General features: G+C 35.4%; 1 protein-coding gene and 1 pseudogene across 11 annotated transcripts; one reads left to right on the forward strand and one right to left on the reverse strand.

Annotated features, from left to right (window-relative positions):
• The first annotated feature begins 13,872 nt into the window (after nucleotides 1–13,872).
• Nucleotides 13,873–117,759, forward strand: CSNK1G3 (casein kinase 1 gamma 3). Of its 11 annotated transcripts, XM_033110596.1 has the most exons (15): nucleotides 13,875–15,820; nucleotides 16,515–16,592; nucleotides 49,987–50,412; nucleotides 57,170–57,210; nucleotides 61,751–61,820; nucleotides 71,516–71,664; nucleotides 73,197–73,431; nucleotides 88,365–88,450; nucleotides 88,571–88,655; nucleotides 90,738–90,886; nucleotides 91,937–92,032; nucleotides 95,315–95,410; nucleotides 105,566–105,672; nucleotides 106,174–106,197; nucleotides 115,069–117,583. In XM_033110596.1, exons 3-15 carry the CDS (start codon nucleotides 50,235–50,237, stop codon nucleotides 115,121–115,123), a joined length of 1,371 nt encoding a protein of 456 aa, XP_032966487.1. In that variant the 5' UTR covers nucleotides 13,875–15,820; nucleotides 16,515–16,592; nucleotides 49,987–50,234; the 3' UTR covers nucleotides 115,124–117,583. The 11 variants fall into 11 exon arrangements, with proteins under 11 accessions (XP_032966491.1, XP_032966492.1, XP_032966490.1 ...); XM_033110594.1 differs by lacking the exon at nucleotides 16,515–16,592 and having other exon boundaries at nucleotides 115,069–117,759; XM_033110597.1 differs by lacking the exon at nucleotides 16,515–16,592 and having other exon boundaries at nucleotides 90,741–90,886; nucleotides 115,069–117,759.
• Nucleotides 117,760–138,260: 20,501 nt separating this feature from the next.
• LOC117024422 (heterogeneous nuclear ribonucleoprotein A1-like) lies at nucleotides 138,261–139,216 on the reverse strand (annotated as a pseudogene).
• Between the last annotated feature and the right edge of the window lie 4,963 nt (nucleotides 139,217–144,179).

Below are 144,179 nucleotides of genomic sequence, written 5' to 3' on the forward strand. Positions count from 1 at the left end.
AAGATACCTTATCTTCTGTTGTCTCCGTTAGTGTAGACTGGGAAACAGCTGAAAGGGGATAGATTAAAATATCAATTTGTGCTAACATTCTTTTTTTTTCTACAGAACATAAATACATAGAACTGCTCAGACCACAAATAAACTCACGACTGACAGCATGCCACATGGCTTGGTACGTCAATATGGTTTTTACCACAATGCGGTCATGTGATTTCCATTTGGGCTTAGTTCTGAGGTTCCCATCTTGTTCATCCCTAGTCTGCAGAAACTTATTTGAGGGTTTAAATCTATTCTTGGGTAGGTCTAGGGTGGCAGTAAAGATCCTAAAACAATAATAACAACACTAATAAACTAATGTATAAGAATGCAATGGAGTTAATTCAAACCTGTAAACAGACCAGAAATTACACACCTAAAAGCCCTTCGGTTTCGAAACGGTCTGAGTCAGCCAGAATTTCCCTGGCACTCCCACCTCCAAGAGGCAGTGGAAACTACATCAATTCTCAGAAGCATGTATGCAGTTGGGGTGGTGGGCATGCTGCCAACACAATTTTCTTGGGGATCATCTTGCTATAGCATCAAACATAAGAGAACTGTCAGCCCAGGAAAGACAAAGCAAATGCAAAGGAATGCTTCAGTATCCAAAATGCAGAGATTTAGTAATATTTTTAAAATACATATTACTATTAGCTATTTTGCAGTTGGTATTAATTTTTAGGCATTGTAAGTTCTATTACTATTTTGGCTTTTAATAGTCATTTATTACCTATTAATCTTTCCAAAATGTATTCCATGGCCTTTAAACTCTTTAGAGTTAATTAAATTAAAATTAAATGGTAACCTCAGCATCAGAGAACAATTTCATTAAGGAAAATAAAAGAAGAGCTTTATTTTCAGGATTTTTGCTATCAAAAAGGCTGCTATTACTCAGCCATTAGAAAAGATGAAATATAACCATTTGCGACAACATGGATGGATCTTGAGATTATCATGCTAAGCGAAATAAGTCAGACAAAAAAATTTGAGGACCATACGATTTCACTCACATGTGGATATAAAACTGAAAGCAACAAATGAAAAAGACAAAGAAGCAAAAACTTATAGACACAGACAACAGTGTAGTGGTTATCACAAGGTAAGGGGGTGATGGGACGATAGAATAGGGTAAAGGGGGTCAAATATATGGTGATGGAAGATTTGACTTTGGGTGGTGAGCACACAATGCAATATATAGATGAAATACTATAGAATTGCATACTTGAAACCTATAAAATTTTATTAACCAATGTCACTCCAGTAAATTTAATAAAAAAATACTATGATAGAAAAGAGTATTTTGTGATCTCTAACTTATAAAGAGTAAAGGAATAAAACTAATCTTAGTGAACATCAATATCCAGAATTTTTCTTCCAGAACCTGTATTAACACCAAGAAATATTCTTAGTATGGTAATAAGGCAGATTAAAACGGCAGCGTGCTGGAGAGACAACTGTTAACTAACGAGGAATTTTGTAAGATGGTTGATGTCACATTGGTGGCTTGAGAATGGCCACAGTGGGGATATTTACACCATGAAAATTAGCAAACTCTACAAATCATCGCTCCCTTCTCCTCCCCAGAGAGCCAGTTGTTAAACATTTACCAGCATACCGGTGGGTATGACTCATATTGGTGGAGTTAGTGGCCTCTTACATTTGTGATATTGAGAGGAGGAAGTGAGGAAGGTCCTACCTATCTTAACTAGTTTTCAGTAATTATTAGGCCACTGTTAGAGAATTGTATTCAGAAATTCTGTCTGATGGTGAGCTATGACTTTTAAAAATACAATAAATTGCTTGTCATATACAGTTTACAAAGCTTTCAACATGGTTGGTGTCATTTGATCTTTACAACAATCTTAGGAAGCAGGTTTTACTATTATTTTCATTTTACAGGTATAGTAAAATAAACTTAGGTCTTCTATCTCTAACTCCAGAACACCTTCTATTATGTCATGTTTCAGAAGGGAAAGTGCACTAAGGTGGGCATACAGGCTAAGTTGGTTTGGATTGGGAAATCTGGGTTTGAGAAGAGTGTACCTCATGAACTGCTGCTTCAGCAATGGCTGAAGTTGTCCCAAGTAACCAGGAAACAGTAAGATGGCACCCGGTATGTAAGTAGTAAATTGTTCAGAAGGAGAAACTATAATATCAAAAAAAGGCCAAGCTCCCAATGAAAAACAAAAAAATGGAGTCAATTTTGAATGTCAGTTTAGCCCCAGGGAGTTGCATTCATCCAGCACTGCTTAGGCCTCTACTGGTCAGTACTCAGTCGGGAAAATAGAAACCACTCTAGGCATTTCCACAGGTAATTTAATGAAGACTTTTTTTTTTTTTAAAGAAAGTATTATAAGATCTGGAGAATGAGATAGGGAAGATGATGTCTAGAAATGAGCAATTGCAGGAAGGTGCACCTACTTCTAACCTTGAAGGTATTTAGAGAGCTAACTTTATTCAAGGGTCACCTTAGCAATTCATGTCATTCTAGTTTATTGGGTGGTTTGTGTGGGCATTGGGGTGGGTTGGTTTGGGGAATGGGAAAGGCAAGTAAAGAGATCAGGGAAGAATTATTCTAGGGACTCCGTTGTAATACAGAAAGAGAGACCCACAGTGAGGATGATTTGAACCAAAGAATGATCTTGGAATTAGCTCAGGTTTTAGAGACAGGCTTAAAGTAGAATTAGTTTCAGAACACTTAGCTCTGATTTACCCTCCAAAGACAGAGGTACCTTTGCTTTCTGTGCTTTACTTCCAGTACATTTACCAAATCTAGCACCATACTCCAATCGAAGAGCACATGAGATTCTTCAGTGTCTGCTTCAAAGTGATCTGGGAACCTACAGTTTGCAAAAAGAGATGGAATGGAAGGTGAAAGCGTTCTTTTACTTCACCAGAGATTAACAAAACTTTTCTCTGAAAAGGACCTGGGTCCAGTAGGTTTTTGAAGGTTAATGTGGTTGAATTTGTTTGCTCATATGAGGCGATATAGAGTGAATGTCACCAAAAGTGTGTGTGTGAGTGTGTGTGTGTGTGTGAGTGTGTGTGTGTTTGTGTGTGTGTGTGTGGGTGTGGTGGGGTGGTGGTGGTGAGATAACATACAAAACAACGATACTCCACAATAAAAGAACTACCAATCTTCTATTATATGTTATATACATAGACATATTTGTATTTTATATGCATACATATTATATACACTATATAACACATGTTATGTATACCATATTTTATCTAAAGACGTATTATTTTACACACACTTTTAGAACGTAGATAGCTACAAACTTATAATGACACCCTTTACGACTGCCCCACCCCATTCTGGGTCCTGGTCAGGCAAGCCCAACTCTACAGTGGCAATCTCATGCCACATTAGAGAATCCTAAAACATACAATCTATTTGCAAACAGTAGAGAGACATATGGGGAACTCATATTAGTGAGACCACAATGAAGAGATCATAAAGGGAGAAAACATGACTGAACCAAGAAGAAGAAGGTAAGAATTAGAACTTTGGTGGGACCAGAATGTCCATATCATTATATAAAATGTTTTGAAACAATTTGTTCTTTAGGAGCACGGGCTTGGTAACCCACAGTAAATTTATTTTAGACCCATTCCATAGGCTTGAGACCTGACAAAGATTTAAACTGATTGTCACATTTTTATCTTAGACTTTCCAGGCTGTTAGAATCCCTGCTGCTTTGTTTGCTTTATGTATGAAAACTCTGCATTAAATGGTGGAAGGCATATAGAAGGGGACTAGCTAAGGCATCTGAGGATCCTAATTTACTTCCAAGTTTTGGGCTCCCTAACATCTGTTCCCCGTGCGCTTCAGCACAGTGGCTATGACAATCTGCTCAAAGGAGAACTGACGTGGCATTCACCAAATGGGAACAGAATAAGGAAGGTGGTACTTTTCTCCCACTTTCCCCAAGGCTAAATCATACCCCTTCGTTGGAAGGCAGCAACAAATCCTCAGGAAAAAAAAGTCCTGGTTTCACCCTCAGTATGGACTAGAATGAGAGGGGAACTTCAAATTCTGACCATTTGATATTTGATAGCCTTCATTTAGCCCACTAAAATGCTGTTGGCTTTGAGAAAGAAAAGTGGTATGCCAACACGCGAGCGCGCACACACACACACACACACACACACACACACACACACACATCTATTCTGAATCTAACACCTCTCAGCCCCTCCATTACTACCTCTCTGCTCCTAGCCACCATGTGCACATGCCTATTACCCCCTAACCTGCTGCCCTGGTAGTCTAATCTCTTCATAGCAGCCAGGGAGATCGTCAGATGTACATCAGATTGTGTCAAACTGCTAGTACTTAAATCCTCCGGTGGCTTGCCTTTACACTTCAAATTTGTAAACTGGATTTCAAAAGTACCTACTTACTGGGGTTCTCAAAATTAAATGAGATAAGTACTTGGTATACATTAGGCATTCAATAAATGTTCTTTATTGAATTGCTATTATTATTGTATTTTACTATTATATTATTGTATTGTATATACTCAGTGTGTAATGAGGTGGCAGTTTTTTGGTACTTGTAATTTTTGTTAATTACTAGCACCAGTGCAGTGGATATTGTTTGGGAGAATCATGGTTAATAAATAAATAAAAATAATCATGGCTAAATAAATAAGACCCTGTTTATTACACATGTATTACACATTTTGGAGCAACGTAGATATAAAGAGCCCAGGTGAAACGCAGCTTCGTATACAAATGATTGCCTGCCCCTGCTTCTTTCCAACTTGGGCTTGTATTTGAAAACACAATTTGTTTTCTCTAAGCAAAAGAGCTTAATTTAATAGCACATTTCTCCTGACTGATGATCACATGGGTCTCCTTGTACCTGAAGTTTGGCTGCTTCAGTAAATGAATGCAGTAGATGATTTCTCCTTGAAATGCTCCTCAGGAACCAACCCCTAGGGTGGAATTCAGGAGTGCTACAGTTAGGTCAGATTAACCCACATATACCCTCCACACTTTCACGAAATGTGCTAAGTAAATAGACAAACACAAAAATTTTTTCACATATTTCCTATACTCTATTATCAAAGGAATCAAGCCAATTTATAAAAATACTCATAGCATAACAAATAAAAATAAAAGGGGGGAAATAAGAATCTATAAAACAAGATTTTACCAGTGTCAGTGCACAAAAATGCATGTCATCATGTACATGGACTACCTAGGGATAGGCTACAAAGTTGGCTCTAGGTTTCTTAGAAATCGGCACCGAAGTCAATATAACAGTTAAGTGATTTATGACATCTGTAAAATGAAAACAAGCCAGCTGTTTAAAAGAAGCGTAGCTCCTTTCTGGCATTGGATCTTAAATGTGTTTCCTGGGTCCTTGTACTAGAAAGTATGATGTGATATAATATATATCATCCTTAAAAATATGCCTACAGTAATTACTCTACTAAGTTTCATGGGGCTGTTGCTTACAATTTCTCTCAATGAGAGCAATGTCATAACAGAAAGGAACATTTTGGTAAAACAAGTCTATGAAGGTATATTTTGGGGGGAGGTGAAGAAGATACAAAATAATGCGGGCCAGATATATCTGATTAAATCCAAAGATAAATCTAAGAGTATCTGTAGAAATTTAACTGCATATTTTTTAGAAAATCCTCCAAAATATATTTAAATGAATGTTTGGAAGTATTATATGACAAGGTCGTTTAAAGTTCTATTCTCAAAGAAACACCTCTCATACTAATTAATTAATGGCAGACTTATTAATTAAATTGCGATTCTTTTATCAAAGCTAAGCTTGAACAGAAAGGTTAGAACACATATATCTAATTTCAAACACTGCAACTTCCTACTGAGTCCTCAAGGATAAACTAGTTGAAAAGAGTACCTGGTATACAGAATAGAAAGCAGTTAAAAGCTGGAGAATGTTTACTAAAAACAATGTATATAAATAACTATTAACATACATATGTGGTTGAAAAGACCAATATATAAAACTAAAACAATCATACACAAATAAATATTGGTTCTTTAGTTTAAAGTACCTCTCATTCTTTGGGACTTGACCTTTGGTTTGTTGGGATTTTTTTGTTTGTTTTTTAATTTATTGGGGTGACAATTGTTAGTAAAATTGCATAGATTTCAGGTGTACAATTCTGTATTAAATCATCTATAAATCCCATTGTGTGTTCACCACCCAGAGTCAGTTCTCCTTCCATCACCATATGTTTGATCGGGACTTGACCTTTGGAATAAACCTTAGATCCATTAAAAGTATTTGATTACAGACCATAGTGATCCCCTGATTGGTGCTACTTCCTGTAACTGCTATAATCCTTGAAACTGTGCTTAGAAAAAAGGTTTTAAAGTTTTCTGTCAGCCTGTCCTTCTCCATCTGGCTCCCATATACATACTTCCTTTTGCTCTACTCAGTTTGGTATAAATCACTAATTTAGGATGCCTCTTTTCCCCTTTCATTCTCCTTCTCTTGTTTTTTCCCTCCTCCTTTCTTCCATTGCGTAAGGGGGTTCAATCTGGGGAGTAGCACTGTAGTAGTAAGTAATCCCTCAGTCTGATTGCTTGTGCCAGGGCCTCCTATTCACCTCTTCTGCTACATCATGAAAAGTAGCATAAATACATGGACTCTGAAGTCAAACATATCTGTATTCAAACCCTTGTTCTGCCATTTACTAGCTGAGTGACCTGAACACGTTGTGTGAACTCTCTCCGAGTCTTTCTTTCTTCATCTAAGAAAAGGAAAACAAAACAAAAAAATCATATCTAACTAATTTAAAAAAAGATGTTTTCTAGAAAGTTCTTGACATCCTTTCTTTAGGCATTCAGAAGCTATTAGTTTCACTCTATTCCATTTATTATTATGTAAGGCTTATAGGGAACATTAATGAAATTATTCTCAGAGTGACATTTCTAAGTATTGGGTCTTTATCTCAGCAACTAAGATTAGGCTCTACCCCCTTTTTAAAAAACTCAAACTCTTCTATTTGACTTGGTACCTGCCATAAGCAGAATAATGATCCCCCCAAAGATGTCCACACCCTAATCCTCATAACCTGTGACTATATTATCTTATATAGCAAAAGGGCTTTGAATTAAGATTGAGGATTTTGAGACAGGGAGATTATCCTGGATTATACCCGGTAGACTCAATGCAATCACAGGAGTTCATACAAATGAAAGTGGAAGGCAGGAGGGTGAGAAAGGCAGAGGAAATATGAAAACAGGAGCAGAAATCAGTGTGTGATGCTGGCTTTGAAGGTGGAAAGGGGCCATGAGACAATGCAGGAAGCCTCTGGAATATGGAAAACACAAAGAAATGAATTCTCCCCTAAAGCCTCCAGAAGGAACAGAGTCCTGCCAATGCTGAGATTTTAGCAAAATGAGAACTATTTTGGACTTCTGACTTCCAGACCTGGGAGATAATAAATTTGTGTTGTTTTAAGCCACTACATTTGTAGTAATTTGTTATAGCAGCAATAGCAAACTATTGTGCCATTTTCGGCTGTCTTTCTTCCAAAGACTTTGTTATATGTAAAGTGTGAGGGGTAAAGGTTGCAACTGAATTGAGCTTGTTTCTGGTCCTTTTCAGTAGACCAAGCTAAGAAATATATATATATATATATATATATATATATATATATATATATATATATATATATATATATATATAAAATACCTGTGAGTTCATGATGATATTCCCAATTCAAATTCAAGATTGTAGGTCATTTAGTTGGGTCTTTTTTTTTTCCCCCCACATGTATCAACATCCGGGATGACAGAATGAGAACAAACCAGAATTACTCATTTTGCTTTATCCCACATTATTCATATAACAGTTTCAGAAAAATAACATCAGCACTACCATTAAACGATGATTCCTAAAAAATGAAAAAAATTTTTTTTGCAATTATTTTATCCAGAGGATATATCCCTTCAAGAATATACAAATTACTATATTTTAAAATCACTTAGAATTATGATTTTAAAAAAAAATTTTTTAATTTATTTTGTGTGTTTTTCTAGGACCCATCAGCTCCAAGTCAAGTAGTTATTTCAATCTAGTTGTGGAGGGCGCAGCTGATACTGGCCCATGTGGGGATCGAACCAGCAACCCTGGTGTTACCAGCATCATGCTCTAACCAACTGAGCTAACCAGCTGCCCCTAGAATTACGATCTTTTAAAAAATCACTGTATATGTGCTGCATCATTCTTTCCCCCGATTTATGAATCTTCATCCCCAAATCTGCTAGATAATTATTTTTATACTTTGGACAATGTTTGAGTCTACTGAGTTTAATAATAATACTAATTAATATTTATTATACCAATCGCATACAATTGGGTTTTCTGATATCTGGAAATGAATTCTAAAGCCAGCGTCTATTTTCTTGTTTGCAGCCTTGATCAGGACTCAGCAACCTGTTCATCAGCACTGGTAGATTTCCAGTGAGGTGTTAATGTCTGTTTTAAAGGCAGACAGGAAGTTGAGGACTGCGGCTTTGGTTTGTAACCCAAACACTGCACAACTAGATTCTCTTTAATATTCCCTGACAAGGACTAAATTGCTCAAGCAGCTTGCAAAAACAAGTGGTACCCCATCGCTAAGTACTCAAATAGCTATAGTAACTTTAGAATACAGAATTTATTCCATTGTAAAGGGACCAAGTTGATTTCTGTTTGCTGATATGAGTCATTAAGATCAGAAGAGCACAGGTAATGTATGAAAAGGAAATGAGATACAAGACAATATTGGCTTGTATTATCATGACTATAAATTGATGAACATATACTAATCTGTATCAGAGTAACAGTTCTAGAAAGCAGCAAGTATTGGCAATTGGTTGAGGTTTCTTCTCAGTTAGATCAGGTCACTCAAGCTGGCAGAACACAAAGCATTAAGTCACAGTCCAAAGGGTTAGGTCTGCAACTGGCAGGGTTTCAGCTAGAAGCCGAGGTAGGGCTGCCTGGCGACTGAGAGCAGCTGCATTGAAACACAAAGCTTTGGCAGGGTGTGGCCAGCTTTGTCAATTAGGAGAACAGAAGCCTGAAGCCAGGGAGCCTCACAACAACAGGGAGACAGAGATTATACTACAGTGAAGCCAAATAAGTGAAACTGTACCGAACTACAGCTTGGAATTCAAGTGTTCACGTGGACGCAGAGCCAAGCCACACAAGAAAGGATACAAGCAGGACAGATAGGAGTGAGTTGAACCAAAAGCCAGGAGTGAAAATGATCAGGATTCTTCCGTTGCAAACAATAGAAATTTTCTGTGGGTTAATGCAAGCAAAACAGAGCCTAGCAAAAGGCAATTGGTGGGGGTGGGGGTGGGGTCTCACAGAGCTGGCAGGAAGCTGGAGGTACTGGTTTGGGCAGAATCCAAAATGCTCCATACCCAGAGAAGTAGGATCACTGTAGGTGTCCTGTGGCAGAACTTGTGGTCAGGGTGCTGCTCTTGGGGTGGAAGGCCATTCCTACTGTGTTTAGATTGCATGTCCCTCTGCTCAAGATTCAAATCTAGGAAGCAAGCATCCATTTGGCGTTGTTTTGGCAGTGTGTTCCCCACGACTCCTCCCCTACCTCCTACCACACCTACAGGAAGGCAGAGTCCCTGGTCACAGAATACAGTGAGATGGAGAAAATTCATCAAAAGGGAATCTGGGTGCTATTAGGGAAGAGTAAATAGATGCTACATAGCCAATACACCATGATGTCCAAATATGCATGAAGAAAAACAGAGCCTGGAGCAAATTTAAATATTTTGCCTCAGGACCACAAATCCAGTTCAATAGGTCTTGGACTTTTAAAGCTAAGGAAAAGCTTGGGACCTAATATTTTCAACTTTTGATTATCATTCATGTTGGATCAGAAAATGCAGGTTCCTAGAGGTCACGTGGTAGCTAACAATGAACATATATTTAGTGCTTACTATATGCCAGGCACTGTGGTAAGTACATTAAAGACATATCATTGCATTTAATCTTCCTGACATTGATATGATGAAGGTATCACTGATTCATTTCACAGCCAACTGAGATTCAGACTACTTAAATTGTGCAAGGAAGGAAAACAGTAGGAAACTGAAAAGTGGTATACTCCTAATTATAGGAAAACAAGAATGAGAAGTAAGTGGAAGTAAGAGTTCTATCTAGGGTATCCTCCTGCATCAATTTTAACTTCTGTTGGCCTTGTGATCTTGTTCAGTCCGGTATGACATCAATATCATAAGAGGTACAGGTGGGAGAATGAAGACATACCAGGAATTTAGCAGTACTGGTTGCTGAAGAGAGGGATGAAGTTAAGACCAAGCATGACCAAGTATGACAAAGACTAAAGAAACATAATTAGGCACAGATGATGACCCCAACAAGGCAGTCCTCTGTTCAATGCCCAACGGGCACAATTCAGACGTAGCTTAGACAAGTTTGAGCACCAAGATGGGCCTATCCAGAATATAGTAATCTAGTAAGCCTAGTCAGGAGCCTAGGGTCTAGTCAGAAACTGGGACTCGTGAACAATTTTGTAAACCAAATTTATTACTTTTCCACATTGAATGGGGTTCTGGAAGAGGCTACAGTGTCCGTTAGAAAAGAAAACCAAAGGAGAAGTGCATTGCTGTAGACTGGGAAACCATAGAGATAACAGGGGAGTGGCAAATCTACCATCTAATCCAGAGCTCTTACTTGGCCCTCTTCATCTACAGCCAGAGTACTGCAGGATTCCCATGGGTGGGAGTTGATGAAACATGCAGTCTTGATCCGATTTGGCTCATGAGCTGGGATGGGCTCCTGGGAAATATAACTGTAGGATCAAAAGAAGACCAGGGGAGGGAAAATGGAGTAGGGACCAATCATTATGACCATCTCTAAACTTTAGATCCATTTATTACTCAGAATTCAAGCTGTTCTTGAAACTAGTCCAAAAAAGTATAGCTTTAGTTAACTCTTGCGTTCATCACAAAATAGCATTCTTCAGATAGCCAAACTTGCTTAACAGCTGCCCAAATTCAGGCCTGCTAATGGAAATAAAACAAAAATTAAATTGTCTAGCTAGAGATTTAGCCACTCTTTTTGGCAAGACGACTTTATACTTTTCATGGTGTTTATAGCTTTCCTCCATAGACAATTTTCTTTATGGAAGCTCTATCTCTTAAGAATGTATTCTTTTCCTCTGAGACTTTGATATTATGTTGACCACAGTTGTTTTCCTTATTGACATCCTGTCTAACCTTTACCTTCTCTTTTATTTACAAATGATATACTCTCTACAGAGAAAGTATTCCTTTGAAGAGTGCTATGGACTGAATTGTGTCCCCCAAATTCATATGAGAACATCCTAACCCCTATGTGATGCTATTTAGAGATGAAGCCTTTTGGATATAATTAGGCTTAAATGAGGTCACAACGGTGGGGCCCTCATGATGAAATTAGTGCCCTTTTAAGAAGAGGACGAGGGAGAGAGAGATTGCATGCATTGAGTAAAGGCCATTATGAGCACACAGTGAGAAGGCATCTGGCCATCCAAAAGTCAGGAAGTGAAGTCTCACTAAAACTGACCATAGTTGGCACCCTGATATCAGTCTTCTAGCCTCCAGAACCACGACAAAACAAATATCTGTTGTTTAAGCCAGGCTATGATATGTTGTTATGTTAGCCTGAGCTAAGCCAAGGAGTCTTACAGATGCGATTTTATTCAATATTACTCAAGATTATTAATATTAAATACAATAAAGCTTCTCAGAAAAGTTTTGTGATTCTTGTACTTTCATTTTTTTCCCATCTATAAAATACTTAAAATCATCCTTCCAGAAATGTATAAACCAGTGTCTCAACTCTTTAGCTCTACTCATAACAATGTGAAGGAAAGTTTGCCAAGTGACAGCTTCCCCCCGAAAACCTGACGTGGCTGCATTTTGACTGGTTTTCTCCCAGATTCCTTCCTTTCCCTTCCCTTGACTACTGACTTGGGGAAGAGGTTATTTTCCTGATCTGAGTAAAATACGTTGTTCTGCTCCCTGGCTCTGGATGCTGTCACAATGTCTGTTTGCATTCTTCCTGTTCAACTTCACCATTTACTTTTTCTTAATTACATCTTTGTTCTAGGTAGTTTACTTTAAGGATAATATTGAAAAAGATAAACAGCTTGATAATGCCTCAGGTCTTACCCTGCATCAACCAGTAAATCACCATGCTAGGTTTACCATTAGGGTTAAACACAAAATATTTGGAAGAAGAAAATCTTTACCTTTCCTAATCTCATAAGTTTATATTGTATATTTAACAAGTTATCACTTATCACATCATCTTGGTCAAGTCAATTAACCTCATTGAGACCATCATTCCTTATTCCTAACAAGGGAAAAATAGTAATAGCTGCTATATTACTTCACAGGGTTGTGTTACGATCAGATGGAATAACAGAAACCAGAGTGTATACAAATGTTATTATAGTGTTAGTTGGGAAACATCTATCTGTATTTAATTTAGCTGGATTGGCCACATAATAGATACACTGCACCAAAGTGGAGTGCTAGATTAATCTTTGGTATTTATTTGTATTTGGCGGGTATCTCTTGATCAATTTATGCAAAACAAGGATTTTCATAGTATGTACGAGGGGTAGGGTGAGAAAATGATTATAGCACAAATCTATGTGTTAGCGTTCTCATAATCTTCAATGGTACACTAGAAACTTGCACTTATCCTTTTCCTCTTTCAACAAGATGCTTTCTTTTCATGTCTTGTAAGTGCTTTGTGTGAGAGAGAATGGTAGGTATATTTTGTGGAAAGTAAAGCTGGCCATTTTCCCTTTTCTGTAAGCAGTAAGACTTCAAGTGAGAGACAGAAGGAAATACTTTTCCTATTTACAACTTTAATTGAAGGTCTTAATTCTATGTTCTCTCCACTGTGCGTGCGCGCTTTGCGCGTGCGCACGCATCTTGGGTGGGGGCGAGGTAGCCAAGGTGAGTGTGGAGAGCAGTGAGAGGAAGAGAAATAGTAACAGAAGAATCAAAAGATGTAAGGGAGATATGGGAACACTTACACTACCTCAGATGTGAAATCAAAGGCACCCGGAGATTTTGCTTTCTTTTTCTCCTCTCCTCAAACTCCCACTTAATAAATTCTGTTTTTTCCTAAGAAGTGCATGATAGCCTTAGACCGAAATCATTTTGAAGTAACTGTCCCCCCTCATTTTAATAGAAATATATGGGAAAGTGTGTTCCTCTTTATCTTTTTTTTTTAAATAGTAATTATTATAGTTCTTGCATGCCTAAATGGTAGAACAAATATTTACTTACATCTATAGAGATATAAATTCAACAGAATAAACTTCCGGGTAATAAAAATTATGACACTGCTTTGGAAAACATGACAACTATTAATAGAATATAAATATCTGAAGAGTGCCAGAACTAGGAAACACGGGGTGACACAAAAACTTAACTGTAACTGATAAATAATAAAGCAGATGGAAAATTATGATGTCTGCTTATGTTGAGACATGCTACAACACAAAGAGTTTTGGTTGAGATGACTTATAGTTTGAGTTTTCCTTCAATGATGTATGCTGTTTTGATATTGCCAATTTTTTCTTACAAGTTAATAGAATGGTATGAAAATTTCATTGGCTTCCTACCTAGGTTAATTGCCAGTTTTAATCTATAGGAGCTTCCAGGCCAAATTTTAACCAAAAAACAATCTTTACTAGTCTTTAAAAATGTAAATATTTATTCCAAACCACATCTAGTTTAAAAATGTGATTTCACCATACATTTATATCCGTGTATTTCTTAAAACATGTATCAGAACTTTGAGGGGTGGGTAGGTGTTCTTCACCTAAACAGTTTTTTGAGGCAAACATTATAAAATGGTTTGTTGACTGCTGATGGCAGTATTTCGAGTTTCCTGTTTGCAGACATTTCTCCATTTAGTGACACACGGTTCACTCTGTTGTACAGTATTGGGTCCTGGGATAGATCAAAACTTTGGGATGTCATTTGCTTAGGTAAATTATTCCCAAGGCTGAGGATGCATACATCTTAACTTGCTTTTGAGTCTCTAACAGAATGATGGTGGTGTGATAAACACAGAAGCAGTGCTCCTATTATCTATCACAGCTCTTCTAAGACTGGTGATACCAATCACTTCTTAACCTCCAGTTTGGGAAAGAGTGTGAAGAGAGAGGTAAAAAAGGCAACGTTGCACAACAAAAACAAAAACAGCATCTTTCCACACTAACCACCCCTCTGAAGTTACACATTAACCCCATTAACAGTCTGGTAAGGCAGGGAGGGAAAATGAGATAAATTCTCAATGATTTTAAAGTGTATTTGTTTCTGTTTCATTGGAGACTCTTAAAGTGTGTGTGTGTGTGTGAAAGAGATATCAAGGTTTTTGATTGAGCGTTATCAAAAATATAAAAAAAAGTTTGATAAGTAAATCTTTAAACATAGCACCAGGCTACGGTTTTTCTTCATGCAAATCTTAATGCCTGACTTTTGAACGGATTTTAGACATAATACTAATAACAATTTTTTAAAAATTAAAAGTTTCAGAGTCCTCTACAATGTTTTCATGGTGGATCGATGTCCACAGCGATTTCCAAAGTGACGTACCTTCATCCCAATTAACCAACTGCAAGTGAGAGGAAGAATGCAATCTTCTGCCTTTCCTAGTATGTGATCGGAAAGGATCAGAAAGTGGAGTCAGAAAACATCGGTTCCAATTTGTGTTCTACAACCTGACGACTTGGATGATGTTTGGCCTCTTGGAACGCCAGGAGGTTCATTTGAAAATCTGAGATAATAGCTACCACATTATATAGTTCAGACGTATATCTGAACTCACAAGTGGAACCGCTGAACCCGATACAGCAGTGGGGCTACAAAAAAGTGGGCGAATCCGAGCCAGTGATGTCATTCCCTTAGACCGACCCTGAAATTCTTGGGCACCTGGGCTGTGCTGGGCACACTCGGGAAAGCCTCGGCACAATGGCGCCCTTAGGCTCTTTGCTTACTCAAGCGGCGGAATTTTTAGTAGCTCTTTTGAACCATGTGAGCGTTTTCTTCCAGTCCTCTCCACAGACCTCGCCAAGCCTCTCCTCCCAAGGCCTCACTCGGAGAAACATAACCGTACCCACGTTTACTCCGCGTCCTCCCCCACGCACCACCCGTAAGGAAGTGAGGAGGAAAGAATGGCTTGGTCTTTATAGGCCTTGCCAGCCAATGAGCGTGCTGCCTTTCTTCCGGTCGGCGAGCCGACCAATCCGAGCACGTCGGTGTAATCTTCGGCTTCTCTCGGCTCTCTTCGCTGATGCGGGCAGCGTGGGGGCCGCCGCCGCTACCGAGACGCTTTCCTTTTTTTATTTTTTTTCCATGTGTTCACTTCCGGGTCCAGCGCCGATCCGGATGCCCGAGGCAGTAGGATGTTTGACCTCCGGATAAGCGAGGCACCGCTGTGCATTCATTCCCGGCTGCATCGGTGGCGACAGCAGCGGCCCGGGCGGCGACTCTTCGGCCAGAGGCGGCGATAGGAGCCACCGGCAGCAGTGCAGGGACTGAGTCCGAGCCGAGCTGCGTTACCTCCCTCGCTCGTTCCTTCCCCCTACCTCGCTCGCTCCCTCCCTGCGTGGCTCGCTTTCCTTCTCCGGCCGCCGGCGGGTGTGATGTGCCGCCGCCGCTGCCTCCGCCGCCGCTGACTGACCGACCGGGGGGGGCGCCGCCCGCGTCCGGGACCGACCCAGCTGCTCGCGGCCGCGCCTCTGAGGTAAAGCCCCCTCCGCTTTGGCGGCCGGCCGGCCGGCCCCGACCCGGCGGCAGCCTTGGGGTGGCCGCGGCTCCCTCCTTCCCGGGTGGGGCTGGGTGGGCTGGGGTGGCTGGGGTCCGGGGCTGAGTGGGGTGGGATGCGGCGGGGGCGGCGCCGCGGGCGGGGGCCTCCGGGGAGAGTGGGCGAGGACCCGGGCGGGTGGCGCGGCGGCGCGGGCGGGAGGGGGCCGCGGCCGGGGGCGAGGTTCGCCGAGGGCTCGGTGGGCAGGGAGGGGGCCGCGGGCCGCGGGCCGGGCTGGCTGCAGAAGTTGCCCGAGTGGTGCCGCGCGAGTGGGGACGGGAGGGAGGTGGGCGAGCTGGGCAAAGGCAGGGGCTGCTTTGGGGAGGGGTTTTGAAGTCGGGAGTGCAGTCCCCAGCGCTCCTCGATGGTGTCCAGACAATCACCTTCGGAGTAGGGGTTTGGGGCAGGAGGGAGGACGGCACTGGACTTCTGGAAGAAGGTGTCAGGGGCCAGCATTCATTTCAGGGGTAAACTTCCCGTTGGGGTGTTTGTTTTAAAGCGGGGGGCGGGGATTTACCTATTTGACAGAGCTTCTGACTTAGCTCGAAACTTAACCGAGGCTTTAGTTGAGGGAACAAAATTACTCTCATGGTTACTGTGAGGGTGCTGGTTTGTTTGTTTATCCCACATGCAGGGGAAGTGACATCCAGAAGCGTCGGTTCTCTGGGTCCACAGCCCCCACATTTCTTGGCTGCGCGGTGGTGATGGAAAGGTGTGTGTTCTCGTGGGGTGGGGGTAGTTAGGCCTGTGTTATGATCATTCCAGTTCTCCCGGGGAAGGAGGAAAAGTTAATGGGTGGGAGAGCGTGTCTGCGTGGGAGCTGGCTACTGTTGCTACACTGTGTGAATTAGTTTTGACTCTGTTGTAATGAGTACCAAGGCTGGTCAGTAATTGACCTCATTTTAACCTTTTGTTTCAGAACATCGACTTGAATTGGAAAATTAAAAACCTGATTTTTTAATACGTTAAGAAAATAAGTCAGTATTTCTTTCTTTTACTTTTGCAGTTCTTATGGTATGAATGACATTTGCCCACAGATGGTAAAACTATATCTAAGTTGGAATACTTTTTAAAATTAAAAATAGTGTTTAAAGCCACGTATATATTTTTGAAGAATGTTTGCTTTCCCTATAAATAAGTAAATGGTGGAAGAAAACAATCACAAAAATTATAATAAGGATGATTTAGAATTAAAGAGATGCGAGGCCAGTTTAAGAAAACACTTTCCACCAAAAATCAGATTGGGTTTGTGACATTCTTTATAGCTTTTTTGGGGGGAAAAAGGGTGGAGAGATGTGCTTAGTGTATTTTATCATTATTCCCCAAATTTGCTTCAACTGTATTCTGAGCTAAGATAAATTATCTTCGTATTTTGTCTATATTAGCATTTATAGTTGCACAAAAGATGAAAACTATATGGGCATTGGGAGAAAGATGTTAGCAAATAAATTGTGTGGTTTTGACATAGATTCTTAGCAGAGTGTATAGGCACTTTTGCTTTCAGGGACCTTGCATTTCTGGATATGCATCAGGTATAAGGAGTTCTTATTAGATTGCGGGACAGAAAAGATTAATTTTAATATTGATATGTATGAGATTTTGGGGGGAGATCTTGGAAAATGATTGTCTTTGCTGATGATTTATTGTGCTCATTGACCTATTCTGCATTCATCAACTTAAAAATTAATGCATTATGTAATTATTGACATTTTCATCATTATATTTGCATTGACTATCAACAAAATCTTCAAAACATGAAAGTCATTTATTCCTTCAAATAAAAGGACTAGGATTAGAATCAAGGATAGTTTAATTCCACTCGGATCCTTATAATGTGCAAGAGACCTTTACTTTGTGGTGAGGATGGAAGAGTGGGTAGTGAGACTCAGTAGCTCCCTTCAAGGGAAAAGCAGACTTGCACAGAAACAATTGCAACATAACACTCCTTGTGGGCTTTATTAGAGATGCGTGGAAGCATGTTGTGTTTGTGTGTGTGTGTGTGTGTGTGTGACTAATTTTTGACTGGGGAATTATGAATGAGTTTCGAGCTGGTGACACTCCATTTGGGCCTTAAAATATTTTGATGGGCAAAACGGGCTGTGTGTAGGGGGTTGTGGGGGGTGTGGGGTGGGTAGCTTTCTAGGTGAAGAGAACAACCTCAGCACAGGCATGTGGGTTGGGTATTACGGGGCCTGTTGAAATGGACATAAGGCTGCTGTGCCAGGAGGTCTTAGTGGGACAGGAAGCTATGCAAGTAGGTGGAGATCAGGCTAGGGAAGTCCAGAATGTCTTGTATTTAAAAATGAGTCAGTTTGAGGTATAAAGGTCTAAGTGTATAGATTCCATGCTGATAGGGAATCGGTAGGCAAATAAGGATAGTAAGTTGAAGGAAATACATTAGAATAGTTACCTTGCTAGCATTCGTGCTGATGGAGAAAAGCATAAAGTCTAAGCTCATTCATGGCTTTGTCATGTTTCTTTGCTTGCATTTGAATATGGGTGTGTCTGGTAATCTGGTAATTGGTTTTACATTAAATAAATCCAGACTGTAAAAATGTGACTCAGTAATAAATGGAAGTCTCTCCATGTACTTTTCTGTGTCCCCTCTGTAAACCCTCCCCGTGCTGGGACTAGATCGTTATTCTGGTGTAGTTTATTGGTTCAGAGTTTTTCCAGAATGGAACAGGTGGTTGTTTAGTTTCAAAGGACTTCAAAAGGATGTGTCACACTACATAGAGGGAATGCTGAAATATTAAATAACAAAACAAAATAACAGTTTATTGGATAGTTATATTATTGTTAATATATTCTGAAGGAGAGATTTGCGATGGATAAAGTGAAATGTAAGGAGTCTACACACAAAGAGAGTTGACTATAACAGTGGGATGATAAAAGGAGAAACTTCCACAGTTCCGGATAAGTATGTATAAGACTTTCAGTCGTCTTAAATACTAGATAATCCTAAAATAATTTAACCCCAGACTTATTCATTATCAAAGGCGTGCTAAGAAAAATATCACCCTCACAACACCAGTGTTTAAATCCAGGTAGGATCATGTTACAGGGAAGATTGATGGCTTTTACTATTTCCCTTAGTCTTCATAAAGGACTTACGTTATAACTTAATTTGTGTTATCTTGAACTTCCCAATAACAGCAATACCTGTTACAGTTTATTAAGTGGCTACTATAGGGACCATAAAAGCTACTGTTCAGACAACTCTGTGAATTAGGTGGTATATATAACCCCTCTCTTTTGACCATAGGAAACAGTCTTCGAGAGTTTAAGCAACATGTTTAAGATCTTGGAAGTAGCGCAGTACATACTTAAATCAGGTTTTTTTTTTTTTTTTTTTTTTTTTTAATTTCAAAGTCTGAAACCATTAGTGATCTTTTTTTCCTAATCTTCATCTTTCTTTTTTGTCTTTTCTCAAGCAATTACACACTTAGTGGTATTGATTAGTGTTGTTAGTATGTGTCTAGGTGTTGGGGTTTCAAGATGTAATCTCTTTGGAAATAGCAGTTTTGGGGTATGTGTAGTTCTTTAATTATAGAGATTCTATAGGAGCAAGAGGCAGTGTGGTTCTAGTAACTTAAGCTATTTTAGAGTATCACGTTTGTGCTGATCTGTAGGACAGAACCATACTTGGGATTCTTAATGTGGAGAAATCCAGTGTGTATTATCCATTTATATAAAGAAACTTTGGAGAGCTTCTGAACTACTCAGAAAATGTGGAATGAGCAAGGTATGTGGGCAAAGATAAGTTTTAGAGACATAGTAGAGGCTGCTTGTTAGCCAAGTTTTTTCCAAATCCCTTCTCAAAGCTGAGATTTAGAAACTATAAATGTTTGAGTTTCCTCCTATTGTGGGACCTAAGGAATGTGTGTAGTGATTTGTTCTTAGAACTATTGTTAAGTGATTGGTTATATTCTGTGCTCATCATCTTACTTTTCAGAAAGAATTCTTAACAATGAACTTGAAGTTCATTGTTATGTATTTGGCAGATAAGATGCTATACATTTTGGTTATTTTCTGTACTAATGACACATCACATAATTAATGAAAATCGATAGCTAAGTTATATCCATGTATGGCTAGATCATCTCCACATTTTTCATAGTTTTCACTGGAATTAGGTGAAATCTCATGATATTCTTTTTCTTGAACACAAACTTCTAATGCTTTTTTCTTTAGGGAGGTAATGCCAGCCTTTTAGCTGTATTCAGATTTATTACATTGATATAACTGATTTGTGTTGAACTGCTTTCTTTAGCTCTGAGGGCATTGTTGTGTCTGGTGTTGTAACCATCTCAAGAACAACTCAGCAACACACACACACACACACACACACACACACACACAAAACAATACATGTTTAAAATAATAAAAAAAAAGGAGTTACTATGCGATTATGCCCTTCATCAAGATTGATAAAATTCATAGAAAGTGCCAAGGTGTGATGCCCGGCATACAGTAGGCACTGTGTGAATCATAGAAGCAGTTTCGGAAGTTGCTGATACTATGACTTGTTACAGGGTTGATTGTGGGTAGAATAAACAGACTTTTAGGAATAGCGTTTTACAGATGGATCACTTAACTCACCTCTACTCAACCCACTCAAAAAATTAAAGGATACTCTTCATTCATTTACTGCTTGATGCCCATGCTACATCCCTGAATGACATTCTACTACTCTGTAGTTTGTTCTTGAACTTTTATTCCGACCAGTTACTGTGTACTTATGAAGAATCGTGTGTTTGTATTCAACTAGTTGTTAATGGCAGTTGTACTTGGTGTTGTAATTACGTAGTTTAATGAAACATTATTCGGTGAACTGTGAAGGCAAAAAGACGTTTATATGAGAACCAGTGGCTACTCTGAAAACATGTGAGTAGCTAAAATTAATAATTGAAATAGGAGTAAGTGAAATAACTTTAAATGATTAGGAGAAAAAAACCCTAAAAATCTAAAAAAGATTCTGCAATAAGATTGTTTTTAAGTGAGATGCCTTTCTGTGTTTAAGAAACAGGTATTGGGAATCACAGGTGATGTACTTACTATGGGTGTGGTTTTTAGAAAAAGATAAAATAGAATTACAATCCATAGACCCATACTTAAATGGCCTTGTGTTAAAAAATTGTCTTATGAATGTACATTTTTATGTTTTAGTTACAATAAAATGTTGGTATATATATATTTTTATGATTCCCTTTTTTAACTTATTTGAGCTGTTGGTTAATAGAAATATATTAAAGAGAAATATATTAAAGAGAGTTTCTGCTTCTAAAATATCACCTAGTTTATACTCTCTCTTAGAGATTTATTTAATAGCACCCTCTGTTAAAAAAGAAGTAAATCTTGATATTCCTGACCCTATAGTCATTCATACCTTAGGGTGGATTGTTTAAATATTTAGTGATGTGATCAGTCTATGGTTCTCACATATTTCCTGATATGGTCCCTCATCTGATTTCATATGCTACCTTCCAGCTTTTATATAGCATCAGGGTTGGAGAGGAGACTTTTTATAATTCCAACATCTCCTCAACCTGAGTAGGGACTGCTGGAATAGGAAATGGTCCCTTGAAGAGGAAATGCCATACCCTTGATGTGTACCAGGAGCGCTTGTGCTTGTTGCAAAGCATGCTGGTCTAACAACTTATGGTAGCTACACTCTTTGCCTTACATAGCTCGGCCATGTGGAAAGGAGAACATTTAGCTAGAGGAGAAGGAAACCCAAGTTGGGGAAAGAAAGGTAGGTGGGATTATACTACTTATGAAAATCTGTAGTTAAGTTATATCCAAAGTACAATGCCTGAAATACAGTATCTACTGAAGTGGAACACTGAAATACAGAAGTAGGGCTAGTTTTTCAGAGCGTTGGTCTGCTTCTCTGTGATTTTCTTGGCTCTGCTCTTCTCTCTGTGTTGGATTTATCCTCAGGCTGATAGCAAGATCACATCTAGACATGCACTGGCCAGGAAACCTTTTGCACGAGCCTACCAGCATACTTTTCCCTTCATGTTTTATTGACCAGAATTAGGTCATATGTACTTCCTAATTGGGTATGACAAGGGGAAATGGGTTATCATGGTTGGCTTTTACTAATCAGGTTATATCCCCTGCAATTGGGGATGGCGACACATTTCCCTGACTTACATGGTGGAGGGAGGATATTTAAAAAATAGTGGGAAGGAAGAACATGGGGGAAGTGGAAGTTTGAGAGACAATCAATAGTGACCACTACATCTACTTGTTTTGAGAATTAAAATAAATAATGCATATAAGTGCACTTTGAACTTTAAAAGCATTGTGCAGATGTAACAGATGAAAGATTAGAAAGCTGCTTCTATGTTACTATCTTAAATATGCCCAGGTATGAATATTTTAGGAGCTAAAAACATTGCTAATTTTTGTATTGACTGAGCTTGAATCAATAAAATCTGTTCTTTAAGTTTTAAGATTATATATTTTTTCCATGGAACTCATAAAGCTATTTTAACTTTGAATTAAAAATTTGTATTTATAAATTTATTTAAAATTTTTTCTGAGTTGGTGCTCGCCCACCCTCCTTGCCAAAATCTGATTTTTGATCTCATCAGATTTCTTTATTCGTCACACCTAGAGCTGAATAAGTGCATGAGGAAATGGGAGTTTGTCAATCACAGTAAGGGTTTATTTTGAATCATGGAATCCCAATGAGATAGAAAGGAAAGGAAGGTTTTTACACATCTTGAGAGTAGCAGAATGAATGAATGAATGAATAAAAACTAAAAAATGGTAGGAGAATGGGGAGGCAGGGGAATCACGGAATTTTAGAATTGAAATGAATCGTAGGAAGGTTGGGAGAAATGCTGAAGTGACACGTGGTTGCTAGATCGCTTATATCCTAATTGAGAGTGGTTCTCTTTCTGACCCAGAGGTGGGGAGGCCTTGAAAATGTATCGTTTATTTTGCAGTTTTGCTCAGGATTATGTACTAGTTTTTTTAAATTGCTCAGCCAGATACCTTTAGTACAGAGATCTGTGTTCTCAGGCTATGGCAAATTTTAGCTAGATGGTTTGTTTATTTTTTTAAGTAAAACAAGTAAACAGACAGATCTTTTAATTTTCCCTCAGTCAACAACAACAACACACACACACACAGAGTAACCTCAAACCTGGATTGTTTAAATGAAAATGCAGAAGCAGGGTGAGGGCTTGGGACAATTTATCAGTTTTTATTTTCATGAAAGTTGTTGTCTTAAAGATTTCTCTGCTTTCAGTGTATGTGAAAGAGTAGATATATATTTGTGTGTGCGCATATACACACATATATACGGAGATACATGTACAGAATACGCAGAATTAATTGTTGTAATTCTTGTCATTGTTAATAAACAGAATGAATCCATTTATCCCCTGGAAGGATATTTACGTTAATGACAGATATTTGTAAATAGTGAGATTTGGGATGATTTTTATTTTCACACTTTTTCTACTTCTCTTTATCGTTGAGATTTTCAGCTATGATTATGTATTATTTCTACTATCAGAAAAAATAGTAAATCTGTGTTTTTTGAGGGTGGAAAATGGAATCCTGGGGTGGGTGGGATGTTTTCTACTAACTTAGATTTTAACATATAATTCTGCTTTCATGTGTTTTACCTTGAATAAAGTGTGCCAGTACTTTAGTCTTATTTTTAAAATTGGACTTGGTAAAATTACTTACTTTAAAATTTAAAGTTGAAATTGGCCATAGGATACCTTTTGATACAAGTGTACTTTATAAAAATGGTGGAGTTCTGAATATTTTGTAATTATTATCTATGTTTTAAAACATGTTTGTTTTTGACTTGAGGTAGTATACTTGCCGTGTATTCGAGTATGATATAATAGAGTCACAGTTATAGTCAGAGTTTCCTTTTAGTAAAAGGGGAAGTGAGAATGGTTTTTTCCCTTACACCCAGTCTGTGTCTTGTTTACTTTTTATTTCTGTGAAATACTTATTTTATATTCTAGCAATGAATACTTTCAAGTGGTGGGCAAAAATAGTAGGTAATTAATAAGGAGAGAAGAGAGAAAATTCCCCGTATTCCACTAGTTTTATGCTGTGCAAATACATGGCTACAAGGCCTTTTAATAAAATCCTAATTTGGCATGCAAAAATAGCCTAGTGTTTTGGAGGTGAAACTAGTAGGTATCTGTTGTTGCTGACATGTAAAAATAATGGGTATTTGTAGATGCATATTTTTATAACACATTATTTTTTCTTTTTGTTACAGGGATCTGAAAACAATATGAACAAAAAAGAAAAGTGTAAATCTTAAAGATATGGAGTCTTGTAATACCAATTTTCATTTAAAATGTGGTAGATTATTGAGATCTTTTTCTATCGTATGAGTGTCAGAGCATATTGTGGCTAATTTTTTAATATATTTGAGATTCTGAAAATATTTGTAGTTAACAAAATATCAAAATGTAATCAGCTCTTTAAAATCATTCTTTTGAATATTTTCTGCTGATCTGTTGAAAGTGGATAAATGGACTGTATATTGTATGCTTATTGTATGCTCTGCTTTTTATCTAAATAACCTACTAATGAACACTGTCTTTTGAAGACTAAAAAATAAAATCCTGAGCGTTGGGAATGAAATAATTAAATAAGCTAAAATAAATTTTGCTATATACACTTGTTTAAAATTTTCCAGCTGAAAGTTAGTAACTTTTTTCCTGTGACAGAGTAAATGAGAAGAAAAATGGACAGTTTAAAAGATAGTCCTCATCTCATGGTCATTGCTGTAGGGCTGCGATGCTAGCACCTACCAAAAGTCAGAGAAAAAAGTAAGAGAAAGGGGTTTGTGGAGAAGGCAGCGTCTGCCAGGGTTCTCAGCCCTTACTTCACGTTTCTGGGGGGCTTAAAAAAAAGATGGCTATTGGGACCCTACCCATGCTGATTTATATTTGAATCTGAGGATGGGATCAGGGCACTGATATATTTTAGGATTTTCACAGGCGATTCCACGCTTGAAAATAACTGATTTCTTCTTTATATGCATCTGTTAGCACACTTTTCTTTTATTTTCATGTTCTTTTTAATCAGTGGGGTTGTGAAAATGAGGCAAGACATGCCTAAAAAATATTTGCAAGATCAGGTTAATAAAAGGATTTCTCTTCATAGTTTCATACCCAGAATCCTTAGTGAGGTCACTATATTCATTGCTCATTAGCAATTTTTGATAAGCATAGCACCAAAATTAGAGGATTTTTTTGACGTTTGGAAAATTTATTAAAGGGAAATTTATCAAGAATAAATTAAGGCATCAGTTTGGATGACTCTGGAAATCTTAAGAAATTTAAATGATAAAAATAATCATATTTTTAAAGTTATTAGTAATAAGAAGATAAGAATTATTGCTAATCAAAAATTTTTAGGTTTAGGTAATATTTATCATATTTACAATATCACTGAGGTGTATTTTTCACGGAACATGAGGACAGAAGGGACCCTAATGATTTTTTTCATATAAGTGCACTTCTACCGCTTTATTTTCTTTTATGCCATTGTTGACAAGGAACTCTCTGTTTTCCCCCTCAGTGGAAATAGTTTACTTCAGTTATAGTATATAATGTATATAGTAGTTTGTATGTGTTGTACATAGTAAATGTTGCCATATAAATGCACTATGCTACTACTAGGGTTTTCTAGTTATTGTATCTTGTCATTCATGCAAATCAGGGTCTTTTTTTCTGACTCATAGGATGCTACTTCATAGGTCAGGAGCACCCTTATTTGTTACAGCATTTTTCTTGGGACACAATCAGAGCCAGCCATTTTATGACGAGTTCAATATGTTAAATTTTATTCAATGAACATTTTTTGCATGGTGGCAAAATTGGATTTACCAGTTCTATAAATTTTAAGGGTTAGATTTCTGCAAACTGCCTTGGTCCATTTTGTGGTAGAGAAATTTAAGAGTGGTTAGACTATAGAGGACATGTTATGTATGAACCTATGGAAGACTTTCAGAATTATTTTGCGTTCACCAAAACACCACAGTGAAATCAGCACAGGATAAAGAGGTGACCAGGAACCCTTGGCACGTATATCTAGTAATGGAGTACGGGTACTGTTTCATAGGACCATCCGTCCTTATCAACGATTCTAACGTCGAAATTGCTCTGAAAACTAAACATTTGTCTTTTATGTTTGGCACACGTTAAATTTTTTCAGGAAAGCTGTTGTGAACTGATGTGCTTTATTTTCTGTATTTGTAGGTTTCACTGTAGAAATAGTACATGCTTGATAATAGTGTGTTGTCCCAGACTTCTGTGTGCCATCTCTGCCTTCTTTAGGGGCGTCACAAAATACATGGTGTATGCACATTGTGTCACCTGTCAAAAGCCCCCTAAAATTCTGAATTCCGAACCATGTTTGACGGTAAGAAGTTTGGAAAAGGAACTGTGGAATACATTAATTTGCTTCTACCCCTTGTTTTTTGATGGAAGCTGCTCAGCATCTTACTGCTCCAAGGTGGAGTTTCAGTAAAAGGCTGGTAAATTTATTTTCCTTAGTCCCCCTTGTAAATATATACATACCAAGAGGTACTTTATTTTAATGTGTTTGTTTCTTTAATAGTTGTTGAAAACTTTTCTGGTTTTTGACATGAAGTTCAAATGCTGGTCCTGGGGAGCCCCACTGGGGTCCTAGAAGCTTCATATAATTAGGATACTTGAAATGGAGAATGCTTTGGGTAACTTTGGGATAGCTTCTTTAGTCCTTGGGGTTATATAATTTCACCTCTGTACATGGTAATTTCATGCCAGAGCACCTGCAGGCTGCCCTCTTTTTACATATCTGGCTTCCTTTTTCATAACAGAAAAGAAGCAGGGGTGTGGCTCAGTGCCTCTGTTTCAGCTTCCTTAAACTTCCTTAATTTGTTTTTAAGATTTCACTGCACAATCTTTATACCAACTTCACCCCCTCCATCCTGTTTTTATTTTCTCTTTTTCTTTTTTATTCCCATCCCCCCATCCCAAATAATATTCCTCTACAAGAGAAGTTCATAATTATGGTATTCTGTATTGGAAAAATGTCCTGCTTACTAAAAAGGTGACAAATAAATCTGAATATTCTGGTATTTCCCTTAAGAGAACCTTATGTAGGGGAGTGATTATTGTATGGTTTGTGCAGGGATAGTGTTATGTGTATGTGGTCTCTGCTTTCTTTCCATCTTTAAACACTGAAGGGAAATGGGATGGTGAGCCCCGTGGTGCATGCCTTTAATTAAGCTGCGTTTTTGAGTTCACCAATTACCAGGCACTTTAAGGTATTGATCCTAATGGGAGATTTAGAATTTACATGGTTAGGTTATGTACACTTGCTATGTGCTCTGAAAATGCTGTAATTCTCTTGCAGTCCGTATCACACTCTGTATTATTGTTTGTTATATGATTGTGATTGTTTCGTTTGCCATTTGTAGTTCCTGTGTTTGGCACATAATAGGCCTCGAATGATTACTTCTTTGTTCAATGAGTGAACTAATGATTTTATCTTCTTTTATCAGGGAGAATTTTAACATGTAACAACCTTGATTAAATGCCTCCCGAGGCACCATACTCATCCCAAACCAGTTTAGTTTGCATCATCACAGTTGTATGAGACAAAAACAAATAGGCCCTAATTTAAATAAAATAATAAACACAGCATCTAACAGTTACTTAGGATTAAAATAAAGAAATAGTTATAGAAAGTTTGTTTTGTAAATGGCAGAAGTTGGAATTAAATGCATTTATGGGCTAGGCAGAAACTTTAGTTAAAGGAAATATTCCAGATTTTGAGCATTTCAGTTAATTATGATTTGGTTGTAAGACATTTTTTATATTAAACAGTTCTTTTTCCTGTTTTTAAAGTTTCACAAACTAAAAATCAAGATAGAAAACAATCCCATCACCCCTAAGTAGTCCCTCGTGCTGCCCCTGTATAGTCAACTCCTTCGATTATTCCCCGCTCTTAGCAACCACTGAGCTGTTTATAATTTTGGCTTTTCCAGAATACCATATAAATTGAATCACGTGGTATGTAGCCTTTTGAATCTAGTTTCTGCTTCCCAGAATGCATTTGAGATTTAGCCATGTTATACTGTGTATCAGTTTATTTTTGCTGCTGAGCAGTATTCTATATGGATGTGCCTCAGTATGTTTATCCATTCACCAGTTGAAGTACTTGTTTCTGGTTTTTGGCGATTATGAATAAAGCTGCCACAAACATTTGTGTACAGTTTGTGTGTGTGTGTGTGTGTGTGTGTGTGTATGTGTATGTGTGTGGTGAATCTAAGTGTTTGTTTCTCTTGGGTAAGTTTCTAAGATTGAAATTGTTGGGTCAGATGGCAAGTGTATGTTTAATTTTATAAGAAACTACTAAACTGTTTTCCAAAGCAGCTGTACCATTTTGCATTCCTGCCAGCAATATAGATGAGTTCCAGTAATAAGCAATTCCTAAAATTTAAATTGGCTGTATCGAATGACTTTTTTTTAGTAATTAGTTTTTTAGCTTGATTGCATATCAGAATATCATGACAATGACATTAATTCTGAACATATTTTTATTGCTGGAAATCTGTCACATAGAGAGATTTAGGGGAGCCTCACTTTTCAGTGAATTCAGTCTTCAGAATGCTATATGGAACTGTGCTTTCTTGCTCAGGTAACGCAACCCTGATATGTAAAAAAATAAAGGGGGGGTGGTGGCCTTTAACCCTGGTGTTCATTTTGGGGACTAAAGAATGATTGTCCTGGTTTAGACTGGGCAGAAGGAAATCCTTCCTGTGGAGAAGTGGTTGTACTTTCAGCTTGTTTCTGTGACCTGTTTCATGTTTCATTCTAGAATTTTGTAGACGTTAACTTGGTTATTTATGATTTTACTGTCAGTTACACTGTTAAGTCCTTTCTGTGATGAGAGCGGACAATATTAGCTTCATAATCAAACTTCTCAAATGTTAATACCTCTGAATGAACCTTTTAAATTTGTGACCTTTGCCTACACTAGACTGTTACTTGTAATTATTGATTTTTATAAATTAGGAAGTTAGTACTGTAGTTAAGAAGAAAGAATGTAACTTTTGTATACGAAATCATAGGTGAAACAATGTTGACTTTTCTGAGGTACATTCTCATTTATCTGCATTATCAGGGAGTGACCTGTTAGATAAATTAGAAGATTGAATTCATACTAAAATAGTTTAATTTTTTGTAAATGATAAACTTTATAAGGTAGTATTGTTTTCTTTATTTTCTAAACATACTCAGTTCTTTTCTTGCTGATTTAGGGCTCTCATGTTGAACATAAGTTATAAAGTGTGCTGTTATACAGAGATGTCGTGAATTTATTGAGGTGTATGAGATTTTTCGCTTTCCCTGTTGTGTCATATTTCTACTACTGACCTCAGTTTTTCCATTTTAAGTTTGATTTTTAGTGTAAACTTACTAGAATTATTTTAAAATTAAAGTGGAGTTTAGGGGCTCTTATTGTTTAATGAACAGAATATGCATTTTGTGACCTCCTTTAGTAAATTATTTTCTTCTGGTTCATAGCTATGTTTTGGAGAGTTGAAATTACGGTATTAATGAACTTTGATTTGTGAGGTGTTAGTTATTCTACTTCTTGTATTATGTCTTCAAGCTATAAATTGCTTGCCTGCCCATACTTTTTTCTTTCCTCTTTTACTTGAAAAACAGATGATGATCATATACGTTACCTCTCCTAAACTTCCAAGAGGTAGTTCATTTATTTATTTACTTATTTATTCAGCAAACTTTTAACCAATATTTCTTGTGTGCTGTGGATTATCATAGATAATGGGGAGACAGAGTTGAATAAAATATGATCTCTGCCCTTGACATCAGATAAAAAAAATGGGTTCTCTTGAAGTGAAAGAGTCAAAACATTGTCCCGTGTCTTTCCTGTGAATTGGTAATGAGATGTAGAGGTTCGATCAGATTTAGTTTTAATTTTTTTTCTTCCATTAGGAAGATCAAAGGTGGTTTTTCTTTTTGTGATGTTAGCAGCAATTGATGATCCTTGGGTAGTTCCATTAATTCATTAGGAGTTGCCTAATGATGATACTTGAATTCTATCATTTCTTACGGATTTCTTTAACTGGCATACATTTAAAGAGAAAATTCACTTCATCAATTAGAGTTCACTCTCATTATTCCCAAATTCTGTATTTGCAAATTTGTCTACTTGCTAAAATTTATTTGTCACCCTCCCGATCAGCATTCCTGGTGCTTTCCCACTCCTTCACACACATGAGCATGCGCAGAGCGGAAACAGTTTGAGTAACCTGCTGTGCATGTTCCCCGCTAGAGTCGAATAAGGTGATGCTCTGCTGCTTGTTTTACTTTCGCGCGCCTAGTTAGTGCTACTTTGGGTGATTTTGCTGTTTAAAATGCCCCCAATTATAGTGCTGAAGGGCTGTCTAGTGTTGCTCAGCTCAAAGAGGCTGTGAGTTGCCTGGTGGAGAAAGTGTGTGTTAGATGAGCTTATTCAGGCATGAGTTACAGTACTGTTGATTATGAGTTCAGCGTTAGTGACTTTCATACATACTAAAACAAGGTGTCTTTAAACAGAAACACATATTAGAACAAGGTTATGTATTGATTTTATGAAAATTTTCTGGCCAGAGGCTTGCAGGCACCTAGCGCTTTATTTTTCTAGGAGCAATGGCTCAGTGTTGGCTAATTCAGTGTTTGCGACAATTTATAGAATGTTACTACTGTGAATCAACTGTTTTTGGTTTTGTTGAGGTCAGAAGGATGTCTTTTTATTGATATAAAAAAATCTACACAGAAAATTGGGAATCATGGAAGTAGATAGTCATTCAGAGGCTTGGTGAGACCTTTTTTGTGGCGAGTTTATTGCTATATTCCCAGTGCCTTGGACTGTGCCTGATACAGGGTAAATACTTAATAAATATTTGTTGAATGGAAAGTAAGTGGCCCCAAATGGAACATAACTTTCCTTTACGGCCTGGAGTTTAATATCATTCCTGTGGTTGGGGTTTGTAATGAAGTTGGTATTTATAGTGAGATGACCTGCTTATAGAGATAGATACGGTGAATAGTTCAATAATATAAATTTAATGTGACCTCTGCTTGATTTTTGATTTCCATCATGTTTAAAGGGGCTGGAGATGAGGGTGATCTATGCTTTTTTGGTTATAGTAAATGGTTAGGGGGCTGGACATTTTCAAATTAAACATTTCTTCTTCTTTCAACTATTGAGACTCATTAGTTTTGATATGGGGTATTGTCAATGGGAATATAAATTCACCTGTGAAATTGAAAAGAAGAGGCACAGAAGATATTTTGAGGACCTATGAAATCAAATCCTAATTACTGGACAACAATCAGAACTGGATACTTAGGACATTTATTTAGTTAGACTTTCAGTATTATTTTTGTATATTAGGAAACTTTAGATTTTAATAAAATTTCTCATTTAAAATTGATTTATTACTGATTATGATATATTTTGATACTCCTATGCTATTATATATTGTACAGTAACTTTCAAATGTAGAAATGTTTTTTTAACCACAACTCATAGAAATAAATTTACCAGAACATACAGAAATGTATTTTACTTTGTGACCCAGTGATACATATACATTGATATAATGAACCCAAACAAAATCTCATTAAATAGAATGCACTTATTACATATGTGCATTCCATTTTCTTTTCTATATGATACTATTTCATTAAAAAAAACCCTGCTACTTGAGACCAGTTAAAGTGGTTTAACGACCCCTAATGGGTCATGATCCATAGTTTGGAGAACACTGCTTTAATAGAACTGTTGGTAATTTTTAAAGATTAGAGTATCCCAGTTCTTAATAGGAATATACAAGGGACATCACTCAAATCAGGTTTCAGAAGTGTAGTGTTGTACAAAATATTTGATAGTTACTAAATATTTCTGAGACAAAATAAGTTTCTGTAGTGTGTAATTAGAGAAATTGATTTCCAATTTTGACATTACAGTTAATGATTTAGCTTTTAAAAATAAGTGTTTAGTCTTTTCTTAGACAACTATTGTTGAGCTCATGCCAGAAACCAGTAACTGGGCCACTTGCTGCTAATAGGAGCATGTGATGTAACAGCTAGTTTCACATCACAAATACCCTTACTCATTTTAAGTTTCGGAGAACGCTGGGGACATGTACTGGAATGTAATTTTTATAGAGACTGAATAAGGCATTTGAAACACTGAATGGGTCATTTCATATAATTTGTCATTTAAGATAACAAAACAGTGAGAAATCAACGCTGTGACAAGTACTTGGCATGTGAAGACAATTAATTTTAAAATGTCTATTCCTGGTAATTTTGCCTTTGCAAAGAACATTGAATAACATGCTGAATATGAAAAGATACCTATAGAAACTTTTAATACTTAATGTTACAGGTACATGGAACAATTCTATATTTATTGCAACAACATTTTAGAAGCTAAGGAAAGTATTAATTTTTAAAAAATTAATTTTTAAAATTTAAAAAAAAGTTTAGAACTGCTGCTTAATGTTTACTTGAAAGTTTTAGCTAGCTAGCTCTGGGTGGTGTTTTAAGGGCTAAAACATACTATACTGATACGTTCTCAGACTGCTTACACTGTTTTATCTAGTTGCAACCCAAAGGAGGTCAGTTGGCTCTGTAATATCCTAAATCGTTGGGCCATGCAGATCAGAGAATCTGATTTTCTGTTTTCTATTTTGAAGGTTCATCAGTGATCATCAAATTAGAAGTATGCGAGCGGCCTAGATTTCTACTCATATAATCAGATCATGGCTAATGTTCTTTTGTATTTAGCAGCTCATTTTTATCTTTATTAGGGGATGTTACTACATCAAAATTTTAATTGTTTATGAAAGCAAAGCAATTGATTATTCGTATTTGTTCATCTATTCTTGAGGATAGTTTAAAACTGCACCCTTTTGATAAATTCAGTCTTTTTAACATACACTTCACTAAGTCAGTATGCTGAGAATAATTACAGAATCAAACATAATTTATAAATGTTACCATCTATGCACATTCATGTAGCTTTCTGCACCTTAACTAAATGTATATCCATTCTTTATGGTTGGAGAAGGTTTCAGGTTGCAGTGAATGGGTAATACCTCTTATAAAAATTCAAATGTAAATCATTATTTTAATTGTGTCATAAGAAATTACAAGCCAGGCATATTTCTATGAAGCTTTCTTCTCTCAATAGTTTTTATTTCTATGGATGCCTAAGTTTTAAGTTTTCAAGCTATATTTTTTCCATTCTCTTCCTTGTAATTTTTGAATTTAAAACTTCTGAGAGGAATTTGTAGTTATTACAGTTGACTGTGTCTGTAGTTATAATACAACACTAGGATTGTTTGTGGGTTTTTCAGTGACTGCTGTAATTTTAATGAGCACTGAATCTTTTACCTCCTCATATTTCTGTGTTTGCTTGACTACTAGAAAGCAGAAAAATACATTTGTTCAGTGTGTACTGAACTGCATGTTATCCATTTTGTACTGTAGTATTACATAGTTTTATTTGTAACATTATTTTCCTTCCATTCTGATTTCCTTACTTCAAACTTCTCTCAGTCCTTTTGTAGTGCGTGTTGTAAACTGACCTAAATACTTTTCTTTAACAAAGTTGGCTGTTAAATAAAGTATAGATGCCATTTAGTTCTTAGGATAGATTGTTTCTAAGTATGCATTTATAAAGTAATTCAGTGAGAAAATAACAATATGCTTTTCAGTGGTTCTTAACATTTTTAGGGTCAGATAGTGTTTTGACAATTTGTTGACAGCTGTGGATTTTCTCTTAAGAAAATGCACAGGAGGGAGGTCCATGGATTTCAGGTTCAGAGTTTCACATTGTCTCCAATATTGGTGGACTCTATTTTCTGTTTTTGTTCAAGGCAAAGCAAAACAAACCAAAACAAAAACTGTGATTTGTAGAGGCACTTAATACTTACTATACTACTCAATCATTTTAAATATCCTTATCAAGGTTTCACAGTGTTTTTTAGTTGTTTATTTTAAGATGAAGATTACTGGTTTATAGTAGAATAAATATTTTTATTAAATTAGTGCCTATATATAGCAAAATATTGCAATAATGCAGAAATATGTATAAGTAATAGTCTCTTGCCTCATATCTCCAGTTTTTGAATTTCAATAGATTAAAAACCACTTTATTTTTTTATTGAAAAAAAATTTAAAGCCTGTTATCAGGTCATAAAAAGAGAAAAGAACATTTCTTCAGGATTATTTAATCACGATCCTAGACAGAAGAAAATTTTATGTTTAAAGGATGGATAATTTTGGTATTTTTCGGGAAGGAGTACTCTGAAGCTAAAAAGGACTTGATTAAGTTTTTATAAACTTTAATATTTAAGTTAATAGATTATAAACTCTCCCATATTTAGTTCTAAATTCCTTCTTCTCTTCCAAACTCCATATCTAAACTTTCTCTGAGCCTGAAGATGTTTAAAATCACTTTTAATTATTACAGTATTAATGCTTCATTGGCTACTTTCATAATTTAAAGTAATGTACATATACTTTTATCTGTGATTCCATGTCACATTTGGCATTATGTTTTAACTAATTTTAATTTTTTCTCAGTTTTATTGAGGCATAATTGACAAAATTGTATACCTTTAAAGTGTACAGTCTGATGTTGATATACGTACATTGTGAAATGATCACCACAGTCAAGTTTATTGACACATCAATCACCTCACAGAATTACTTTTTTTAATGGTGAGAACAGTTTAACATCTACTCTCTGACCAAATTTCAAGCATACAATACAGTATGCAGTATAGTCACCATGCCGTACATTAGATCCTGTCTTAGAACTGAAAGTTTGTGTCCGTTGGCCAGCATCTCCCCACTTCTCCCAGCCTTTGGCAATCACCCTTCTACTCTTCATTTGTATGAGTTTGACTTTTTTTGGTTTAGATTCCACAAATAAATAATGCCATACAATGTTTGTTTTTGTCTTGTTTATTTCACTTAGCGTTATGCCCTCTAGGCTCATTCATGTTGTGGCAATGATAGGACTTCCTTTTTCTTTTTCCTCCTTCCGCCTCCCTCGCCCCCACTCCAGTTGAAGCCGTAGTTTCTCAGCCTAGTTGTGTAGGACACAGCTCTGTGGCCCATGCTGGTATATTATGAGTCTTGTGCTCCCCCTGGCTGAGGCAGTCGGTCGCCATCTCATAGCAGCTCACAGCAGCTCTCGCCGCCCACTCTCACGCTGGCCACCGGCCACTCCGGCAGCCCACAGCAGCTCACAGCAGCCCGCGGTAGCCCACAGCAGCTCACGCCGACCCCGGGCTGCTCACGGCAGCCCAGCTCCAGGGAGATCCGTTGTTCACGATCTTAGCTGTAGAGGGCGCAGCTCACTGGCCCACGTGGGAATCGACTGGCGACCTCGGCGTTAGGAGCACGGCGCTCCAACCACCTGAGCCACCAGGCTGGCCCAGGACTTCCTTTTTTATGGCTGAATAATATTACATTGACTGTGCCATGTTTTCTTCATCTGTCAGCACTTAGGTTGTTTCCATATCTTGGCTATTGTGAATAATGCTGCAATGAACATGGGAGTGCAGACATCTCTATGAGATACTTTTTCTATTTCCTTTGGATATATGCCCAGAACTGGGATAGTTGGATCATGGTGGTTCTATTTTTAATTTTTTGAGGAACATCTATACTGTTTTCCATAGCGGCTGTACCAATTTACATTCCCACCAAGAGTACACAGGGTTCCCTTTCCTCCATATGCTTGCCAACATGTTACATCTTGTCTTTTTAATAATAGCCATCCTAAGAGGTATAAAGTGGTACTTCATTGTGGTTTTTACCTGCGTTAACCTGATGACTGGTGATGTTCATTGAGCACCTTTTCCTATACTTGTTAGCATTTCTGTTAATTCTTACGCGTCTTTGGAAAAGTCAGGTCCTTTGACTATTTTTAAACCAGTATTATTTGTTTTGCTATTGAGTTATATGAGTTGCTTATATATTTTAGATGTTAACCCCTTATCAGATACAAGGTTTGTAAATATTTTCTTACATTCAGTAGTTTGCCTTTTAATTTTGTTGATGGTTTCATTTTAGTACAGAAGTCCTACTTGTTTTTACTTTTGTTGTCTATACTTACGGTTTCATATCCAAAAAATCATTGCCAAGACCAATGTCAAGAAGACTTTTTCCTTATGTTTTTCTTAGGAGTTATAGTTTCAGGTGTTACATTTATATCTTTAATCCCACTGTGTGTTAATTTTTGTGTGATGAAGGATAAGGGTCCAGTTCCATTCTTTTACATGTTGATACCTCGTTTTCCCCACACTGTATTGAAGCGACAGTCCTTTCTCTATTGTGTGTTCTTAGTTCTCCATTAGTTTACTACATATGTGTGGATTCATTTCTGGGATCTCTATTCTGTTCCATTGATCTGTGTTTGTTTTTATGGCAATAACATACTGTTTTGATTACTATAGTTATGTAATATAGATAGAAGTCAGGAAGTATGATGCCTCCAGCTATGTTCTTTCTTAAGATTGCTTTAGCTGTTTGGGATACTTTGTGGTTCTATACAAATTTTAGGATTTTTTTTTTCTATTTCTGTGAAAAAAGCCATTGGAATTTTGATAAGGATTCCATTGAATCTGTAGATCACTGTGGGTACTATAGACATTTTAACAATATTCTTCCAATCCAAGAACACGGGATATGTTTGTGCCTTCTTCAGTTTCTTTCATTATAATCTTATAGTTTTCATTGTACAGGTCTTTCACCTTCTTGACTAAATTTATTCCTATTTTATTCTATTTGATACTATTGTACATGGTATTTCTTTTATAATTACTCTTTCAGATAATTAATTATTAGTAATGTCAACCAAAAAAAAGTTTTAGGCTACAATAAAGAATAAAAAGCATTTATTTGAGCCAATAGATGGCAATCCCAGAGATGCAGATTCAGGTAGCAACTCAAACTGCGCTCTGGAGAAAACAAAGAGAAGCAGGTTTTTAAAGGCAAAAACCAGAAAATGAATCCTTTTATGTAATGAAGGAATGCTCGCTCTATTTAACAGGGTTTGGTTAGTTCCAATAGGCAGATGAGGGAGGCGGAAACTACAAGGAAGGAAGTAAAGTCTGTATGTGTCCATGTAGCAGTTGTCCTTCCAGGATGTTTATGGCTGGGCTTTGAGCTGACTTTAGCAACAGGTTTAGCAACTTAATAGCAGTCTGAGAACTGAGGCCACAAGATGTGCATAGGTCTCACTTCCTTAATAGCCTTTTGATTCTAAGTGACTCTTCTAGCAGTGTTTATTACATTTTATTTTCTCCACTATCAGTGTATAGAAATGCAACTAATTTTTATGTGTTCATTTTGTATCTTGTAACTTTATTGAATTTGTTTATTGTATCTAATAGTTTTTTTTGGTAGAGTCTTTGCAAACACATCATACCAAAACTTCTGGAATGCAGCAAAAGCAGCTCTAAGAGGGAAAGTTATAGTGATAAATGCTTACATTAAGAAAAATTAAGATCTCAAACAAACCTAACTTTATACCTCGAGGAATAAGAAAAAGAACAAACTGAGCTCAAATTAAGCAAAAGGAAGGAAATAACAAAGATCAGAGCAGAAATAAATGAAGTAGATACTAGAAAAACAATATTAAAGATTAATGAAACTAAAAACTGTTTTTAAAAGATAAAATTGACAAATTCTTAGCTAGATTAAGAAAAATGGAAGACTCAAAGTCAGAAATGAAAGGGAGATAATTACAACTGATACTACAGAAATACAAAGGATCATAAGAGACTACTATTAGTAGTTATAGCTAACAAATAAAATGATTTGGAAGAAATAAAGTCCTAGAAACATACAGTCTACCAAGACTGCATCAGGAAGAAATAGAAAATCTGAATAGACCTGTAACTACTGAGATTGAATTAGTAATATCTCCAAACAGAGAAAAGCCCAGGATCAGATGGCTTTATTGGTGAATTCTATCAAACATTTAAAGAAGAATTAACACCAGTCCTTCTTAAACTCTTTCAAAAAATTGAAGCGGAGGGAACACTCACAAACTCATTTCACGAGGCCAGCATTACCCTGGTACCAAAGCCAGATAAAGGCACTACAAGAACATAATATTACAGACCAGTATCCCTGAAGAGTATAGATGCAAAAATCCTCAACAGAATACTAACAAACTGAATTTGGGAGAATATTTAAAGTATCATGCACCGTGATCAAGTGGAATTTATCCCTGGGTTGCAAGGATGGTTCAACATACAAAAATAAATCAATCAGTGTGGTACACCGCATTAACAGAATGAAGAATAAAACTTATATGATTATCTTAATAGGTCCAGAAAAAGCATTTGACAAAAATCAACATCCTTTCATGATAAAACTCGCAACAGATTAAGCATAGAAAGCATGTACCTCAACATAATCAAGTCCACATATGACAAGCCCACAGCTAACATCACACTCAATGGCGAAAAGGCTAAAGCTTTTCCTCTAAGATTAGGAAAAAGACAAGGATGCCTACTCTCAAAACTTCTACTCAGCGTAGTACTGAGAGTCCTCGCCAGTTCAATTAGTCAAGAAAAAGAAGGAAAAGGCATTCAAATTGGAAAGGAAGAAGTACAATTGTCTTTGCAGATGGATTGCTTTAATTCTCTACCTGAGTGATGAGATTTTAGCTCACATACTCCCACTTCCCCTTCTGTCTTTCAGTGTTTGAATAGTTATGCTTACTTCATCTATTGCTTACTTTGGTACTTTAAATAATGTCTCTACATGTGGTTTTTTTTTTTCCTACCAAATTTTACATTATCTCTTGACTCTAAGGTGCAGATATTGTTATCACTATCCTTCCTTGCAGCCCTTATACCCTCCCTTAGCAGCTGAGTGTCAGTCGTAGTGCTATTGTAACACTGTCAAAGTTGGAAAAATTTATTTTATCTCCTGTAATATTTACCTTGCATTTTTTTTGGGTAAGATTGATCTTAAATGCTGAAAATCAATGAACCATGCTTACACTGTTAGGACTTGTAGTAGAACCAAGCAGTATGTTAGTGTTACTTTTCTTGGTTTGCACTCTGTGTGACCGTTTTTTCTGTAGCTCAAGGAGTTTTTCTTCGGAAATTTCTTTTTCTAAATTTTCTCTGTTCTCCCTATAAATTTCTATTATTAGTGGAAGTTGGAGGTATTGGATGGCTGCTTTCTTGTCTCTTTTCCTTTATTTTTTATTTCTTTGTATTTTTGTTTTACATGTTAGGATTGTCGCCCCAATTTGTCTTGGGTTATCCTATTTAATGTAGCATTGTTTTCTTATGCTATGTATATATTATCGTTCCTCTCAAAAGCCTCTGAGGATCTAATTGTTTTTATTTTCTCTTGTTTTTATGTTCTCCTGATTTTTGAATGATTTGCTTTCCCCAGATTTTTCTTTTTTTACTTGTTCTGTGTGTGTGTGTGTGTGTGTGTTGCTTTTCTTTGGTATTATTCGCATTCTTCACAAATCTAATGATTCTTGATTGTCAGTTCATATTTGTGAATGATGGATTAGGATAATATTTCTGAGTAAATCATTTGGGTTTTCTTTGCTGTCTTTTTCTTTATCAATCTCTTGGAGCCCTGTGTACATGGACGGGGGGCTTAGTAACTAACTGATTCATATGTTGAGCACCCAGGGAAGGAGTCTTCAGGCAAGGAGTTCTTCAGAATGCCAGGTGGGGACAGGTTTTATTCTGTGATGCTAACGCATGTCCTTCCCTGGTGCCTCCCACCTCTAGTTCTCTGTGTAACTTCCTTTGGTTTCCTTAGAGATTTGTTTTTGTTTTGTTTTATATGGGGGATAGTAACAATAGTAACAGTTATCTCACTCCCCCATTTTCACTCCTGCCTGCTATTTTACCTGATTTCCGTTAGGAAGCCTTTTTAGACTTCTGTCTGGCAGGTCAGTGCCTTACTCAGCTGTGGTCTTCTCTAGCACTTCTTTTGGGCATTAGCTTCCTTCATCTTTTCCTCTGTCAATATATGCTTCTTTTCTTCTTATCTTCCAAAGGTTTGTTAAAATTTCTGTCTCTAAGTCTCTTTATTGATATGGATATACAAAGTTACAGTTGTTAACTTAAAACAGTTTAATATCACCACAGAAGAGTCTGTCATAGTAAGAAAATATATTGCAATTTTGTAGATTTGTATTTTCTGCTCTTTATATATATACATATATGTGGATATATATAACGTGCGTGTGTGTGTGTGTGTGTGTGTGTAGTCTGTTTGTTTATATGTGTCTTTGAGCCCTGTATACATTACTGGGGCTTGTTGACTGGTGGGTCTCCCCACCCCCACCCCAAGTTGGTTTAAATTCGGATGTGGCAGCACTGAGGAGTCACATACGTACAGTATACGCTGCAAGAGGGAGCTGCCCTACATTGCAGATTCAGCTAGAAAGGCACAGTCCGGACTTTGGGGCGTCACAGAGTTAGCAAGAACACGAGAGATAAAGTGGATAAGAATATGAGCTCAGGATCCAACTCTTTGTAATCATATTCTCTCTGTACCACTTACTAACTTTATGATGCTGGTCAAGTGGTGTGATTTCTCTAAATTTTTGTTTCCTTAATGGTAAAAATAGGGATTGTAATAGTACCTTAACAATTGTAAACAGTGAATTAATAAGTTAATCTAGTTAAAGTACTTAGCATAATAAGTGCTCGGCAAATGGCAACTGGAGAGATTTACATAAAAATCCAGGTTTCTGGACTTTCTTAAAAAATTAGAACATCTGTAATCCCTGAATGGCAGCAATTGTTTACAGCTGAGTAGTAGTAGCTGCCCCTTTAAATGGGGTATTTGCTTTCTAGTTTGCCATAGCCCCCAAGACTCATTGTTTTACACTTAACTCGAGTCCCTCATTTCTGTTACCTGCCTCACATATGTGGGCATTTGGGTTTGTGACTCCAGCGCTCCTGGTATCACCTATAGCTAAAAGAACATCGGCGGGTTTCAGAACTGATTTTTCTTTAGTATTAGGATGAATCAGTACAGAAGACAGAAACACACGGCATTAGAAGATTAATTCAGACAAGGAAATAGCAAGGAATAGGCTGTATTCAGCTAGAAAGGCTGACAAGGAATCTCATCCAGGAAATTCTTGGGGATACTTGTAGCACACTGGTTGGCATATGTGAGGTTCAGTGATGTTCTCCAGGTGACGGAAGCAGCTGATGTTAGGGGGGCTGGTGGTACGTAACTGGGAGGGCTCCACACGGGAATCATGTGACTGAAACCTCGAAATGTTTCGAGATGGAAAGAACTCAGTTATCAACCTACCGTATCTATTGATGTCCTAGGTGCCGAGCCGTATGCGTGGTTCAGAGATCACAGTTCCATTTACTGAGAGGCCTTGTCATCCGACGTGACAGGAGTTACAGTCCTGTACATAATTTAAGAATATCCTTAGAAACCTCCCCGTCCAATCCTCCTATTTTACAATTATTAAATAAGCTTAGATTAAGTCTTGACCATTACTTCACTACTATTGGGATTCCAAGACGTTTTTCTTTCTGATCCTACGTTCTTTCTAGTATACAGGCAGGCAGGAAGCATGAAAGAGGGCTGGAAGCAGAGAGTGAAGATCCTAAGACCTGGGAGAACGGATGTATTGGAGCTTAGGTATGAGAGAAGGTTATGTTACCTGCTTGAGACTTAGAAGATTGGAGATAGATTCTTCTTGGGGCTGGAAGAAGGAAGTGGCCATGTTAGAGAAGCCCGTGTAGCAAGGAACTGTCGGGAGCTTCTAGGACCTGCAGGTTCTCTTTAGGACCTGCGTGTGGTGTCCATCTGACAGCCAGCAAAAAGCGGGGCCCCTCAGTTATTCTCTGCAAGGATATGAATTCTGCCCAGAGTCTGAACGAGCTTGGAAGAGGATTCTTTCCCATTTTAGCCTCCAGATGTGAATACAGCCTAGCTGACAGCTTGAATGAAGCCTGTGAAACCCCAGGCAAATGACTCAGCTGAGCCATGCCCCAACCTTTGATCTACAGAAACTAATAAATGTGTATTTCTATAAGCTGCTGTTTTTGATAATTTGTTACACAGCAATAGAAAACTAATACTTTTGGTCGTGTCCAAGTGTATTGTATTCTTTAGTGTCATTGTATAACAGCCACGACGCTTTGCCATCTAATTTGAAACACGTAATTCAGACTTGGTTGTACCTTGAAGGTATGATAGTCACTGCAGTTTGGGGGGTACTGAGAGCAGTGTGACATGGTAAGAGTGCCACATACGGTCTCTCAACTATGCAGCGCCTCTCCTGTAGCACAAAGCCGCCATAACAATACATAAATTAGCATGGCTTCATTCTTATAAAAATTTATTTATGAACATTAAAATTTGAATTTCGTATAATGTTCATGTGTTGCAAAATATTATTTATTTTTTTTCTTCAATTATAAAAGAACGTCAAGTCATAGTTTGCAGCCTGTATACAATGGGCGCAGTCTGGAATCAGCCTGCAGCTGGAGTTTGCTGACCACAGCTGTAGACAGACTTGGAGGCGATTCTAATACCGTTTGATAGGTGCTATGATAAGGAAAGTAGTAGCCCTATTTGAGATTCTTAATAAGAAAATATTTTATTAAAAAATCTAATTTGTTAATATTTAAAAAACTAAAAATCTATTACTACAAGTTAATAAACAGTTTCCAGAATGTGGTGAACTAGATGGAGTAAAATAGGAAACAACTTCTTTTCTCACTGAGCAATACAGTGGACCCCTGAACAGTGTGGGTTAGAACGTATACCTGCATTTTCTTCAATTGACACTTGCAGTTCAATTTCCCTGCAGTCCAAACCCACGTTGTTCAAGGGTGTTCAAGGGTAAACCGGCAGTTGGGAATCCGCATGTGTGTAGGGCTGACTCGTAGTTCTACGTGGATGTTTGGCCCCAACACTGCCTCCGTGGTGTGCAAGGGGCACCTGCATGTACTTTGATTAGTCTCCCTTCTGCACTCAGATGATATCCTAGTCAGTGTCTATTAATTTCTTGTCACTTATTTTAAAGAATAAGTTCAGTTGTGGCAATGGATTTGTTTTTAGGTATTAAAAATACCTGTTCCATTTTTTGAGATTCAATTTTAAATGAATTCATTACTTCCTCTGTCTCCTCACCTCCCAGTTTCAAGCCCGACCCTTGACTCTGAAACTTGTAGTAGGGAAGGAATTTGGGCTGTGTCTTGACTCTCTCTTATGTTGGCCCTTGCTCTTCTGGGTGGATCTATGTGGGGGTGGAAGGGTATGACAGGGCAAGAGCAAAAGTCCTTCTGTGTATGATAGGCTTTCACATGCTGTTTTGTTGTGGAGCACTTTTGGTTCTTCAGAGGCTTCACATGGACCATCTGTAAAACAGATGAGCAAAGCTACAGGAGTTGCTTTCCCTAAGTATATGCATGGCCAGGTGTTACAAAAATGGTCTGCAGCAGACTGACCAAAGTGAAACTCATGGTGACCTCTGAGTAGGGCACGTGGGGTGAAGGACGAGGGTTATGGACATCCCATAACCAAGGGGTAGTTTCACTTTGTTTTATTTGAATTTTTATTACAGGTAGAATGCATTTTGGTTATCTGATTAAACATTGAAAAATAACATGAAAAATTGCAAAAGGAAAATTGCTTCCTTCTAAATAGAAAAAGTAAAGAAGGGCACTTTACTTGTAAAAAAGCTTCTGGAATTCTGATATTCATTAACTGTTTTAAAACAGTGTTTTCAGATAAGTTTTATTATAGTAGGAAAAAAATGCCCTTTGAGATACAGCATTAATTTTTTTTTGGGTGTATGTTATTTCTAAAATTCACGCTTTGAAGTGTTATTTACATAAAACTCAATGCATAGTTTTTAAGTGTAGATTGATGAGTTTATGCAAATGTATACACTTGTGTAATCCTTTCCCAGTCAAGATATAGAGCATTTCCTTCTCCCAGAAAGTTCCCTCATACTACTTTACAGTCAAACTTCCCATCGCCCTAGGCAACAACTAATTTCTATCACCACAGCTTATTTTTGTATCATACCAAAGTTCATATAACTAGAATCATAAAATATGTACTCATTTGTGCCTGACTTCTTTTCGCTCAATCTAATATCTGAGAGATTCACCCATATTGTGGCATGTATCAGCAGTTCTTTCCTTTTTATTGTTGAGTAATAGTCCATTATATGAATATACCAGTTTGTTTCTTTATTCTCCTGTTAATAGGCATTTGGGTTGTTTCCAGTTTTTGGCTATTATAAATAAGGCTGCTCTAAATACTGGTATACAAGTCTTTATGTGAACACATTTTCGTATCTCTTGGGTAAATACCTCCGATTAGTATTGATAGGTCATAGGATACGTATAATTTCTAACTGTCAAACTTTTCCCCAAAGTCATACTATTTTATATTCCCGCCAGCATTGCATGAGAGTTCTAGTCGTTCTTACTTCTTGCCTGAGCTTTTCTTTGTTGGGAGTTTTTGATTCCTGATTCAGTCTCCTTACTTTTGATTAGTCTGTTAAGATTTTCTATTTCTTCATGATTGCCACAGACTCCCTCAGTATCCCTGTGAAGTGAGACCTGAGTGGGCCTCCTGGGAAGCGTCCTGCAATGCTTGATGTCCACCTTGGACTTTCTTTTTCCCTCTGGCAAAACAGTAGGCCCAGGGGAGCCCTCTAGTTGGGGTACTGTGCAGGCCTGGGAGAATGATGATGCAGTCAGTGTAGCCACTCCTCGTACCCTTCTACTGTGGTCCTTCTTGGTCTCTGGGTACCCGGTGCTTTGGCCTCACCCCTGGGTTCTGGAATTGTTTTTTCAATGGTGTCTTGTCTATAGACAGTTGATGGTTGGTTTTTTTGTGAGGGGGACTGAAGTTGGGAACAACCTTTGTTGCCATCTTGATGACATAACCACATTGGATTTTCTGTACACACAATCATGATATCAAACAATAACAATACTTTTGCATTTCCTCTTCAATTTTCATGCCTTTTGTATCTTTTATTTCCTGCCTTATTACATAGGCTGGTTCTTCTGTATAATGTTGAATAGAAGATTGGAGCCTAAACATTTTGTGTTTTTTCCATCTGGGTGGAGAAAACTTCAATATTTCACCATTAAGTATGATATTAGCTGTAGGTGTTTTTTTTTTTTGTAGATTCCTTTTATTGGGTTGAAGAAATTCCATTCTCTTCCTGGATTACTGAGAGATTTTTAATGGTTAAAGGGTTGAATTTTGTCAAGTGCATTTTCTTGTCTGTTGAGATATTTTTGTTTTTGGTTAATATGGTGAATTGACTTCAAATATTAAAATTTACATTTCTAGTATAAAACCCTCTGATTATTAAACTTTTTATATGTTTGCTTATATTTTGTGAAGAATTTTTGTATATGCTCATGAGAAATACTGGTCTAATTTTCTTTGCTTCAAGTGTTTTTGACATGCTTTTATATCAAGGTTGTTCTAGCCTTACGAAGTAAATTGTCAAGTAGTCTCTATTCAATCTGTGTTTATGAAAGAGTTTTTGTAAGAGCAGTATTATTTTTTTCTTTAAATATTTAATTCTGGGGACAGTTTTTTAAGGAAATTACTTTTCTTTAATAGATACAGTGCTGTTGATGTTTCTGTTTCATTTTGTATTTGTGTGTTGAATTTTGCAAGGAATTTGTCCATTTCATCTAAGTTATCAAATTTATTGGCATGGAGTTGCTCATAATAGTTCTTTATCCTTTTAATATTTGTAAGATTTTTAGTGATATCCCCTCTTGCATTCTTGTTATTGGCTGTTTGTGTATTTTCTCTTTTTATTCTTGGATCTTTTTTGCTAGGAGTTACCAATTTTATTGACCCGTTTCAAAGAATCAACTTTTGGATTTATTTTCTCTGTTGATTATTTTCTGTTTTATTGATTTTGCTCCTTGGATAATTTCTTTGGATCTCCTTTCAGGTTAATTGACAGTTTCTTCTGCTTTATCTAGTTTACTTTTAAGTATATCCAGTGACGTTTTTCTTTTCAGATATGATTTTTTTATTCTAGGTTCTCCATTTTTTTTTTGCTTGATATTTTCCCATTTATCTGCTGAGAATTCCTATGTTTTCACCTATTAAGACTGTATTTTCATATAAATCCATGGAATATTAACAATAGCTTTAATAAAGTACTTCCTCAAGTTATGTATAATTTGTTCTTTTCTATTTGTAAAAGACAAAACCTAGATCATTAATTAAACAACTTCTTTTGTAATACAGGCATTTTAGGCTTCTAATTTCCTTCTAAGCATTGCTTTAGTTGTAACCTACCAAACTTAATATGTTACATAGTTCATTATTATTCTGTTAGAATTTTGTTCTTATTTCCTGTGTAATTTATTTCTAAACTCATGAATTATTTAAAAGTGTCTTTACTTTTCAAATATTTGAGGATTTTCCAAATATTATATAGTTAACTGATTACTTAATTCTGTTTGATCAGAGATTATACTCTAATATTTCAGTTATTTGAGACTTAAATTATGGTACAGTATATGATCTTTCCTGGTGAGCATTGAAAGGAAATCTTATTCTGCAGTTTTTGGATGTTATGTTTTATAAAGGTAGATTAGTTTTGGGGTAGTTGATGGTATTATTTAGATCTACTGTATCAGGATTATTACTGATATTTTTGTCTTCTACTCTATCAATTACTTAAAGAACAGTGTTAACATTTTCAATTATCATTGTCTTTTTTCCTTTTATTATTTTAGTTTTTGCTTCATTTTGCTCATACATATTATTTTTAGATCTTTCTGTTAAATTGATAGTTTTGTCATTATTAAATGGACCTCTATATCTTTGGAGAAATTCCTTAGTTTTGACAATTACTTTGATAATATAGCCTCCCCAGGTTTCTTGTACTGTTGTTTGCATAGTATATCTTTTTCTGTATTTCCTTTTAATCTATTTGTGTCTTTGTATTTAAAGTTGTTATAGATAGCATATAGTTGGATCATGGTTTATTGTATAGTGTGACGATTTTTGCCTTTTATGGGGAGAATATGGTCCATTTTCATTATGTGTTTTTAAATCTACCATCTTGCTGTTTATTTTCTTTTTGTCTAATCTATCTTGTTTCACTTCTTTTGTTTGAATCAAATGTTTATTTCAAGCTTTAGCTTTTTAGCTTATTACTAGTGCAATTAATTTAATTTTTAGTGTTTGGTCTAGGAATTACAATATGCACTCAATTTGCCATTGGCTACTTAGAATTAATATTGAACCACATTATTCTTCACAAATATAAGAATCTTAAAATAGTATAATTCCATTTACTACCCCAGTCCGCCTTTTGTGTTGTCATATATTTTACTTCTACATGTTACAAATGACACTAAGAAATTATTTGTGCTTTAAACAGTAATTTATCTTTTAAGGACATGAATACTCATGCATTTCTGATTTTCAGTGCTCTTCATTTGTTCTTGTTTCACATTTCTATCTGGTCTTTTGTAAGATAATTCAGCGTGATGGACTATTTAAAAAGTATTTTTTGTTGTGCAGGTATGCTTTCCTTCATCTGAAAATGACTTTCTTTCACTTTCAGTTTTAAAGAATAACTTTACTGGATGTAGAATTCTGGGCTGAATGTTTTTTTAACTCCTTTCATTGCTTTGAAAATACCCTCCCATTTTCTTTTGGGTGTTGGTTGTTTCAGTAAGAAGTTAGAAGTTCCCGTATATGCCATGTAGTTTTTCTCTGTCTGCTTACAAGATGTTTTTCCTTTATTTTTGGGTTTTAGCACTTTGACCATGTACGAGTATATAGGTTTAGATTTCTTAGTATTTATTCCTTATGGGATTTCAGAGTTTCTTCAATTTGTAGGTTAATGTTTTTCACTGAATTTGGGAAATTTTCAACCATTATTCAAATATTTTTTTCTGCCCCATTCTCTTTCTTCAATCTAGTATGACTTTAGCAACTATTTAATAGTTTTAAAATCCTGTCTCCTAATTTCAGTATCAGGGTCATGGTGGAATCTGTTTCCTTTGACAGCTTTGTTTCCTGGCTATAGGTACATTTAGTGGTTATTTGCATGTCTGGTAATTTTTAACTGCATACTGGATATTATGAATTCAACACTGTAGAGATTCTGGGTTTTTTGTCTTTTTAAGTATATTTGTTCTGAAATGCACTCAATTGGAGCTATTCTTAATCCTTTCTAGGCTTGCTTTTAGGCTTTAGTTGGGCCAGTATAGAGTAGTCCTTACTCGAGGTTATGGTCCTTACTCTTAAGACTTGGTCTTTATGGTGTCTCCACGGAATTCCTGGAATGTTAATGAGCTTCCTCCACCATGACTAGATAGGAACTTGAAGGTCTCCCAGCACTGTGCAGCCTTTAGTATCTCCATTCTTCATTTAATCCTATTAGTAGCTGTTGTCTGCTAGGCATTTCAGAATCTCACCCACGAGGCGCGCCATGTAGCCTCGCCTTCTGCCTTGCCATCTCCGATCCCTAATACTGCAGAACTGCCTCACCTTTGGCGCCATGTCCTGCAAATTCTACTTACTTCCATAGCCCCAAACTCTAATCTGTGATCACTGTGTATGTACTGCCTGAACTCCTTCCTGTGCTGTAGTCAGGAAGTTGCCTGAAGCCAGAGAGCTTGGATAAAGATGAGACCCAGCTCAGGTGTTTCTCTTTTCTCAAAGATCACAGTCTGTCCTGCCTATTATCCGATGCCTGAAAACAGGTACTTCAGATGTTTTGTACAGTTTTATAGTTATTTACAGCAGGAAGGGGAGTTCAGTATCCAAGTAGTCTATCATGGCAAGAAACAGGTTAAACAATATATGTGAAACTCATTCAGTTTTACATATACGAAATAGATGCTTACAGTTGCATCTGCAAAATGAGAGTATGGTAAATATAATAAAAACTTTATAAGTAGATGGAATGTTAAGACTAATTGCATTTTTTGGGGGGTTGCTGAAAATTAATCAGAAAATACTATTTGTTTCAACCCTTGTTATGATTGCATTATACAATCAAAGGGTTTCAGAAATAGGAATGAGAAGTCCTTGATGTTGATCCGAGTTTCTTTATTAGTGACTATCTTTTGAAGTCAAAGCTCTTTAATTGCAAAGAATAGGGATTCACTCAAATTGTTCAAACAAAAATAGAAAGATTATGTAGCTTGCAGATTTACCACTGAATTAAGTTGTATTTGATAGGTGAAATTCCTAGAGAAGATGACTGGGACGTACTCCTAAAAGCTTTGAAAAAACATTTTGAGCTTTAGTGTTTTCATCTGTGTATTAGGAAATTTAAAACCTACCCTTTTCACCTCATAAGGTTGATGCCTGGCAACATTTCTTAACCTTGTGAAATTACATTAAATTTTTAATGCCTAGTACACATGTTATATAAGAATTAATTGTTTTCCTTGATGGGTAGCAAGAATGTTCTTTGTATTATCATTTCTGAGCACCATTCCCATATATAGTTAGTGGATAATAAATATTTGGATAAATGAAGATCAAATGTATATTCGAAAAGACTGACAATTATTTTGTGTATAAACATGTGGAAGATTTTTTTTTTTATTAAGACCGTTTACTAATTTGCAAAGTATTTTCTTTTTCTGCTTTTAAATTGAAAATCTTATTGACCTACTGGGATTTTTGAGGATTTTTTTTTTTAATTGAATTTTTTTTTAAGTTGGAAGTTCTGGGTTAGCGAATGTATATTGGCTTATGAAGCATTCAATACATTTTTATTTCTTTTTAATTTTTAAGAAGTGACTGAATCCCCGGTTTTTGTGTGTGTTGTTTTTGTGATCTATCTGTATTAAAGTACAGGAATAAAATCTAATGGTTAATTTAAGAGCCTGCTGTGGTTTGACTTTCCGTGGGCAGCAAAAAATAGCAATAATCCATTCCGTGAACTTTTGTTACGTTATTATTAACTTTACAAACACATTTTTTAAATTTTCTAAGTTGACTCATTTTCTTTTCTTCATATTCCAGCTCTCTATCAATATCAACGCACATCATTGAAAAGATAATTTTGAAGACATGTTTTGCTGAAAAGACAGCTGAGAAAAATTTTACGAATGGGATGAACACGCACCAGTTAATTGACTACCTACTGCAATTTGAATGTTAACGTTATCCGGCTGGTACAGTTACCTAGTGATGTACCTATTCTCACAATACCCTATTTCAGTGTGCTTGTCTTGATTAAAGAATTCAAAGTGGAGTACCGCAAACTTGATATGGATAATAAAAAGAAAGACAAAGACAAGTTAGATGATAGAATGGCACGACCTAGTGGTCGGTCGGGACACAACACTCGAGGGACTGGGTCTTCATCCTCTGGAGTTTTAATGGTTGGACCTAACTTTAGAGTTGGAAAAAAAATTGGATGTGGCAATTTTGGAGAATTACGATTAGGTAAGACTCTTTTGTTTATTCTTTTATGTTGGAAGCATGTGTTTTAAATGAAAGGTACTTTCTAATGAAAACGGTTTGGTGGTTTAGTTTAATAGTTGTCATCATTGTAAAGCGTATAGATGTTGGACATTTTTTATGTACTTGTATATTCATTTGTGAGGAATTCTCTAGTATAGGAATTACTTTTACTTGAGATTTTTTTTTTTTTTACTTTGAGATGGTTTACTTGAGATTAACCATCCAGAATATGAGAAGGAAGTAAATTTTAAAGTCGCAGAAGGCTGAAATAGGTGCCAGGTAAGCCTTTGCAGTGTATTCTTTAGGAATGATATTTAGGTTGCTTTTTCGGATTTGAAAACATTTAGTAACTGATCAATTTGGGAGGATATGTGTTGCTTAATGTCAAGGTAATATACCGACTGCATAAAAATCAGTAACATTTGCCTTGTTGTAATTTATCCCCTCTCCCACCCCCCCAAGTTATCCAGGGTCAGGCTCAGGAATCTATTTCCTTAATGAGGGACACTAATTACTGATTCACTTTATTCTTAAAAATCAGGTAAGTTTGGGAAACATTGTTTTAATTAAACCTCCTAATTCTGCATTTAGAGAAGTTGAAACTCAGTCAGGGAAGGTACCTGCCAAATGTCACACAGCAATTTAATGACAGACTCGGGACCCAAATCTAGGTATGACTCCTAGTACATTAGAAATGTGACTACGTTCATTGAACAGAAACAAGAAGGAGGGCGGCATGGCATAGTGATATGGGAGTCAGTACTAAGGTACTTTGAGGGTTCTGGTCAATGCACCATCCATAGTGGAAACTTTAGAAGTTAAAAAAAAAAAAAACACAACAAAAAAAACTTGGTTTTACAAATTTTCTTAGATCCAATCCTGTTTGTTAGAAATAAATTCAATTATATGTTTATCTACTCAACTGCTTCTCTTGCATCGTGTAAACACCCTAATTTGTAGTTACTCTTTCATTTCATTAATGTTTTATGTAGTTATATACATTACACCTTTAAATAAAGCAAGCCAATAAAAGGTGATGATATACTTTGTACATAGATGTAAGATGATATGATTGGCAGACTCTGGCATTTTAGTAGGGACTCAAGTATTTGAAGGGGTTAATTTTGACATTTTATCTTTTGAAGGATATTGAATTTGATATTTTGAAATTCTTAAGCTTTCTGATTTTGAAGTTAGAAAAACCAGTTTATTTACTTGCCCAACTTGGAGCCACCATCATTTCTCCATTGAAAATTTATTGCGTGTCTGTCACATCTGAGGCATGGTTATTGCCCCTGCCATTTTGGAACACATAAGTTATTTGACCATTTGGGGCCTCAAATTTCTCAACTTTAAAATGGGATTATTTCCATATTTTAAGGCATTGTAAAGATTAAATTTAGGTAATATGAAAGGACCAGCACTATGCCCACAGATTTCAGGAAAACACTGATTGTTCCACTCATTTAAAAGATATTTATTTTTTTTTAAAATTAAAATTACGGCATGTTTTATGTATATATTTTAAAATTTATCTAAATAAATTAGCTTTATTAGCTATGTATTATGCCATATATATTTATACTATGTTGCTTTCTTTCTATTTGCTTATGTGACTACAGTACTTTAGCCATTTTAATTCGAAGTTGGTTTTATAGAATTTATTTCAAACTATCTACGTTTGAAACATACATATCTATATGTGTGTATGTGTGTGTGTATACATACACATAAAACAAATCTAGTGGATTATTTTGACCAAGGCCATATGAAAACTACATGTACCATATACTCAAACTATATATGCTATATACTGAAAAAGCTGTAGTGTGTGAATAAGCAGTAATAGGAATAAGATGATTTATTAGTCTGTCCTTCCTTCTATCTATCTCTCTCTTCCTCTCTCTCTCTCTCTCTAATCTATAGGTGTTTATTGTACACTTATACATCTATTTAAATATATTATCTATATCTATATATGTATTATATCTGTGTTTTATGTATATTTATAATATACAGTTGACCCTTGATCAACCACTAAATAAAGGGGCATTTTACGTCTTTTTTTTTTTTTAAGGCCCCCAGTGATTTCTCTGTACAGAAAAAGTTATTATAAGCATCATTTTTTCTATACATGGATAAACATGCTAATGATAAAAGCTGGTTTAGATTCTTAAAGTGCTTTCTTTAAAACCCCATTAACAGACAAATCTTGAACATTTGATTCCAGGCACTAAAATTTTTGTGCTTAGTTTTGGGTGAGAAAGAATATAGGGCATACATGTCATAGGTAAGTGGTTTTCAACAAAGGTTCTATTGGCATTTTGGGCTGGACAGCTCTTTTCGTAGGGGACTGTTCCACGCATTGCATGGTGCTTAGGAGGTCAGACCTCTTGGACACTAAATAGGAGCTGCACCTCCACACACACCCTAAATGCCCAAGGAGAACAATATTACTCACTGTTGAAACTACTCTTATGGGTAATTATTTTAAAAAATAAAGTTGAACATAAAAAGTTGGCCTTGAGATTTTTGAAAAATAGGTAAACATTTTAAATAATACTCTGACATTTAAGTAAATGTTTTAAATATCATTTTATGTGTATTTTTATTGTAAAATGATGAGTTAATGTATTTTTGGTTTTATTTTATCTTTATATGTATTAGTGGTTAGGCTTGTGTTCTGCATATTAGTAGATGTATTTCTAGTTTAGACCATTAAAGCATATTATAACACTTATCTGAGAAATATTTTTGACAGTCACTAAATGAGACAAAATATAGCTAGCTAAAATGTAGGGTTGTATTGTATATATATTTCATTTTTTCTGGATATGTTTTATATATTCTGTATATGTTTTATACTTTCTGTATATGTTTTAAGATGTTTTGACATCTTACAAAACCTTTCTGGCTGGGGAGAGATTGCTTTTCCCAGGGCTCAGATGGGAGCCTGCCTTTGATCTGCAGACCGAACAGTCCAGAGCCACATCTCCTCCATCTGGCTTGTACACTCCAGGAGGCAGCCTTCGTTTTCCTCAGTCATCCTGTGGCCAGGTACAAGACAGTCAGAGACCACTTGTATTGCCCAAAGGCCACCAGAATTATTCATGACAAGAATTATTCAAACTAATTGGTCCTAAACTGTTCCTCCTGCCCTGTGGTGCCTTTCCTGCAGAAACTCCAGTGCAGGCCTCGGACTAAGCCCTTTCCTTGCTCCTGCCCTCTGTCACCTGACCAAAACGTGATGCTTCCCGTGACCGCCCTCTTAGGACCTGTGGGCACAACAAACTGTTTTCCTGAGCCTCTTCTGTGTCCCCCCTTGTGGCTACAGCTGACTGACCATCCCATAAAAGAACACAGAATAAGGGTGTTATATATTGCTTTATGAATTACCATATCTGAAATAAATATCACAACTTGATGTAATTAAGTAGACCACAGAGAAGTTTCCGTAACTTCTCTCATTTATGTTTCTTGGTCCTATATTGCTCATAATTCTCATTGTTTATATTTAAAGAGTTGTTGAAAATTCTGTAGGCTTTACACTGTATATCAAATAAACATGCAGATTTGAGTAGATTCTTCATTTTTAATGAAGATTCTTCATTTCTTCATTTTCTACTGTTCCTAACTGAAATATATTATAACACTTATCTGAGAAGTATAATAATAAGGAATAGACTCTGCTGTAGCAGAGAGATCCAGAATGTAGTCCTATTAGCAAAGTAGTTTGTTTTTCTCTCACATAACACAAACCAGAGAGAGAACACCCAGGGCTTTCGAGGTACCTCTGCATCCTCAATATGGGACTTCACCTCTGTCTGTAAGGTCCTTGCTTCCATTGCTGCCATCTCCCAGCCAGCAAGAAGAAAAAGAGCCAGGAGAGCACACATTTATTCGTGGAAGTAGGGAGTAACACACCTCATACCCAGAACTTAATCACGTGGCTGTGCAAGGTAAAAGAGGGGCTGGAAATGTAGTCTCTAGCTAGACAACTATTTTAAAATTTGGGCATTTTATTATTATAGAAGGGGGAGCATGGATATCGGTGGGTAACTAGTACAGTAGTCCCTGCCTATAAACATACGTATCGTTTTTGTATAACATAGTTTCATATAATAATTACCATCCAAATACCACAAAATTAGTAAAACCATCTTTTCAAATTCAATATGGCACCAAATTTTATTGGAAGTGTCTTTTAAAATTGGATTAAAACATCCGTTAGCCTGAATCTATTTAGTGCCTTCTCTTCACTGGATTCCCTCTATGCACACACCCCTTTTCTCTCACTCCTATTGTACACACACTGTCTGTGCATCATGTGTTTGCTACTGCACATAACAAGTATTGATTAGAAGCCAGCTGTGAGGCCTATGCCTATGCGAGGTGACAAAAATGCTTTGGTCGTATCGTTGAATCATTGTTCGTGTTTGTAAATATATCCCTCAAAGTTCAGCAAAATCTCTAACATTCGAAAAAAGATGATAGTTTTAGGATTTAGTGCTTTCTGTTGTGATCTGAAAGTAGACATTTGACCATGTAAATGTCAACAGAAGCAGTGCTTTTAGAAGTTATTTGGTATATTTTGGTTCTATGGAATCTGTATTTAACCTAACTTCTTGTCCTGTGAACATTTACCCCTGGTGTACTTGTGAGTAAATATCATATACAAAATAGTTACGAAAAAATAATGTCTGAGGCAGTACAGATTCCATCTTTGTACTCAAAACAGAATTGTTCCTTTGTTACTCAAAACAAAATTGTTTCTTAAGCTACTCACTGTACCATTGGAATTATTCACTGTACACCTACTAGAGGAAGCTGAAAATTTCATACATAATATATTCTTGAAAATACATATGAGGGCACATCTAAATGCTAAGCTAATTGACTAAAAATATATGTTTTCTAATTTTTTTTTGTATTTATGGGCTCTGAGTACCTGAGTGCAGTTTAACGTTCATCATTTTTGGTATTCTTATGGAATTTCATCTGTATGCCAACTATAATGGGTTTATGAGACATATGCTATTTAGCATTAGTATGAATGCTTATGTTCTTTTTACATTCATTTTTATAAAATAAGACAAAATTCAGAAAAGTATTATAATGTTTGTATGAACAAATACTGCTGTACAATGGAGGCAACATATCTGAGACTGAAATTTTGCCTAGAATTACTGCCATCCATTGAGCTTCTGTATAAAAGGAAGTTAGGTGTGTTATGCTGGAAAATCACATGTGTGAAAGTTGGTGATTGTCTATTCTAATTCCATTGAGCTTCTGTATAAAAGGAAGTTAGGTGTATTATGCTGGAAAATCACATGTGTGAAAGTTGGTGATTGTCCATTCTGTGTTCAGTAGCCACTGTGACCAGAACCAGTTAGTATCATAGTTGAAAAAAACACACAACTATCATTGTTTTATTTTTCTCATAAAAATAATACATGCTTATTGAAAAAATACTAGAAATTCAGAAATCACACACTGTTCTACTTTTTATTTTTATTATACCTATAAAGAACCACATTAATTTATGTATCAAATTGTCTTCATATACTATTTTCTTCCAGAATTCTCCATAATATTTTACTTGTAGATTTTCCTAGATTATTTTCTGTATGCCAATGCAAAGATTAATTCATTTGAATACTTTACATACTAATGATATTAAATCTTTATTCTGGTTTGTCTTTTACCTATTCTTTGTATATGAGAGATATTTTTCAAAATACAGAAGTTTAAAATATTTTATGCAATCAAATCTGTATAAAAACTTCTGACCTTTTACTTTTTTTCATTTTTTTTTAAACTCAGAAAGGCTTCCATATTTTGGAGTGATAAATATTTTTTCTTAGATATGTGCACCCCTGTGTTCATTGCAGCATTATTTACAATAGCTGAGGTATGGAAGCAACCTAAGTTCATTGATAGATGAATAAATAAAGAAAATGTGGTATATGTACACTATGGAATATTACTCAGCCACAAAAAAGAGGGATATTTTGCCATTTGGGACAACATGGATGGATCTAGAGGGTATTATGCTGAGTGAAAGAAATCAGACAGAGAAAAGACAAACACCATATGATTTCACTTCTCTGTATTATTCACAAAATAAAATAAATGAACAAGCAAAACAGAAACAAACTCATAGATACAGAGACAAATTGATGGTTACTAGATGGGAGGGGGTTTAGGGGATGCGTGAAAAAAGGTGAAAGGGATTAACAGGTGCAAATTACCAGTTGTAAAAATAGTCATGGGGATGTAAAGTATAGCATAGGGAATATAGTCAATAACATTTTATTAATAATAACTATAGATGGTGTCAGGTGGGTACTAGACTTACCGGGGTGATGATCACTTCGCAAGGTATGTAAATGTCTAATCATTGGGTTGCACAACAAACTTAATACACTTTGAATGTCAACTGTAATTGAAAAATAAGTTCAAAAATAATAAAAGAAATATTTTTCTTGTTGTATGGCTTATATCTAACTCTTAAACGATCTGGAATTTAATTTGGTTATCAGGTGAGATGCTAATAACCCTTTTTTCCCCTCAAAGTACTTAACTAGTTTATCAGAGCCAGTTTTTGAATAATAGAAGCAAAAACCTATGCTTCATCTAAATGTATTATGTGCTTTTTTCAACCAGAGTACAGTTTTACATAATACATCTTTAAAAATCAATTACTGATAGAATCTGACTTTTTTTTTTCTTTTTCAAGGGAAAAATTTATACACAAATGAATATGTGGCAATTAAACTGGTAAGTTCATGTGTTTTATGTTTCCTTGATTAATTCCTTGTTATTTCTTTAATGACTAACTTACATTTTAATTGCTGTTTGTTTTCATGTAATTTATAACTTGAATGTTTATTGGGAAAGTAATGTGCATAACTGATCTTTTGTATTAAGTCTTAGCATCATCATCAGGCCCTTCAAGTATGTGACGATGTATATAGGATGTCTGTGTTTTTCGGTGTCATGAAAACTCAATCCCTTTACTTTGGCAGCATTAGAGAATAGCAGTTTTGAATTTTGGCACTATTTTTAATTTAAGGAAGCTGGCATATTGGCATTTTTAATTAGGTAAAAATTATAAAACAAGATTTCTCTTTCTGATTTAAGCATTTGGACAAAAGTGTTCTTAGTATTCAGAATTATATTCTTTGAAAATACATTTTCAGGTAGCTTCCAAAATCTGTTTTTCTATTGACATTTTATTTATGGTAAATCTGGGTATTGCTTGACTTTCGGAGTTTCAGAAATGCTTGATGTGGGTGGAGGATAACAGGGAAAGCAAACTCTCAGGAGACGGTTTTTAAGTCCTAAATGTGCCTGGTATGACAACTGTAAGGCATCTTGTTTTGGAGGAGTTGGGATTTGTGAATTTTTATAAGACATAACTTTCTTCTGGCACAACTTTCCTACCTGGCTTGCCAGCCAGGTTTCCGTGAGGTTAAGCATGGCTTGGTTTTTCCAGTCTTCCTGCCATTCTCCATCTTATCCCTGCCAGTGTAAGCACTGTCTTAGGGTAATGTGAGATTGCTATGTGAAGAGAGATGATTAGAGGAAGCGGCAAGTGGGAGAGACAGAAAAACTTTTAGGATGAGCCAGAAAACCGCACCACCTAATTTTGAGTATCTTGGAGTATCGACCAAGTTCCACGGCAACCAAGCTGGTTGTTTTCACTGGGAAATAAGATGCCCAGCAGGGTTGTGGTGCCCTCAGCAGACTGGCGAGCTGATGTGTGGGTTTGGACGGGCATTTACCTAAAGGAGTTCACCTTGGTTTGAATTTTAAGGTCTGGGCCTTGGCTTTATGACAGAAAATATGGTTAGTTCACCTCATTAAGATTGTCACTGTTAGTCAGAGGTAGATTCACAGTCAGTCAGTTCACACAGTCAATGGAGCGAGCTCTCAGAAATACTTAGGAAGAGTTAATTTTTACTGTTCCAGGTCCAGAATGCCCCAATCAGTATAAGTAATGTGCTTTCTTTCTATAGGCTGATCTACATAAAAAGGCAAGGTAAAATTCCAAGCTTCCCTCATGAGCATGAAATCAGGAGAAGGGGAGTCAGTTTGTATGAAGCACAGTAGGGAGTGGGGGTGGTGCACACGAATGGCAGGGTGGCCGCATCTCTATTGAGTGTTACTGATGCAGAAGCCCATAGTGAGCAGCTCTACTCACGGGAGCATGTGAATATTTAACTGAAAGGTTAAGGCGAATAAACTGTTTCAGTCATTAAGTGGTGACCCTTAGGTCCTGTTATTTTTAGATTTGGAACTTTTTTACCCTTGTTGATACCATGCCTTAGTAAACATTTATTATGTCATCTTTCAGCTGCCTTATGTATATACGCATATGTCATCTTTTTAGTTTATTTTCGTGCCATATCACTATCCCCTTATTTATTTTCTTCTTTTTTGGACATTCTTCCTCTGTGTACGTTTTTAAAGCAGTGATCAGCTCTACTTATACTAATTGTTGTTATTCAGTGTTCTTTGGGGAACTGGGAATATTTTTGCATCTGTGTCTAGTATTTTGAGGTTGAACTATGGTATAGAGTCATGTTCACTTCAAATTTATCTAAAAATATATTGGCAGGGCAGAAAAAATTTTCATGTAAACTATTGGTTTGTAGTTTGGTACTTAGTTTACTAAATATATCTATATCTATCTATCTATCTAATGTCCTCATCCTTATGTTTCTTTTGTATATTGCATGTGTTTATAACAGATAACATCATTTTGTTCAGAATCTGCCTTAACAGTAATCATTTGAAAATAATGTCTGTATACCTTCAGTGTTGTCTGATTTTTGTACTTTGGGACAAATAAAGGCATTATTTGATAACAGTGGTGTTCAGAGAGCAAATTTCAGTGACTATTTTCAGCTCGCTATCTCTTGTAGAGGTTTATACATATTTAATATTACTGTAGTTCAGATTGATAGTTTCAGGATAAGTTGTTAATTTCACCTTAGCCACCATCCTCATACCTTGTTTGCACCTATATAGTAACCTGCATTTCATGAATAGTGAAAATGTCATACTGTGGGGAGGTAAATTTTGTTATATAGTGGTATAATAAAATTTTACTGCTAGTAAAGTACTGGAATCAAGTTGAATTGCCTCAACTAAGTTAGATCTGGGTGTTTGTTTTTACCTAGGGAATATTAGTGATTAAATAAGTTATGTATTTAATTTCATCTGTGATTGCTTAAGTGGGCATCTTGTATTACATTTATGTTTAGGTAGTTTTACATAGTTATCTGAAGAGCTATAGTTAATATAGCCCTCACTGTATGATAGGTACTGTTTTAAGTCATATACGTACGCGTATGTGTGTATTTTATATAAGGAGATATATACCTTTTTAGTTTATCTTCGTGCCACATCACTATCCCCTTAATTATTATATATGTATTTATATGTATTATTTAATATGTATTATGTAACATGTAAATGTATATATGAGAAAGATAAAGTTTCATACCTCTTTAATAAATGAGGGAACTGAAAAGTACAGAAAGGTTAAGCAACTTGCCAAAGTCACACAGCTGGTACATATAGTTGAATTAGGACTCAAACCCAGTACATTTGTTTCAGTGTCTGTACTTTTAATTGCTCTATTCTGCCTCTCAAGAACTCAGCTGATTGTTTTCTTTTATACTAATCTTTATAATTGTTCCACTGGGATTTTACTAGTTCCTTATCGGAAGTTTTTGTCATTGGTCATAGTTTCATTATACTATATGCTGGTGTAAATTTCTTTTTAGTTATTTTGTTTGGGATTCATATTCCTCATGGATCTGTGGTTTGTAGTCTTTCATCAGACTATTCATAGCAATTATTTTTTCAGTTATTGGTTCTGCTCACTTTTCTGTCTCCTTTACTCCTGAGACTTATCAAATGCATATTAGACCTTCTTGTTATATTATCCAGTTCTCTTATCTTTTTTTCCTGTATTTTCCTTTTCTCTTCCTTCATAATGCAATCTGTATAACTTATATAGATGAATTCTACTGTGTTTCCCTGAAAATACTACCTAACCGGACCATCAGCTCTAATGCGTCTTTTGGAACAAAAAATTAATATAAGACCTGGTCTTATTTTAATACAGTATAAGACTGGGCATAATATAATATAATATAATATAATATAATACTGGGTCTTATGTTAATTTTTGCTCCAAAAGACGCATTAGAACGAATGGTCCGGCTAGGTCTTATTTTCGGGGAAACACAGTATATAATTTTCTAATTCCATAGACATTTTTCTATCTACCAGTGTCTAAATTCTCTTTTCTGTTGTCTGCTGGCAAATTGAGTTTTAAATATTGGTTATTGTAAAGGTTTTTTTGTTTGTTTTGTTTATTTTTAATTTCTTGAAGTTCTGTTGGTTTTGTTTAAATTTTGTTACCTTGTTATATTTTCCTGTTGGAGCTTGTTCAGATTTCCTGTTACCCTTTTATAGTTTGCTGTTTCATACAGATATTTTCACACATTATTTATTTCTTACATCTAAAATCTATGTTGCTTCTGTTTATGTTGTCTGTGTGTATGTGTGTGTCTATATATGAAACTCAAAACGTTATGTTGAATGAAAAAAGCCAGATACAGGCATATAAAACATATATCGTATAATGTCATTTATATGAAATCCAACAGTAGATAAAACTAATCTAAAGGTGATAGAAATCAAAACGTGATTACCCCTGAGGGAAGGATGCTAAAATGTTCTAAAGGTTTTTGAGGTGGTGGTTGCAGGGTTACATAAAGTTAACAAAGCTCCTGGACCTAATGCTGTGAACTGTGTTTTATTGTAAGCTATATCCCAACTAAAAATTAAAAAAAACAAAAGACGTTGTTACTGTCAAAATTTTTGCTACCTCCATATTTGTTCTTTCTTACTTTTCTATGACTTCACTTTATCCTAGAACCTTTACATGAGAAATACACAGTTCACAGGTAAATTTCTGGGAACAGGAGAAAGAGAGTAAGGGTCAGCTTTCCCCTGGTCATGTTTGGAGTATATTTTTCTTCCGGATCAGAGTCAAACATATAAATTTAGCTAATGCTGATCTAATAGCATTTAATCTTATGTACATTTATGACATTAATTTATTTTACATTGAAAAAAGTAAAGCTGATTTTTACATGGATCTAACCTTAGACAGAGATGCCTAATAAAATATTACATTATATAAGGGTCGACATGGAGATTTATAATATTTGGGGTTGGGGCCTAGTGATCTTTTAATAACTTAAATACTTATTATTGGTCTTTGTTTTTTAATTAGGAGCCTATGAAATCCAGAGCACCACAGCTACATTTGGAATATAGATTCTACAAGCAGTTAGGATCTGGAGGTAAATTTGTAATGAAATGGATTGCCATGATAATAACTTTGGTTTTAAAGAATTGTATTTTAAATTTAGCTAAAGTGAATCACTTCTTAAGACTATACCTCTAGGCATTTCTTATAAGAGTCTTAATGTTCCATTTTTATTTTAAATAGTACATTTTTGGAGCTATTTGTGTTGGTACTAATATGAGTAGAGAACATTGTGGAAAAAAATTAATTTGAGAATATAAGATGCATATAGTTTCCATATTCTTGGCTTCTGTAGTAAAATTATAGTTATTGAAATGACTAATGACATTGTGGTTTGCTGAAAAATGGCCCCATAAAAGATATTCATATCACAATCCCTGGGACCTATAAATGTCATCTTAGAGCAAAAACTTTGCAGGAGTGTTTAAGTTAAGGATCTTTAAGAGAGGAGATTATTCTGGAATATCTGGGTGGCCCCTAAATACAATCACAAATGTCCTCGTAAAAGACAGGCAGAGGGACATTTTACATACACAGAAGAATAGAAGGCAAAGTGACTACAAAGACAGAGATTGGAGTGATACAGCCGTAAGCTGAGGAATGCTGGCAGCCATAAGAACTGGAAAGAGCCTTCTGGATTCTCCCTTAGAACCTCCACAGGAAGATACTAGTAGTAAAAATAAGACATACATCTTTTAGTAGTTGAGTGCCATAGGGTTGCAGTATTGTACAACTCTGGGGACCACCATTTACAGAGTAGTTTATATCTCTATCTCTATTTTTATAGATATAGATAGCTATAGATATATAGAAGTGTGCTCCATGGCATAGCATTTACATAGATTGAAATATGAATTATATTGCCTGAAGGTATGTATTGTGGTGACTCTGAAACCCTGATAAGTGTGGATATCTGAGTATTTCATATGAATGATGTGAATTTTGGTTACTTGTTAGTATTTTTTTATTAGTCATGAATTTTTAAAACATTTTTGCGTACCCATGTAAACTTTGTAGAAAAACAAGACTGTTTAATTGTTTGGGGAGAGACTGATGATTTTAAAATTATTTTAGAATTGATATTTTAAAGGATTATATTTCCAGACTGCTCTTAATCGTAAGTGGGCCATTCATAGTAATTTAACCTGTAACTCTCTTATGGTATTTTAAGTTTCATTTAAGTAGCAACTTGTTTGATAGTGTTCTCTTTAAAAATAGGTGTATTTAATCAATATCCAGAATATATAAAGAACTCCTAAAACTCAACAGCAAAAATACAGACGATCCAGTTGAAAAAAGGACAAACAACTTGAGTAGACATTTCTCCAAAGAAGACAGACACGTGGCCAATAAGCACATGAAAAGTTGCTCAATATCACTAATCATTAGGGGAGTGCCACTCAAAACCCCCAAGACATGCCACTTCACACCCATTAGAATTGTTATTATTAGCTAAACAAAGCAAAAAACAAAGCAGAAACTGGTAATAAATGGGTGTTGGTGTTCAATGTGGAAAAATTGGAATCTTTGCATTGTTGGTGGGAGTGTAAAATGGTGCAGCTGCTGTGGCCAACAGTGTAGCGGTTCCTCAAAAAATTAAACATAGAATTACCATTTGGTCCAGCAACTCCACTTCTGATCATATACAGAAAAAGATTGAAAGCGGGGTCTCAAACAGATATTTGTACACCCATGTTCATAGCAGCGTTATTTCCAATAGCCAAAAGGTAGAAACAAACCAAGGGTCCATTGATGGGTAAATGGATAAACAAACGTGGTATATGCAAACAGTGGAATATTATTCAGCTTTAAAAGGAAGGAAATTCTGATACTACAATATAGGTGAACCTTGGGGATGTTATGCTAAATGAAATAAGCTAGTCAGGCACAGAAGGACAAATACTGTGATTCCACTTATTTCAAGTACCTAGAATAGTCAGATTCATAGAGATAGAAAGCAGAATGGTGGTTGCCAGGGGCTGAGGCGAGAGGTGAATAGGAAATATTGTTTAATGGGTATAGAGTTTCACAGGGACGATGAAAAAGTTCTGGATAGTGGTGGATAGAGATGGATAGTGGTGATGGTTGCACAACAGTGTGAATGTACCCGATGGCACTGAACTGTACACTTAAAAATGGTTAAAATGATAAATTTTATATAATGTGTATTTTACCACAATGAAAACATAAATTAAAAAATAGTTTTATTTTGAATTATTTAATGAAATATTTGTGAAAAAATACACAATTTATCTAGTTCTGTGTATCTGAATTTTGATCCTTCTGTAAGTCAATATGTTTCTCTTTTTCTTTTACTTCCTGACAATATCCCTCTTTTCTCTTACTTTGTTCACTGAAACTGTTACATACATACAGTAGGATTACAACTTTACTACAGTGTGTATGAGGGGCTGACTCTATATTACTTAGCTTTCCATAAGATTACAATATTGTTTTATACCATTATCACTTTCTGGGATAGCAAAAGTTTAATGTTTGAATAGTCCTGTTTTGTCATATCCGCTCAGCATTTATTGAGTAAAACGAAGATCTAGATTTGGGAGTCATCAGCACATAGGTGGTGTTTTGCAGGCTGAGGAAGTGGATGAGATCTCCCAGGGGAGAGTATGGAGAGGAGCAGAAGAGGAGCAGACAAAACTATGCTGACCACTGCATTGGGTAGGAATGAATTTGACTGTCAGTAACAGAAATCGTGACAGCAGGAGCTTAAACATGTAAGGGGATGTTATGTGAGGAAAAATAAACAAGGAGTTCCAAGGTGGGCAATTGTAGGGTTGGTACAGCTTCTCAAAGGCAAGGAATCAGGTTCTCTCTAGATTCCTTCTCCTATTTTTAGTATGTGGCTTTCATCTTTATGATCCTGGAGATGTTGTAACAGGAGGGCCGGAGGAAAGGATGAAATTACTGTCTATATAAAGATAACTTCCAATTATTTCTCTCCTGCCTCCATTCTTTAAATCTAGTTATACATGTACTCGTATGTCCATAGTGGAATCAGAAATTATGCTATACCTAGAATTTTGCTCCCTACCTTCTTTTACCCTTACCTTTTCAGTAATTTTTCTCTCTTCCAAATGGCCTGTTTCCTTTTCTGGATTATCTTGTTCCATTAGTGGCATACTCGTTCAAGCTGAAAATATTAGTCACCTTTGATTGTGGCCTTTAGGAATAATCAGAAAATTCTGTTCATTCTGTCTTTTCCTCCATTGTCTCCATTGTCACTTTCTTTGAATTGGGCCTCCTTTTGTGCACCTCACCTTCTCACCAGTCCTCGTAGAGGGTTATCATTTAGCATAAAGTCCAAATTTCTTTCTCTTTCTACTGACGCACTTTTTAGTTGCACTAAACTTACTATTCCTTGAATAGATCTTATTATTTTCATATGTCTGTTCTTTTTTCTGGAATGTCTTTCTTTCTCAATGAATTCCTTCTTTCTTCTGGCCCCAGCTAAATGTCACCTCTTTTGCAATGCATTTCCTGGCATTTGTTTGTTTCCAGAAAAGTTTCTTCTTTGACCTGAAATTATTTTGAATATATCTTTATTTTTTCTTTTATTATATCGTATTATATTATTATTTGCTTAAGTGTAACTCTTGCACTAAAATTTCAACTCTTTGAGGGCAGTGAAATAATATATTCACCTTTTTATCTTTGAAACTGAGAAGAATGACAATTGTAAATACTTGGTAAATGGTTGAATTTATAAATTCTTAAATGACAATAATAGCCTCTTTTATTGATGTGAAGTTGCAATACAAAAATCTCCAAAATTTCCTATAGCTTTTTAACTTCTGTGACTGTATGTTTAAAGTTTGATATTTTAATATATAAAATTGTTTTATTATTAAATTTTGAGTATTTTATTTCTCACAAAATAAACATAGCCATATAATTTCAAAAAAATTTATTTATTTTGATTTGATTTTTACGTCCTATGATTAGGTAAATTTAATTCCTCATTTTAGAGATCTAGAACTAGAAAAACATCAGTAATGAATATTTTTTAAATTAATGGAAATGTTAAAGCAAGGAGATATGCAGATAAAATGGTAAAGCAAGGGGATAATGCAGATAATTATTTAATTAACTGAACTATACAATTCATTCATCTAAAAAATAATCGCTTTCCAGAGAAGGATAGGTATTAATTATTAGAATTAATCCAGTTTTTTATTATTTACTTGAAAAAAGATTTAGTTGAATTGTTGATACTTTATGAAAATGCATGGAAAATATTTTGAAATTTATGGGGAAATTTTCTTTGAAGATCTGTGATTCTGAGTAATGCTTTTTTATATTGAATTATTTCCTTGATATCAGATGGTTGAAATAGGCAACATTGGGGGAAAACTTTGAAATTATTTATTTCCTGGAATTTCTTTATCAGCTGATATATTTATCATAGAAAGTAAAATAATTTTTTTCTGTCATAAATTATTACTTATCAAAGGCAGTAAAATAATATTTTTTTTTGTCATAAATTACTCTTTATGGCAACCCTCTAACTATAGGAAAAAATATACTGTTTGAGACCATGCATATGTTAAATCACTGTTTCTCAAGTGAGTGGCTTGACTTTTTGATGTTTCCTGATGTAGTGCTAAACAATAATATGTAATTTGATAATAGCAGTGGCTGCTTCTAAAATTATACTTCTGTGTATTATTGCCTTCTAAGAGCTGTTAAAAGAGCTTCTCTTCCTTCTTTATACTGAGCCCTCTGCCTCCTTGGTTTGTGCCTTATTAAAAAGTCAGGATTTATGTGTTTGTTCCCTATGTGTTTTGCTTTGGTTTATAGATGACTCCATTTTCACATTCGTTTCAAGATTATTTCTCTTTGTCTGCTAGCTAAATGAATGTTGGCGATTCCAAAATGTATGGAATTTTTATCATACTATTCACTTTTGATTAAGGTTATGGGTAATAGTATTAGCTTTTTAAATGTGGGTATACACATTCTATAATATCTGAAATTCCTTTTAGTCACTGAGTTGCCAGATTAGAGTTTCTCTGATCATGTTTTAAGAAATTCTGAGAAAAACCGAAAGAAAATATGTAAAAACCATGAGAGTTAAGTGAATAAACTAATTAGAATATTGCCTATTGAATTTGGTTTTAATAAAAATAAGGAAGAATACTATGTGGGTGAGTAAGTGGTTAGTGTAGACTAATCTGAGGCCGGAAAACCAACAGTTTATGTAGCAGCCTCTTAGAGTTCCATTTTCTATCTTAGCTTAATTGCTTTAGGAGACATCTTACGTATATATAGTACTCCTAATTCTTTACAGAGGCCTCTCTGTATGGGAATTTCTTTAAGTTATGCATTGCCAAACTTTCACTAATATGTGAATATATATGTACATTGGTACTAGTACATAGAAGTGTACCAAGCTTTTTTGTTAAAGTTGTGGTTTTTGGAGAATGTGTACATTTAAAGAATGCTATGCCATTTGTTTTATATGGTGAAGGTTTTAGGATAGTTGTATGTTATATAGTAATTATAGTATTTTTAGTGATTAATCACATAAGAATCTTAACCAAAAATCAAACCATACTTTTGACTAGGATATGACTAAATGGTGATAAAGGATTTAATTTTCTAAAGTGCAGTATTCATTATTTTTGTAATTCCCTATTTAGTAATAAAACGATAGAAAGTAAAAAGCCATGAAAAACAATATGATGACTTCATATTTCATTTCATTTTTTATTTAAAGTATCATTATGAGAAAGAAAAGATTTGTAAGCTTGCAGCTTGGGGCTAAAAAAACGATAGAATCCATTTTTTTCTTAATTATTTCGGCTGAAGAGGATAATAACTGAATAATGAATAACATCACATGATATAATAGTCATTGAAAATTCAATATAATAAACAATAACTACTTGTTTATACGTGATGTTATTTTTTAATGTTCTCTGAAATTTAGAGTAATTTCTAAATACGTACGTAGAATTATCACAGAAAGGACTATTGCTTGTGTTTTGCAGTGAGGTGGCTTTATTTCTTTTATTTGGGGTTAATTGGTAGAATTTTACTACTAAATGTGGGTGCTGTGGTATTTCAGTGGAGTGGTGTTACCATCCAGGACTCACTGCACCTCTTTCTTCATATCAGAGATTACTATTCAGCTAGGGCAGCAGGTCTCAAATTTTGGGGTTGCAGGGTCCTTTTACACTCTTAAAACTTTCTGAGGATCCCAGTGGACTTCTCTTGTAGATTATAGCTATTGTTAGTTACCATATGAGAAATTAAGACAAATATAAATATTGCTAAATTAAATCATTTGAAAATGATATTTAAAAATCACAACTAACTGTATTTTCCAAATCAAAAAATGTGAGAAAAGTGGCCTTGTTTTACATGTTTTGTACATTTCTTTAATGTCTGGCTTAATAGAAAACAGCTAGATTCTCAGTATCTTCTGCGTTCAGTCCATTGTCATATCTCATGTCATGTAGCCTCTGGAAAACCTGACCGTTCACTCTTGTGAGAACAGGGTGAAAAAGGTAAATAACATCTTAGTGTTGTTATAAAAATAATTTTGATGTCACTGACCTCCTGAAAAGTCTCATGGACCACCCACCACCCCCAGACCTCAAGCATCTCCAGTCCATATGTTGAGAAACTGCTGAGCTGGCAGTATAAGCATTTGTGCTAAAGGTTAAGAATGCCTTAAAGCACACTTTCTTGAAAAAGAACATAGACTAGGTGATAATTCTGCACTTACTAGTTCTAATTGGATTTTAGGTTTTCTTAACCAAATCTGTAGTGTTTAAATTCCCTAAAAAAAATACTAATTCTTTTGTTCTAATTGCTCCTACATGAATACTACTGGACCAGAAAATGGAAAGAAACAATGATATGCTTAACTTTTGCCCCACTTGTAAGGAACTGAAGTGTTTCACTACCTGGCACAAAGTACTAAGCACTCTTGAAGAGTGTTAGATTTCCTAATGTTGTTTTGTAACTTAAATGAATTAATGTTGCTTTGTCACTTAAATGGAATGCTGAAATTAAAATGTTTAGTAAAATTAATTTTGGGAGAATAAGAATAAGACTATTTTCAGATAATATGTGCATTTTGTGTTCTGCCCATTCTTAAGCTTTTCTTGGGGAAAAATATACTTGTCTTGAAAATTAGAGATGCTAATAAGCATCCCTGAAAATTAATTGATGTTGGAAATTATTAGAACTAACTTTAATGAATTCACAATGGATAGCTTTTTATAGTAGTTTCAAAAATAATTTTAGAACAATTGGAATTGGGTGGAGTAAAAGTTTATGGTTGAAAATTCACTAGATAAAAGAACAAATACAAAAGCATGCTTTTGCCCATGAGTTGGATTGCATCCATGTAATTCAGTAGCCAAATAACTTTGATCAAGAGACACAACTAATAATTTAACACCTTCATTACTCTGCCTTCTAAGCCTTCTTTCTGTGCCTGTCTCTTCTCTTAACCCTCTCACACGTCGCACTTCTGAAACCCTCTTCCTTGTGGTCTTCACTGCTGTATTTATATTGCTGGGGTTGTTGTGTTTTGTTTTTGCTTAGAGTACTCTCTAGCCTCTATTAGTTTCAAATTTTCCTAACTCTTAACAATTTAATTTGCTTGCTTAATCTTTGAAAACTACCCAGACTTGTCCTGGGAAATGAAATTCTACTTTGGATTTTACAGTGCTTGATTTGCATTCTTGATTTTTGAAAAAAAATTATGACTCTTGATTCTATACCTCAATGACATAAAATTTGATTTGAAATACATTACTAACAGTTACCTAAGAAATTTTTGCACTCATTGACTCATAAAATAGTATGTATCTCGAGGTGTCATTTAGTGTTCAATCTTTTTTTTTTTTAACCAAAGCTCTGTTCTGAGTCATATTTTAAGGTAAAATTATGTTGCATGGTAAAGCTGAGGTATTTTCATTCAAATTGGAGACTACTGTTTAATCAATGAAATATCATGCTGTTTATGGAATTGAGCCATCTTGGATAAGAGTGGCTCACTCTAAGTGATTACCAGTGGCAAGGGGAAATGTGTGTGTGTGTGTATGAGACGGGGGTGGGGGTTGTTGACAAATACACATGGGGGTGTATGAGAATCTGTGTTTCTGGGGAGGGTACCAAGTATTCAATTTGGAACTTGTCCCCTTCCCCCCAACTCTACTGTGATTATTTTGTCATACCTCCTTATCCTCCGAGGTTCTGCCGCTTTTCTTGTATTCACATTTGAGGAAAAGCTGGTCTTATCTAAACCACTATGATTGATAAGCAAACTGAAGCCTGCTTTTAAAGTTGAATGGTTAATAGTAGGACAAACTAAGAACCTAGTTGTCCTGGATGCTAGTTCAATGTTCTGTATTCTGCCTCTGCAGTAATTAATATTTAAAGTGATAAGAGTAAACAACAAGAATGAAGTTATGCTCCCCAAACTCTTTTAAAAAGTTTATTTCATTATGTTTTTGAAAGGTTTTTTTTTCCCCTTCTAAAAAAAAACCAAACAAAAAACCACACATACCAAGAAACAACAAAACCACTTGGAAGTAAAACTGAGACATTAAAAATGGAAGAAGTTCATTTTCTCATGAGGAATAAATAGATAAATGTTAAGATAAATTGATCACTGATTTTATGTTTGTTTTTTGGGAGTCTTTTTACTTTTAAAAATAAAATACAGATGATTTCTATTCAATTAGACTTTATCTTTGGAGTTTGTATTATTTTGCATTGTTGAAAAATGAATTATTTAGTAGTTAGTGGCATTGAACAATAGACTTGATTATCTCCCAATTTCCATGGGTCAGGAGTGCAGGCATGGCTTTGCCAGTTCCTCTGCTGGGGGGTCTTGCCAGACTGACATCAAGGTATAAGCCTAGACTGCAATCTTACCTGAGATGCAGTGTCCTCTTCCAACTCACTGGTTATTCTCAGGATTCAGTTCCTGGGACTGCGGGACCTAGGCCCTCAGCTCCTAGAGCCTGCACACCGTTCCCTGACACGTGACCCCCTCCACAACGTGGTGGTTTGCTTCTTTATGGCCAGCAGGAGAGCTTCTCTGCTGCTTTGAATATCACGGACTTCCGGACCATCTTTTTAAAGGGCTTACCTGATTAGGGTAGGCCCACCTGAATAACCTCCCTTTGATTAATTTAAAGTCCACTGGTAGAAGTATTAATTATATCACCTTTGCCATGTACCATAACCTAATCATAAGAGTGAAATCCGGGAATGTTGCCCACGCTTCGGGGGAAGGGATTATATGGGGTGTGTACCCCAGAGCATGGAAATCTTGGAGGGTGATCTTAGCATTATGCCTATCAGTGGGTTATTAAAGAGAACAGTGACTCCTTTGTTCAATAAAAATCAAATCTTTCCCGAATGCCAGGCATTTCTCTAGGTAATGGAAATATAAGGCGAAAATGCCCAGTTTCTGTCTGTGATGAGCTGGTCGAGACCAACAATGCCGCTCTGTAACGGAGTTCAGTCATGCAGCTGCAACAGAGGTGTAACCAGGCTGCCCAGTGACCATCAACGAGAAGCCTGGGTCAGGAGAAGTTTATTGTGTGCATAGAAAAAGTAAAAATACTGCTGCAGTTCTTGAAACTACAAAATTAAAAAATTCATATTTATTGATTTTTCTAGGAAGAAAAGTCTGATATTGAAGATGAGGAAATTATTGAAATCCTTTCTCTTTTCCCCCAGATGGTATACCTCAAGTTTACTATTTTGGCCCTTGTGGTAAATACAACGCTATGGTGCTGGAACTGCTGGGACCTAGTTTGGAAGATTTGTTTGACTTGTGTGACCGCACATTTTCTCTTAAAACAGTTCTCATGATAGCTATCCAACTGGTAAGTAAAGCGGGATGGTTTAAAGTTGTTTGAACAATTGTGTGGTTCTGTGGTCACAAATTTAGATGAAAAGTTTCAAGTTTTGTGATATTATTCTACAGAGCATTTGACCTAATACAAATGTTTCTGCTTTTCATATCATTGTATTTTCAGGATGATACAATTTAAAATAACTGAAGCAAGTGTCTCTTATTTGTATGAAAGAATTAATACTGCTTTCAGATCAGAATGCTCACTTTGAGAATTGTTTCCAGCACTCTTTTATTTAGAAGACCACTTAGAGAACCTTCAGAAACATGGATTCTAAATCTTGGTAATAAATTCTAATGACCAAGAAAAAGAAGAAGCAGACTAATGAGAGAGTCCTGTAAATTATTTAAATTTCAGGGAACATGTGGGGAAACAACTTAGAGGATGATTTTAACGTAAATGCCAATAAGTTTTTGGCATTTTGAAGTAAATGAAGTAAATGCTAATAAGAGTATGCAGCAGAAGTCTTAAAATTGTTTTTCTGCATTGATTCATTAATTCTAGTTCCATAAGTTTATCCTATGGAAGTATTCAGATATATTTAAAGCTTTTTGTGTAAAGATGTTTCTAATAAAGTGGGAAACAACCTAAATGTACAGACATGACAGGGCTGGTTGAATAAATTATTAATAACCATAAAATAATATGCAGCCATTTAAAAGCATGTATTAAAAGAATGTTTCATGACCTGGAAAATGCTCATAATATATCATTATTAAAAGTATAGGTCACAGAATGTTATATGTATATGATCTAAAGTTTGTTAATAAACAGACAAAAATGGCCCGAGTGACTATATGTTTACATTGCATTGTCAACCGAAGCAATTTTATTTTATTTGTTACTTGTAATGTTCTGTTTTGTGACACTTTGTACAGTGAACATTATTTGAGAATGTGTAAATGTGTAAAACAGTTAATAAAAATGTACTGTATTATTATTAGAGTTATATTCCAAAGTTTTCTAGTTTCAAGGTCTTCTAAAATGTTTACTATCTAAGGAAAAAAGTAAACAATTTATAAAAAAGAAAAAGATACACTGAAGGGTGCTGTTAGTTGTTTTTATTTGACAGTGTGGAGTCTGTTTTTAATATAATTATAAAAGTTGCTTGATTGCTGAACTGATAGGAAGAATAAATTGCAACTTTGTGATTATGCCTGTTTACACTTTTGAGTTCAAAATTTTATATTGGTAAAGCTTTTTGATTTTATGAGGCAGCATCTTCCAAAAGTATTGATTGGATAAGGCTTACTGATGAAAAGAATTCATAAAATTCAAACACTTCCTTTTATTAAGTGATCAAAATAGTAAAAGCAAATATTTTTAATCACAATTGGATATGTATTTGAGAAACTCTAGACTGATATGTTACTTTTAAAGTGTTGAGACAATTTCTGAATTTTTTAATGTTTTTATTGTGAAAATTTTGTGTTGATTTTGTCATGCTTTTTTATGCCAGTCAAGACCTAAAATAAAATTTATCTTCTTTTTTTTGAATCAAGATTTCTCGCATGGAATATGTTCATTCGAAGAACTTGATATACAGAGATGTAAAACCTGAGAACTTCTTAATAGGACGACCAGGAAATAAAACCCAGCAAGTTATTCATATTATAGATTTTGGTTTGGCAAAGGAATATATTGATCCAGAGACAAAGAAACACATACCATACAGAGAACACAAGAGCCTTACGGGAACAGCTAGATATATGAGCATAAACACACATTTAGGAAAAGGTATGTGTACCTTCTGTAAGTTTATGGAAGCTTGAATTCAGTAACAATGTTAACAATGTGAATATTTATTATGGTTCAGGTTTTGCAGGTTACAGTTGCTTCTATTGTAATTTCTATTTATCGCCATCAAGCCAGAGTTTACTTTCGTTTATATCTAATAAAACATTTTTAAAACAAGTTGCTCTAGAGTAAATGAATGATTGAGAATGTAAGATAGCCTTATATTCACTGTATCTCTTTTAAATATAACTTGAAATGTTCAACTTTGATGCAGTTAAGGTGACACATTCAATTATTTCTGTTGAAAAATATGAGAGAATACTTTAACTGAATTTACTGTACGTGAAGATTTTTAATTGAGACTATAGTCCTCTGATATAGTTAGCTAAGGGGCTACCAACCGGCCTAATACATTTAATGCTATGAGTACATACCTTACAGGTACTGTTTACTATGTACTAGCTATATGACTTTGGGTTTCTTATTTGTAAAAAGGATAAAATAATATGAACCTCACAGGGTTTCTTACAGCTTTCCTTTTTCTGGTCCAGGATCACACATTTCATTTATTTTTCATACCTCCTGAGTTTCTTCTCGTCTGTAACAGTTCCTTGCCTTTCTTTGTGGTTCATGACCTTAATATTTTTGTGGACACAGGCTATTTCATAGAATACCCTCAATTTGGGTCTGTCTGCTGTTTCTTCCTGATTATATTTGGGTATGCATTTTTAGCACAAATATCACAGAAGTGATGTGTTCTCAGTGCATTTTGTCAGAAGGCACATGATGTCACTTGGTTCCAAGTAGTATCTAAGTTTCCCCACTTAAAAGTTTCTTATTTTCCCTTTGTAATTAAAAAGTAGTTTATAAGTAGATCTTTGAAATGGTGTAAATATGTTGTTCCTCATCAAGTTTTTACCCACTAGATTTAGCATCCATTGATGATTTTCTAACTCCATCATTCCTTATGTATTTATTGGTTGATATTCTAACATAAGCAATTTTCCTTTCCCGCATTTATTGACTTATATCAGTATGGATTCATGGATTCTTATTTATTGAACATATTATATAGCGCATTACCATCACCCCTTCGAGTTCCTTCTTGCTCTTTCTCAGTCAATCCCTCCTTCTCCAGAAGCGACCATTGATCTGCTCTCTACCACCATCGATTAGTTTTGCCAATTTTATTACTTCATATACGTGAAATTATCTGACTTTTTTGCTCAGTATAACAATCTGATGCTCAAATTGTCCCAGATTTGGCCACTGGTTGCTCCATTAAGCTGGTTCCTCTGTACTTTTGGCGTGTTCTCATGATTCTTTGAGAACTTGTTTACTTTCTCATACAGTAAGTTGTTCTTGACTCTTGTAGATTCTTTGCTCTAGCCTAGAAACAGAAATTTCTCCAACAAGCCCTCAGTTCTTTAATTGGGTGATAGTATATAAAGTCCAAGTTTCGGGCACTGGATATGTTTATTTCTACTGGTATGTTACTACTTTTAGGCCCTTTCAGCAGCAGAACTAGGAAATATGTGTGTGTATGTGAATAAGCACATACATATTCATTTGTGTATATACACACACACATATAAACATACAAATATATCTATGCATGAATATATACAGATATTAATACCTATCTATTAAAAACCGAGAGTTTATACTGATACTTCTAATTTCAAGCTAGTAGCACACAGTAGTATCTCTCCTTTCCATACTTATAATCCCCTTCCCTTTTCTGTATTAAATTTTTCTTTGCCAAAAGTGAGAAATCTGGCTGCCACTTAATATATTTAATATATTTACTTGTTGCCATTTAATATATTTACTTGTTTTAGAAGCCTGGGATACTCAGAATATAGTTTCAGAATTAGTAATTGATAACACTTTGTAAAGTAAACCTATTAGAATTGCAATATTTATAATTCTTACTTTAATGGAAGAGTTCTTTTAAAAACTGAAGTAAAACTTAGGTTGAGTAAAGTATACAACATTCAAGTGTATACTTTGTATTGTCAAATGTACACACTTCTGTCACCCACCGCCCTATTAAGGTTTAGAAACCTGCCATCACCCCTTCGAGTTCCTTCTTGCTCTTTCTCAGTCAATCCCTCCTTCTCCAGAAGCGACCATTGGTCTGCTCTCTACCACCATCGATTAGTTTTGCCGATTCTGTTACTTCATATACATGAAATATCTGACCTTTTTGCTCAGTATAATGTGTTTGAAATTCAGCTATGTATTGCAAGTTTAAAGAGTTTGTTCCTTCTTAAAGCTGAGTAGTATTCCATTGCATGAATATACCACAAATTGTTTATCCCATTCTAATGTTGATAAATGGTTTGATTATTAACAGTTTTGTACAATTACAAATAAAACTGCTATGGCATTCTTGTTAATGTTTTAGTGGGCATATGTTTTCAGTTCTTTTGGGTAAATACCTAAGATTGGAATTGTTGGGTCATATGGTAGGTATTGTTTAACTTTCATAAGAAGCTGCCATTTAGTTCCCCAAAGCATTCATACTATTTTCTGTTTCCATCAGCAGTGAATGAGAGTTCTGTTTGTTTCACATTCTTGACAACATTTGGTGTTGTCTTTCTCATTCTAGCCATTCTAGTAGATACATAGTGGTATTTGATGTCCCTGTGGCTAATTATTTTGAGTACTATTTTATGTGCTTATGTTGGTCAATTGTATATCTTTTGTGACAAGTGTGTCATTTTATTACTGATTTGTAGAAATTTTTAATGTATTCTGGATATAAGTCCTTTGCCAAGTATATGTTCTGGGAATATTTTGTTGTTCTATGGCTTGCCTAAGTCATTTTCTTAATGGTGTCAATCGATGAGCAAAAGTTGTAAATATTTATGAAGACTGATTCATCAGTTTTTTTTCCTTTCATGATTACTGCTCTTTGAATCCTGAGAAAACTTTAACCTCCTCAATCCCACCCCCCATGTGATTAGGACATTTCATGCTTTTTTCTATCATCTGGAATTAATTTTTTGTATGGTGTGAAATAGGGTTTGAGATTCTTTTTGTGATATATTCTTTTCCATTGAATTACTTTTGTGACTTTCTAAAAACAGTCAGTTCTGGGTTGTGTTTACAATAGTTTATTCTTAAGCTACAGTCAGATTTCATATCAGAGGAAGTTGAACTTAATTTTCTGCTTTTAGATTCTATCCCTGACATCTCACTCACTAAGGGAGAATAGATAGGAACGTAAACCAATTATTTATCCATCATCACTGTTCAAATGTACCTTACAGTGTATGATCATAATTTGTACATGACCTTATAAGTCATCTAATCCAACCTCCAGCTCCTGGTATTAGCTTGTTTAACTATTCTCCCCAGACTTACCTTCTATATACTGCATGTCCCTGCTTCTGACTCCATGTCAAAACTAAATAACACGGCATCTTCCTTGACAGCTTCCCTGATAGCAGGATCATGGTATTTTTCTTGTCAGATGTCTGAAAATGCATGAATAATGTAAGTTGCCTTTCTTTAAGTAAAGTAAGTTTCAAATATATAAATTTTAAAGCACAAGTCGTGTTCAGGTAGTATTTGGGGGAGTGCCTTTAAATAGCACACTTTCCTGGTAGATTTAAAATACGATTGGGTAGATACACAACTTTCAGGATTGTGTCTTCTGTTAAAACCAGGTACATGTGTGTTTACATGAACAGTGTGTGAGAAATTTTCTTATGGTAGTTGGTAACAGGCTATTTTATAACAACTAACAAAGGTTCAAAAACCATTTTATTGTGAGACATGAAGTCACAACTTCCTATGGCCTAGTGTTCTTTATCTGGACAGTGGTAAATATAACAGCATTCTATTTGTGGAAATGGCAAAGTGAGTCTGATATATCATTTGTCCTTGTTAGGAAAAGCCTTTAGAGCTTGGGAAATGGCATTTAACTATTGCATTAATCTCTTTCTACTCCACTTTCAGGAAAAAACAAAAAGACAAAAAAATTATTTCTTTGGCAAGTATTAGAAAGGACAAAAGCTTTAATCCTAACTTTCTCCCGTTTATAAAAGCCCTGTCTCTCAATTTTGACGTAGAACTTGGGAGTAGAGGGATAATGTTAACAGCAAAATTTGTTTGCTAGATTACACGAGTTCCTGTTTGTTTTTTGATTTTTAAAAAATTGAGAGTAAGCTTAAAGAATGTGAGTTTGAGTGCTGAATAATTGTTCAAGCATTCTTTACGTGTGAGATGGCTGTGAACATAGAATATTTAGTGGTGTTTTGAGTTTAAAACATTTGGCTTTGTGAGGAATCAGGAATAGATAAAAACAAAGAAAAAGGAGCAGTGAAAATGTGACCTTTAAGTGGTAATTTTTATTTGTGTATATATAATTTCTTCCCTCCCTGCTTTGCCTGCACGTTGGTGATTACTTTTAAAGCCTTCTTGCTTGTTCATTCATTCATTCATTCTTGTGCATTCAAGGACTTCTACTCACATGAACTTTTCAAAATGGAAAATTTGGTCAGAAGAACATTTGTAAATATTTTTCCTTTGTGAGGACTAACACTGTATCAGGTGTTAAAAGGAAAAAGTTGTTCCTAACATAACAATAGGGAAGAATAGTGTAAAATCACATTGTGAAATTTATTATTTTTATTCCTATGGTATATATTGATCTCAACTAGGTGATTTTTGTTCAGAAGGCAGATGTAGTGATTCACTTGTACACCTTTTTCATACCTGCTGAAGTCAATGTTCAAGATGAAATCTCAAAAAAGCTATGTATTGACAGATGTAGATTTCCTTGGTCTGCGTTAATGGAAGCTTTCTTCAGTATTGTCATGTTGAATTTTTTTAATTGTGTCTGTCAAGTGTCTTCTTTTCAAAGACGATTTTTGTCAACTGCTTTGAACCTTATTTTTTAATCATCCTTTGAATCACTTTTCCTTCTATATCTTTTTGAAGTGAGTTGAAATTCGGTAAATGCTCTGTAGTAAGTAGTCTTGAAATAAAATTGTCTTTTATTTTTTAACTAACATTAAGTATTCCTGGATAAAAGAGACTAAGATTTTAGGAATATGTTGTCAGTTTCTTTGTAAGTGTTAATAAAATTCTATGTTCCATAGAAGAAAGATATTTCAAGCCTCTACGTGGTTGGTAAGCTCTCTGAAGAAGAGAGAAGGAGTCACAGAATTATGATGTTACAAAAATGCCTTATTTCTCTGCTATCATTCTGTGCTGTGATTGATTTAATATAATATCTAGGTTAATTGTCCAAATTCCTGTGGCCTGCTCTTTAAGCCTCCCAAATAGCTTTTAAACAGTTTGAAAACATGTATTTATGTTTTATAGTTATATTTTAACAGTTTAAAAATGTGTTGCACCATTCCTTGCTTTCTTAAAGTATGATGAACATAATTGGTATTTTCTTGATTTTTCAGAGTCATAATTTTTGTATTACTATTTTATGTAGTGTTATCCTCAAAGTCTTTTGGAGAGTGTTAGGATGTATACCTTTATTTAGATAAGTTTAGAGAAAATTCATTTGCATAGTACTGTATTTTTATAAATAGACATTGTTTTCTAGAGCAGTTTTAGATTTCACAGTGAAATTAGACAGAAGATACAGAGATTTTCCTTACTCTCTGTCCCCACACATGCACTGTACATTATGTACCTATTGTCCACATTCCTCATAAGTGGGGTACATTTGTTATAATTGATATGCCTACATTGACACATCGTCACATATATTTCATAGTTCAGGTTTCAGTGTTGGTGTACATTTTATGGGTTTGTACAAATTTATAATAATGTGAATCACCATTATAGTATCACACACAATAGTTTCACTTCCCTAAGCATCGATCTAATCATCCCTTTCTCCCTCCATCCCCTGTTAACCACTTGTCTTTTTACTGTTTCCATGGTTTTTTCTTTTCTAGATGCCAAATAGTTGGAAACATACAGTAGATAGCCTTTCTTACTGGCTTAGTTTGCTTAGTAATATGCATTTAAGATTCCTCCATGTTTTTTGCATGGCTTGATAATTCATTGCTTTTTAGCGCTGAGGAATATTCCGTTGTCTGGAGGTACCATTGTCTAGAGGTTGGTTATTTATCTGTTCACCTAATGAAGGATGTCTTCATTGCTTCCAAGTTTTGGCATTTATGACAATGGCTGCTATAAACTTGTGTGTGTGTGTTTTTGTGTGGATATGTGTTTTTAGGTCTTTTGGGTAAATATCAAGGGTCTTAATGCTGGATTGTATGGTAAGAGTATATTTAGTTTTGAAAGAAAACCCCCAAACTGTCTTTCAAAGTGACTGACTGGACCATTTTGTATTATCACCACCAACCACCAATGAATGAGAGTTCCTATTGCTCCACATTCTCACCAGCATTTGGTATTGTTAGTGTTTTGAATTTCCACCATTCTAATAGTTGTGTAGTGTTATCTCATTGTTTTAACTTGCATTTTTTAATGAGGAAGCCACTTGGCTTTCTTTTTTGTTTTTGCAAAGTTTATTGGGGTGACAATTGTTAGTCAAGTTACATGTATTTCAGTTTTACAATTCTGTAATACATCATCTATATATCACATTGTGTGTTCACAACCCAGAGTCAGTTCTCTTTCCATCACCATATATTGGATCCCCTTTACTCTCATCTACCACCCTCCTCCCCCCTTTATCCTCTAGTAACCACTAAGCTATTGTCTGTGTCTATGAGTCTTTGTTTCTTCATTTGTTTGTCTTGTTCTTTAGTTGTTTTCAGTTTTATATACCCCATATCAATGAAATCATATGGTTTTCAACTTTTTCTGTTTGAATTATTTCACTCAGCATAATAATCTCAAGATCCATCCATGTTGTCCCAAATAGTACTATTTCATCTTTTCTTATGGCAGAATATTGTGTTTCCTCGAAAATAAGACCTAGCCGGACAGTCAGCTCTAATGCGTCTTTTGGAGCAAAAATTAATATAATACCTGGTCTTACTTTACTATAATATAAGACCGACTGGGTCTTTAATATAATTTGTAATATAATATAATATAATATAATATAATATAATATAATATAATATAATATAATATAATTAATATAATATAATATACCGGGTCTTATATTAATGTTTGCTTCAAAAGATGCATTAGAGCTGATTGTCCAGCTAGGTCTTATTTTTGGGGAAATACGGTAGTATTCCCATTGTGTGTATATACCACAACTTCTTTATCCATTCATCTATTGAAGGATACTTTGGTTGTTCCCATGTGTTGGCCACCGTAAATAAAGCTGCAATGAACATTGGAGCACATATATCTTTACGGATAAATGTTTTCAGATTTTTGGGGTAGATGCCCAGGAGAGGGATTGCTGGGTCATATGGTAATTCTATTCGTAATTTTTTGAGGAACCTCCACACTGCCTTCCATAGCGGCTGCACCAATCTGCATTCCCACCAACAGTGTATGAGGGTTCCTTTTTCTCCACAGCCTCTCCAACACTTGTTACTGTCTGTCTTGTTGATAATAGCCATTCTAACTGGTGTGAGTTGATATCTGATTGTGGTTTTTATTTGCATTTTTCTGATGATTAGTGATGTTGAGCATTTTTTCATATGTCTATTGGCCATTTGCATGTCTTTGGAGAAATGTCTCTTCAGGTCCTCTGCCCATTTTTTAATTGGATTCTTTGTTTTTTTTGTTGTTGTTGAGTTGTATGAGTGTCACTTGCATTTTTTGATGACATGATGTAGGACATCTTTTTATATAATTATTTGTCATCTGTATGTGTTCTCTTGTGAGATGTCTGTTAAGGTCTTTGGCACAATTTTAATCAGATTATTTGTTTTATTTTTACATTTTAAGAGTTCTTTATATATGTTGGATAATAGTTCTTTATGAGATGTGTCTTCTGCATATGTTTTCTCCCAGTCAGTGGCTTATCTTTTTATTCTCTTGCTGGTGTCTTGCAGAGTAGAAGTTTTTAATTTAGTGAAGGTCCAGCTCATCAATTATTTCTTTCATGGATCGTGCCTATGGTATTACATCTAAATAGTCATTGCCAATCCCAAGGTCATCCAGATTCTTTCCAATGTTATTTTCTAGGAATTTTATAATTTTGTGTTTAACATTTAGGTCTGTGGTGCATTTTGTCAATTTTTGTGAATGGTGTAAGGTCTGTGTCTCGATTCATTATTTTTGTGTATGTACATATCCAGTTGTTCCAGAACTATTTGTTGAAAAGACTTATATTGCCTCCATTGTATTGCTTTTGCTGCTTTGTCAAAGATCAATTGAGTGAATTTATGTAGGTCTATTTCTAGGCTATCTATTCTGTTCATTGGTCTATTTGTCTATTCTTTTGCGAATACCATACTCTCTCTTGATTATTGTTGCTTTATAGTATTAAGTCTTGAAGTAGTGTACTTTTTAATAGATTTTTTTTTTTTTGGCCCAACTATATGTTCACTTACTTTTTGCTATTATGTGTAGTACACCTACTGCAGGCAACACTTTCCTTTTCTCTTCTTTCCATTTGCGTCTTCTACCCTGATAGCCAAACTTACTGGAATTATATATAAATTGAGAGAACTAGATTTCAAGAGAGGAATTCTTTAGGAATTAAATGAATCCATATACTGGGTTCCATTGCTCAGACTTTTTTCTTTTTTTGTTTAACTTTCTGAGTTCTTGATATCTCGATTAGTGAGTTGTTGGTGCAGATTGTCTTGCATAGTTGTCCTTTTTCTTTTCCTTTTTAGATTTATGTTCTCATTTTTTAAAAATCCATGTTAATTCTATAATTTTGAAAAATACAAATGAGTTCAATTAATGCTGAAGAGCAACATATTTTTTGGGGGGAGGTGTCAAGCAAAAAAACTTTTAACATTTTCAGAAGGAACTATAAAGTGAGACTTTTACTTGCTTGTAGTAATCTTTGGTTTTATTTTTTTGTTTATATATATATATATATATATATATATATATATATATATATATATATATAAAAGAATGATTTTAAAACTATCATCGGGGAGAATTTTTGTTGTGCTAGAGCTCTCTTGTGAGGCCTGTATTTAGTTTAACTAACTGTATTTTGGCCTCATTGTTTTTCATTTTTGCAGGAGAATGCATGATTATTTTTGCAGATATACATGTGTGTATTAGAAAGTTTCCTGCTTCTAAGTGAGGCATTTGATACATTTGTTTTGACAGAAGTAAATTTGAGTTGATGAAAAAGGGAATATTTTTCTGTTGCTGAAAATTAAAATTCAATTGAAATGGAAATGGTGCTCAACAAGTGAGGAATAAAAAGTGAAAGTTTAAAAAGTGAAAAATAATGTTGAGATAGAAGAGTAGAATTTTCAAATAGAAAAGCATTGCTGAAGGTGTGCAACGAACATTTGATTGATTGGTTCTACCTTGCTTTCTGAAATAAGAAAAGTATAGACACGTGGCTTGAAATTCTGCCTTGCCTTTTTTAGGTACATAGTTTTGGGCTAGTCATTTAACCGTCTGAGCCTTAGTTTCCTAATAATTTGGGATTACTGATACTACTTTAGCTATAATTTTAAAAGATCACGTGTATGTCTGAAGCACTGACCCATACTATGCTCTTAAAGTGTGTTGGTTGTGGCAAAATTTTAATCAACTCTACATGGCTCTTAAATTTATTGAAGAACCTATTTAAATGAATCTTTAATGATACCTGTTTTAATGCAAATTGTCACTTTCTAATTTCTTAGTTACTCATAGCCAAGGTCCCTATGAGGATTCTTGGCTTTGAGGAAAACATCCATTTTCAAACAAGCCTTTGAAGTTAAGTGCTTAAAAAGATGTGAATAGGGCTTAGCAAGGGCCATGTTACCTTTGGGGAATTTATTTTTCATGTAACAGAACTGTTAAAGACCTGTGCTTCAAAGAGAAAGCGTTCCTTATGACTTCCTTTACCTACTACATGGTGAAATTTACTTCCAGATTTGTCAGTTGGTGAAAGACACAAAGAAATGAATTTCGAGGGTAAGGAGTATTTCAGACTGTGTTGCAATAGGTTTATTTTATTAGCTTATATTTATGGCTGTGTAGGTTATGAGACTGATACTTTTATCTGAGACAACCATGTAGGCAAGATCACTTTATGATTAGGGCTTGTTGGCACCGTGTAACTAAAGCCCCCCTGGGATTGAATTCAAAGGGGAATTGCCTTTTATACTGAGTTCTCTCCTTAACAAAGAACCCTACTGTAGTGCTCAGTCTTTATACATCATTTAGTCTTTTAAACTATGTGCTATAATAAAAAGGGTTTTGCATACAAGTATGTATTGATACGTTGATGCCTCCATGTTTCATGTATTTTGATATTGTTATTAATGGTGTTGCTTGTATGGAAATACAATTGATTTTTATATATTGACTTTGTATCCTATAATCTTGCTAGAACGCACTAATTCTAATAGATTTTTTTTTGTAGGTTACTTAGTATTTTCTACAATACAATCATATTGTCTACAAAGAAAAATAGTGTCACTGTTCATTTCCATTTCTGAATACCTTTTAAGTTTTTTCTTGCTCTTTTTGTACTGATAGGAACTTCCAGTACAACACTGAAAAGAAAATGTAAGAGTGAACATCCTTCTTTTGTTCCTGAGCTCAGGGGTGCCTTTCCCCAATGTAAGAATTATGTTAGTTGTAGGTTTTTCGTAGAAGTCCTTTGTCAGAATGAAGAAGTTTCCTCCTATTCCTTATTTGATGAGAGTTTTTATTATAAGTACATGTTAGATTTTGTCAAGTGCTTTTTCTGTGTCTGTTGAGATGATCATCTGATTCATATCTTTTATTCTGTTAATATGGTGAATTACATAGATTGATTTTTGAAAGTTAAACCAACTTTAAATTAATAGGGTAAATCTTACTTAGTCATGGTGTATTATCTTTTTCAGCATTTTGTACCTGTTGATGAGGAATACATAAATCCTGTACTTTTCTGCTTTTAATGCCTTTGTCTGGTTTTGGTAACAGGGTAATCACATGAGTTGAGAAGGGTTCCCATTACTTCTACTTTCTGAAAGAGTTTGTGTAGAATTGGTATTGTTTCATAGGTGCTTAATAGAATACACCAGTGACGCCATCAGGGCCTTGGGTTATATTTTGGGAAGATTTTAAATTATAAATTAAATTTCTTTAATTGGTATAGAGCTATTCACATTGTCTTCTTGAGGCAGTTTTGGTAATTTGTACCTTTCAAGGTATTTTCACATTTCATCTAAGTTGAATTTATTGGCATAATGTTAGTTGTTTATCATCCTTTTAATGTCTGTAGGATCTGTCTTTTGGCCCCTTTGTTGTTCCTGATGTTGGTAATTTGTGTGTGTGTGTGTGTTTTCTTTTACTCTAGTGAGAGGATTACTTTTATTGAACTTTTCAAATGACCAGTTTATTTTGATGGTTTTCTCTATTGATTGTTCATTTTCTTGTTATTGGTGTCTTCATTTATCATTATTTTTCCTTCTACTTATTTTGGGTGGTATTGGCATAGACATAGATATAAGAGTCAGAACACAGAGACCTGACATAGACTCAAACATAGATGCTTAATTGATTTTTGGGAATGGTACAAAAGTAATTCAAGGTGGGAAAGGATAATTATGAAAAGAAACTGTGTGAAAATAACTAGATACTAATGTTGCAAAAAATGAATCTTAAACCCTTACCCCACACCAAAAGCAAAAAATAAAAAAAGTAACTTCAAATGAATCATAGAAGTTCTTGAAGAAAAAATAGGAGAAAAGTCTTCGTGATCTTAAGGTAGTCAAAGATTTTCTAGATAGACATAAAAGCATTTACAACAAAAGAAGAAACCCTGATAAATTTGGCTTCATCAAAATGTAGACTTCTGTTCTTTGAAAGATACTGTAAAGAAAACCAAAAGCCGGCTACAGTGTGGGAGAAAGTATTTGCAAAATTTATATTTGGAAATCACTTGTATCCAGAATTTACAAACAATTCTTACAACTTTATAATGTGACAAAGAATACATCTTAAAAAGTGGGTAAAATACTTGAACAGACACTTCATGAAAAGATGTATCAATGACCAGTAACACTTCAAACACATTAGTCACTAGTGAAATATTCAAATTAAATTACACTTCACAGCCACTAGCATGGCTAAAATTTAACAGACTGACTGCACTAAACGTTGAACAAGCTCTGGAGCAACGGGAACTCTCACACATTGCTGATGGAAATATAAAATGGTACAACCTTTTTGTAGAACAGGGGTTGTTCTTATAAGAACAACTTATAACTTATATGAAGTTTCTTGAAAAGTTAAACCAGGGGTTGGCTCAGTGGTTCAGGCGGTTGGAGCTCCATGCTCCTAACTCAGAAGGCTGCCAGTTCCATTCCTTGAGTCCCGCAAGGGATGGTGCGCAGCGCCCCCTGCAACTAAGATTGAACACGGCACCTTGAGCTGAGCTGCCTCCCAGGTGGCTCAGTTGGTTGGAGCGCGTCCTCTCAACCACAAGGTTGCCGGTTGGACTCCTGCAAGGGATGGTGGGCTGTGCCCCCTGCAACTAGCAACAGCAACTGGACCTGGAGCTGAGCTGCGCCCTCCACAACTGAGACTGAAAGGACAACAACTTGAAGCTGAACGGCACCCTCCACAACTAAGATTGAAAGGACAACAACTTGACTTGGGAAAAAAAAAAATTAAACCTACACTTTCCATATGACACAGTAATCCACTCCTAGATATTTACCCAAGAGAAATGAAAACATGTGTTTACACAAAGACCTGTACAAGAATGTTCATAACAGCTTTATGTACAATAGCCTCAAACTGGAAGTTACTCAGAGGTCCTTCAATAGGAGAATAAATAAATACATTGTGTTATATACTACTCAGCAATAAAAAGTAAAGGACTATCAATGCATACAACAACATAGATGAATCTTGAAAACATGCTGAGCAAAAAGAACACGGATGCAAGTCCGTATTGTATGGTCCCATTTGTGTGAAACTATAAAAAATCAAATTTACTATAGAGCGACTGAAAGCAGGTAAGTGGTTGTTTGAGGCCAGTGGAGGAGGGGAAATGTAACAGGGGGACATAAGGGAACCTTTTGGAGTACTGGAAATACATTTTGTTGTGGTGGTTCTTAGGTGTGTGTGTTGTCAAAGTTCATCAAGCTGTACTCTTCTAATGGGTGTATTTTATTATATGTAAATTATACTTCAATGAAAAGTTTATTTTTTAGTGCTTATTACTTCAGAATTATCTACTAAACTTTTAAAAATGTGTGGTCAGTCTTCTCCGCCACATGATACCCAAGGAATCCATCTCCAGCATTAGGCCTGTTCATTTGAGGTTTTTAAAAGTTTCGGAGGTGATTCTGGTTCTCAGCAGGACTTCAGAAATGATATTTTTTTATTTGCATGACATTTCATTCTTAATATTCCCAGGATGTAATAAAGTGTAATTTTACTTACAAAAGGCATTACTGATTTTTCAAAATGTTATTCACATCCCACTTTCATTAATGACTTTAAAAAGAAATTTAAGTCTATTTTACTTATTTTGAAAGTTTACTATTTTGATAGTGTATGCTTACATTGTTATAATACAAAATATAAGAAAAAAATTTCCCATTATATTACATGTTTTGAGTACATGAAATGAGAAATGGAAATGTCTTCCAGTCTCACGCCTGATTACTAATGATTTGATACATATTCTTGTGGATATTTTCCTGTGCTTTCAGAAAAGGGACATACATCTGATATTACATATTTTCAAACATTCTTTTATGTACTTAAATAGTGTGTGCTGGGTGCCTGCTCTGCGGTGCCTTTAGGATAATAAGCCACAGAGACATTTGCCCTCCTGTTACTTGCTGTCGGTGGGAGGATAGATATTGATTAAATAATAACACAAAAAAAATTTTTAAGCTGTAGTAAGTGTTGCAGAAGACAATCATAAAATGTTATGAGATTACATAGGAAAAATTAAAAGTTTTCTGAACCTTTCACCATGGTTTAGATCCATGATTTGAAAAGTTTGCTTTTTTGAAAGCATTTTTTGAAAGTATGTAGTACTGCTTAGATAGTATGGTGATTATTCATTTATATAAAACATCTTGCACATGAACATCCTTTTATTAAAGTATTTTTTCCTTTTGTGAGCATTTTTGAATTATTTTAAAATACTAAAAAATCTTAAGCATTTAACTTCAGTGACAAAAAGTTGAAAAAAAATTCACTCAGCAAGTATTTATAAATACCTCCCAGAGTCTTAGTCTGTGATTGTCACTCAGTTATGTCTGTACAACATTGTGTTACTAAAACAACAATAGCAACTTAAAAATAACAATTTGTTCTAGCAGCATGTTTTGGAGGGGTTATAAATGTTGGGATCTGTCAAAAGTGAGTATTTAAAAAATATATATATATACAAAATACTAATTTGTTTAAAATTATGAAGAGTGGGTTGGAATGTTTTGTGCTCATTTAGGTTTAGGGGATTCAGGGTTAAATGAAGTTAAGCATTTTTAGCACATAACACTCAGGGTTAACATTTTAGGCAAAACTAGTTTTTTCCGGAACCTTTAATGTGTTACATTCTGCATCTTTTAACCCAGGAACCATTTCTCCTTTGCCTTATATTTCTGTGAATAGATATCTAAGGAGAGAAATAAATCCCCAATAGCATCTAAAAAAAAACGATAATGGCATATTTTAAAGATGTATGAGAATTTTAATATAAAAGCATTATTGTTTAACTACACATAATTTTGTCACGTATAAATACAAGATCTGTGTTTTATACTTCTATACTGAACTTTTGGGAATTAATTGATAACAACAAAAGAACCAGTTCTCTATTCTTGCATTCTTAACTGGGAGACGAAAGTGAAGTTGATGTTTCTCTTCTATTTCAGAACAAAGTAGAAGAGATGACTTAGAAGCCTTAGGTCATATGTTCATGTATTTTTTGAGAGGCAGCCTTCCTTGGCAAGGTTTAAAGGTAATTGTTTTTGTATTTCCTTATTGGACTTCATAAATTCTTAATAGATTCAGATCCTCTCTTCCAAGAATTTAATTTTAAAATTACCACCTTTGCAAGATTTTTTTCTTTCTGTTTTAGGCTGACACATTAAAAGAGAGGTATCAGAAAATTGGAGATACAAAACGAGCTACACCAATAGAAGTGTTATGTGAAAATTTTCCAGGTAATGCATAAAGCCTCATTGATATATGTGCTTATACACAGAAAACTAGAACTGTTAGCATTCATTGCTTAAGTCTGTAAATACCTTTCTTCATGCTTAAAAAAAATGAGCATCATGATTTAAAAGATGTCAGCATTTAATGCATGGACTACAGGGGCAATTTGTGTATTTGCTTTGTAAAATGTGTTAATAGAAGAAAATCCCATCTTTTAATAGTGTGTTGACCAATACCATGTTTCCGAAAATAAGACCTAGCCGGACCATCAGCTCTAATGCGTCTTTTGGAGCAAAAATTAATATAAGACCCAGTCTTATATAAGACCTGGTATTTATATTATATTATGTTATGTTATATTATTATATATTGTATATTATGTATTATATTATTATTATACATTGTATATTATATTATATTATTATATTATACTCAGTCTTATATTAATTTTTGCTCCAAAGGACCCATTAGAGCTGATGGTCCGGCTAGGTCTTATTTTCGGGGAAACACGGTACCAGCTAAAGTAACATTTTCTTCAATGACATACTTTTAATAAGTTAATATATTTGCTAAGAAATACCAACTATAAAGTTTTGGTGTAAAATCTTACTCATTTGATTCTTAATGTCAAACTCAAAGGGGGTGTGCAATGTATTATGTAGTCTAGTTTTTTTCAAAGTACAGTAAAATCTTATTACCCTTACTACTTTTAGGCTAATTTTATATGGGGGGGGCTTTATGAAAATAGTTTCCCTTTCTTGGAGATATAAGGAATAAGAATACTGTGTGGCTACTGTATTAAAATATCTGCTGTGATTTGTGCAATAACATTAAGTAAAAAGAGATCACACTTGAAGATAGATGACTGAATTCATATCTCACTTTGATATTCACAGGTTCTCCTATACAATGCTAGGGCTATTGTTGTAATAATATCAGTAGTATAATACCGGGTAGCTCTTTCTCAAGTTCGCTATGTTATTCACTGGCAGCAAGCTTTAATTATATTTTTCTTTCTTAATTTAGAACTAGAAGATTGAAAAAATATATTGGTTGATAGTACTAGCTGTTTTAGGGGTATGCAGATTGGCTTCATGTTATTAAGAAGTCTGTACAAATTTCTGCATGAAAAATGGGGATTCCAAAGTAAAGGAACCCGATGATTATCTAGAAAGTGGAACAGTGGCAGTCAACATGTGTGGAAGGTCACTGGTTGCCACTTTCATTGCCCTTTGAGTGGTGTGTGCCCCTGTTCTTACTGGCTACTATGCGTTAGTTGGATCAGAAAAGCAGCAAGGTGTAACCTACCCTCTCTTACTACAGTGACCTTTTGTGCCCTTGCGGTGAAACACTGTTTTGCTAATTGCTCACCATTTTGCCTGTTTATTTTTATGGTGTTTTCATTCTGGAAAGTATGATCTTTAAAATATATATATATATTTTACACTTAAGAATTATAATGGCAGGCGAAATTTATATATTACCAAAATGATTGTTAATTATATGACCAGAAATAAAAGAAGAATTAAACTGTGCTCCTGTGTTATATTTCTGAGATCTGTTTTAACTTTATTTTGCTAGGTCAGTTGGTTGGAATACTGCTCATAGCCAATGTTAGGAATTTGAATCCTCTATTGGTTAGTTAGTGTATGTCACTGATTCTAAAGGACGCTAGCAAGCTAGTGCAAATGCTTTTATATATAAATCAGTTCCCACCAATGTTTTGAATAATTTTTAAAATTTATGAGCTGAGTGTGTAATTAAATAATCATGCATTAATTTGTTAATTCACTCTCTAATACTCACCAAGGTTTTTATTTAAAAAATTTGTAAATTAAAAATTTTAGCTTTTCTTAATGAAATGAAGCAAAAATGTTTGTTAAATTAAACCTTTCATTCCTCTTTTGTCCCTATTTTCTTTCTTCCCTTCGTTTCTCTTATTTCATTGTAATTAAACTTATAAAATTTTAAATAGCAGTAGAATTTTGTTACTTTTATGTTTTATAATACTGTGCATAGACTTTAAAAAAATTTGTTAAGGAGTATGTAGAAAAGTATAATCAGAATAATTTTTATTTCCTTTCTAGAAGAAATGGCAACGTATCTTCGTTATGTAAGAAGGCTAGATTTTTTTGAAAAACCAGACTATGACTACCTAAGAAAGCTTTTTACTGACTTGTTTGATCGAAAAGGATATATGTTTGATTATGAATATGATTGGATTGGTAAACAGTTGGTAAGTACTCTTCTTATATAAGAAAAGATTGTTTATAGTGCTTCTTTTCCACAGTAAGATCCTTCAACTGAAAAGAGTTGAGAACAAATAATTTTTTAAAAGGTTTCATTTTGTTTCCCTTTTTAGGGATATTTCACATAACAGTACTGATATTATTCTTTGAATTTTGTAAAAACCCTAAATTTGGGCTCTCTGATTTTTAGAGTGATGAGTTATTGTGAACTTTTCATTCCTGATATAATTCTTAGTGTCATATATACTTTTTTTTGGTATAGCAGTCTAGTGGTTACTTTAAAAGATCAGTTAGTTTTGTTTTTTGTTTACTTCAGCCATCTTTCAAAATATTTGTAATTTAAAAATGCAAGTTTTAATTATTCTAGCTGTTTTAAGTTATCTGTTGGAATAGATTGATACTAACTTGGAGCATGTTAAGGTTTTTAAAACTATACTTAAGTTTTTATAACTTAAAAAAAATTGTCTTTGTTATAACTGTAGGATTGGTGCTCATCACTTAAAGGGATATGCCATTAAATTCTTTCTTTGAAGAGATGACTCCTAAAAGATCAAAGTCATCTGAATATATATGGCATCTATGATGCGAATCTGAATAAACTTTGAATTGTATTTGAAAATAAAAAATTTTTATACGCCTTTTTTGGGTCAAAATATTGACAACAAGCAATTTTATTAGCTTATTTAAAAAATTGTTTCCTTAAATTTCTTAAAATAATTTATCCTGTTTATAAATTAGCTTTGGAAATGAAAGAAATTCACAAATACAGTTTCATTTTTTAATATGAAAAGGCAACCTAAAAGTAATGTCAGCATGAAGGTCTTTTGTGCTTGATTAAAGTATTTAAATATTTTGAAAACAGTTAGTAGCTATGTTCTCCTTGCTTTAACTTGTTAGCTTTAACATATTTTCAGAAGGATGTCTTTTCTTAAGGCCTTATTTTATTTCAGTGTCTTTTGATTTTTTAAAGCAGCTAAATGATTTTTAAAGAACTTCTGAAATAAAATGTATTGATGCTAATTGTTATTGTATTGTAGCCTACGCCAGTGGGGGCAGTTCAGCAAGATCCTGCTCTGTCGTCAAACAGAGAAGCACATCAACACAGAGATAAGATGCAACAATCCAAAAACCAGGTTTGCTGCCCTTTTAGATATGAAATGTCTTAATTTGCTTCTGTGTTACCTTCTAACAGTGTATAAATATATTTGGTGTTTTACCATGCTTAGATGACAGGTGTGTGTGTGTGTGTGTGTGTGTGTGTGTGTGTATGTGTCTATACATACACATGTATATGCATATTGAAGGATTAAAATACACATTTTTTCTCCAATAGATAAAAAACATTATATACACACATTAAGAACTGAAAATACATATTTCCCCTAATGTTCACTATTAGTTTAATTATAAATTCATGATTTAGTGGTATAAATTAGTACAAGTTTTGAGCAATATTTGACATTCTATTAGGTAGAAGTATTTGAATACCTTGTTGGAATGAATTGTAATAGCAGTTGATTTTTCTAACTATAGTTTAGTTCAATAAATTATTTACTTGAGTTTCTAGTATTTGGAAGCTACTACTTTACGTGTTGAAGAAATGCAGAACTAAGAAAAACAATATAACCTATAAGAAATGGTTTTGTAATGAGTGGCTAAAAGCTCAGTCAGTCCCTGGAGTCATTCATACCTGCATTTGGTTTGACCGTGGGCAAATCACTCAATCTCTCAAGGCCTCAGTTTTCTCATCTATACAATATAAGTAATGCATGTTAATTCCTAGCATATAGTAAGCCTTCAGTAAATCTTAAATCTCATAGCTGGTGTTACTGTTATCATGATTATTACAGTAAATTCACAAATAACTACATTATAAAGCGGAATAAGCTGTATCGCATGAAGGATGTTAATATAGTCCCATGGAAGGTCATTGGAAGATATGGGAACTCTATAAAGATTTTATGAAGGGGGTGGTTTTTGAGATGAGCCTGAAGAATCATGAGTGAAGTTTTTAAAGGCAGATGAGGAATAAGGATATTTTGTGGAGTGTGGACAGTATATAATATGAATCAGAAGTTTAAAATGTAGAATGTGAGCAGTTCAGTTTGCAGGGAGGAAAGAGATGGATAGAAGACGGATGGATAGTGAAGAGTTTGTATTTCTTGGACAAGGTACTTGAAGGCTGTTGAAATTTTTGAGCAGTGTTTTCACTTTGTTTTGTAAAAAGAAGCTTTATCGAGGCCATCTTTGACATAAAAATTTTTGTCATCACTCTGAGTTAAATTGTCTTTAGAATTTTCTATTATAACCCTTTTTAGAGAAGGATAGTGCATTATCCTTTTCTACTTTTACATCTTTCATCTTATCAGAGTTCAAGTGAGGGTTAAACAAGAGTTAAAAATCAAAGGAAAGAACACAACTTATTAAAAATCATCGCAAAATAAAATTTTACATTTTTATTTAACACTAGTATGCTTTAAAGTATAGCCAATTTAAAAGATTAATTTTAGAATTGTGCCTTAGAAAAATTGGGATAATATAGGGTGTCATATATGATTACTTCAATTATAAATTACAACTAGTTGATAGCTTGAGTACCCTGACAAGATGATATGTATGGAAAGAAACGGCTCAGGAGTTGATTCGAAATTTGTGTTTTATACTCGTAAATCAGAGTTAATTTCTCAAAAGTGCTTTGGAAGGAGATCAGTAATTCATGTTCTGTGAAGATCTCCACTTGAGCTCTTAGGTATTGTAATAAGTGAAACTTCTTTTATTGTTGAATTAAATTATAATTTAAATATTTTAGAGTTTAACTTTCTACATGTTTTAGACATGCCTTGCTAGCTAGATTGTGAGCTCACTGAGGGTAGGAACCATATTTTATTTGTGTAGTCCTTGTTGCAATAAATGTCGGGAGTCAATTTTTTTTTTCAGGAAATCTTTTAAGATAGCTTATATTTTGAATTTGAAACCTGGATATGCAGACTGTTACCATGATAGAAAAGTTGGATATCTAGAAAAAAAATTCTTAAATATCTGTGAAACAGTCAAGAGTTTTAAGTTGTATGAGAAACCCATAGTTCACAATCACAAAAGAACAAAAACTAATTCTTTAAATGACTAAAACCTTTGTTATATCCCTAGATAAACTATTGGTAACCTAGAGTCAGTGGTTGGAGTTCAGGGGATCTTGATATTTTATAGAGAGTGTTGGGTGCGTGTAAACGTTTATTCTGAGGAGAGGTTGCATAGCTTTTACTGTCTTCTTCAAGAGGTCTGTGACCCCCAAATGTTGCCTATTATCCTAGAGAGGATTAACGACTTTAGAACATACGTATTTGTGCTAAGAAGTTAAGGAGTGTTATTGGAGGAGCAGTAGGCTCTGAGTTTGAACCTCTGCTATACTCATTGCTACCTCTGTGATCTTACGCAGGTGTTTAAAATCTCAGTGTCTTCATCAGTAACATGAAGATCATACTATATATCTCAAAATGAGATAACATATAAAGCAGCTAATGCAGAACCGAACATGTCATAGAAACTTAAATACTGTATTCCTTCCCCTTCTTTTTATTAGTGCTGACCACATTTTCCTGACACATAGAAATTGACCCCTATTAAGCAAGCAACTACTTCTAATTCTGCTAGTAGATTCTTAGTGTGTGGTTATTGCCATGCAAATTTGTCAAGTTATCTGAAAGCATCAAGAATTATCAGCCTATTCCAGGGAAATGGGTTCCTTAATTTGAACCAGAGAAAAAGAGATCTCAGGGAAGCAAAGATTCATACTTGTAGGATTGTTACTTTAAAAAATTGTGATAGCCTCATAATATGTTATATAACACTTCTCACTTTTTAAAGAACTTGACTATTTTCTTTTAGCCTCACAATTAGAAACGATACTAACCAAGAGAGAAAAGTTTTCTAGGATACTATGTACAGCTACTTAAGTACCTTTTCTTTTCTTTTTTTTTTACCTTACTAGAAGTTGTTCCTCATTAGAAAACCAATGGGGACCTCTACTGTAAGAAAATATAGGTAGTGGACGGCTTTTTAGCTCACTCATGATTTATTTGGAGTGTTTTCTTGGGCATGTCATTTTTACCTCCCTAGTTTTTCGTTAACTTCATTGATATAGTTACAGGGTGGAATTTATGATATCTAAAGTCCTTTCACTTCTAAAATTCTATGTTTATATTTTATTTTTATGGTTGATCACTACATACTTGTAACAATTTAACTAAAAACTCTCCACATTCAGTATACAAAAATTATTGCATCTATGATTCAGAATAGGAAGGGTATTTTAAATTTCCTTTTATACATTTGTTTTCTATATTATAAGGATGAGATGTTTAACATATTGGGTTTTTCTTCTTCCATGCATGCCACATGCATTAAATAAATGGCAGTCGGCAGACCACAGGGCAGCTTGGGACTCCCAGCAGGCCAATCCCCACCATTTGAGAGCTCACCTTGCAGCAGACAGACATGGTGGCTCGGTACAGGTATTTTCTGATTTTTGCATGAGTGATTATTTCCCAGATTTATACAACTAACCCTTTTTTTGGAGCTCATGGCATGATTTCATATCCTAATGAAAAACTTGTTGTTGAACTCTCCATAATTCTATTCCTTTGTATTTAACCAAAAAAGCAAAATTAACATGGTCTAGAAAGACCAATAGGGATCCTGAGATTTTTGCCTTTGTTCATTTTTGCAAGTATATGCCACCATATGTAAGTAAGTCGTACAACAGATTAGAAAAACAAACTGTATTGCTTGAAATATGTGTGAAATTTGATTTTCCAATAATAAGCTCAATCTTTTTTAATGCTTTAAATAATAGAACATTTTTATATCTTTTCCCTTTCATTGATTTTGCATCCTTCAGACTTAAGTCAGTTAAGTAGATATCTAACTTTTTTCATCCTGAATATTCAGAATGTACTTTTCTGATTAATTGGTCGAATAAGCATGACCCCAATTTTTATAATGGTATATTTAGTTTGTGCTTGTAGAAAATACCAGGTGGAGAAAATACTTTCAAGGACCAGTATTTATTAAATATTCCCCTCAATTTTTTGGATATTTGAATTTAAAACAATTCCTTATTTTTTTTGATGTGTTGTTTTTTCCCCCCTTTTCCATACATTTAGAGATAGCTACTATGTTTTATCCTCTCAGGCCCCCTAAATTGGAATCTTTTATGTTTATTGTAGAAATAGGGAAAGATTCCTGAGTCTCTTATTTCTTTTAAATGTTGATAATCTAAATGCTGATTTAAAGTAATTGAGATAATAAATGTAATTTCAATCCATTTCAATTTAGAACTTGTAAAACTTTTTGATTTTTTTGTAATCCACATATTTCCACTTGAACAATTTTCCACTATGTTTTACCAAATTTACATTTTTCTGTGTGTGTGTGTGTATGTGTACATATATACATACACATATATGTATATTAAATCTACTGCATCTATTTGCATTTTATCCTTTCTTAATTTGAATTTTAAACATCAATTCTTGATTAAATTTTATAAGTTCTCATGTTTTTCTCACCATTAAATTTTACGGGTAATTTAAATTATATTACCAAGTATTTTTATAGAACTTTGTAGCCTGTGGAACTTTCAATTACGTGTAATACAAGTATTTGACTAGTTCTATAAAACTCTAGAGTGAGGGACTGAGAGGCAAGGGTCCCTGAATTGTAAAATTTTTTATGATCCCGATTTATATCATTGGAAAAGTTAATTGAGCAAGTTATATTTAATTTACATAACACAAGCTGGATTGTGTATGTATCTGTATGCGTTTACATGTTTCTAAGTGTTGTATGTTATCATAGCAAGTTTCTTGCTCACTGTTCATGGAAATCTGCAGCAATTAAGTCACTATTAGAAAGCTTTTGTACCATTTCTGTACTGTTACCACAAAAACTTAGCTGCTTCTTACTTTGTGGGATTCCCAAAGTGGCTCATGGGATTTTTTTGGACTATCAAAGGGTGAATGAGTTTTCTGATTATTGGCTCATCACTCCAGTACTCTATGTTCTTTTTCTTCACATGTTTTCAAAGAGATATTTTAACTCTGCTCACTTCTCATCATCTCTATAAAACTTTTCTGCCTGTAGAAATTACATCTGGCTTCATTCTAGTAGTCAATAGTTGACCAGTTTTACTTACTAGAGTCTAGTAATACATAGGTGAAACAAAAAGTGGCATACTATTTTTACTACTTCCTGAATATAGTTTACAACTTTCACCTGTTGGACATTATGAAGGACATTAAACAAGTTTGATGATCATGAAAAATTTACTAGTAGCCTAAGTAAGATCATGCCTGAATCTTGCCCCACCCCAAAATAATGGATTCATTTATAATTTATATCTTACCCACTTTCAAAATTTGAAACGTTATGGTACTTGTATAATTGGGTTAATAAAACCATAATTTAAAACTAATAATAAAGGGAAATAAAAGTACCTGAAATCTAAGCTAATGTGATTATTATAATAATTGATACTATATTTGATTCTGAATGAAGAAAGGGAAACAATGTGTTCTATCATTCTCATCATTTGATAAAGGGAAGAGATCAAGAGAATAAAAACCTTTTCACTAGTACAAAAGTATGAGAAGAATTTGCCTTAAGGTTCTTTGCCTTGAGGTTCATCAAACCATCTGTTGGACAAAAATTCAAGCGTTGGCTTTGCAGGAGATGCAAAAACTATATGACAGTTAAAAAAAAATTATCCTTAATAAATCTTAAAGACATATTATTATATAGTTTCTCAGGAAAGACATTTCCATCATAAGTAGACAGCTATCTGATCAAATTTAGGATATTGAGAAGCAGCATCAGTAGTAACCTAAAACTGAGCCAATTTGGGCCTATGGCATTCATCCCTTATCTATTATTGTACCCTTTTTTAAATTGAGGAATAATTGACATAACATTGTATTAGTGTCTCATGTAGAACATGATTCAATATTTGTATGTACTGTGAGATGATCACAATAGTTCAAGTTGCCATCTGTCACCATAGCCATCTGTCACCATACCAAAGTTACAGTTGTTTTTCTTGTGATGAGAACTTTTAAGATATATTCACTAAACAACTTTCAGACATGTACTGCAGTGTTACTGACATAGTCACTATGCTGTACAGTACATCTCTATGACTTACTTATTTTTTAACTAGCAGTTTGTACTGTCAGTGCACTCTTTCATGGAACCGAGAATAGCTCTCAAAAGTGGTAGCACTGAGGTGGTTCCAGTTGACATGCAAGATGAAACCTCTTACCGTTTTGACCTAAGAGAAAGATCCTCAGGTATTCATTATTTCAAGTGTGCTTTCGATAGGAACTGAATCATGCAGTCTAAATTTGAACTCCTTGGCTCTCCAGAATTATTATATATATTATAGGTCAGACATACACGAGTAGGTGACCAGGTTGATTTCATTGTGGTTAAGAGCACCAGCTCTGAAGTCAGAGTTGAATTCAAATTCTGTGCTTTAGGTTATTCATCAGGAAAATGGAAGTATTAATAATACTTTGTCTCAGGGTTTTATTGTGAGAAATTAATTTTTTAAAAAAGTAGCATAGAGGCTTAGGCACTGCTAAATAATAGAATAATCTATTGCTTTTGCAAACTAAGAAACTTGACTAGTATTTTTATCCATCTCTGGGAAGTAAAGTGTAGTGGTACAGCCAAAAGAAAGCATTGTCAGATATTCTCTCTTTAGTGAAATCGTGTTAATTCACTAAACAGAATGATACAGCTATACAATTGGTAAACTTTTCCCATTGAAGAGTCTAAGAATAATACTCACATATCTATAGATTTTATTTTGAATCTGTTAATTGGCTTGTATGTGTTTTGGAAAAGCTCTTAGGGGAATCACGTGTGTCCCTCTACTCCTCTTAGAATCACTGGTAATAAATATGGCCGAGAAACTTAGACCTACTACTTTCAGTTTCTTGCTATTTATTATTTGGCAAATATACGAAATATATAAATGTCTCCAAGGTGCTAGGCACTGTGCTGTGTGTGTGAATAAAAGGAAGAGTAACACATATGGTGCCTGTCCCCATAGAGCTTTAAGTCAAAGGGAAAGGCTAATAAACAAGCAGTGTGACAAGTGGAAAAAGCATAGGGAGGAAAGAGACATACTGAGGAACTGAATAAAATTCAGTCAAGGTGGTGTGTTTTGAGAAAGGAGACTGAAAGGGAGGCACTAGGCAAATCATGAAGGACTTAACAGGTCTTGTTATTAAATTTGGACTTTATTCTGAGGATATAAAGTAGCCATAAGGAGAATTAGGTAGGGCGTAACTTGATTACATTAGTGTTTTCTAAAGATCACTGTTGCAGGAGACTAGCTAGAAGGGAGGCGAGTCGAAGGTAGGGCACAGGTATTGAAAGTCTATAGCTGAGGAAAATGATCAGTAGTGGTGATGAAGAGAAAAAGTGATGAAAGTGATTAGAAGGTAGAATTTAGTCAGATATGGGCTCGGGAAAGGAAGGGCGCAGTTACCCCTTTTTGATATGTTTCTACCTGGCAAATCAGGGTCTCCAAAATTAGGTTTTAAAATGTACCACTCACAGCAGATAGTGCTAATCTCTAATTCCACTGTAGCTGTGTCTTTTACGGTAGCACAACTCCATTGAGGTCAATGCTAACTGAAAACCTGACCCTATAAAGTCGAGAGATAATTGCAAGTAGAGGGAAGAAGTCAAATAATAAGGACACTACTGAATGGTGGCACCACTGTGATGTGGTGGGTCTCTCGATTGGTAATCTCTTGTTGTGCAGCATTTGGTTTGCGTTTAAGGAATAATGTGAGCGAGTCCCTGGGGGAAAAAGGGTAGAATGACAAATGGCACCAAGGTGTTAGGCAGCCAGGCACTGTTGAGGAAAATAAAAGAATAAAATTAATGAGCAGTTTGATATTGTAGTTAATATTACTTCAGAAACACAAAGACAGGTGGTGATAACAGAAAAAGAATTAGCAAATGTATCTTGAAATGGTAAGAAAAACACATACAGTTAAAAGTCAGGAGTAATAACAGATGCCATATCTCGATTCTTTATTATGCTAATTGTTAATACTAGCCTTTCTAAAACATTTCAAATAAACATAATATGTTTGTATTCGTAGTCTTCTGGGGTGCTGAAATTTGCAAAATAGAAGTTGTGGAAAAAGAGTATATTAGTCCCCCCTTATCTACAGGGAGACAATCCAAGACCCCCAGGAGATGCCTGAAACCACGGATAGGACCAAACCCTATATATGCTATGTCTTTCCTATATATACACATTGGTGATAAAGTTTTATTTATAAATTAAGTACAGTAAGATTAAAACTAATAATAAAATAGAACAGTTATACTGTAATAAAAGTGCTGTGAATGTAGTCTCTCAAAATATTGTAAGGTGCTCACCTTTTCACTTAAAGGAAGCACTTTACAGCTTCTCTTTGGCACGTCTGAATTGCCAGTATCACTACTATTATGCTTTCGGGCCATTAAGTACAGTAAGTGTTACCTGAACACAAGTATTTCTATAATCAAGACAGCTACTAAGTGACTAACAGGTAGACAGTATATTTAGCGTGGATACGCTGAACACAGGGATGGTTCACGTCCTGAGCAGACTGTGCGGGAGGGAGAGAGATTTTATCACGCTCTTCAGGACAATGAACAATTTAAAACTTATGAATTGTTTATTTCTGGAATTTTCCATTTAATATTTTCGGACTGCGGTTGACCATGGGCAACTGAAACCGCAGAAAGCAAAACCGTGGGTAAGGGGAGACTACTGTAGTTACATGCTTTTATTACATAATTTAGGAAATTCCTTGTCATCATTGGGGTAACTCAGCATTCCAAATTTATTTTGATATTCTTTTACAGTAACATTAACAGTAACATCTTGAAAAACTGGATTACTCAAAGAATATAGTGCTCTGCTTAATACTTCTGTAAGTGCAAGTTAGATGGAAAATCTGTTTTGGTTTATCTTTGTTGGAAGTCAGTGAGAATATCACTATGCGTTCAGGTCATTAGTTGGAATATCAATTGTAGCTTTCGCTATAGTTTTTAGACTATGTAAGGAAATTGGTTTCATGCAGTACATGTGAACCCCAGCACAGCTTTTGTAAACTCTTTGGAAATTACTCTTTTAATTATATCTCATTTATTAGGGTAGTTTCTTATAGATGGCTTTTAGAAAAAAAACTGAGTGTGTAAGTAAAATATGTAATGTTTTAATATTTTTAATATAGTTTTTAGATAGATAGAGATCTGGTTAAATAAGATATTGAGCCTCTACTGAGCACTAGGTAACATGCTTCAAAGGACTCATAGAAATTAGGAAGATTATAGTATAACTAATTTGTATGAATTTATTATATTTGGAAAAGTATATTAGTTGGCCTTTTAAAATCATTGACCACAAAATACCATGTTATCTTTGTACTAAAAAACGTGTGAGAAGGACTTCTTTTGGAATTAGGTAAGGCAGGCAGCCATAAGTGAACTGTCACTTATCTCTCACACTTAGTGGCAGGCTGTCTCTCCCCTCTTGCCCCCCTTAAACTCTGATATACTGATAGTAAAATCAGTCGCCTGGTCTTTTTTTTTTTTAAAAAAAAAACCTCTTAAAACGAGAATTTGTTTTCTATTTTTGTTTCTTATCAGAGTGGGAATATAAGAGAAAAATTATATAAGAACAAGAACAAAAAACTGTTCAGACACCTGAATTACTTTTTGAAATAATAATAATAATAATAATAATAATAATAATTACTATTTTTGAAAACCTCAAAGCATCGTCATTTTTATACAATCCTTCATTAAGGAAATCAGCCTGATGAACACTATTATTTTAGAGACTTTTATGTTCTAGTTTGAGTTATAATTCTAGAAATGTCACCTAAATGGAATCTTTCTTTAGAATTTGGCTTATAAAAATAATTTGTATATATTTGTTTGATTGACTGATTGATTTAGGTTTCCAGGAATATAATGACACATTATTTTTATTGTTGTCGTTTCTTTTTCGTAAAATCCCTTTGCAAAAAGACTGTTAGTTTTCTTAAGTGAAAACAATTTTAATGCCTTGATTCACTCTCATGTCATCAATGTTAAATAGGCCAATTTTACAGAACTCTGTTTGTTACCACATTGATTCTGTTCTGACCCTGGGATATTGGTCTTGACTCAGAAGGTTAGGGAATCTTGGAAGCCCAGGAAAAATTACCTCAAGGAAGATGTTATTTCCTTCTGGTCTGGTTCTAGTCAGCTAGGTAGAATGAGATGAATGGGATTTGAAACATTTCAGTAAAATAAAGTTTAGTAAAGTCTGGTATCATTTTGTATGAAGAGAAGTAAATCAGATTTTATAATTCTAATGCATATATAGCTGCTGTTGCTGGAAATTTAGAATACCTGGTTTTTAAGTTTTCAATTATGCTGTTTAAAGTTAAGGGAAGACACATTAGATCAGCTGCCTGTGACTCAAGATGGGGTCCCTCCAGCTATCTACAGCCATTGAACAAACAGGAGGAAAAGAAAACTGTTGAATATTATTTTGAGTGGAGAGCAATGGAAATTGTTCAGTGAACTGCTTTGGTGATTTATTATATGCAAGGTACTCTGCTAGTGAAAAGTAGGGGAGAATACGAAAGTGTAAGATACGAGTCTTGCTTGCCAGCTCCTTTCCAATTCATTGTAGGGGTTCTGACATTTTAAAAATTAAGAATAAAGAACCAAGTTTTGCTTGAGAATTAGAACAAAAGTTATTTTAAATGTTTTCAGGAAGAAGAGAAAATAAAGGGAAAAAAAATCAACACATAACTCATTAGAATGACAGGTGCCCCAGAAGCAGAGACAGGAGTTTTCCTCTTCTTGGGCTGTCTCTAAAGATCAAAGAAGTTTAGTGTGTTTTCAGCTGTAGGCACAAATGCAGTGTTCATTTCTGAATGCTTGTTCCACATAAGATGTAGGAAACTGAACTTCCATAACCTGAATTAATCCATATACATCAGTTGATTTCAAGTTACTTTCCTTAAAGTTGGGCAGTAGGAGGGAAGAGGGGCCTATTTCTTTACACTAGAAAATTAGGTCCACAAGGGCAGGGGTGTGTGTTTGTCTTGTTTACTATGGTATTCCAAGTTTCTGGAACAGTGCGTGGCATGTTGTAGCATCTCAGGAAGAACTCTTGAATTGAGTTTTAGAAACACAGGGCTCTATAAATAGTACTCTTAAGTCTAGTAGCCAGCTGTCAACTCTGGTGCCCAGGTCTTTGATTTATCTTTTTTCTTTTTTCTCCTAAAGAGATTAGGCAGGGGAAACATCAAAGGTGATTCTTAGATTTTGAGCCTGGAGGTATGGGAAGATGGTAGGGCTTTAAGAGAAATTGGAACTATAGAAAGAGTAACAAATTTAAGAGCGAGTATGATAAATTTGGTTTTAGAAATACTGAAGTTTTATTTTTTTTTCCTAAACTTTTTTTTTTTTAATTGGGTAATATTGGGGAACAGTGTGTTTCTTGAGGACTCATCAGCTCCAAGTCGTTGTCCTTCAATCTAGTTGTGGAGGGCGCAGCTCAGCTCCAAGTCCAGTCACCCTTTTCAATCTTTAGTTGCAGGGAGTGCAGCCCACCATCCCATGCGGGAATTGAACCAGCAACCTTGTTGTTGAGAGCTTGCGCTCTAACCAACTGAGCCATCTGGCTGCTCTGAAAGTACTGCATTTGAGGTGGTAAAATTGGTGTAACTAACCGAATATGTGACTGAATGGCTGAGGGAGTCCTTTACATAGAGGTGATAGTTGAAGTCCTGATTGTAGGTGAAAATGACAGTGATAATGATGGCCACCGTTTATTGAGCTCTTACTATATGCTAGCCTTTGCTTTATATATTGATTTCATTTCATCCTCACATCAACCTTGTTAAATAGATACTATAGTTTCCCATTTCATAGTTGAGAACACTGAGGTTTAACAAGATAGGGTATGTTTTCCAGGGTCACATAACTGGTAAGTGGTAGAATTGAGTTTTGAATCAAGACCTATCTTACTCCAAAGTCATCAGTTGGTGCCAAGTGATAAGAAATGTACAGGAAAATGAAAATTGAGTAAAGACCACTGGATATATTTTCTAGGAATGATTGGTAACCTTCAAGAGAACTCTTAGAGTTCTGATGTAGGGAAGGAATACGTATTGAAAGGAGTTAAGGAATAAATGAATGGAAAATTTTATAAAAAATGGAAATGGTAAGTTAAGACTTATTTTCAAGAAGTTTTGTGGAAAGCAAGAAATAGAACAGTAAGGTGACTTCATAGGACCACGAGAATTTGAGTTTCATTATGGTTTTTATCTTGTTTTAAGATTTCATTCACGCATGCATTCATTTATGTCAACAAATAATGAGTGCCTATTTTGTGCCAGGTATAATAGGGAGACATATCAGAGAACAACACAAGGTTCTTCCTGTCGTGGAGCTTAATTTTAATGGAGGTCAGCGTGGGTATCAAGAAACAAAATTAATCAGAAAAAGATCAACATGGATAAATGCTATACAAAGAGTTAAAACTAGAGTATAACATGAAAGAGTGTGTCTGCATGGAAGTTTTAGATTGTGTAATAGTAAGGCCTGTTTTAGAGACTTCTTAGAGAATCTGAAAGATAAGAAGATGGCCAGGAGGCAGGAAGACAATTCCAGGCGGTGAGAATAGGTAATGCCAAGGCCTGAAAGTGGGAATAAGCGGGACATAGATGGAGGCTAGTGAGCAAAGGGGAAAGTGGTATGAGATCAGAGAGGGAGGCAGGATTTCGATCTTGTGGGACTTTGTATATTGGAGGAAAGTGTATTGATCTTTATTCTAAATGAAGTGGGAAGTCAGACACTTCAAGAGTTTTAAGCATGGAATTATATGCGATCTAATTTATATCTTAAAAGCAGTACCTGGATTGTTGTGTGGACAATATATTAATGGGGGAGGGAATACAAGGAAAAGCTGAAGACCAATTAATAGATTTTGTTCTTATTCACAGAAGAGTTGATAATGCTGGCTTGGACTGAAGTCTTAGTAGTAATAGAGGTGGGGAGAACTGATTAGATTTGGGTTTTGTTTCTGGGGAGGATAGAGCAGGACCTGCTGATGGATTAGATAATGGGTTTTAAATCAAGAGAGGAATCATAATGACTCTTGGATTTGGGGCTTGAACAACTGGGTGAATGAGCAGGAGATCTGAGCATGATTAAATTGAAATGAAGGCTCCATTGAAAGGAGAAATATTGAAGTTTGCAAGGGACATAATTCATGATGAAGTAAGGGTACCGAAAGAGCGAGCACATAAGAGGGAATTGATGAAGATACAAGTGTAGGAATTAGCCTTAGAAACCAGAGGGAATGAGACAGAAGACAGAAATTTCAAGATGAAAAGGAAGTAAGTTGAAAAACAAATATTGGACGACCTCGATCTTTAATAAAATGCTGGACCCATTACTGTGTTCAGTTACGAACAACTGCATATTAATATTTTTATGTTCCTCAGATTAACTTTCTAATTAATTATTTTAACCTTAAGTTTGTCCTTGTGTAACCTATTTATGTATATATCATTTTGTTGTTGTTTTTGTAGGTTGTAAGTTCTACAAATGGAGAGTTAAACACAGATGACCCTACTGCAGGACGTTCAAATGCACCCATCACAGCCCCTACAGAAGTGGAAGTGATGGATGAAACTAAGTATGTATTCATTTTGCTCGTTTTAGTAACTTTTTGTTCTTACACTATGCATGTTTGAGACTTATAGTCATACACAATTATTTCAGGAATTTTTTTCAAGGACTAAGTGCATGGAAAGCAAATGATATGTTTAATATTTTCATCACTGTGTTTAAAACAGTACTATTTCAGTAAATATTTTAATAACACAAAAATTGTTACTTAAGAACTATGTTCAAATTCTTATTTGGAATCAACGGCATATTTTAGGAGTATTGATGCATGAAGTTATTGCTATACTATATCGATGCTCATTTTTTTTTCTGTAAGCATAAGAATAAGTATTAATTTTATAGTATGCTGCATGCATTACTATTAGTTTTAAATTAGTTTTTTGTGAATGTAGATTACAATGCTGCTTGGAAAAACATTAAGCATGAAAAACAATGTGATAATTTCAATGTGGGCTGTTTCTGATGATCTCTCTCTCTTTTTTTCCTTGTATTTTTTTTTTGTGTATAGCTGCCAGAAAGTGTTGAACATGTGGTGAGTTCCGAAGTGTAGGCAGGCAGAAATAGCTCCGTTGACTGTAATTTCTAAGATTCAGCACCATATTGTGTTTTTAAAAAACATGCTTTCCAACATAGAAATTACAATTTGTAAAAGTTGTTCAAAAGTATTTGATGTCATTTACATTAGTTCTGCAAAGCAAGAAATAATTGTTTGAGGAGCTCTTTTGCCTGCTGCAACTTTTTGCTTCAAGTGACATAGATGTGGGGGCACTTTTTAATTGAGTAGATGATACACCAACCCTGCTTGTGCTTGTGTTTTTGTTTTATAACACAGAGGCTTTATTTGCTATTTTAAATAGAAAGACAGGCGTTTTGAGTTAAGCTTTCATTTTTTCCTATTCGTAATTGTTACGTATACATAGTAAAGGCCCAACCTCACCCCAGTAGTATCATTAAAATAGTATTTCATTTACTAATTATACTGGGGGTGCCAAAAAATGACAAAAATGTATACACATTTTAAGAAAGGAAAACTTTGAAAATTGCAATAGTCAATATATGCCAATAACGAAAGATGTGAATACAAGTCACGTTTGACTTCTGCAATTACAAGAGGTGCTCTGAGTGGTTACCATCAGCGTCCAGACACTTCTGATTGTGGCGAACTACTGCTTGAGCAACGTTGACCAAAGTGTCCACTTGTAGACATTTTTTTGGCACCCCTGGTATTGCCATTGAAAACAAATGGTATGCTACACTGATAATTTCCATGATAAACGATAGTGAGAGAGTGTTATGAAAAATCTTCATCTAAACAGTTCCTGCTAATTACAAATATTATGAAAAATAATTTTCCTATTAGTGGAAATAATGTTGAATTTAACTATTTTCTGACATTTGCCATTAGTTATAATGCCTTGTTTAAAATGCTTCTCTCAGTTTCAGGACAATTTTTGGAGTACATAAAAAAATTTCTTAGATTAATAAATTTTGGAACATTCTACATAATCCAAAAGGAACCTTACATAATTTCTAAAATAAGGCTCCTTTGCTGGCTGCAAGATGAGGAGACTTGTGGATATTTCTTTTTAAACAGCGGTAATCAAGTATCCAATTTCATCAGTTTTGACTATGTAATTTATTGACAGTATGACTTAGTATAGTGGATTTCAGGATATAATTAGTCAGCTACATCCTTCTGCATTTTATGTCAAGATATAAAAATAAAAGTTTATGCTTGTCTGTGCAATCCTAAGCAACAGTTAAAGAAGTCTGGGGGTAGTGTAGCAGATTAGGATGCACGTGTCCTTTACAATTAAATATAGGTTGTTGAATCCTAGTTCTGCCACTTTCTTGTTACCTTTCTCAAGCTTGTTTCTATTCTGTTAAATGTGATAAAGCACTGGTATTTTGTTTGGCATATGGCAGGTATTCCATAGCTATTATCACCCCTATTTATTTCCCCACTTCTAGCTGCCAATGGCGTTTCTCCTCTGTGTTCTTTCCAGGCTTGTGCTTCTTTCATCAGGATCCCATAGTTTTACTTCCATACCCACAACTTTTCACTGAAACTGGCTGTTCTTTGTTCACATCCTCCTAGAGACCTGCTTTCAACCAAATCTATTATATTTGTCTATTCATTTAACAATTACACAGCTTGGGTTTCAGAAATACCTGATATCCTGCACTTGCCCTTAAGTAGAATACACACCAGCAGGGAGACTGCAGTTGTGTTAGCATATATCAGTCTGTGATCCATACTATGAAAAAGGTAAAAGTAGCTTGTTAAAGCTTGTAAAGAGAAAGATTACTTACTGACAGGATGATCAGATAATTGCTTTATGGAGAGGGCTTTGAAGAATGGCATAATTTATTTAGTTGAGATGAGTGTGGGTGTGTATATTTATGGGTTCGGGTTTCTATATGTAGGCGTCGGAAGATGAGAAAAAAGGAAGTCAGTGGTGGGAAAGCTATTCCTGAAGAAAAGGTTCTCCATTGCGTGGAGCATCAAGTCCAGATTGCTTGGCATGGTGCCCCTTCACACCTTTTAGAGGCTGACCCCTGCCTATCTTTCCCAGCTCTGTTTTCCATTCTGAAGCCTATATTCTGTTGGTCTCATTCTGCCACTGATATGTCATTCTCTTTATCCGTTTCTTACTACTTGAAACTTCTTGAATTTCTTGAAAACAAGACCATTTTCATCTTTAGATCCCCAGTGCTTAAAACAGTATGCCTCAATAAATTATTACCAAATAATTGACTAAGTAATGTAGTATATATCCATACAATGGACTATCAGTTAACAATATAAAAAAAAAAAAAGAACTTGGAAATGTTATGCTAAGTGAAAGAAGTAGACACAAAGGCCACATATTATATGATTCCATTTATGTGAAATGTCCAGAGTAGGCAAATGTATAAAGATAGGAAGGAGACAGTGATTACCTAGGGCAGTGGAGAAGAGGGTGGGAGTGACTGCTAATAGGCAGAGTGGTGTTTTTTTTTAATGGGGTGATGAAAATGTTTTGAAGTTAGGCAGTGGTGATTATGACTGCAAAACTCTCTGAATACATTAAAAACCACTGATTTGTATACTTTAAAAGGGTGAATTTTATGATACGAGAATTATATCTTCATAAAGTAGTTATTTTAAAAAAGGATAGCACTCCATGGTTTTAATAAAACTTACTTCAGATGGGTTATAGAAATGCTCAGAACTTCCCTAACTCTTCACTAGTGAGAAATTCTCTTTAAACACACAACATTTTGTCTTTCCTTTAATCAAGGTTATTCTAACATTCTTATTAGTTTATATTTTCATTATCATACCCTTTTAGTATGTAATTAAGAAATGTGAGGATGATTTCTTTTTCTAAATTGCATCATATGCCTACTTCTCTTCTCTCTCCCATTTTGTAGGTAGCTAGGAACCTGATTAGACATCTCTTTCAGAATTTGTTTCCAGCTTCCTCTGTTCTTACCTGTGATTGGCAGAGATCCCTCTGACCCCAACCCATTAATTAGAATGTATTTTACAATAGACATTTAGAGTCTCAGGTTTCCTAGAATAGTACCTCATGGATGAATATATGGTTTCTGAATGATGGAAAATACTCTATTTCCCCCAAGTATAAAATGGCTCCTTTATTAGTAATGAGATTTTCCCTTACTTTTTTACTGTAGCTGAGAATTTTTTTTTCAAGGCAGGTGAAACAAATGGTAGCATCCTCATCATTTCTTGAAGGAATTAAACCAAGACTTCCTGTATTTTAGTTATCGACTTTTTAAGTGGTATGAAATCATCTTTCTTTCCTTTATTTCTTTTTCTTTCTCCTTTCTAACGTTAACTGAACATTTATCGTGTATTTGGTAATATGATAATTAAGAAGTCAAGGCCCTTTTGTTCTATTAGAGAAGATAGTAAATATATGATGGCTTTTACATAGTGGTTCTCTACGCTGGCTTCCTGTCACACTTGTCTGGGGAGTTCTAAAAATATGCCAATACTTAGGCTGCACTGTCAGAGTTTCTGATTTAATTGGTCTGTGGTGGGATCTGGTTACCACTATTTTTAAAAAGCTTCTAAGCTGATTCTAAGGAGCAGGCAGGATTGAGACTCATTGGCCTACTGCAAGGTGTTAATAGGGTTAATGCCATGGGATGTTATTGGAGCTCAGAGACAGGAGCAGTCCCTTCTAGCTGGGAAGATCAGAGAAGTCTTCACGGTAAGGATCCATGTGCCCTGGTTGGCACAGAGGGGTACGATTTGTTCAAGGAGCTGGGTAGAAGCAGTCACAAGAGGTTGAGCAACAATGTGGAGCAAGGAAAAAGTGGGGCAAGTCTGAGGAGTCACCCCCTGGGCATCCAGTGTGTGAGTACATTAACGTGATCTGGGGTAGGGCAAGTGTCCAGTCGCGAAGGTCCTTAGTACCAAGGTAAAAAAACAACACTGGACATTATCTTTCTCAGCACAGGAAAGCAAGCTGTGGGTTTAAAGCCAAGAAATGGTATAATCAGATTGAACCTTAGGAAAATTAATTTGGCCACAGTTTTGAGGCTTATGTCACTTCCTGGGGTTCATCAGATTGCAGGAAATCTCCCTCCCTCCCTGTCTCCCTCCCTTCTTCCCTCCCTCCCTCTGTTTAGGCTGCCTGGAAAGGAAGCCTAGTGAAGAATGAAACTGAGAGGAGAGTGGAAATAGGTGGAACCAAATTTTAAGAGCTGTGTTTAGTGACAAAGACAGTGCAGAACCATTGCTGAGATTTAAAAGGAAAAGGGTCGGACTATAGTTATGATGGGGAAAGTTTGGATGGCAGATTGGAGAAGACCTAGACTGGGAAGTCAATTAAAAGCTCTTAGGCAGCGGTGGAAGCAAGAAGTTCCGATCTGAGCCGTTAAGAGGGGATGGAAACACTGAGTCGTTTCAGACTGGAGGGACTAAGTGCATGTGGATAGAGTGGGAGAAATTGAAGATGAGGATGGTTCTGCAGGTTCCTGGTTAGAGTAGTTATGTGGATGGTCTTGCTCTCTAATTCAAACTCTTCTTGCTTAACTAAACAGTTCTTCACTTTTAAAATCAAGAGATCCAGTGATATGAAATTAAATTTTATGGGGAGAAACCCTTTGTCAAAAAATTAAAGATTAGATATCGTAAAAGTATTTTCTTTATACTCATCAACCCAGATGAGCAGAGGCTAGATTCTGGAGTCCTAAGTGCGTACGGTCTGGCAGGTCATCAGCAGTCTCTCAGCTAAAGGATGAGCCAGTGAGTCATTGTAGAAGGGACAGATAAGAGCTTCCGATCCAGACAGAGAAAAATGTTTCAGGTTCTGGGTAGATGTGTGAGAAGGAAGTATATGACGTAGCTCCAGCAAAACAAGCCAAATTCTAGCTGAGGAAAAAGGCAACGCTAAAGAGGAAACGGTGGTGCCATGTCAGTAGCAAAGCCCTGGCCTTTACCTTACTATGTTTTCTGCATAATTTAGGGCTTTGATTTGTTACAGTTTCCTGTTTCCTTACCTCAACAATGTTTAAAGCAACAACCCTAGAGGTCACCAGAAGCAGGACTTACCATTTATTCCCAAAGGATTTGAAAATAGAGATGGGACTTGAAAGCTTTTAGGCTAGCTACCAAATGATTATGTCAGAGGCCTGAAACTAACTTGAGAGAACATACTGGCTTACTGGAACCACATGAGGAATAATGAAAAAATAGTCGAGAAAAAGAGAAGCGTTGACAAGAACATGATTTAAATGTGTGGTAAGATTAATCAGTTTCCCCAAGGTAGTTGTCAGTACTCTAAATCTGAAGAGACCCCAAGTGAGTTATGAATTAATGTAAGAGAAAATGTAGCCACTGAGCAGCAAGGACAGAAAATACTTTTAAAAATATATTTAAAGATGTGAGTAATTTTCTAAGACTAGATAATTGAATTTATTGATTAAAATGCTCACATCGTCTGTGAGAACTTCTGCATATGCTAATTCCTAGAATCTTTGCTATTATATCCAATAACTTTTTTAAATCCACTTTTAACTGTACCAAGTGTTAAAATGACATTGTCTCTCTTTACTCATTTGCTTGCACTCATGTAAATTGGTTGCATGGTGTCCTCCCAGCATCTCCAGTGTTCAGCTCATAGCATCCGGGCCAAGGCCTCATTGGAAATGGAGAAGTAAGAGGTGACCTGACAGTCACACTAGTGAGCAGTGCTTCTCGGAGATTCTGACTCCTTTAAGAATATGGTGCAAACCATGGTTTCCCCCAGAAAAACGTCCACAGGCACTAAAATCTGCATTTCAAGAGAGTTCACTAGGCCTCTTAGTTCAAGAGAGTATGTGGCCCGTGGAAAGAACTCCAGCTTTAGAGACGTGACTAGGTTCTTCTGTAGGAGTTAGTTGCATTTATGGGGCAAATCGTTTATTTATTCAATGACATTGAGTAACAACTTTGTGCCTGTTTGTGAAATGTAGCTGTAAGCAAGGTCTTATGAAGCTTACATTCTATGTGTAGGCAGATAATATGTAAATAAGTAAAATAAATTTAGATTGGTACTAAGTACTGAGAGGAAAATAAAAGTCATGTGACAGTGGTTGTATGAGAACAGCACTGTTTTAGATTGAGTGCTCAGCGACAGGAGACACTTAATGTGATAACTTTTTAATCACAAAGATTATAAATCGTATGTTTTGGATAATGACTTTTAAGAAATCAGCCACAAGGTTAAATACCAGTTTTCTTGAGTTCTGGAAGTATGAAATCTTGAGAGCATGTCTTGTGTTTGGATGCATTCATATCGCATAAAGCAATGCTGCCCTCTGGTGGTAGTCAGTTTAATAGCATGCCAGCTTAATTCGTGCAAATCTGCTTCAAGGGTGTACTCTATGTAGTGGGATTTATTTCTGAAAAACTGATGTGTTCATTAGATTGCTTTTGAATGTACAAGTCCTGTAGAATTACAGTTTATTTTAAAATATTATTTAGTTTGAAATTCTTGGAGTAGTTTTCTATGTTCAGTAATTCGTACACAGTTGAAGAAAAGGTTACCTAAGTAGTGGGAAGAATTCAACTCTCAGAACTGAAAGCAGATTAATGGTATTGGAAAAATAAAGCAAGCAAGGTGAATTGCTAATACAAGTGTGGAAAATCTGGGACTTGAACTTGTTCCTTAAAGCAAGTACTACAGTAAATTACCTATTCCAGAAGGTGTGTGTGTGGGGGGGTGTATGTATGGGTGTGTGTGTGTGTGTATCTTGAAACACTTTTTCATTACATAAGTCTTAAAAGAATGTGTTTTGGAATTTTAAAAGACGAATAACAGTATTTAGGAACAGTGAACATTACTAATAGACTTTATATTAATTAATAAATTTCCATTTAAATATGACCATATTCTTCAGTTTAATATCCTAAATATTTGATCTGTTTTTTCTAAATACCAATATTTAATGTTTTCTTTTTTACACTATGGACACTTTCTGACTCTTTTCTAAGTCTTTAATTGAAAGGTTCTTTTCGGAATAATGGTTTTCATCTTTTAGAGAGTAATTTTACTTGAATAATTTTTTGTTTTACTTTTTATTTTAGGAAGTTTATATAACAGATTTGAGAAGGTATTAAGTAGCTGATGGTTACAAATAAATCTGGGCAGGGAAAATCTGTTGTACCTAGATTCTTTTACAATGATAGCTCTATTCAAGGCCCTTGATTGGGTAATTTATTCTGTTCTTTCTGGTAGTCACCTCAGTAAAAGTAAATTCATAAAGATTGATAACTGCACATATATCTAGTTGAATCTTTACTAGGCGATGCATACAATTTTGAATGATTCACATATCATTGTCTAATCATTACGTACTGTTTGAGTGCACTTAAAAAATTCAGTTGTGTAATTTTGTTTCGAATGTCTCACAGTGGTTTCATAATCATGGCATAAATAACAGTAAATGGTCTCAAAGCATTTTTGACTAAAGGTAATGTGGGTAGAGAGATTTTTGTAATTTAACTGGACAGTGTGGATTTCTATTTACACTTATTTCACTAAAACACATAAAAGATATTTAGCAATTATTTCATCTCCCCTAATCTATTGCTAGGTAGAACATTTGAAGCTATATGGCCTCTACTATGCTTAGCTTGAAAGTGTTGAGTTAATATCCTTTTATGAAAATGGGCTGATAAGAATTACAGTAACATCTTTATAAGGTCACATGTACAAGCTTTGAATTGGCAACATTTTGTTGATGGAATCACCATGTATATATAATTATGCCTTGCTATTATTACAAAATGTGCTTTACACACACACACACACACCGAGGAGTACAGTGGGGAAGCAAATGAAGCCCTTTTGTATGTGGTGCCTGTCATGTTGATATTCTAATAGATAGACTTTCTGTTAAGTGTGGAAGGGGGAAAAAGCCAGACCTTTATTTGAAGGAATTTCAGACTTTTAGGAAAAAAAAACACATATGTATTATTTTGTTGGTTGCTTATCAGTGATTCTCATTCTCATGAGCTTTCAGTTCGTACCAACCTCAGCTTTGGTTTACATGTGTTGCACATGTTTCATCTTCTTACGATGAGGAGAATTTACTGTGAGAAAAACTGGTTCTCTTAGAGATCATCTGTAAATTTTTTTTACCTCGGAATAAAAGTCAGTATATTTTCTTCATAGACTACAAAACTGAATCGGTTTTTAAATACAGAACTGAATCACCTTGATTATGGTATTTTAAATGTTGAGTATAATTTTTATCTAAATTAAAGTAACTTATGGTGAGCTTAAACCTTCTTTAATCCTTCAAGAATTAAAAAGTACCAATCTTGACATTCTTATTCTATTTAAGGTCTTTTCTCTCTTCTAGTTTGTAAATATAATGGAAAATGTTTGCTGAAGGGTATATGTGGGATTTCTCTGTATTTTTGCAATCTAAATTAATTCTTAGTGAAAATAAAATCTTCACTATTAGGATCATTATTGCTTTTCTAACAGTGGCTTCAACAATCCTATATAAATAATCGGAAGGAAACAGAGAGAATGCATAAGATGAACTTTGTAAAAGCAATGCCCACAACCAGAGATTGAGTATCCAAAATAAAATGTGGTGGGCCAGTTAGGATTCAGAACCCCATAGCTTCTCAGTTACTCTTGGTACAAAGTTTAGTGGCTCCTTTTAATGTTGCTTAGAATGTCTTGCTATTTCTAAAAGGCACATGGATGAAACAATAGTTAATAACTCTGCCATAGTTTCACTAATATTTATGCTTCATTGGCACGTTCACTGTTTATCTTGCACTAGCTTGTCGCTTTTTATGACCATTTAAATTAATATGATAGAGTCAGCCTTACTTATTGACACTTAAGTACTTTTATAATAAAATAGGTGTTCCCTCCATCTGCAGGTGCTGCTGTTTTTTCAAACGAAGGAAAAGGAAAACCATACAGCGCCACAAATGACTCCGGACACAGACAGATCGTGGGGAGTTACTTACGTGTTCATCTGCTGTCTTGTGATTAAAATCATCTCTGTAGTGACCACATATTTTCAAGGACTCACTCTTAGAAAGAAAGATGTTATACTTTCACACATTTTGTGGTTGTCTTACATTCATTTTTTTTTTCTAACTTAACTTTTATGGAAGCTTTAAAGTTTTGTCAAAACATGAGTGCTTTGCCCATCAGGGAAGGGAATGGACCAATGAGGTAGTATTGATGAAAACAGTTCTATAGAACATTTTTCAGAAGCTCTCCTCCTGTCGTAGAAAGCAGTACAGTATCTTAAATGTCAGCCAGTTACATACCTAATCTGGTTTTTTATAACCAACGCAAGAGCATACTCAAATAGGAATTTTCTCCCCAATGGATAACGCAACAGAGAAAACAGAGTTGCCCTAGTATTTGAAAGAGGTTATTCGTGAGAAGTTCATTTTTGGCGTGACATCTGAATTGATCAGTATTACTGATGGTACTGCTATTCATGAGTCCTGTTAACATTCTTTCTGTGAAATCATGGTACAGTCACTGCCAGAGGTACTGAGGAAAAAGCTCTATGGGTTCGGCACATGGTAGTGGTAAAATGAATCACAAGTAATGTGGTTAATACAAGCTCTGCTTCTGTTGCACCACTGTGTGAAGTACAGTGTTGGCCGAAGTAGCAAAAGTGCTTATTTTAAAGAATGCAAAATATTTGTCTAATGTAACTTCATGCTTCCAGATAATAATGTGTGTTAGACAGCAAGACACGAATACTTTGAGAAATGAGATATGTTGGAGTTTTTTTGTTTTCTTTTTTTTAAATACACTAAGGAGAAGAAATAAATGTGAAATTCATTGCAGTGTAGAAGGTTGAAGTCTAAGGAGATCCCACTGAAACCCACTGCTGACTGATTACATTCTCCCTTAAGCAGGAAACTTTGGATGTGCCATGCAGTGGTATCTGTTGATTAATTATTTGCTCTTTGATAAAAAAAAAAAAAAGAGAGCCCCAGCAATAAAAACTGGGTCACTTTATTGCCCTCTGTGCACATTAGTCTTCTTGTATTCAACTTTGCTGGTTCTCTGGAATTTTCCTACTTTTTAGCATAATTTTGATGATTGAAAACTATTTTGGAGAGGATGGGTCAGGTGCTTTGCCTCCATAGTCTTTTGAAGTGCCTGCATATGAACAAAGTAATGGTTCTGTAAAAAAGGAAACGCATTCCACTTGTCAAGTATCCTTTGTTTTAAGTCATAAAGACACAGGTGTACTTTTGTCACATTCTTCCAGCCAGAATTTTCAAGAAGAGTTAAAACAAAAAGACTGACTAGAATGAGAATTATGCTGTTCAAATCTCATATTCACCTTTCACTATAAAATTGTTACTTACTCCTTCCACGCAGCCCTTCTTTGTCTCTAAGTGTGTGCCTTCAGGCACGCTTATTTATTTATTTTTTGTCTCAAGGTAACATTTAAAATGTGTAATTAAAGTAAATAAATCTACATTTTTGACTTCATTATTGCATTTACAGGGATTTAATTGTACTTTGTAATTTATTTTTCTTACTAGCTAAAAGTTCAATGCATTGTTTTAAATTAGGCACCCATTTGAATACCGCAAATTGGACATTGTTTATCATTGTTGCTCTGAAACCTATGAATGATCTTTTTAAGTTCTTGATTTTAAAGATCTACGTTTAACCTAGAAAACATTTGCTGTATAATTTGGTCAACAGTTTCCATCCTATCTATTTGTATACTGTCATGATGTTTTAAACTACAGGAGTCACATACTAAGTTGTTGTTCTTGTTTGCTTTGAGCAAGGTAGATGGATGTTTTGGCCATTATAATGTGAAACCACTTCTTTCTTTACAGTATTTGACCAAATTTGTGTGTCTATGATATTTGTAAATACATGCGATATCTGTATTTCTTATAAGCCTATTTAGTTTTATTCTCAGTAGGGTTTTTGGACTGTACAGTGTTTATATGATCTGAACTCCTTATACATAAGAAGGTGTGTATATTAATTCAATTATGGACTTAAAATATTTTAAAAGTATAAATACCCTTATTTGCTGCAAAGACCAGTGTGTAGACATTTGCTTTTTAGCAATATTTTTAAGTGCTCCATTTTAATGCCAAGGAATAAATCTTTTGGCAACACAAACTGGTCAATAATAGGTAATGCAGGTATGTTCAGGTTAAGCCAACAACGTTTTGCATTTTTATGCTTCTTTTCTGTCAACACTAATGAAGTCAACGTTGCCTGAATGTCTGAATAATGAAACACATCCCTGTTTAAAAGTCTGTAACTGAAAAAGAAATAAAAAATAAAGGTAGTTTTTTTAAACTTGCTCTTTCCCCTTTCCTCTAATCATGGGTAAAATAATGCCACACACTAATTTGAGATAGGAATCTTTAAAATTCAGTTCATTTAGTTTATATACGGGAGATGCGGAGCTAAAAGAATATGCTTTTTTGTTTGTTTCTTTTGCTTTGTTGGACCCCCTTGTATAGAGCACATACCAGGAAGTATCTAAACTTTCTTTAATGAAAGTTGAAAAAAATTTTTTTTACACTTCTATGAACTACTTAATGGAGCAGTTAATTAAAATGAATGATAATAAACCAAGGAAAATACACAGAATCATTTTATTCCTTTGTAGAAATGAAGTCATACTATTAAGTTCACAGAAATTGAATTACTAATCCAATTTTAAGTGAATGACTTTATCACTGCAGATGAAGAGCATGTATCTGTCACAGTATTTCAGTTTATTGTTCTGGGTACTTGAAGGGGTTTTGCAAAGTGGTATTAATGGTACCTGTTTACTGAAAGATGCTACAGATAAGATAGGGCAAAGCAACACACATTAAGTACCAGTGGGAAGATCTGGAGGTGAAATGTAAGGGTTAAAAAGCCCTCTCTAGAAAAATCTGATTTGAGACTGGGGTTCAATCTGAATGATTGTATAGTTGCATTAGTCCGTACCCTTTGAATTGCAAATGGTAGAAACCTATATTGGCTGAAGCAGTAGCGGTATACAGTATCACATTTAGCTGAACAGTCCAGTGGTAGAACTGGCTTCAGACATGTTTGATCCTGGTGCAAAGTCAGGAATCTGTTTGTCTCTGTCTCTCTGTTCTGCTTTCTACCCTGCTGTTGTCATCGTCGGAGATTTTTCATGTGTGATGGTAAAGTAGCCACCCAGCAGTTCCAGGCTTCTACCCTCTCACCAACCTCCGCCAAACTAGAGGGCAGTTTCTCTCAACAGTTCCAACAAAATCCTAAGACTGACATGTATTTATTGGTTCACATGCCCACCCCTGAGCCAATTACTATGGCCAAGGGAATGCTGTTCTCCCACCTTCAGAAGACACACGAGATATACGGTAGGAGTGTTACCCAAAAGGAAATGAGGGAGTTGTTATCAGGAGAGTGAATGGATACTGCACAGGGGAAAGCAAGATACCTGCTATCGTGGTGAGAAAAGACGATACTCGTAGTATAGAGGCAAACTTAATTGTTTTAAATTAGAAAACATTATTATTATTGGGACTTTTATTAATCTGAATACGTTATTAGAAATCACAGTGACAGTACATTTGAAAAATGTGTTGGACTCAGGTAAAAATGGAGGTCGTACGTAACTTATTTGACATGTTTTTGGTCAGTTTTTAAGGTTTTTGTGACAATTGGATTAGTAGAGTTAAAAGATAATTTTTGTACTAGAGTACAAGTAAATGGAATTTGAAGCTTTGTTGATATTCGGGATAACTAGTTTCTTGTCTGCCCAGCCCTAATACAGACCCACACGTTATTTTCTTAGGAAATTTACTTCATAAGACTACATGGATCATTACCAAGGAAAGGACTACATACAGAAAAATGATCAGATAACATTGCTGGGATATCAGAATGGTGGTGTTAGAACAGTTGTTTTACAGGGATGTTTACCATTCTGTGATTTTACTAAATGGGAAAACACTCGTGCACTGCTCTAGAATAGGGGTTGGCAAACTCTTCCGGTAAAGTTTACACTCTGAGCCAAGAGGCAAAACTGAGGTTTTTATATACTTGCTAATGAGAAAGAAAACAAATTTCCCTTAATTTTTTAGTGATGAAATTCAAAATCTATATTAACCCTTAAATACAAGTGTTTTTGTGATACAGCTCTGCTAATGATGAGAATTGAATTATTTTGAGGGGATAATATTTCACTTAATTGAAATTCAAAATCGATTGCAAATGTACGTTATGCTGATCTTTGATAGGATTTTATGCATTTCATGGTAAATGTCTTCACGCAGATACTAGTAAATACTGTTATCAATCCTCAAGTGTATGATTTTAATTGAACACAGTCATAATTTGGAAAGTATTGAATAGGATTTCAGTAGATATTTGCCCTTTGGCATATCCTGTACATGAATCACTTCCTGTTGAAGGTTGTTCGGTCGATGCTCCTCGATTGTACAGTTAAATTTTGAAATATAGGTATTTCCTTTGCACTTGCATTGAGATCCAACAGTACAGCTGGAACTGTAGTTGAGTTTGGAAAGTATCCACTGCAAATTTGTGAGGGAAAATGGAAATGTTCCTGCTCGTTTTAACTTGACAGCATGGGAAGTACATAAAGTAGCTTGACGTTACTGGTGACTTAAACAGCATTAGTTGTCGTCATAATGACTTTGTTACTATATTAAGTTTCACATATAAGTGCTGTTTTGCCTTAAAATTTTAAGTTGAATTTATTAAGAAACAGCAAATCTGCAACAGAAGGTAATTTCCAAAGCCATTCAGTTTTCATTAATAATAGCTGAGAGTATTCTCATTTAGAAAAATTTCAGTCTTGTTCCTGAGCGGAAAAAATTATAATAAAACTTTATCACTGCCATCAGACTGCTTTGTTGTTGTGCTAGCCAGGATATTCAGTTTCTAGTTCTGACAAACTTTAATGGAATTCATGATGGTTAAGACCACAAGAGGGAATTAAATTCTCCATCAACTTCACTAGTTCAATAACATGACAGATTCAAGTATCTTGCACAAAACACCTGCTGATGGATAATATACAGTGTAAACATTAACTTTAATCATCTTACATTTTCACAAGTTTTGAAAATTTGCCCACTAAACCTTTTTCTGCTCCACACGTATTTTTACCACCATTAGTTGTAACACACCTTAGCAGAGTCCACTTTAGTTTGTACTGACTGAATCGGTGTTTTCTCAGGTTCTTTAAAAATGCTCTTTCTTGTAGTTCTATGGAGACTATTCACAGAGGCAAATTCTTGAGTCACTTCAAACTCAGCATTGACTTCTCTACTACACAAAAACGGGGCAGTCCTGGTAATGTCCACCTAAAAATAAAAGGCCTTTCAAACAGACGGAACAAGCATTTGTTGAGATCAATAACAATAGCTATTCGAGAATTAACTAATTCATGTGGAAGCCCAAATAACGTTCCAATTAGGAGACAAAGGTAATGGGTACTTATGAGAAAGGGAAGGGGAACAATTACATCGATAGAAGGAAGGCATTTCTATTGGTGCAGAGAACAGTGATGTTCTAAACAATGTTTCCAAATTTCAGTCCAGTAGTCAGAGGAACTACTTTTTTGTTACCTCTGTAGTTTTCTGGGATGGAGGGTAGCTTAGGCCCAGCCCAAAGGTTATTTTGCCATTTTAACATTCCAAAGATTTGAGGCATGAGACATACTGTGTTTCCCCCAAAATACGACCTCGCAGACAATCAGCTCTAATGCGTCTTTTGGAGCAAAAATTAATATACGACCCAGTCTTAGTATCCTATCCTATCCTATCCTATCCTACCCTGCCCTACCCTATCCTATCCCATCCCACCGGGTCTTACATTAATTTTTGCTCCAAAAGATTCATTAGAGCTGATTGTCTGGCTAGGTCTTATTTTCAGGGAAACAGGGTACATGGCAGTCCTTCTGGTATGGCAGCTCCAGCTCCATTTTAAAGTGGCTCTATTTATTTTGTTTACATGTATGTCTATTGACTCATCGAAAGCTGAGGAAAACTACTTGAAATCCTTTGCCTTGTTTTTTTAGTTGACCAACTTTTGGTGTCTTCAAGTGTTTAAGTAACTCTCCTTGCTAAAAAGCTAATAGTCTTAAACAGTTTATTTTCGCTGAATGTACTTTCTGGCTGCTGCAACCAAATACAATTTAATTAACTCACCATCAGTAAATATTTTCTTTGGCTAACAAATGAGCCACTTGGAAACTTTGGTTGCACCCTTGTTCTCATATTTTTGTGTGTGAATAAGTTCTGTGATGAGATACTCTGCTAAATTTTCTAATTATTCTGACTGTTGCTTTCCTATGCTTTGGGAATACTGTGATGACTGCTTAGTCTGGTAATGTCAAAATAAATTGTATTCTTTTAGCACAGCTGTAGTGTCATTGCATAATAAACACGATGCTTTGCCATATAATTTTATAACAAAAAAATCCATATTCCACTTGTGGCTTAAAAGTGCAACACTCAAAGTTCACTTTTATTTTTTTACAAGATTAGTTAGTGTGCATTAGTAATAAAAAATAAGATCTAGATGGCAATACAGATGGCAATACTGAAATGCTGTTGAATTGTGACTGCATCACTGAGATTTGTAGTGTGTTGCACAGCAGTGTGAAGCAGTGAGAGAGCCACATATGGTCTCTCTCACAGCTACTCAGCGCTGCCTTTGTAGCATGAAAGCAGCCATAGATAATATATAAATGAATGAGCATGGCTGTGTTCCAATAACATTTTATGGACAATGAAATTTGAATTTTATATAATTTTTATGTGTCATGAAAGAGTCTTGATTTTTTTTAACCATTTCAAAATGTAAATAGCATTCTTAGCTCGTGAGCCCGATAAAAACAGGAGATGGGCTACATTTGACCTGTAGACCATAGTTTGCCAACCTCTGTTCTAGACCACATTGGAAAGGTTTCGATGTTTGAGGTTATTATTTTTTAATTGAATGACACTACTTCCCAAAAGATAACTTTTCTTCCTTTTATAAAAGGAAGGACCATTTTGAAATAGCATGAAGAATTATGATAATGTTAAAGGAAATGCACCACAGCACATATGGGAGTTAGAAATAAATGAGTCTGGGTCTCAGACGAACTTAGATGTTTAAGGGGTGCATGGTCTTGGAAAGAGCATGAATTTAGGGATCAAATTTATTTAATTCTCAACTTGTGAGAACTATGGCAAGTTGCTTGACTTCTTAGCTTAGTTTCTTCTCGTCACAATGGAGATAATGCCTTCTTTGCAGTGTGGCTCTGAGGATGAGAAATAATATTTATAACTCTTAAGTGCAAGATACCTTCCCCATTACCTTCATGAATAAGTACAGTTTAAAATTGAGCAACACCTCGACTTCTCATGCAGAGTGTGTGCTTTTGCTTTTTGAGACAAAAATAAGGCCTGCTACTTATTAAACTTTGTCTTAAATGGAAACCATTGTTCCTTATTTAAAAATGTTTGCACCCTAATTCTGTCACATTACACAATTAGCTTGCCTTGCCTCACTTAGTGACACTGATAAATTCAAAATCATTAATTCTATACCCCTATTGGTAAAAACGACTAGCAGAGGAGAGCCAGGGCAAACCCCTGTGTGGAGACACTGTAATACTACTATCAGGTCACTACCAATCCACTGGGAGTTTTTTTAGTGAACCCATGCTTACTCCTAAAGATCATCATTTCTGTGTCTAATACTACAAATAGACTTTCAACGAATTCAGTGGAATCTTACTTTGAGTCAACATTATTTACCAATCTGTAGTTGTATAATCTGACTTTTTTTTATAAAGTAGAAATTCCATTTCCTGTCTCTAGTCTCATTACCTTGCTCCATTTATCTTTTGCATGGTCTTTCAGTATGAAATTTGTCCAGGTCTGGAGACTTAGTTGTCCTTTATAAACATCTGTACCTGTGATGGGCTTCATTTCCTTCTTGCCATTTTTCTCCCTTAACTTTCCAGGCTGAAGATTATTCTTGATTTTTAAAATTGCATTCTCTTTGTCATCCCTCAACCCCTTCCTTACATCTGGCATGTGCTTTATAAAATCCTTTCTGTGTTGTTGGCTTTAGCAATTTTGGGGGGAAATTCTCAAGTAATTGGGTATGGGGGGGGCCTTAAAGATTTTACCTTTTCTCATTCATTTCCTATGCACACTGTATTTTAGCTCTTGTGTATATATCCTTTTAAAAGCTGAGCTTGTTATATCTTTTTAAAAGCTGAGCTTGTCAGAAGAGACACTTTTTTTTTTTCCCCCTGCAAGCTTACTCCTTTTTTTCCTTATCAGGATCATTTTGAATTGCAGAACTGTAATCATAGTCTTGAGTTCCCTTCAGTAGATATCACAGATCTTAAGATGACACGTTCACATTCTCTCAAGGTGTCTGACACTTCCACTTTATCAATCAATTGCTTCTTGCTGGTCATTTTTGTGGTCCAGAATAGTCGCTTCGATTTTTGCTATCTCTACTTTCAGGGAGATTAGCTTTTTGGCATACGAGTATAAAGAATTGTCAGATGTTCTGGTTTTAGGGAAGAAAAGAGATGTTTGGACAATTAGAGCTCTCTATCAGTACTGAATTTTAATGTTTCCTGATTTCGTGCTCTTTTAATTAAAGTTTATGTAGTCAGCAACCTGTGCCAGGCCATGAGCTGTGTGCTGAAATCTGTTTTCCTCTCTCTGGCCTGAAATTCTGTACTATCTTTTCATAACAGTATCCCAGTTTTTTCTTTTCTTCTTTGCCCAAATATTTGCCACAGTGCATTTTACTCCGGGTGTCCTGAATTTCGTTGCAGGTGTGTATCATCCAGTATACTCCCCCACAGCTCCCTTCTCATTTGTGTGTATTCCAGTCAGAAATCTCACCTTACCCAGTGTCAGTGACTCCTGTGTCCTATTTGTTATGCCTTGTTTTTATCTAAGTCGTCTTGTTTATAGCTCTTGTCCGTGCATTGTGTGAAGAATGCTGGTATTGTTTTCCAGCTTCCTGCTAAGTTCTCTTGTTGGGTGACTCACTTGGTCACCTCTAACATGGTGTATATGAGCCACTTTCATGGTTTTTTTTTTTTTTTCCTTTGCACATTTGTGTATTGTAGGTGTCTGTTTTTTTGTTTTTTTTCTTTAAAGTTTATTGGGGTGACAATTGTTAGTAAAGTTACATAGATTTCAGGTGTACAATTCTGTAATACATTACTTATATCTCACATTGTGTGTTCACCACCCAGAGTCAGTTCTCTTCCCATCACCATGTATTAGACCCTGTTTACCCTCATCTACCACCTCCCTCCCCCACTTACCCTCTGGTAACCCCTAAACTGTTGTCTGTGTCTATGAGTTTTTGTTATTTCAGTTGTTTTATCTGATCTTTTTATCCTCATCCCCAGTTAAAAATTGCCTTAACAAGTCAAATACGGATGTCAAGATGTCAAGAGGTAACATTATAGCCATCTTAAATTGTGCCTTGGAAATTCAAATCTCATTTTAAAACATCTTATGAAGATGAAAGTCACTCACCTCTTTCTTGTGCTTTACGGGTTGTCCTGCATCCTGCATTGACTTTGTCAGGATGCCCTCAATATTTTGTATTCAGCTTTTTTTCAAATTATAAAAAACTGAACTTATATGGTGTATAAATTTATATAATAAACTATAAAAATTTGGCGATTAGAACTACTTTTTTCTTCACAGTATTTGGTGCTGAAATCACTTAAATGACAACACCAGCTGAAAATCATGCCTCCACATGTAAACATCTGGACAATCCCTTCTGGTCTTTGCTACAGGTTTGACTGAGGAAAGACCAAAAGGAGGGACTAAGAAGTAAAAAAGTACTTAATTTCGTATTAAGACAGGTAAAGACATTTTAGCCAAAGTCCCAAGTTGTGACTAAGTAACCACAGTTAAGGTAACCCAAGATGAATTCATGGCCTCTAAAAATGAATCTGACAGCATCACTCCATGGGCCATGCTTCTGCAGATGAGCTAGTTGGCAGCAGCCTCACTCCTGCCTTCTGAAGGTGAGCAGATCAGCAAGTGCTCACTCCCGTGACCATGGTCCCGCAAATCAGCTGGTCAGCCGCAGCCTTCCTCCAGTGACCACACCGCAGGTACTTTATCAGCCCCTTTTGGATTTCCCTAAACCCTGCTGCACCATTCATTGTAAATAGTCCATTTATTACACTCTTCTCTATTACCTCTCTGTGCCATTTCTTTCCTTCTATGAAACTGATACATCGAAGTTCTAGGAAAAAGTTTGTTTGAATAATGGGTTCTGCTTCTTAAAAAATGTTTGAAAAGTGCTGTACCAAATAATTGCAAAATACTGTGTTTATTCCTTATGCGGTGCTTAAGAAAACACAGTACATAGTATATAGAAAGATTTCCATGCAAATGTGTTAAACAAGTTGTGATACGTGGATTAGGAAAGCTTTCAGGGTCAAGACTACCGTGTTTTCCCGAAAATAAGACCTAGCCGGACCATCATCTCTAATGCGTCTTTTGGAGCAAAAATTAATATTCTAAGACCCGGTCTTATTTTAACATACGACCGGGTCTTATATAATGTAATATAATAATATAATATATACTATAATATCATATCATATACTGGGTCTTATATTAATTTTTGCTCCAAAAGATGCATTAGAGCTGATGATCCGGCTAGGTCTTACTTTCAGGGAAACACGGTATATACACAGGGTGCCAAAAAAATGTATACGTATTTTAAGAAAGTAACACGGTATTAAAATTGTAATACTCAATATATACCAATAGCAAAAGATAAATACGTCACGTGTGACTTCTGCAATTACAAGAGGTGCTCAAAGTGGTTACCATCAGCGTCCAGACACTTCTGATGACGGCAAACTACTGCTTGAGCAAGGCTGACCAAAGTGTCCACTTACATACATTTTTTTTGACACCCCCGGTACTTGTGCTGAGTCCTCACTCCTCAAGAGAACCTGTTTGTTGAGCCTCCTGTACCCACATTTTAAGAGAGAAACAGCTCTCAGATTTAGGGGTCTCATGGAAGAATGGACTATTGTCAGTGGTACTGAGCAGCCTGAGTCTCAACTTCCGGGGATATATGGGACCCCGAAGGCAGGTGGCAGTGAGGAACTGAACACCCGTTAGGATATAGATTGCTGTGGCTGAGGGTTTGGGTTTTGTAGTTGGATAAACCTGTGTTTAAGTCATGGTTTTGACACTTGCTGGCTGTATGACCTTGGGCACCCACTTAACCTCTCTAAGCCTCAGTTTCCTCATTTCAAGAAGGAAATTAATAAAGCTCATGAGTTTTGGTGAGGAAGATGTGATATGTTAATTACAGCAAAAATTTGGCTCACAGTAAGTACTCAATGAATGGTCGCCATTGGCCATTATTTAATCAGTACAGGAAAGTAGAACTGCCTAGGACAAAATGACATGGTGGAAACCCCAATTGCACACTTAGCGTGAAATTGAGGCATTTGTTGGTGGTAATTCAAAAATCTGCAAGTAAGGTTTTTGTGGCAAGTGACTAATGGGGAAATAGAATTCATCTTGGAGAAAAAAAGAAGACTGCTGAAGGGTAGGGTAGTGATTCCACTGACTAAGTAGGAGTCAAGTGTTCCCTCTTTTCTTCTCTTCCACCTCAGCAGTGACAGTGGCCTCAGAGAAAGACAACTGGATTAGGACACCAGAAATGTATTTTATTCAGGGATCAGCCATGAACTAGCTGCGTCTCTCTTTTTGGGCCTCCATTTCATCTCTCTAAGGGAAATGGTATAGACTGAAGGTTTGTGTCACCCCCTGAATTCATGTATTGAAGCCCTAAGCCCCAACACGGTGGTATTAGGCGGTGGGGCCTTTGCGGGGTAACTAGGATGAGATGATGTCATGAGGGCAAGGCCTCCATGATGGGATTAGTCTCCTTGTAGAAAGAAGAAGAGAGATCAGAGCCCTCGGCCGTGTGAGGACACAGCAAGCAGGTAGCCATCTGCAAACCAGGAAAAGGACTCTCACTCACCAGGAACCAACTCTGCCAGCACTTTCATCCTCCACTTCCTCGCCTCCAGGACTGTTGTTTAAGCCGCCCAGGCTATGATATTTTGTTTTGCCAGCTTGAACAGACTACTAGATTTGGGTACCACCTAGAAATGGAATGCTACCGTAACAAGTGCCCAAAAATGTGAGGCGGCTTTAGAACTGGGGAAGAGGTGAAGGTTGGAAGAATTTTGAAGTGCACGATAGGAAAAGCTAGGATGGTCGTGAAGGGACTGTTAAAGGCAATTATAGTGAGGATTCCGGAAGAGACGGGGAGAGCTGTAGAGAAAGCTTCCATCTTCTTAGTGAGTACATAAGTAACCATGAGCAAACGCTGGTAGAAGCATGGATGGTAAAAGCCGTTCTGGTAAGGTCTCAGAATGAAATGAGAAGTATACTATTGGACAAGGGAGAAAAGGTGACGTGTTATAAAGTGGCAAGGAACATGGCTGAACTGTGTGCTTGTGTCTGTGGATGGTAGAACTTGCAAGTGATGAAACTAGATATTTAAGGAGATATCTAAGCAAAGGGTCGAAGGAGCAAGTGTTTTTTTTTTTTCCTAAAAGTTTTTATAGCGTTACCTCTTACTCTTAGGTCTGATCCATTTTTATTTAAATTTAGTGTGTGGTGTGAAGTAGAGATCCAAAATGATTTTTTACATGTGGATCTCTAGTTGTTAAAACCTATTTTTGTCTTCTGGCTGTCTAGCCTTCTTACTAGGGTGGTCAGGCAGGAGGCTTTTTTTTTTTTTTCCTCTCTAGGGAATCCTTACTTATTGTCATGAGAGTGTCTTTTGTCTGAGATTTTTAAATATCTATTGAGAAGATTTCATCTCTCTCATCGAAGGGTATTTGCCTAGTTCTTAGTGTTCTATGTTTGGTGTTGAGAAAGGAGACATCTCTCTCTTATATGAACTTATCAACCATCTCCCGCTTTTTCATCCGTGTCTCACCCATGACCCTTCTTCCTGGTGTCTCCCAGACCCCAGCCTCTTAAAGGTTTCGGCAGGATTAAATGGTTCTCATATTGTCTGTGTCTCTGTCTTTGTTTACTTAAGGCTAAGGATCACTCTGCTAAATCTAATTCTTTCTTTGTTCCTGTTTTACCAGTCTATGCGTGTGTTTTAATTCTAGCTCTAAGACGGAGTGAATCTGCTAGGTGCCTAAATGCTCAGATGACAAGAACCCACTGAGATGGACTTCCCCTAGGATCCTTCCATCAGGGGCCTTGAAGCTGGTCAAAGATGTTGGCATCTCACCGAGCCTAGTAAAGGGCTTTACAAATAATTAGTACTCAATAAATAGTTGTTTGTTATTTGGTTTTATTGTTGGAGCCTAATGGAAACGTTTTTTAATCTATGTAGAGAGTAGATAAAATGAAACTTTGTCAAGGTAAGAGAAGAAGAAAAGCATTGACAGAAGTCTGTTAAACAGGAGATAATGATTTTTGCATTAATAATAAGGTTGAGGTGGGCTACTAAAAATCACCTGGCAATTAGACTCTAATACATTCCATTAATCTGTTCCTCTTGCAGTTATAATGTACTTACATTCTTTGTTGTATAACTAAAAATATATATGATAAACATATTTTAAGTAACATTATATAAATAGCAGACCTAGTACTATTTAGTACTTTTAAAATTTCTGTTGATTTTATAGAATCTAACTCCTAGAAATAAAATCTCTAAATGTATTTCTGAAGCTAGTGACTCTTCTTTCTGTTTTGTAAGGATGGTAAATGAAGCCTGTAGCCCAGTTAGGAAATGACAGGTCATTAACTTGTGAGAAGTTTTCAAGAGACTCTTGATGGATAAACTACATCTAAATTACAGTGATACCCTGCACTCTTCTTTATTTACCTTTCACCAAGTTGAATGTACCATCATTATATGTTTTACAAATGTACCCTTCATGTGAAAAATGTTTTCAGAACAAGAAGGCATGAGTGAATGGGTATGTCATTTTTATACGAACTACACTGTAAGCCTTCATTTCTTTCTAGCTCAAATAAAGTTCATTTGAAATTATGGCTTCAAGTTCACTTTTGGAGTGCTGAAACTTAAGGAGTTATCACCAAGAATATGACAAAGCTCTGCTTACAACTGAGATCTATTTCTGTGAAGCATCTGTAAATTGACTAGGAAAATAAAAATTTCGTATTCCACTGGGTCACAAAAGAATTATTTTGACTGTGATCCTAGTATGTAGGGACCTCAGACATCACCAGATATTTTTCACAGTTTATTCTAATTGTGCCTTGAAATCGAAGCATCTGCCCTCAAGTAAAGGAGACAGGCTTGAAATTGAAGTAAATTCCACAATTTCCTAATTATAAGACAAAACCACGTTTTGTTTTATAGAATATATGTAATGAATATAATTCTATTTTCACAAGTTGGTATTAAGATATTAGGTCAGTGACTCTAGAATTAACTCTAAATAAATGATATATTACAGCAGTGTAATATCTCTCTGACTCTATGTATCTTTTGAGTTTATGTTTTCAATTAATCAAGTATTTTACAACTTGCAGCACCATTGTTTGTAATTTGCACACTAAGTCCATTATTACAGGGATCCCAGAGTGCCAGGAAGTACAGTCCAGCACCTAGCGTGTCTGGCTACCTCTGCTACCTGGAGCTTTTAAATGTCTTTTTATTAATCCAAACAGTAATTTATGCCAATGATAGAAATCCAAATCGTACAGATGGTTGGTTTTACAATGAAAGGAAAGTCTTCTTCTGATGACAGATATGCAATTCATCAGACCTCCTCTCCAGAGGCAATATTTAAATTTCTTGCGTATCATGTCTAGAAATGTTTTATGCATGTGTAAACTTTATCTGTGTGTATTTACACATATATACGTATTATGTATATATACACATACATATCTCTATAAGTACAAACAGACTGGACATACTGTTCTTTTTAATTTAAAAATAGATCTAGAAATTATTCTATTTGGCACAAGTATTGTTAGGAAATATATAAATTGGATATTTTCCTAGAATTGGAATTGCTGGATCAAACAGTATCTGTCTTTATAACTTTTAAAAACTTTTGACCTACTTGAAATTTATTTTGATAGGAGTGAGGTAGGGATCTCGCTTGATCTATTTCCAGATGGCTGCTCGTTTTCCCCAACACTCTTTGTTGGGATAATTTCTTTCCACTGCTTCAGTGTGTGTGTGGTGTTTGTGTGTGTGTGTGTGTGTGTGTGTGTATTTATCATATGCTAAATTCCATATATACCTAAATTCCATATGTTTATATATAATTGGACTGTATCGTGTCCAATCACCTAACCTATTCAGCTTTTTAATTACCATAACTTTGTAATATATTTTAATATTAGATTAGGTTACTCACCTATATTTGTATGTTTACTTTTTTGACCTAATCCTTAAAATTCATGTTGTTTAATGTATAAAAAAGTAATCCTGTAACAGTTTTCTTTCTCTGGGCTTACAATTTATGAATTGATTTATGGAGATTTAAAGTCAGTAAGAGTATTTTTTAAAATTGTTACTTGCTTTTTTAATTTATAGTGGACATTCGATATTTTATATTAGTTTCAGGTGTACAGAATAGTGGTTAGACATTTATATAATTTACAAAGTGAACCATCCACCCAGTAAGAGTCTTCGTATATAATAACAGGGTATGCATATTATTTTAATTTACCTGATTGTATTATTTTTATGTATTGTGTTTTCCTTTATATTATAAAATAAGATTATCTTGATTGCTTGATTTATTAGCTTTAAACAATATCTGCTTTGCAAAATTAGAAAAATCAGTGTGCTTATATTCCTTACACCATATTCTTCCCTTAATTCTTCTTCTCAGTACTTATTAATTAGATTGTTTTCAACATATTCATGACTTACAACATTTCAATTATTTCACCACAATTTCCACACTTTTTATATTGAGTGGAATCAATTTACTTTACCAGTCCTTTAACTATTTTGCAATTATTCTTGAGTCCCCTCATGTTTGATAATTTATGCTATTTGCCTTTATCTTTGAAAAATAGCTTGGCTGGGAATAAAATTTCTACATTACCCTTTTGCTCCTTGAACCCTCTAGACCTACTTCACTACCTATTGACAATAAAAGTTCTCATGGAAAGTGAACTCAGTTCCTTATGCATGCACCCCGTCTCCATAGGTGACTTGTTTGATTTTTTTTTTTTTTTTTTTTGTCTGTGTGCTCATAATGTATTTTAAGTACATCTTTGAAGTTTTGGAGTTGACTGTTTTATATCAATCTTGGAAGACAAATTTTATCTTTTCAATCTTTTAGGAAAGTTTTTTTTTTTTCTATTACTCTCTTTTAGCAAAGTTCTGTCTTATCTGTTTTGTATCCTTTTACAGCAACAGCAGTTATACCTATTTTAGAACTTTTGTCTGTCATATTCTTTTATTTTGTATCTACTAATTGTGAAGTGTTTTTTTTCTTTTGCTCAGTTTTAGCAGTGTAGTTCCTCCTAATCATGACTCGGTTTTCAGTACTGCCAATGCCCTTTTCTGATGCTTCTAATGTTTCATACATTTAAATCACAATATTATTTTTTCTATGTATTTTATTAATTTTATATAAAAGCTCCCCATGACCTTAATCTGCTTTCTTTATATGATTTGTGGCATAGTTTTTCTGGTATAGTATTTGGCTGTCTTTTAAATGTTTTTCTTGATGTATTTTTTCATATTTTGGTGCTTGGGTTTCTTTATCTTGGAGTATCTCTTTACATATTCCATGGTGATTAATTTTTAGTTATTATTCATCTTAGCATTAAGGTTCTTGGAAGAAAGGGGAGGGAAAGCTGAGTGATTTGGCAAAATAAAAGAAGATGGCTCTTGGAAATAAGAGCATTGATTGAGAAGAGGTGAAAAAGGCACAAAGGAAAAATGATAAACAGCAGAAAGAGATAGTGAACTGCAGAGCTCAAAAAGAAATGGTAGAGAAAAATAAAACCCTGAGAGAAATCAAGACAACATTTGATGCTGCAAAGAATAGAATAGCCAGCATGAAAACACAATTAGTGACGAATAGGCTTGGAAAGCCATTTTTTAGTGGGACAGTTATTTGCTTGAAAATGAAGTGGAGTGGAACGTCAAGAGTGAACTGGATTAATTAATTATCATTGTAGAATTTACAGATTAAAGAAAAACCTCATTTGTGAGTTGGAGTCTGCTATTATCTCATAGCCCTTTTTGGGTCACATTGAAAATTCCTGCGTCACAGTATTTCTTGTGAACTGATTTAGTGTTTACTTCTTATGTTACCTAGAACTGGTTACTCTCCTCCATTTCTCTTCTCTCCTTTCACCCCGACAGGTAAATTTTTCTTTCAATATGTCAGTTTTTCCTTACTTAGTTCCATCTCCTTTGCCACCGTTGATTGTCAAATTGCCATAGGGACTCTCAAGTGTCTTTCCATGAACCCAGATCTTGCCTTTGCAAGTAAGGAGTTGTTGATTTCACTCCATCTGGTGACTTCATTACATACTTCTGTGACTGCTCTCAGCTTTCTCTCTCATGAGGCCAGGCCTAATACTCACTGTCCTTGGCAACCTGCTTCTTAAAGTATGGTTCATCACTGAGGCTGTATACACCTATACATTTATATTTCATATTTCCATTTATATTTCATAGGAGGTGTGATAAAAAACTAGGGTGAATGCTGCTGCCAAGAGCCACCCAACGGAAAGGCCATTTAATACGGGTCATTCAGTTGAAGGCTGCTTCAATATGGGCAAGCAGCACGTCAAACCTTGGTAACAGTGTGTGACAAGTTTCAGCTTGTTCAGTGCAGTCAGTCAGGTGTGAGCTACGGTTGAGAGAAGGTGTGTTTTAAAGTGTGCCGTAAATCATCCTCCATCATGACAATGCTCCATGTCACACATCGCTTCTGGTATACGGCAATTTCTGTCAAATAAAAACATTACAGTGTGTCCTTATCTACCTTATTCACCGGATCTGGCACCGTGGGACTTCTGGCTCTTCTCCAAAGTCAAAATGACTATGAAAGGTAAACGTTTTGATTTGATTCAGGACATTGAGGCAGCCACACCAGTGCAAGTAAAACCACTCATGAAAGAGGACTTCCAGAACTGCTTCAGAAAGTGGCAAGAACGATGGGATACGTGTGTTTGAAGTGAGGGGGAATATTTTGAGGGAGATTAATGGCAATGTGTTTTTTACTGTAATAAATTATTTTTAACATTCACCGTATTTTGTGATCATACCTCATATTTCTGATTTTTCTTCACTTTGTAATTCTATGTTTGTTTCAAAGAAGACAGCCTAAGCTCTGCCTTATTTACTAGACACGGCGATCATATGAGAAAGCCATTCCTATGGACTGAGCATTGCTTTCTCAGGGTCAATCAACATTTAGTCTGGAGATACTGAGTTAATGACATGACGACATTTTAAGTCAGGAACACTGGAATCTGGACTTATCACATTCCAAAGGCCATGGAAAAGTGCAAGAGAAGCATGAGTGGAGACGCTGAAGGGGGAGGTATCGCCTTGTTGCTCCCGGCACTGACTCATAGTGATAACTACTGGTATTCTTTTCCTAATGACTCTGCACTTCCTTGGTTACCGAGACAATCTTGAACAAGGTAAAATGGTAACAGTCCCAGATTCATTGGTTGATAAAGACCTGGAATTAGTGCTGCCAGATCAACGGTAAGTCCAAGGTGTTTAGGTGTTTAGGTGGCCAACAAATCACAGAAACACTTTTCTACTACCCAGCTGATATGATATTATTTGACCATACTCATCAAATGCTGGCTCTCCACAAAATAACTGCAGAATGAATGAATGAATGCTTTGATTCCCTTCTAGGACTAGAGTCAGGCTTCAAACCTGAATACTCATTTTGGACCCTGTTATTATTATGCCTCTGTTTTCAGGTGGCCTTCTACTCTGTCTGCCTTCTCTTTTTCTGTCTGTGACAAGGACACCATGCTTAGGTTTAGGGCCCATGCTTAATCAGGATGATGCCATCCTGAGATCCTGAATTCCATCTCCAAAGAACCCTTTTTGCAAGTCAGGTCACATTCACAGGTCTATGTGGACATACATTTGGGGTGCTATTTGACCCAATACGTTTGCAGAATGCATGTTGAAGAACATTTTCATGTATGACAGACAGACACATCTAGCAGTAATAAGGCGATATGCAGGAACCTGTAAGCTGGGATTTATGTGAAATTCTAGGGGAGTTAGCTACAACCCCACCTCTTTCTTGCCCGTTGGTCTCTAACATAACAGTGAATCATTGCAGTGGTGGTTGAAAACCAATGGACTGTTTTAAGCCCACGTAAATGACTGTCTTTGACTAGAGCTAGGATTTTACTTGCTGTTATGCCTCACCCACAAGGTTGGACTCCCCTGCCATTGACACTTGTCCCAACCTCATGTAAAGCTGCTCTGTTCTTTTTTGCATTTTACTTTGTTGATTCTATGTGGGCACAAACTTTAACACTGCCTGGTCCTCTAGAACTTTTCCTACTGCGCTCAGCTATATTGCAGTGATTCTGGACTGATTTCAGTGAACACTGCATTTTCAATGAAAATATTTGCAAATTCTGCAATAGTACCTAGATTCACTGTGCTACAGTTCTATAAGCAAGGAATAATAATAATAGAACAGTGTGCACTCAATATCTTGAATGCAGAACAAGCTGGTGAGGCAACCTGCCTGGGCTCACACAGCAAATAACTGGTAGAACTGTCTCAAATCCAGGTCTTTCTGATTTCAGAGCCCATGCATTTAGGTACTATGCAGTGAGGCTCTATGGAAAGCAGCCACTTACACCAGATAGGCTTATGTTGCCATTGTGTATATGAGTTTAATAGAAACCCAACAATAGCAATCTATGAGGTCATCTGACTCCTCAAATTAATACAGAGAATGAAATAAGTTACTTTATCCAAGGGATTAATTACTCGATTAAAGAATTTTGTAGAACTACTTCATGAATATAATCTTGCTTTCTGGTAACAAAGGCTGCTTTTAAGTTAAATTTTCAATGCTATGCATGTTATATACCTGTAATTCCTATAGGTGTTAGAGCATTAGAAATAACCTTGCTCAGTTAAAAAGGCTTGGGAGAGAAGGCAGGGGAGAACAATGATGAACACCGTAAAATGAGTAACAGTTGAAGGCCTCAACATAAACAGCAAGAAAAGCAGAGAAATTATACTACACAGCCTAAAGACACAAAACATTTCATTTCCCTTTGCATGAAACTAATCTGACCTTCATAGTTCTGAAAATAACAGAAAACATTTCTCTGGTACCTGTACAGCATTTTAGGCTAGTAGTGAAGCAGAATGCTCAGCATGAATGAATACAGTTAAAAATTGTTAGGGCAGGTTTCTATGAGGAGTGCATGTTAAGCAGTGATATAAATGTAAGAGCTTACAGCAAAATGAAATTCATAATATAAAGGTCAAACCTGCCTAAGAGAGACTTTTAGGTAAACTATTGAGTTGAAAAACCGATTCCCATTTTGTTTTAATAGTTAGTAACATATGGCGGCTGAGGTGATGTGTTTCAGTCGAGTGGGTCTTGTAGCATTATGGTGTGCTTGATTCAGCAGAAATGTGTATGACTTCTGCAGGCCTATGAAAAATGGCTGAATTCCTTCTTCCTGAGCCTGAAATTAATAACTAGCAACATGATCAAAAGGTAGGTTGTCAAAAAAAAAATTGTGTACGTACTTTATGTAGAAATGGTTATATTTGCCCTTAGATGAACACTGAGGATTTTACGGGATGGTTTAGGGGACACATGTATGTAATTTTGAATCACAGTATTATCTAAAACCACCTGGTGCTAAGAATCAGAGAGAATCATTTTTTAAATCTCCTGCTGGATTCCTGGCTTTGACGTCAACTAGGCTTGTTCCAAAGTGAGAAGACTGGCTGGGACCAAGAGAACTTGTAGGAGGACCAAAGGATCCCTTACACCACATCTGGACGGGTGGACCGGCTATCAAAGGTTAGCCCTCAACCTTTGGGGGATTTTGCACTTCCGTAATCCTTACATTTATGAAAATATTTATTGAATCTCAACTATATACCAGCTACACTTCGAGAGAGGCAGAGAGAAACTACGCACAGTTACTGACTTCAAGACTGTTCGGAGAGGGTGGGCGTGGTGACCCAGCAGTCACAGTAGTTACAATTCACACAGTGAAGGTCATTCTGAGGTCGTGAGCGAGACCGGCTGATACCACCCAAACCAGTCAGAGGGAGGAGAGGAATTCTGGAAAAGCTGCTTCGAGGAGGTGTGGTTGGAGGGGAGTGCAGAAGTTACATAATCACTGGGCTGATTTCCTCTTCTCTAAAATATTGAGAAACTACCACCTGTTTTTCAGGATGAGAGTGAGAATTGCAGTAGATGACATAGATAGGTTCTCGGGCAGGTTATTCTGCTGAAATAGTCAATGGCTTCAAAGTGAGTTGTCCCCAGGCACATCTAGACTATAATGGAAAGGAGAGGACTCGTCAGTGCTCAGCTTTTTCTTCTCTGACACCTCTGCCTTTATAGCCACCTCCTCCGCTAGGTACACACCATTTATGTCACTTCTAGAGACAACAAGGGACATAATGTTCCCAGCTCATCTCACACATGATAACACCCAAGATACACATTTTAAAAGTTCATTTAGGTAAGAAAAGCAACTCATGAAAGTAGTGTGAATATTGTGTAATCATTTTATTAAAGCGACATAAGAGAATAGCTTCCCTTGGTGATTTATCTTGTTTTGTTGGCTCAGGCACTCACCCCAAAGCTGGTGGATCCAGTTTAAGTGGAAAGGTGAAAGTGAATTTACTTTCAAATGGTATAGCTTAACTAGAAATAATTTTAAGAGCTTGTGATTAAGTATAACTTTACTAGTTATTTACTTACCTATTTATTTAAATCAACCAAGATCATTCATTCCTTTCTTTGGGCACAGTACATACTGGTATTTTCTGTAGAGGTTTTCGTTCTTCACTAGTATGTCCAGCTCTGTGATTGTCACGGTCGTTTTTGAACTTGCCAGCTCTGTGAAAACTTTCCCCTACCTGTATCCTGGTGGCTTCCTGTGTTGGCTCTAAGTTATGGCCTAGATTGTTACCTGTAGTCACTCCTGCTCAGTAGGAAGACCTATCACACCCAGGTTAGTTTAAAATGATACAGCTCTCTCTCATTGTCCTGTGATTCCCTTACTGTCAAGAATGGCTAGTAGTTTCCATGAGTTGTACAGTTCTTCTAAGCCGCTTGAAGTGAAATTGGAGTATCTTTTCCTTGAGGACTCTAACACAGCTTTTTGGGGCCATCAAGTCACTTTATCTCATTTTGAAGGAGCATGAAAGCGTATTGTAAAAGTTATGCAAACGTGAAGGGAAAAATATCAGATTCAATGGGTTACCATCATCTTTTAGATAAACTTCCTTTTCCCCCCCTCTCTCTTGATCCTTGTGCCAGCGAAATGAAATAGTTTTAAAAAACACAATTACATAAAAAAAGGTAAATATTGTTTTCCTAAAAGCAATCCTGAAGCACAGCTATTAAAAGAAGTAATCTTCAAAAACTTCAGAATAGACTCATCTAAATTCTCAGTTTAAAATGACTTAGTATATAAAAGGCTAAAAGGTTTTTTTGTTTGTTTGTTTTGTTTTTTAAAGACACATTTATTCAGCATCATGATCAGACTATTACATTTAGCAATCAACAGCTTGGGTGCAAAAAAAAAAATCTACCTTAAAACCCTTTGTTGGAATGTTTTACACCTTCCACAGAACACAAACTAAAATGACCTGTTACACAATTAGTCACAAATACAGTCCTCGAGTTTTCTTCCCATACACATGAGTATTGTCTAAAACATGTCTTTGTAGCAGCTAGGCCTTGCCACCACTGTGCTTGGCTGAGTTCACAAATCTTTTGTAACCTGGAGCTTCCCTATCACTTGTCTGGCATCCTCTCCTGCTAAGCTTTGTTTCCTGGCAGTAATTAAAACCTTCTGTCACTACCATAGCTACTGCTGCTGCTGGAAACACCATAGCCACTTTGGTTTTGTGGTTTGGGGAAGTATTGGCCTCCACGACCACAGGGGCCAGAGCTTTGTCTTCAAAGTTTCCTCCTTTCATGGGTCCACAATTTGAAAGTTGATTGTTGTCATTGCCAAAATCATTGTAGCTTCTGCCACCTCCACAATTGCTTCCATCATTACCAAATCCATTACAGCCATCCCCACTACCACCATATATTCACTACCACGACTGCCACAAAAGACACCTCGACCACTGATGTTTCCTCCATGACCAAAGTTGTCATTCCCACCAAAAGCACCTCTTTGACCACCACCAAAGTTTCCAGAACCACTTCGACCTCTTTGGCTGGATGAAGCACTAGCCATCTCTTGTTCAGATAGGGCTTTCCTTGCTTCACAGTAGTGGCAATTCACAGTGTGGTATTTCTGAATGACAATCTTGTCTACAGAGTCACGGTCATCAAAGGTTACAAAAGCAAAGCATCTCTTCTTCCCACTGCCTCGATCAGTCATGATTTCAATCACTTCAGTTTTCTCACACTGTTCAAAATCATCTCTTAGGTGATGTTCTTCAGTGTCTTCTTTAATACCACCCACAAAAATGTTTCCCACAGTGAAGCAGGCACCAGGTGTTTGAGAATCTTCTCCTGAGACAGCCCTCTTTGGTTCCACAACTCTTCCATCCACCTGTGTGGCCTCGCCCTCATGGCTGCATCCACTCCCTCCATGGTGGCATAGGTGACAAACCCAAAGCCTGTGGAGCGCTTCGTGTTTGGATCTCTCATCACCCACACGTCTGTGAATGTTGCCTATTGCTCAGAATGGCTCGTCAGACTCATCAGTTGTTAAAGCTCAAACCTCCAATGAAGCGTGTCGGCAGCTGTTCAGGCTCTTTGGGAGACTCTGACGTAGACATGAAAACCCCTGGAGGGGAGACTTGCACGATGCTTACTCAGCGACGTCCACCGACAGAAAGAAAAAAATAAAAGGTTTTTTTTTTTTTTAAATTGTTAATGCTGTTGAATCAATGTTCAACAGCAGTGAGGCAGTGAGGTGTGTTAAACTTGGGCTATAATTTATTATAATTATATTCAAATTTTGTTTTTGCATTTTAGATGGTGTACCTTCTCCAGGCAGACATGAGCTTCATCATCCTAACCATGGGTGAGGGAAGAGTAAAATCTCCCATCTGTACATGAAAACTTGTTGGATTTCTGGCTTTTCCTTGACAAGCCGTTGATCTAATCTGAGGGTATTAGATACAGAAATATAGGGAATAGTTTTTGCTCATTTGCATTTAGTGTTTTGACATTTTGTAAAATTTTAAACCCATCATTTTTTTTTACAATATGCTTTTAGTTTTTAATCATTTTTATTTGGTATGTGGTCTGAGATGTGCATATTTTTCCACATGTTTGTGTTTTTAAATCATGATTTAATGAGCCATCACTTTAAGATTCAATATCTATTTGACTTCTGTTCTAAGAGATGTAGAGAGGAGTATGCTTTCTCTTCATCCTACTCACCCTATTCGTTTTCCTGCCCTTATATCCTGGAGGTAGATTATATTGTTATTTCTAAATTGCTGTAGTCTCTAACATTTATGTTCTGTTCTGCTTATAATTCTCACAGTTGAGTAGTGTCTTTACAATGATTTCTCTACTCATCTCTAGGTTAATGAGGTGTCATACCACAGTAGTTGTTTCAAAAAAGAGCTCAAAGGAGCTATGTTTCATATGATGTTGAATGTTTCACATTATCTGTCAGTTACTTTTATACTTGCAGTGGTAACTTGCTTAGATTGAACATTCTTGGTTTATATTTTCCTTCCCTGAGGGCTTGGTAGATATTGCACTATTGTCTTCTACTGTGATTTTTTTTTAAAAAGTCTGAGGTCAGTCAAATTTTATTCTTTCTTTAGGAGAATTGATTCTTTCTTGTTCCCCATTGAATAATCTATCATTAAACTCCCGGAAGTTTCTCAGGTTATGGGCTGATCATTCTATAATAACTTTTTTCCTGGTACACAATGTACTCATTTTATCAATAGGTTTGAGCCTTCTTTTTATTTCAGGGAAACTTATTACATGTTTGAATATTTATATAATATTTCTTATTTAGGAATGCCAGTTATACACATGTTGGATCTCCTTTGGCTCTATAACAGTAATTTTCTTTCAAACACTTTAAAAATCTTTGGTCTTCTATTTTCTGTTCTTTCAGAAATGGCTCTTTTTTTGTGTGTTGATGACTCTCATGTGACCTTCATTTATGTAATAGTTTCATTTTTCTCTTCTATTTTTTTTTTGACTGACACATCCCTTCTCATTACATTTATTTTCTGATCTTTTTCTTTGAGTCCTACTATGTCTTGTCTGAACTCTTGCTTTTAAGGGGTTGTAATTCTAAATTCCTTTTATTTAAATAGTACTATAGTGTATATATACTATATATATATATCACATATATATTATATATATAATATATAGTATATATCTGATTTGTGTTGTAGCCTTGTGAAGTTTTTTATCTGCCTTCCTTTTTCCATATTCTTTTCCTTAGGTTTTTGGTACTGTTTTTGCATATGCCCCAGCTGATTTTTTTCTGACTATTATTCATCTGTAATACTCACTTGAATCAGCTGTTTGATGATGGATAGTCTAGAGGAGGGTTAGGTAGAGTGCAGCAGAAAGTTTGAAGTTTACATGATGGCTTTTGAATACATTCTCACTAATATTCTAACCTAGGCATATAAATCAACTCTGAGTTAACTAGAAGTCTCTCTGGCACATAGAGAAGCCACAAATGTGTGTGTGGGTATGAGTGTGTTAATTTCTCTCTCCCTCCCTCCCTCTTTCTCTTTTTCCCTCCCTCCCTCCCTCCCTCCCTCCCTCCCTCCCTCCCTCCCTCCCTCCCTCCCTTCCTTCCTTCCTTCCTTCCTTCCTTCCTTCTTTTTTCTGATAATGATTTTCCCTGCTTCTCTGCAAGGCTACTTGCCGATGATAATTTCTCTACCACCCTGATTCATTTGAAGCAGTTCTCTTGAAAAGGTGGCAGGCATGTCTATATGCTTTCTTATTCAGTTTGGTAATATGTGCCACTCTGTGGTATAAAGTAAGGTTTACTGAGGGTTCCACAACTTCTGCATGAATAGTGATTATTTTTGTCTTGGTGTATCCCACGTCCTGTGATGAATACCTCATTCCATTCAGAGCCTGCAGTGGCTTGTGTCTCTCACAGAGTCCTTCCCTATCTTTGTATTATTTTCACTGTACTAGCATTGGTTGTGTGTTACCATAGTTTTCTTTATATGTAGTGGTTTAGTGTTATGTTTGTTTCTTAGCCTATTAATTATCTGTTATTATATAATAAACTGCCCCAAAACTTAGTGACTTAAGTCAGTGATACAATGTATCACTTCTCCCAATTCTGTTGGTTGACTGGGCAATTCTTCTGGTCTCACCTGGGTTCATTCATGTGGCTGCGGTTGGCTGGTGACTCAACTATGATGGCTGAGACAGGTGGGCTCCTCTCTCCACATGGTATTTCATCCTGAATATCTTCATGGCATGATGGTCTCAGTATTCCAAGAGGGTAAGAAGCTGCAGGACCTTCCAGGCTGAAGCTAGAATGTCACATAGCAACACTTCTGCTGCATTCTGTTGGTCAGAGCAAGTCAGAAGTCCTGTCAAGTTTCAAAGGGTGGCAAAGTCACATTGTAAAAGGGTGTGCATCAGTGATAGAAGGAATTATAGTGCTCGTCTGTGGGCAAACAATCTAGCACGCAGAGGTCTGTCTTTTGATTTATATTTCCTGATCTTGTTTTGGTTTGGTTTCATAGTAAAGAAAAGACTAGAGACAACTTTACACTTTTGCTTTTATAGGGAATCAGCTATTAGTTTTAATGTAGTGATGAATATTAAGAAAACTCGCACTGTTATACCTTTCTTTTGATAACCTACCACATTTTATTTTTTATTTATTAAAGACCATAAGATGTAACTTAAGAAGTGCCTGCACTGTCTGTAGTTAATAGCTCTCAATTGTAGTGCCAGAATTCTGAGACCTGCAGTGGAAAAGTATTTTCCAGGTTATGCAGTATAGGAGGACTGGAGAAAGACTGGCTTCTGTTTCTGATTCTAACCCGAGCTTTGTGACCTTAAGAAAAATCAGTTAACTTTTGCCTCTCATTTACTAAAACGAGTGGTTCTTAAACTTTCAGGTTACAGAGGTTACCTATGGGATTGTGAAAAATTCAAATCCCACTCCTTTCTTCCTTGAAATTCTGATTCAGTAGATCCAAGATAAAGTCTAAGAGTCTGATTTTTTTTTTTATAAGCACTTCATATGATTCTGTTGCAGGTGGACTATTTGCCACACTTTGAGAAATACTTTACACCATAGGTTTTATAGGACTTTGAAAACCTCAGAAGCAGTTCCTACGTCCGCTATTCTATTAATTGTGAAATGGATGTTTAAAATGTGTTTGTTCATTAAGTAATGATTAACTATTTAATTAACTGCATCACTTAGACTATCTTTGGGGATAAACGTCTTAATTTGGTTTCAATGCTTTCACATATGACATTAAATAAATAAAATAAAAAATTGTTCCTCATGAACATCATTAAAATATGTAGATATTTAAAAAAATGCTCATTTTTATATCATACTTTTCTGCCCTGCCATGCAAAATGAAAATAAGTTGGCATTATAATTAATCATAGAGCTATAGGGACCAATTTTTAATAAGTGAAAAACCTGTATCTTCCACTGCCTAATATGTGAAAGTATCTGGTTGTGTTCTAGGGAAGCCATTTCTCATAAAACAAACATTTCCCGTCTACTTGAAAGTTAATTCTAAGCAGTGAATAGCAAAAGTTATTAAAACAAAGTTTGCGTATATTAGGTGCTAAGATTATTAAACAAAATAATTTATTTTTTTAACATCAGAAAATGGAGTGCAATTACTTTTAACATTAAATAGTTCGAGTTCAATGCCACTAACATGTAACATCGCCACGGACAGGATTAGGGGTAAAGACATGTTATTAGTAATAAGCTACCCAGAATTAAAGAATATTCACTTGCAGAGTATTGTAGTTTGTTTTTGCTTGTTTTTGTTTGGCTTTGCAGGCCACATTTTTAGCTTGAGGGCCATTCAAAAACAGGCCAAGAACCTGGCCCCCAGGTCGTAGTTTTAAAGCCCTGCTTGTGGCAAAAATGCCAATCAAGCTCTGAGTGAGAGTGATTTCATGTTTTAAACATTGTGTTAGTAATTTAGTTGACAACTTTATTTTTTTATTAGGGCAACTCTCCATTTGGCCGCTTGATGGCAGCATTTACTATGTGCTAACATTGAACTTCATTTTTCTCTAGGTTGTTCAGCCTCGTTTAACATTGGTAGTGGAAAAGATTGATAGCAATGCAAATGTATTTATAACCACGAGAGATAGTCACCTTCCACCCCAATTAGCCTTTGCATTGATTTACGGAGGAAAAACATCTATTACTGAAAAAAGTCTCACAGATTAGTGTTGCATTATTTTGTTACAGTTGAAATATGTAGGAAAAGTGATCTCACAGAAGATACACTTTAATCTAACTGAAAATGGACTTGCCCAATAATTAAAATAAAAAAGACACATAATTGAGAATTCAGATCTGGTTCAGAATACTGTATCACATATTTTCCCCCTTAAAGCCATGTACTTAGTTCTATTTGAATATTTTCTAATAATGAGCTTGTGTCACATTTTAGATCTTTAAAAAGAGATTTATTCATGAGCTGTTGCTTGGATAAAGCCATTGATCTACCAAAAAAAGAATATCCCATTTCTGAATTTCTTTGTGAGAATATAATTACGGTTCGAACTAAA

Source organism: Rhinolophus ferrumequinum, chromosome 7 (genome assembly GCF_004115265.2).
Source record: "Rhinolophus ferrumequinum isolate MPI-CBG mRhiFer1 chromosome 7, mRhiFer1_v1.p, whole genome shotgun sequence".
NCBI lineage: Eukaryota > Metazoa > Chordata > Mammalia > Chiroptera > Rhinolophidae > Rhinolophus > Rhinolophus ferrumequinum.

Coding starts and splice junctions, on each gene's coding strand:
- CSNK1G3 (XM_033110594.1), top strand. CDS start 50,235: ATGGATAATAAAAAGAAAGACAAAGACAAGTTAGATGATAGAATGGCA. Junction 50,413..57,169: donor TTTTGGAGAATTACGATTAG/GTAAGACTCTTT, acceptor TTCTTTTTCAAG/GGAAAAATTTATACACAAAT. Junction 57,211..61,750: donor AATATGTGGCAATTAAACTG/GTAAGTTCATGT, acceptor TTTTTTAATTAG/GAGCCTATGAAATCCAGAGC.